The sequence below is a fragment of the Leishmania martiniquensis genome, chromosome 31, assembly GCF_017916325.1.
Source record: "Leishmania martiniquensis isolate LSCM1 chromosome 31, whole genome shotgun sequence".
In the NCBI taxonomy this organism is placed as follows: domain Eukaryota; phylum Euglenozoa; class Kinetoplastea; order Trypanosomatida; family Trypanosomatidae; genus Leishmania; species Leishmania martiniquensis.
Window position 1 is genome coordinate 202,675 of NC_090166.1, and position 136,081 is coordinate 338,755.

Genomic DNA, 136,081 nt, shown 5'->3' on the forward strand with positions numbered 1-136,081 from the left:
CGCTCACCTGAGCCTGTCGCCGGCGGAGGGTGTGCCGCCTTCCACGCCATGCAACTGTGCGGATGCTGATGATGGTGTTGTGGCCCTTTCCTTGCTAGCGGCGCCTGCTGTTTTGCTTTGTTTTCCTGCTTGCGTGTGCGTGTGCCCAGACGGATTGTGACCGTTCGACCTGTATAGTCTGTGCTTCGCCGCACCGCTACGTCGCACTGCGGTTAGCGAGCAAGTAGATTCCAGCGGAGGGTGAAGAAAGCGCGCCGCCCATCTCGAGAGCACAGGTGGTGGTGCTGGTAGGTGCGTCCTCCGACCCCTTGCCGTCTTCCCCTTTGCCTGTTTGTACTGCAGTGCCTGACCACGCAGAAATAGCACGAGCGCCACGTTGCATGCTCACACAGGGAAAGAGTGCGCAGGCGATGCTACAGCTTCTAGGACTCACGCCCGCCCACATCACGTACGAGCGGCAGGGGGGGGGGTATGGGAACGGGGCCACACCTCGCTGCCACGCCAGAAGAGTGACACAGACGCATGTGACAGAGCACGCCTACAGAGGAAGGAGGCGAAGAAAAGGCGTTGGCGCGCGTCGGGGCAATGCGTAGCACGGACATATCCGCTTGCTGCGGCGCCCCCATGCGTATACGCCACGTGCGGAGACACACAGGGAGAGAACATCTGAGAGGTGGGCGCCACCTGACCCACGGAGAAGTATATATGTATATATATATATATTGTATGTGCGTGTGTGCATAGCAGCCGGCCTCCGTCCACTTCGAGAGCGAGAGAGAGAGCGAGACAGCGTTTATGTCCACCGACGGTCAAAGAGAAGTCAAAGAGGGGAGGGGGGGGGAAGGGAATTCAAAGCGAAACGAAAAAGGGAAAGCGTCAGTAGGGACGAGAGGGCATCCGCCCCCCTCTCCATAAAAAAAAGGTTAATAGAAAGAGAAAATGCGCCTGAAAAGGCCCTTCTCACGCACTCTCACTCGCCCTATGCGGCGAGGAACCCCCTCAGACAACGCTAAATCGAAGCAGAAGAAAAACAAAGAAGCCAACAAACCGAAAAAGAAAAAGGGCACCGCGGTCGCCATGCACACGATTCGCTTCGTCGTAGCGATTCGTACGCAAACGCACAGACGCTGCTGTCATCTGGGATTACCCCCGGATGGCAGGCGGCTGTGCTCCGCTTCACGGCGGACCGGGTGGTTCACAGAGAGGATGTAGAAAAGTCCGTGCACGCGCGCACAGCAGATGCGCCCCTGCAGCGTCTCTCATGTTCCCACCAGCCTTCCCTTCTATGTGTGCCGTGCCGCACCTACCGCTCTCCGCCCCCTCGCGCGTGCACCAGATGTACACCGATGGGACTTAGAAGGCGGCTTTCACTCGCACCTTAGACAATATGCTGAAGAGCGGTGGCGGCCTACTTTGTGGAAGCGAACTCACGGAAGATAGCGCACGAGCAGCGGAATCGACGAATGAGAGAGGATGCGGGGAAGCAGAGCGACTGTGGCCCCTTCTGCCACGATAAATAATGCTTACACACACACACACATATGCAGAGAGAGGGGGAAAAGAAGAGAGGGGATGCCAATGGCAAAGAAAAAAATAAGTGGAGTGGAATAGGAAGTCGTGTACACACGCACACGATGCTTTCCATGAAAGGCAGCACAGGCACAGCGTCACTGCCTGCAGAACGCACAGACGGCGGAAGAGCACTTCAGCAACAACGTACTCACGCACCGCCTTCTGCCTGCTTCCCCTTCACTAGCCGTACATCTTCACGGCGCTGTAAATGCTGCTCCCTGTGCCGAACACAATCGAAATGACCCCGCAGAGCAACAGCAGGTGAGTGCCGAGATAGTACCACACGCCCACCCTCCTGAGGGTCCAGCTGCCGCTGTACATGACATACAACGCTGGGAACACAAAGCCGATGAATCCACCGGAGAAGGCGCCGGCGAGGCCAAAGACGATGCCGATGTCGGGCACGAGCAGGCCGAGGATGAGGGCGCCGATGGCGATGAGCACACTCACGATGGTGTGCTTCCAGTACGGCATCGTCTCCATGTCCCAGTGCATCACCTGGAACAGCGCCGTGCGGCAGGCCAGCATGTTCAGCGAGAAGGCGGCGCACAGCTTCACGATGAGGCCGACAAAGACAACGAAGAAGATGGGGGTCTGGTACGGGTTGTACTTGTCGAGGATGTTGCCCTGCAGCGAAGGCCCGAAGTCCGCGTAGCCGAAGAAGCCGGCGAGGAAGTAGAGCGTTCCACAGACGCTGCAGCTCAGGGCGGCCTGCAGTGTGATTTTGCGTGTGCTGCTGCTCGTGTTCTCGAGGATGATGCGGCCGACGTTCACCTGGCACAGGTAGCTGAAGCAGAAGATGGACAGCCCCGAGATGGCCGCATTGCCGGGGCGCACCATGACGAGGTCCTTGCGGATGCCGTCCTTCAGCCCGTGCGCGATGGAGTGGTAGATGATGCAGCCGACAAACAGCACGATGAAGGCGACGCCGACGGCCGACACGTAGCGGAGGGTGTTGACTTTCTTGGGCAGCACCAGCGGCAGCATGAACAGCAGCCAGACGGCGCTCATGATGCAGCGACGACCGTTCGTCTCCTGCAGGAACGGCGGCACGGTAGGGTGCGCAAAGATCGGCTTGAAGATGTCGCCCACGGCGATCACGTAGCCGATCGAACCACCGAAGCAGAGAAGCCACATGAGCGCGGCCACAGCTATGTCGCCGCCGCGGCCGAAAAGAGCGCGGGCGAGCCCCTCGTAGCTGTAGATGCCCGTCCTCTGCATGGCGACAGACAGCAGCGTGATGGAGAAGACGGTGAGAACGCTGATGACGAGGAGGTACAGCACCGCCATGATGATTCCTGATGTGTTGAAGGCGGACGGGATCGACATAATGCCGGCGCCGAGCGTCACGCTCGCCAGGTTGAATGTGCCAGAGAGCAGGCCGCCGCATGGGATGACGGCGTTGAAAATGCGAGCGAAGATATTGCGCCGCTTCTCGGGTATCGTAGCCTTCGCATGATCGAGTGGAGAGGTGCTGCAGGATGGCGGACACTCAGAAGCCTCGGCAGCGCTGTCTTCGCCGCCTTTGAGTTGGACTTGTGGACAGTCGCAAAGAAGCTCACGACTGCCGCTACCGTAGAAGTCATCATCGGTGCGCACCGAATTGTGGGCCATATCGGTGAGTGGCGCGGCAGCTGTATTCTGGTCGTCGGTGTGGTGAGAGTAGTGCAGCTCTACATCCTCCTCCGCGAATGTTTGAGGAAAAGATTTAAGGCTGCCAGACATAGTAGACTGCGCGCTTCTGTGTTGCATTAGAGTGGACGCGTTTGCGAGCCTTCCGTAGGTGTGATGTGGGTAGCGAGCGAGGCAACGAGTAAGGCAGAGTGTTCTGTGAAGAGGAAATTCGCGACAAGGGGGAAGTGACAGTGCGAGTGAGACCGCGTCAGACGCGAAAACAAAACAAAACAAAAGTGAGTCGGCGCCTCTCCTGTTCGTTGCACCTTTGGGGCGCCGGGACCGCTCACGGGCGCCGTCGTCTGCGCCCGTGTCCCTCGAGGCGCTCCGCTGGGAGTCGTGTACGGTGTAGGTTGTAGGGAGGGGGGAGGGGAGAGAAATGACAGCTTTACTGCGGCGACCGGCTCTTTTGTTTTGTTTATTTCGTTCACGCGACTCGCGTGGGTGTACAGTACAACCGCCGAATCGTCCGAGAGACACCACCCAGCGCCACCTCACGCTGCTTCGGGGCCTTGGCGGACACGTCTTCACGGAAACTGTAATGCGCCGCCGCGTCCCTTTCTGTGTCGCAGTTGGGAGAGGCGCGCGGGTGGCGCATGCCTGTGCGGGTAGTGCTCGGGATGACGCGCAGCGAGTGAGAAGGAGTGGCCGAGAGGGAGATGGCGGGAGACAGGCACGCAGAAAGCGGAGCTCTGTAAGAGATCTGTTCGAAGTGCTGCACTTAACGGTCGCGCGTGCGTGAACGGCGGAGAGGAAAGTGTGTGTGCGTGTGTGAGGGACAGAGGAAACACTTACAGTTAGATGTGCGCGAGTGAGAGAGGGGCGCAGCCTTTAAAGGACCCCCTGCTGCTTCTGTTTGTGCATTGCTATTGGGTGCACCAAAGCTGCGATGTGCATGTGATGTGTACGTGTATGCGGTGGTCAGGCGGACATGCACGCTCATACGGGTGTAGCTCAAGGGCGAGGGGGCGAGAGGGGAAGGGCAAGGCCTACACGTGTGGCTCGCTCATGCCCCCAATCACAGGAGCCGGGCAGAAGGAAGCGTAAGGGAGAGGGCCAAACGGTATGACGGATCGCATACGTCAGCGTCGCCAATGCTGAAAAAGTGGAGGCACGGCACCCGTCAGCAGCTTTTACGGTGTATCGCTAGCAAGGCTGCAAAACTGCACTCGCGCCTAGCGAAAAAGGTGTCATGCGAGATGATGAGAGGTGAGAGAGGCGCAGGAGGATGAAGGGGTGCCCCTGGTAGAGCCTCGCAAACGCGCTCGAGCTCCATACATACCATGAGGGCCATCGGCGCCCACGTGCCGTTTAGGTTTACCGTTTTGTGCGTTAGGAGCGCATACGTTACAGGCAGCTGCCATTGCTACGATATAAAGCGGCAGAGAAATGGGAAGAGGGGGGGGACGGACCCCTGATCGAGCTCTATGCAGAGGTATACAACACGTCCGTGAGAAAGCGATACACGTTCCTCACAGAAGCGCAAAAAGAGCTCGCGTTACCGGGCAGAGACCACGTGGAAAAGAAAAGAGACAGGGGGACAGAAATGCACGCTTGGAAGAGTTTGATGAACAGGTTCGACACGCCTCCACCTCCTTCTGCGAAGAGAGTGGAGGTGATACGTATATATATATATATATATATCGAGAGAGGAAGAGAGATGCATGCAGCCGGCAAGTGTCTTAGTACGGGGGGCAGCCAACTTCTCGCCCACACATACACCCACACCCACACACACACACACAGAGATAAAAAGGCTCAGCAAAGAGAGGGGAAGAGAGCCACGGAGGGAGAAGGAAAGGGGAAGCATCTCAAGAGCTCAGGTAAAGTGTGGACAAGAGGTCGAAGCTGTTGCCGTACCCGACGGTACGGTAGCCGCGAGGGAGGGCTGGGGGGATGTGGCATGGAATGCCATGTGAAGCCATACCTACCTTGGTGTCCAGGAGAAAGAAAGAGTGAAAGCGACTGCAGTAGAGCGCCATCAATGCAGTCGCCGCCCCCCCTTCACATAATTGCGTGCGCGCCCACACACACACATGGAAGTGGTCTGTGCGGGCCACAGAGAGAGAGAGGAGGAGCGAAACAAAAAAACGCCCGCAAAGAAATCACCGCTTCCGCTCCTGCACATATATCCCCCTCCCCACTCCCGCCTCTGTCTGCGTTCCTTACGAGACGAAGGAGCTCTTGGAGGTGCTGTAGATGGTGGTGACGGTTCCAAAGACTACAGAAACAACACCTCCGACAAGCAGCAGGTGCGTTGCCGCGTAGTTCAGCAGACCCACTTCGCGCAGACTGAAGTGGCCAGCATACATGTAGAACAGGGCCGGCATGACCATGCCGATGATCCCGCCGCAGAAGGAGCCCAGGAGCCCCAGAACGGTGTTGATGGTTGGGATAAAGAGGCCGCAGAGCAGCGCCGCCGTTGCCGGAACCGCCATGACGAGGCAGTGCTTCCAGTACGGCACCTTCTCCGGCGTCCAGCGAAAGAAATGATAAAGAGCGTCGCGGAATGGAATCATGTGAAGGGCAAAGGCAACACAGATTTTGATGACGATGCCAATGTAGCCCACCGCCATGTAGGGCTCCTTAATGGGGTCGTACAGGGAGAGCACTGAGTCCCGCACTTTAGAACCGAAGTCGGCATAGCCAAAAACGCCCGAGAGAAGGTAAAGCAGCACGCACGTGCCGGTGGCGATGCTCGTGTAGAGGGTGAAGTGGAACACCGTTTTGTGCTGCATTTCGAAAAAGATGTCGTAGGCGTTAAGCTGCACCATCAAGCTGAAGAGGAACACACCGAGACCCTCCAGCGCCTCATTGCCAGTGCGCATCATCTGCATCTCGCTGCGGATCGATGGATCGCGCAGCCCATGCGTCGCCGAGTGCCCAATCATGCACCCGACGAAGTAGACAATAAAGAGTACACCAAAGGTGGACACGTAGCGCAGAGAGTTAACCTTCTTGGGAAACACAAGCGGCAGCATGAGGGTGAGCCACACCACCGATGTCATGACGCGATTGCCCTTCTTTGTCTTGAAGAATGCAGGCGCGCTCGGGGCGTTTAGGATGGGGTTCAGCAGCGTGCTCGTAGCGATGATGTACGCAACAGACCCGCCGAAGCACTGGATGATGATGAGCACCGCCAGGAAGTAGTCGGCGCCGCGACCAAGCAGCACCCGCGCCGACTGGGCATAAGTCCGAAGCCCGGTCTTGACCATCACCTTCGCCAGCAGGTTCATGGAATACACGGTGCCAGCCGCTGCCAGGATGAGATACATACAGGACATGATCACGCCGCTCAGGTTGAAGGCGGAGGGGATGGAGATGATGCCGGCGCCGAGAGTAGCCGACGCAAGGTTGAAGGTGGTGGCAAGGAAGCCACCAAACGGCACGACCACGTTAAAGTAAAAGCGCAGCACGTGGATGGCTTTGCGTAACCGGCTGGGCCGCTTTGGCAGACGATCGCCGTCCCCCTCGTCCTTCTCACCGCTTTCCAGCACGCCCTCGCGGTGGCTGTCCCCACATTTTCCATCACCCTTGTGGTGCAACCGATCCCCATCCAAAAGCAGCTCCGACACACCAAACGGCTCCACATCGATGTTTGACAAGTTGATGCGCAGGCGGTCTCCGTAGTCGTCGTCCTTCAGATTTTCATCGCTTTCCTGCAGCACTTGTGGATTCTGAAAGGCGGAGGTGTTGTGAGGGATTTCTTCCATCTGTTGCTGATTTTGCTGTCGCTGCTGCTGCTGCTCCTCGCGCTGGTGAAGGATTTGCCCATCACGCACTGGTGGCGCTCTGTCGGGGCGATTCGGCGTGCTCATGATTGCGCCGTGGTGGATGAGGGGGGGAGCGAGTGAAATGAAAAAAAAGGAGGGAACCAAAGGCTATGATTTCTGCACGCGTATGGGCAAGTCCTGTGCGGGGCAGAGAAGAGGAAGAGCCACACCGGTGGAGAAAACGCGCCAAGGCAGAGGGGAGAGGAGGGGTGGCAAGCAAGCCAACAACAACAAAAAGGCGTGCACACTGCTTGTGTGGCGGCATGCGCGTGTGGGCATGAGATACAGGGAATAAAAGGGAGGGAGGGGGAGGAAGGAGAGAGAGAAAAAGAGAGGAGGTGAGGATGGTGGCGAAAGATGGGAGGAGCGAGAAGATATAAAACGTACACTGTGCAGCGCGTCAGCATCCACCGCTAACCTCGCAGAGTGCGGTGGTCACCCAAGAAGGCGGCACCGTGACTGCCATCTTGTACACGTATTACAAAGCATGCGTGTAGGCGAATAATCGGCATCCGCCCAACCCACGTGCTCACTGGTGTCGCCTCTCATGCCGCATGCAGCACCGTCTGCGCGGTGCACCGGACAAGAAGCGTCTGCGAGAGAGGGGGATCACAAGCACGTCCCCGCCCCCCTCCCCCACTCCGCAGGAGGAGGAAGCAAAAAAAGAGAGAGAAGTCCACCCGCCCTCTTGAAATGTGTCTCGTCGTGCATCTTTTGTCGGGTTCAGGTGTGAGGGCGCGTGTGAGCGTATCGCGACCCTTCGCGGCGGGCGTTCGACGCGCTCCTTCTTCTCTGCTTGACCCTCACGTACACCTGCAGCGCACCGCGGACGCCCGCGTGCCCATGGACAGAGCGTGTGTGAGCGCCACATCTTGGAAGGGGTGAAGCGGGCGGGCCAGGAAGAGCGTCCCCGCTGCACCCGCTGCAGACCGTGGCAACAGAAAAAGGGAGGAGGAAGCACAGTGCGAGCGCCCACGCGTAGGCGCACACGCGGCTAATGGTTTCTCCTCGTTTCTGTGACCCTCTGTGCCGGCCCACGAACGCGTACCTGCGCGGCGGGAGATAAGGAAAGGCTTCAGCCAAGGACGACTTGGCCAGAAGGGCGTCCGAAAGGGACAACGAGGAGGAAGGCGAAAAATGGAGAGGAGGCGCACATATCTGAAGGGCGTTTGGCCCCCCTCCGGTGCCCCTCTCGTGCGCGCAGACTTCGACTCACCTTTCCAAAAAAAAGATCAAAGGAAAGGACACCGCTGCTCTCCCCTCCTCTGATGTCCTCAAATCGCCCACTCGCGGCTGCCGTCCATTTTTATCCTCTATCGCTTTCTCTCTGTCGCACCGCCTCCTTGCGGTTCTTCGTCGACGTCTCCGAGGGCAGCCCCTCCGCCTGAAAGGTTCCGAACACCCAGTCCCACAGCATGATGTACTGCCCAAAGTTCACGCGCGGCTGCCGGTGGTGGTAGTCGTGTGCCTTCACGTTGAACACGTACGGTATGCGGAGGTCCACGCGGGTGTGGTTGAGGCTGGCGAGGGCGCCGCCGAGGAAGATGAACAGGATGGCGGTCAGCGCGTGCACCTGGCCCATCGGGGTGATGCGTGTCAGCAGGTACAGTGCCAGTAGGTGCAGGTACTCGCCCGAGACGTACTCGACGGGGTTGTCATTGATGGCGTCGGTGTTGCCGCGGAAAGGCGACATCTGTCGGTGGTGATGTTTGTGGATGAGGGGGTAGATTGGGGGCCAGTGCAGCGCCCAGTGGAACAGTGTGTAGAAGAAGTCATAGATGATGAAGAGCGCCGGCAGGTGCACCGGCAGCCACAGCAGCGACCGCACCACAGCAGGGCCGTCCAGGAAGCTGGGCGACATGCGGCTCACTTGCGTGTTGCGGACAAAATGGTATGTGTGGTACACGAAGGCGGCAGTCACCGCCTTCGAAAAGCCAATGAACAACTTATCTTTCGCCGTCAGCTTCGCCAGCGGCTTCGCCCGCTCTGGGATGCGCTCCTTCACGAGCACCGCAATGGCGGGAACGACAACCCGGTCGTACACGCCGAAGCCTGCAAAGATGATTCCCAAAAACGCGGCCTCGACGCCCAACCTCTGCACGGGTGTCAGCGCCTCCACGTCGAAGGAGGCCACGTTGACGTAGAGAGACTCCATGACGGAGAGGCCGGTGCGCGACCGAGCCGTCGAGTGTGCGCGTCTGTAGAAGGGGGAGGGGGCGGGAAGGGGCGCAGATACAATTGGGTTTGATAGCCTTTTCAGACGTTTTTTTTTTTCACCTTCTCAGCAATGGCGCCGCTTCGTTTGTGGGCGCCGCGAAAGGGAATTAGAGGAAGAAGGGGAGGGGGGGGAAGAGCGAGTGCAAGAAGGGGGGCGGCATACAAGACGGCTATGACCGTTTTTTGTTTTTTTTCGTGTGTGCGCCTCTGATGCAGCTGCCGACTGAGCAGTGCTGCCGTGGGAAAGGTGCGCCGTGAAACCTGCGCTTCTCTGTCGAGCGTGTATGTGTGCGCGTGTGGCACCGCGGGCAGCACCGCATTCGGCGTTTTGTTCGTTTGTGTCCGCCAACGCAGTGGAGCCTTACAAATCATCCAAAGTCTCAGAGGGGCCACTCTGCGCTTGAGGCGACAGCAGCGTTACCTCACGCACCGCCTCCGCGGCCGATGCCGGCCTCATCGTCGCGTGCGTGTCCGCCTCGTACGATGATGGTGGCGAGCTATTCGCCACTGAAGGAGGCGACGTGGGCGCGGCGGCTGGCACAGGGGCTGACGCAGCCGTGCTTTGGAGGGGAGATGCGCGGCTGTCGTGCGTGAGGCTTGGATGCACACGATACACCGTCGGCTTCGGTAGGAGGCTGATGAGCAACAAGACGCAGCCGGTTACCGCGAGAATGAACGCCATCGCAAGCGCCTGCTTGATGAAGGCCCACATTGGCTGCAGCACTGTGCGCCACAGCAGAGGCATGCCTGGCACACATCGTAGCCACCATGGGACATGCGCCACCTCAGCTACGTACGAGACGCGATCGAGCTCGTGCATGTTTGTCTGACCTTTGGCAACGCCATCCGACAAGAGGTCTGCAGCAGACCGCATCTGCGACTTCTCCTGCTCCATCAGCGCGCGCATCTGGAGAGCGCCGTTTTTCATTTGCTGCATTGCGTGCTGAATGTCTGCCATGATGCGGTCCTCGGCGGTGGTGGCGCTGCCGGCAGCAGCGGACGTGCCCATCGGATGCCCCGTAGAGGCCGTCGCAGCGGTTGCGCGTCTCTCCTTGCTGCCGGCCTCCTCTTTCGTCTGGGTGTCCATCCCTCGCGCCGCCGCAGCGCGGTGCGCATCTGGCACAGCAGGAGAGGCGCACGCCATCGAGTACACTGCAGCCGGTGGAATGTACGCCACATGGGGCGGCACATTGTCCGCGTAGATGTGAGTGGTGCCACCGAATGAGGCAGCGGTGGCGCCGGTGAGGCCGCCCTCGAGTACCTGAGGAGAGGTGCCCACACAGCTGAGAGGGAGATGCGCAAGTGTGGGGCTTTGCGACAGATACTGCGTGAGAAGCCGCCGTGCAGCCTCTGCGTCCTGCTGAAGGCGAGTGAAGCGCGCCTGCAGTTGCTGTCGATAGTACATGTGCAGGGGGGCGTCCACGTCGTCGTAAAGTGGCACCACCGTTTCTTGCGCATTGCTATTCTTGCCCCCCACCGCCTCTTCGACACGTTGCGTGAGCCGTCCGGCTTCACGAAGAAGTTGCCCGAGACGCCGAACGCAGCGCGTATCAGCACGGCCACATCCGTAGCGGGATGCAGCAGCGCCACCTGCAGAGGATGAGGTGAGCAGTTCTACTTCTTTCAAAGATCGTTCGAGGCGATGCTGCAGGGCATAGATATCAGCAGCGCAGCGCTTCTCCACACACCCCGATAGAAGGTGTGGCGACGCAGATGCTCCTGAGGCCATGTTCTGGGAAGTATGGAGCAGGAACGGTGCACGTGGTCTTCTCCTGTCCATCTCCGTCATCCCGTACGATGGCGTCCACAGGGGCGTGAAGAGACAGTAAGGAATAGAAGGACAGCCGGAAAGTTCTGAGAGAGCGCGAGAGGACGGCACGGCTCGGGCGTTCAGCATGGGCGCGCACATCGCGAGCACTCCATACGCAACGCAGCGAGCGACAGGCGCATGCGTGCGTTGCTGCTCCTGCTGCCACTTTTTTTTCCCAAGTCCCATTTGGCATTTCATCAGAGCAGTCCCACGACACAGCACCCACTCTCTGTGGCTTGAAGCGGCGAGCTATGTGGAAGGGGTGTGGGTAGGCTGCACCGCTTCCCCAACACGCACACATAGTACACTCAAAAAAAGAACACAGCCCACTTCCTGCACTGTTCGGCCGATATAGGCGTCTGAAAGAGCTGTGCCCTTCTCTTGCCTTTATTGACGGGTGTCACGCGCCTCGGCATTCATTTTTAGCGGTGTGCTCTACGGTGTACACATGCGAAAGGTAATGGGCATAGCACATAACCGCTTTGAGAGCTTCGCGGCTTTTTTCGGCGTGCAGCACAGCCACACAGCTCACTTTGCTGCCCTTCGCGTGGAGCGCGTAGGACAGTCGCTGGCGTGACATGCATGACACACAGAGAGGCGGTGCTCGAGCGCGGTTGACGCTGAGGTGGGCCACAGTCTCCCGTTTAGCAGGGCCGGCTAATCCGCACAGCTCCTGCACGAGATGAACGGCGTCCTGCAGCGTCTGGAATGCCTTCTTCCGAGATGGCTTACTTGCCGGACGCGCAGAGGGTGAGGCCGTCCGATGCACACCAGGCGTCGTCAGCGAAGGCGGATATGGGGGTGGTCGAGGCGGCTCGGAGACGGGAGCCTCGACCGCTTCCACATCGGTCGCCAGCAAGACAAGCCGCACGCGTCCCGCCTTTAGGCACTTTATCACCTCCTGAAAGCCCACAACGTATCGTTGCCGCGCCTTGAACTGCAGCGGCTGCTTCTGCTTCAAGTCGCGTTGCTCCTTGCAGAGCCCCTGTAGTAGCGTAAAGCAGAGATCATCCAGCGCGTCGGTGAGTATGTTGGCGCAATAGGCAGCGGCGAAGAGTGACGACCTCATTGCACGCTGTGACCGCGAACGCACGGTGCTAGGCGGCGCCGAGGGCGGTGCTGGGATCATCGCCTTGCATACGTCGGGGAGCGTTTCCGGGTCCGCTACACCACCGTTGATGAAGTGATGCACTACTGCTTGCAGGTGCCCTTCGGTACACTGCTGCGGGTAGCGGCCGGTGCGCTGGTCCACCCACGTGCTGTGAGGATGTCGGCCCACACCCAGCCATGTGGAAGGTGGGTGAAAGCTTCGGTAGGGAGATTGCAGCTCGACGTCGCCGGAAAGACGTATGGCGTGTGTCTGCTGCACTCCCACGCCAGCAGTGTCACACGTTTCGTGGCTGGCCCCGCCCGCATCGCTTCCCACAGAACCGTGAAGCGCACGAGCCTGCAGCTCGCGCCGCAGCCGCTGCTGACGGGCCCGAATGCACCTTTTCAGCTTCGCTGCCTGCCTATACCGGCGGCCTTTCATGGCTGCGTTCAGCCTCGTGTAGAGTGAGTCCATTACCTCCACGGCGCGCTCGACGGCTGCCAGGGAGTCGCAGCATGGACCGCTCCTGCCGACGACCGCATCCAAGCCCCCGTTTCCCTCTCCGTCGCTGGCCCATTCCTCTTGGGAAGATGTGGGGCTGGGGAGCGCTGCGGACGCCTTGAGGTGCACCGGACGCACTACAGCGCCAGCGCGGATTGGCAGCGGCGCCGCCGACAAGTGATCTAGCACCCAACGCCGCTGTGCGTGGATGCCGCGCTTCAGCTTTGTGAAGCGCGCGCGGTGGTTGAAGGGAGTTTTGGAGTTGGGATTTGGCTGTTTACTCTGGGCCCGCTGCGAATGCTCCCATTTCTCCCGCCGCACGGTCGTCTGACCGAGCGGTGGCTGCACCGCCCCCTTGCGGGAGAGGGCGGATGGGGGTCGCTTCCGCTGCGCCGTCGCCCGCCTTGCTTTCAATGGAGGTACATTCTTCCCCTCCACGACGATGAGCTGGAGCTGTGGAGAGTGCTGCTTCAGCGACGCCTTCTCGGGAAGGACAGACTGTGACATGTTTCTGCATCACCGGGGCCGCGCTACTTGCTGTGCCGGGCAGGAGTGAGGCTCGTTGGAACCGCGCCCACGTGAGGGGCTCGCAAAGAAGGCGCGCGCGCAAAGGAAGCGAAGCAGCAAAGATGAGAATATACGGAAGGTGCATCAGCGGCAAGAAAAGAGAGGGCGCAAGACGGCGATGCCGCGTGAGGTGATGTGATGAGGTGCCCTCCACCGCGTCACGTTGCTCGGGCAGGAAGGCGACTGCGCCTCACTCACTCACTCACCCCCAAACGAGGGAGCGGGGGGAACGAGAATGTCCTCCTCGCGCCGGCACTCACACGTGTGAGCTTTGCCGTCACTGTTGGCGTATGGCGGATCGGACACGTGCACACACGCCCGCGTCAGCGCGCACACGTTGTTGTCTTCCTGTGTGCGTTTTTTTAGTTGTCGAAGCGCCACGTCAGCCCGCACTTCACGTGCTGGAACGTCTCGACAGGTGAAACACGCAGGAGCGGCATACCGTCAGCTGTGGTTGCTGGCCCAGCCGCAGAGGTCCCGAGCGGCGACAATCCGCTCTGCAGCTTCAATCCGAACCCGGCGCGTCCTTTGCCGCCCGCTGTGTCGGCAGCGCGGGGCCTGAGGGCAGCGAACCAGCTCAAGGAGCACTCGAACGTACGCGGGACGATTTCGTTAAAGGGGGTGATGGCGAGGCGCGGTATATGGGAGATGAAAGAGAAGCCAACGGAGGCGCGCGGGTAGTCGCGCACGGTGTCCACCACGCAGGCGTTCGCAAAAGCCGTCAGCGAGGTGCCTTTCCTCCGACTTCGAGTTGCTGACGTCACCTCTTCCACGCTTTCCTCATCCATCGCGACCCCCTTTCCTCGGACCCCGTCTGTGCTCATCTCATCATCGGGTGGCGGTGCCCCCGCGCAGTAGCTTATCTTGTCGCGTGCGCTGTTGCCCGTCTGCTTCCCTCTGATCAGCGTCAGCTCTGCCGAGACGATGACGTACCACCGGCGAGCGTGATGAAGCCCGTTGAAGTCATTCTTGAAGCCGCGTACGAGCGCCGCGTCCCACCGCGGCCCCTGAGTGGCCCAGAAGTATGGATGTGTGCAGACCCGCTTCATCCAAGAGCCATGCGCAGCGGGTGCCGACGGAGTAGCGGCCACCGACTCCCCGCATGCATCGCCCTGGCACACCATTTCCGGGGCCACAGCAGCACGCGGCTCCAGTGGTAGGACCATGGCAGACTGGTTGCGCAGCGTCAGCGTCCATCGTGACGATAGGGGCACCTGTACCCACGACTCGGACCACAATCTGCCAAAGATGGTCATCAGTGAAGACGACGCGGAAGGTGACTTCAACGCGTCTGCACCGTCTGCGCTGCCGCCGGTCTTACACAGCTCCACTCCCGGCCCGCCTGACCAGCGCATGCGATAGAAACCGCGCGGTGTATCGTCGAGCGAGTTTGAACCAGTCCCTTGGCTAGGCTCGCTCGTGAAGGCTGCGGCCGTGCCAGGCTGCATCCAGCGCTGCCAGATGCGCGGCAGCGCAAAGTGCTGCACACTGCTGTCGTAGACTTCTTCGACGCGCAACTGTAATAAGGCGTCGTCTGGGACAGTGGGCGTCTCCGCCTTGTGGGAAAGCCTCTTCGAGGTGGGGGAAGAAGGGGAGACCGCACACTGGTGCTTGACGCCACTGTTTAGCACCGCGGAGCGCGTCGCGGAAATGAGGGTGCTGTGGCGTGGGTTGCCTTGGCTCGTCTTGACAGCAACCGAGTCCTCCAGGAGCGTCACCCGCTGCACCTTCGCCCTCTCCGGTGCATACTGGCGCTCGGTGCGGCTCTGCTGATACGCGGCGGAGACCTCCACCACGTCTGCCCAGTTGCGGCGCTCTGGTGCCGTCGCCGGGTGGATGCAGGCATACGTGAGGTTGTGATGCAAACCTCCCCTTGTCGCTGATGCACCGCTCGGTTCATCGTGAGTTGGCCGCGCTGCTGCTAGTGCCCCCGCAGCCGGGTTGCTTTCCTCCACCTCCCATCTCACGCTCCCGCGCAGGTAGCCCGGCACACTCTGCGGACTGTCGAGTGACGTTTCGGGGCTGTTTGAGAGTGCTTTCGGGTCCCGCGTGTCTACAGCGGGGTGCCTGGACTGCGGAAAGATTAGGAAGCGCGCCTGATCGATGCGGCTCGGCGCGCTCACATAGCCGCCCAGGAGTGGCCGCCAGCTGCGCGTGATCCACCGGTCTGCCCAGGTAGACGTGCGTGGCGTCTCGTGGTCAACGTGTTCTTCGCCTAGAACGCGACACCAGTACGCCTGTTTTTCTTCCCGGACGACCTTCTCCAGCAGTTCTTCCACCCTCGGCGTGGGTGCACCGCTGGCGGCTGCAACAGACGTGTTGGATGTATCCTGCGCCTTGCGCCTTGCCGTCTTTAGGCGCCGCTTTGCATCGCTGTCTGCGCGGGTACGGATGACGAGCGCGTAGGGCTCCTCCGTCTCGCGTGCCGTGTGACCCGTGCTGTTTGAGGGACATCGCTTGGTGCGGTGCATCTCGACCACTGTGGCTGGCGCTCCAGCCTTTCTGCCGGCATCATGCCGATAGCTGACGTTCAGCGGACGGATGGGGTGCGAGGGAAAGGAAAAGACCCGCCAACGCAGCTCATCGCAGGCCACGACGTCGTTCTCGAGCTGCTGCAGGAGAGCCGAGTCGATGCGCGGCTTCTTTCCCTGCCGGTCTGCAGACGCTGCGCCGGCTGCAGGCTTGATGCTGGCGTACTTGTTCTTCAGCCAGGAAAAGCACGCATCGCGCGGCCCCTCGACATAGTCGATGGCGAGCTGCAATGGAATGGCGGTGCTGTCGTCTGGAGCGCCCGCCGCGGGCATGACTGCGGACGTGCTCCGCGCAGATGAATGCGGCACCGTTGCTTAGGCGTGCGTGCGGAGAAGACAGCGAGACGAGGATACCGCTTTCGTCCGCCCATGTGGTTGGGTGCTTCGCGGCCTGTGGGGCCAGAAAGTGAAAGAGAGAGAGAGGGAGTTGCATGTGGATATCCTGTGGAGGGCGAGGTGACGCCGCCTTCCTCCGCTCATGGCAGCAGCCCCCTCCTCCTCTGTGGCTCTTCACATTTACGCATACGGCCGCCTCCCCCTCCGCCACCCGCTATGGCTACACTGAGACGAGCTCCACGTGCGTGACTGCAACGCCTTGTCGCCACCTCGTTCGCATGCACACACAGGAAAAGGCGAGAGATAGGGAGGGGGGAGAAGATGAAATGTTGAAGCGGAGGTGCGTCCACGCATGCCTTCAGCACTCTCCCCTCCGTCCGTTGGGCGCCCCCCTCCTCCCCACTTCATCGGCGAGCTGCCCCTTTTGCCTCTCTCCGTTTACGCAGCGCGTTCCCACCCAACAAAAACGACACCGCGCACACCACCACGCAGACACGCCGAGTGCAGATCAAGCCGGCGGTAGTTTCTTCACCACAACACGATCACTGGCTAGGGGCCCGCCCTCCGCGTTGCGTGATGCATGTCGGCGAGACGTGCCTTGGCTGCTGCCTCCACAGAAATCACGCCAAGTCGCTCAGCCTTTTCTTTAATGAACGCCCACACAACCGGTGCGGTGCGCACTGCCTCCAGCGGCGTGCGCTCTACCAGCTCCACGAACGTTTGCAAGTCGTCACGCGTGAGAAGCTCAGCACGGGGCTGGCGAATCACAAGAGTGTTCGTCTCCTCCTCCACCACCACCTCGCCCTCCTTGCCGAGCTTCTCTAGGAGGCTGCGGCTGAGAAAAAGGCGTGGGGCGCTTTGCAGTGCACCTGGGCACGCCTTTGCAAACAAGTCCACCGCCTGAAGAAGCTCCAGGGCGGACACCTTCGTGAGCTCGTTGCGGAAGTCCACCTGCAGCGGGCCAGGAAGAGGCCGGTACTGGCAGTGGGTGTTCCAATCATTTGTAAAAAGAATCTTGTTGAACATGTCGCGCACGTCCACGTCCAGCTGGGCGTAGTACGCCTCCTCGGCCTCCACTTCGTCAGCCGCACTGCCTCTGCCGCCCTCATTCTCGGGCGCCGCTGCAGGAGAGGACTTGGCGCGCAGCACCACGTCCCGCCGCTTGAGCATCAGCTGCTCCAACGCTCCAGACACGTCTGGGATCTGGTGCCGCTCGCACAGCTCTATAAACGCATCGACCTGCGTCAGCGACGCAATGGACAGATCCAGCAGATACACGAGGCGCTTTGCAAAGTCCTCCGTCAGCTCCAGCAGAGGCGCAAGGGACTCCAGCGGGATATCGTCCCTCCTCTGCAAGGCTCCGACCAGCTTCACCACTTCGCACATGTCTCGTGGACGCGGTACAACCGTGACGCTGCCGCGCTGCCGCGGTGCTGCGCTCACGTCGGCGCCGGGAGTTGTTCCCTCCTCGACTGCGGGGGTGCGTGTCGAGCTCCCGAGGTACTCCCTGCATATCTGGAGGATGCGGTCCAGTTGCGCAGGAACGGGGGTGTCCTCCTGCGATATGAGCCGCAGCACTTCCATGACATCTGTGCGTGTCAGCCTGCCAGCGGGGGCGAGTACATCGCACACCCGCGCCACAAGCGCATCCACCAGAACGCTATCGCTGGACTTGAACACACGCGTCGCACTCACCAGCCGAGTGAAGCTTGGCGGAGGGAAGTACGGTAGCATCGGCAAGATGATGGGCTTGATGAGGGGGCGCAAATACTGCTGATGCGGGGCGTTGAAGCGGGCAACAATGGCGAGCCACCGTGTGAACGTCGACGGCTTCAATCCGCACATGCGACGCAGCCGATCTTTCTCCAGGATCTCTGGGTTGCAGCGCTGCAAGCGATCCATGTACGCTGCGGAGGCCGATGGAGCGGATGGGGTTGCTGCCGTGTCCGATTCCTCTGCCGTGGCCAACGCTGTTTTCGATGCTGCTGCTGCTGCTGCTGCCACCACGCGACGTCGCTTCTTCTCCTCCTCCATATGCTTTTGCACGTGGGCAAACATGCAGTCGGCAAGGAAGCGGAACGTGTTCATGGAGGTGTGCCCCATCCGCGCGAGGTTCGACAGAGCGCGGTAAGCCGGCAGCGGCTCCAGCGGGATGCGCTTGTGCAGCACCGGCATGCGGCGTGCAATCATGTTGAGGAATACCGGGGACGGCACGATCTTCGCGCGTGCCAGCGCCGTCAGCACACGCACCAGCTGATGCGGGTCACGATAGTCGTTGATGAAGAACGTAAAATAGTTGCCGAGCAGTTGGAAAAAGGCCAAGTCGCGCTTCCGGTGCCCCGCACTGATGCCCATGACCACGAGGGCGCGGTACACTGTCGCGGCTGTGATCTCCTCCTCTGCGTGCGTCAGAATCGCGTCGGCAGAGCGCTGCGCATCCGCTGCCTGTTTCTCAGCCACAAAGACGGCGCTGTCATCGTCGTCCTCCTCGCCGGCATCCGTCGTCTCAGCACGGTGGCCATTATCGTGCTGCGCGGCGCCAACGGACCCCTCAGCGGTGAATGTCCCCCCTGCTGTGCGGACAGACGTGTGCGGATCTTGCTGCCTCTTCTTCTTTGCCTCTAGCTGCGTCGCCGCGACGGTAGCGAGTCGAGCAATGCGGTCGCGCACCATATCCTTGTACTGAGTGCCGTAGCGGAGCATGGTAGAGCGACTCCAGTGACAGTCGACGATGTCCAGCAGCTGTGACACATGGAACTCTTGCAGGCGCTCCAGCAGGACAGGAAAGAGGATGTGCTCCTCCTGCGGTGACACGAGGGCGACGTTCTCCGTGGAGCGCAGGTAGGCTGTGGCGATATCGGTCAGTTCCTGGACAGAGAGCTCATAATAGTTCTGCTGCTGCTGAAGGATGTACGCCTCATCCCCCGTGACCGCCTCACTGAGAGCGTCGCCCTCATGGCGCGCTGTGGCTACCGCGACCACCTCTGCCGCAATAGCCTCTCGAGCAGAATTCACGGCGGCGGCACTCTGCGCAGTGTTGGCATTGCCATCCTCGGCATCGCCGTGGCCGCGCTTTATCGCTGGCTTCTTCGCGCTGCTGCCGCCACTCGCCGCTGCGACGGTCTGGTAGAGCAACGCCGCCTCTGAGATGGCAGAAAGCGGTGCGGTGGCGGCAGCGGTCGAAACGTGGGCGCTGCTGCGGTGAGACAGCTCTTCCTCGTCATCGTCCATCAGCTCTGCCACGCCCTCTTCGGTGGGGAGGACGGCGCGCCGCTGCGTCCCGACCCACCGCTTCTGGTAGTAAGGGGCGCAGTTACACGATACAGAACGGAATGCGCAGAGGCCCGGCGGCAACAGTGTGGCAGACCGCAGCGCTAGCGCCATCGAAAGCCGCTGCATTGCTGTTGAGAACGCGGGGCGAACGCAAAGCACCCAGTCCGAAAAAAAAAAGATCTTCGCAGAGCACGTCCATCAGCAGAAAAGATGGGGAAAGCGTGAGCGACGACACGCCTTGTCGCGTGGGGGAGGGGGAGCCGCAAGGGCCGATACGGAAGGGGGGAGGAGGGGAGGGATGGCGAGGCGTACAGAGAGACAGGGGCCCGGAGAGAGCGAGAGCGCCCAAGGGAAAGGAGAGAGGGGGAGGCGTCGTCGGAATGGAGATGCACAACGGAAGAACGCATACTCGGCTGCGCTACACACTCGTGGGGCGGCACAGAAACGTTCTATATGAACTTTCGACGCACACACACACAATACAACGATACGTCACTGCTGTCTCCCCTCCCTTCTCCTTCGCATTGTGTGTGTACGTCCACCGCAGCGGCGTATGCGCTGGGGGCTCTTTCACGTCTCCCCTCTTTTCGCTTTGAGCTTAGCTCAGATGCGATGCTGGAAACGGAGCTCTGACAGAGCGTCCACGACAGCATCGCAAGCAACTCTTTGGCCATCGCATCCGAATAGGCGCACCCTACACCGTTACCAAACATTGTGCACTTCACTGACTCCTCGCATATGCGCACACAGGCAAGGGAGGATGCACTGCACTCGATATAGAAGAGACGCCACAAAGCTGTCTGACCGTCTCCTCTCGCCCTATCCTCCTCAATGTTTTTTCGACGAAGACCCATTCGGTAGAGCTCCGTGCAGCGCCTTATTCAAGTACACCCTCATTGCCTCCTTCGTTTCCGCGGAGCCAAAGCGGCGCGTCAGCTCTGCAATGTACAGCCATACCGACCGTTGGCGCTGTAGCTTGCGGAGCGGCGACCTGGCCATCATCGCAATCACCGAGTCCACCTTGGCCGTATCGCAGTGCACATGGCCCAGAACCTTCAGCACGTCGTCGTCCTTGTCCGAGGGAGAGATGCGGCTGTTAGACAGCTTGGCGAGAACGGCGCGTGTGACCGTCTTATCGATCCACGACGGTAGCGTCCGCGAGATCCTCTGCGCTGCTGGGTGGGAGGAGGGCGGCGTGTAGAGAGCTTCGGATTCCAAGTGGCCTTGCTGGAAAAGTTGGGCTCCTTGCAAGATGCTGTAGAGTCCCGCCTTCTTCATGGTGAATGCGAACAGCTCAAATTCTTTCGCCGCCAGCTCTGCCTTCACGGTCACCATGCGCTCGAACATGAACACAAACTCGCTGTACACCGAAAGGGCGGCCCTCGTCACCTGCGGAAGGTCGTCCTCAGAGAGGTCCTCCCACCTCGGTGAGTCGGCCCACCGATGCGATGTCTGCTCCCCCGCTGCTCCTGTGTTGAGCGCGTCGACCCGCTTCACGACCTGTTTCTGGTGGGCCTCACGACGGCACTCTTCCCGATCGATGGCCACTGCCCTGGAGGCGAGCAGCTCCTGCACTGCCGGGTATTGCGTCTTATTGGCTCGCATGCGCAGGAGCACAGTGCACTCCAGCAGCCGATCTGAGTTCGAGCTAGAGGTCACTTGCAACTGAAGGAGCCGGTCCACCTGAGCACAGAGAAGATTCACCACTTCGCGAATGCGCTGCCCCTGAGGCGAGGTCTCTTCGTAGCGCCTGCTGAGGGTGTAGAGGAGGTCGCCCATAGCGGCCACTTCTGCGGCCCGAACGAGTGTGTGCTGCGCCTCGCACGTGGCCGAGAAGAGCTCCGCAAAGTCGTCCAAGTGCACGTTTTGGAATACGGCCGGCGCCTTCGCGGCGGTCTTCAAGGCTGCCTTCGCTAGTGGAAGCGCGTACGCAGCGGTGGTACCACGCTGGACTAAGCGGTCTATGACCGCCTGCAGAAGCGTGGGCGACTGACTTCGTGTGTGGCGCACGACCTGGAGAAGAAGAATGAGCTGCTTGGCATTGAGGTATGGCACAAGTGGGATGAGGAGCTCGTCTGCCATGCGTGTCGCAGAGACACCAAACGGCACCCCCAGCTCGCCGGCGAGCTGCAGTAGCTCGAGGAATTCGTGCGTCTGCAGGTCTGCAACTTGCTGGATGCGGCGCGCCGCCACTGATTTGGGCAGCGGTGCAAGCGTTCGCGGGGGGCTGCTCAGGCGCATCTCTGCCGCACTGACAAAAGAGAACGGCTCAATACTTCGCTTCGCCGCCGCCACTGCCCCTTCGCTGTCCCCGCTCGAGTGGTCATCGAAATTCGCTGCCTCCAACTCAAAGGCAACGTTGCGCAACGTCTGGTCCGCCAGGAGATGCAGAACCGTCGGATCGCCATCCCATTTCACCAGTTTCAGCACCTTGAGGAAGCGGTAGAGCTGGCGGGTCGAGAGGGTGCTGAAGAAATGGCCCGCGCGCGGCGCTTTTGTGGACGATGGCGCCGGTGAGGGGGGCGGGGGGCCTGCGAGGGCGGAGGCGGGGGTGGACGTGTCGTCCTCTGGTGGTGCTGTGCCGGCATCGGTGGCAAGCTCGCCTCCTAGCGCCTCATTCATGCTCACCACACGCTGCACCATGGCATCCCAGAAGGTCGCTGGCGCCGGACACCCCGTCGAGTGCACAGACCACATGAGTGAAATGATCCCCTCCGCCTTGGCCGGAGATTGTAGGTCTTGGCTGGCCGTTGTCGCAAGCGCCCCGATGAAGGACGAGATGCCGCTGAGTGACTCTGTCGCCTTGCGCCGACGCACGACGGACTTGAGGGCAAAGGCGCAGTTGTTCAGGAGCGCACGCGCGCCCTGTGGATCCATCGCATTCGTCTGCAGTTCCTCGGTGGCCCAGCAGCGGACCAGATCCATTACATAGGGTTGGCGGTCACCGCCGGCGACGCTGCTGAGCTCGCTTGGCCACCGATAGCGCAGAAGCCGGCTCGCGACAACGAGTGGCACTCGACGCTCTTCAACGAGAGTGCAGGCCTTCCGTATTAGCGCCCTTTTCTCCGTTCCGCTGAGCCGGAGATCCCACAGTCGTCGCTGCAAGTGAGCTGCACGCTGACGCGTCGCAGCGCATGCAGACTGCGCCTGTTCCTCCGCCCTTGCCTGCTGTCGAATGTAGGAGACGATCAGGTTAACGTAGCGGTTGCAGTCCTCCGGCGTCTCGAGCAGCCGAACATCGTGTAGCGCATCGGCCAACTCTTTCCTGCTCTTCGTATTCATGATTTTCTTGATGCGTCGAAGTGCGACCTGGTCGATAGGGAGCGCAAGGTGTGAGCCGCCTGCACCTCCGCTCGAGCTGTACACATAAGGCAGCAGTTGGGACACCAATGAAACCGGGCGCTGCTCTTTGCCAGTCTCCCCTTCTGCCTGCTCCTGCTCGGGCGCCGCAGCTGGCGGCGCATCGCTGCCGTCATTGTAGAGAGTATTCGCATGAACATCCACGGTCAGTACTGCTTCCGCGCTGGCGTGTCGTAGGGCCGTCCAAACAGCGCCCACCGTCGCCGGCGTGCCACCGCGCACACAAGCGAAACGCCACGCCATTGTCAGGCGAGAGTACAGCCGCTGAGCCCTCATTTTACATCCGTGCGTCCAAAGGACGAATGTGACGTGGTACAAAGGGGCCGAGTGCAGTGCGAAAAGCGGCAGGCCCGGGGAGGGGAGCTGTGAGATGCGGATAGCACGAGTGACGTGCCTGCAGTCAGGGGGTGCCACCGAGTCACAGGTTACTGTTCAGGCTCTTATCTGAGCCACAGCGCGGAGTAAGAGTGGGGTACATGACACACACACATACACATATATATATATGTATGTATGTATGTATGTGTGTGTGCTCACATGACAAGGGAGGGGGCCATGTGCGTAGGCACGTCAGAGTACAAAAAAAAGCGCATGGGAAGACGCGAAAGGAGAAGGGAGAATAGCGGACAGAGAGGCCTGGAGGAGTGCGCCAGAGAGAGAGAGAAGGCGAGGTACGTGTGCGTTCTTGGCTTCGATGAATGCATGTCGGCTCTCCATCCGTTGGGCGCACTGGACGAAAAGAAAAACATAAAGCGAATGAGTGAGAGAGAGGCAGGGAGGACCGTCGGTCGTGGTCACACCGCGCTGGCCGCACTGTCATTCTCGCCGCGTGAAAAACACACAGGGCAATCTGCTTCGCATAGTCCTCCTCCGCTTTAAATGGCCGGTGACAGCATGAAGGGACAGAAATCGCGTGTGGTGACGCCTCATCGTGATTTTGGCCTCCGTGCCCTTTCCACTGGCCGATAGGGGCCGCAGCGCCCGCAGGGCTGACAACCCACGCAGGTGCGCCCACACCCGAAACAGTTCCACACAATACGGTGGGCACCGCTGCAATCGTCCGGTGCCGGTGGCATGCTGAACAAAGATGCTGATTTGGCCGATCGATTAGGATCCCGGCGCGGCTGCAGCGTGGGGGTGTGCGGTGCAGTGAGTTGTTGCCATGTCGCCAGTTGAAAGTGGGTGGCCACCACATACCACTCGAGGCTCTCTGGGCGGGAGGCAAGCGGCTTGCATGCCCTGACGTAGCGGAACAACGCCCGGGTGGCTGCGAGAACCTGTGCAAAGTGTTGGCCCTGAAGCACCTTCGAGACGAAGCAGACGGAAAGCATTGGAGGCGATGCGCTTGATGAGTGCTGCGCTGCAATGGTGGGCAGACGGGGCGTGGGGCCAAAGTGCTGGAACAGTTTGCTGGCCAACAGCAGGGCGCTCAGTGCCATTTGGTTTTGCGCATATGTGACGGAGAAGGCGCGCTGCCCCTTCACGACAGAGACGCCGTCGTGGAAAACCATATCCACCGACCTCGCCAGAGGCGCAGCAGAGGCAGCGCAAGACAGGAGCGGCGGCGGCCGCGTGCCAGGAGCCGTAGCGTCAGAGAAGACACCTTCAACTGCCCGAAGAATTTGCTGGTGCTGGAGGATATCGCCTCGAACGGCCACAAGGCCCGGCATAGGGTCGATGGGCCGCTGGTCGACTGCAATGACCAGCGGAGGCAGCCCTGAGTGCGGCGCGTTCTTCGGGAGGTGCATCAGCTCCAACGCCGCCTGTGCGAACCCTCCAGGAGCCGCGGCCAAGTCCACCACCGTCGACGGGCGGAACCGGTGAAAGATTTCGTACCGGTCATGAAGCTCGATAAGCTTCAAGGCAGACTGGCAGCGATACATGCGCCACAGCCCCACTTGGTGACGCGAGGCGAGGATGGGGCCCTCTGAACTACTCCCGTCCGCCTAGTATGCGCGGTGGGTACGGCTCGGCGGTTTGTACAGTTCGCGTTTATGAGCGCGAAAAGGAAAGGAGCTCGATGGAAGCGCCCCGGCGGAGGTGAGAGGAAGGAGATGCGGAGAAGTCCCGCCGCTGGTGTGATCGGTGCTGTAGCGCGCAAGCGCGTAGTGGCGAAGCAGCGCCATACAGCCGCTTGGAATACAATGGGAAAGACCTCTTCAGTCACTAGACGGCTGCGCGTCCCGTGGCGGATTGGACAAGAGCAGGCGCGAGACAGTCTGGGTGCTGCTGTGACCCGGAGGAGCTGCATCAAGGACACATAAGCCACCCAAAGCAGGCGAACGCGCGCGAATGCGTGATTTTTTGTGCGTGCGTCGATGTGCGTGACACCACGAGAAGAACTGCAAAAACATGCGAAAGCCGACTGCCCCAACGCAGCAGTGGAGGAGAGAGAGGGGGGAGAGATGAGAGAGCGCAACAGAGTTGTCTGTGCATACGCACATCCACATTGTACGACGAATAGGTGCAGATGCGAAGAAACGCGCGCACGCACCGGTACATGCACTGAGCACGACAGTAAACAGAAAAGGCAGGTGTGTGTGGGGGGGGAGAGGGGTTAGGGTAGGGTACCGGTAGCCATGGTGATCGTTAGGGGGCGGGGGAGAAGATGAACGCGGTGGTGAGTGGCAGGTGGCTGGCCGGGTGGAGGAGTGAAGAAACGAAAGAAACGACAGAGAGGGGAGGGAGGAGCATGGCTCCGAGTCACTGCACATGACGCAAGACGACGCGTAGACGTCTGTGCACGTTCACCGGCGTGCAAGCAGAGGGTGCCGAAGAAGGCACCACACACCAGCGCATGCAGGGGATCAACGGTTAGGCGACAGCGGGGGAGGCAGAGAGGAGCTCAGCCCGCTGCGGAGAGCCAACCAAACGGCTGCCGCGACACCGCACTCCGCACTCGAACCAGTGTATGCGTGTAGCGCTGCACCAGGCGCTCGCAGGCTTCGCCTACTGCTGTGTGCGAGCAGCTTTCGAGACCCCTCCCCCCATCTTGTCCCTATGGGCCTCTACTCGAATGAGGTGAGAGGCCGTAGAGACCGCATAAGTGCCTCAACAGCTTCGCGTGTGCCTGCGCTGGCGTCACCATTGAGGCCCCCAGTGACAGCGAGCGGCACACCGGCATACAAGGTTGTCCAACCTCGCTGGCACATAGAGTCCACCGCGGGCCTCAAAATCGCCGTCATGGCGTCGCTCGCGCCATCGCCAGCGCTCACCGCACGCTCGAGCATGCGGCCCGCCGCCTCGAGTATGCGAGGATGTACCACTGACGCCCGTCGGCACCCGGCCGAACCGCCGTAGTGTCGCCGCGCCGACAAATCAGAGGCGGTCTGCTCCACACGCCGAGAGGCGATAAGGACCGAAGCCGCAGCCGCCGGTGCGGCGGCGGTACTGGGTGGAAGGAGCAGCTTGCTTGGCATCGTGAACGGAAGTCTCAGCGGCGTGTGCGGCGGCGGCCGTCGTGCCGAGCAGAAGAGCTGCGGGCTACCGTTACAACTCTTTCCCAACGGAGAAGCACTGCCACGAGACGAGAAGCTAGCGTGCGTGGCAGCAGGATCGGTGGCAGGGTGCAGCGGAGACGATGGCGAGTCGCTGACCGCGACCTGACGCCTAGAAGAGGCACTGGCTACGGACGTCTTGGCAGGTGAGCGAAGAAGAATCGCGTCGGTTGGCGAGGGCGACGCCGAGTTTGCGCTGGGGAGAGGGGGCAGCGGCCCGCGCTGCTGGCGCCGACGCAACCGCCTCCGGCGCTCCTCCAGCTGCCGAGCCAAGCGAGCGAGTTCGCATTCATACAGCTGCTCCACAACCCTCGCGGCGGGGTCGACCCGGACGCATAGTTGTGCCAGCACCTGATCCGCGGTGCGATAGCTCGTCGAAACGTCCCACAAGAAGCGCATGAGACGGGCCACTGCATGCATGTTCTCGCCGCCTTCTTTATCTCCCACGTAGAGGTGAAGGCTTGGATGCATGACAACCGCCTCGATCCACTCCAGCTCGTTGAGGTGCGGTGAGTCACCCGGCGGCAGCACGCTAGAAAGATGCGCGTAGACTTGCTTAGCCAGCATCTCGAGCATACCCACGCAGAACACGGCCACCTCCACCACATCTGGCGCCACTGTGGAGCCGTCGAAGGCGGCCATCTGGTAAAGCCGCGTCACCGCCTCATGCGCCCACGTCGGTAGTGATTCTGTCGGGTAGATGTCTGCATCGGCTCTCGCGTTGCCAAAGCAGCTCCACTTGAAGCGCACAGTAGAGGGGGCACTGCCACACAGGAAGAGCGACAGTGGCAGCGGACATCCATGAATGAGGTCGGCGCGATGAAGCACTCGCAACCCTCGCAGGCCCTGTGTCACGGCTTCGAGCCAGAACCGACTGCTCAGCGCCCGCGCACCCACTTCGAGTGACGGTAGCTCATCCGCCGAGAAGGTCGCGTGCTGTCCACTGCGACGTCTGGCGAGCTCCGACAGCGACCCTCGAGGAAAGTACTCGAGCTGCAAGAGATGCACCTCTGGGCTAACGCTGCTTTGCGGTGGCGTGCTGACACTGTAGTACCGGGCGATGCAGTCTTCTGCCTCCAATCTGTCCTCTCCGGTCAGACCCGCCGCGTGCTGCTCCGGCAACTTGCCACAGGCCGCACTGCCCGCGGTTGCCCTGGTAGAGGGGGGGGCCACGGAAAGAGTCAGGCAGCGCAGCTCGGCGAGGTTGAAGGCGGCGGTGGGCACTTCCTTCAAGGCGTATGGAAGACCGTTGAGGCGATGCACAGCGAGCCACGTGACGCCGTTGACCTCCACGCACAATGGGATCGCCTGGCGGCTCTCCCCTCGCCTCCCAGCTTCAACGTCGCTGCCACCGCATGCCGGGGCAATACTGTGCAGGAACTGAAAAGCATGATGGGCCTGGAAGCGATCGCCAGGGATTCCTTCCTCGCTCATGTCAGTTGTCTCTAGTGGCTCCGAGAAAGACTCCGCCCAGTCGTAGCCCACCTGCGGGCCAGCGGAAACGTCTGCGTAGTCGAACGAGCGGGCTGGCAAGCCTACACCAGTGACCACAGGAGTCAGTGGTCCGCGTATCCAGGAAGACTCGGTGGAAATGCGCAGCCCCGGTACCTCTCTTCCTGGAGACCGGCACCACTGCAGCGTCGGGGTGAGAAGCTGCAGTCGTGATGTCTGATTCGCCCAGCGGGATAGGTCGAGAGGCGAGGCTCGAAAAGCGGCGGCCCTCTCCTCCCTGCCGTGCGCCGCGGGCGCTGCCTCATGCTCTGGGGCCGGCTGCACAGGGGGTGTAGGCGGCAGGAGAGCCGCCCCAAGTGCCTTTACCGGACTCTCAAGCCCACTTCCAGAGGGGCCGAGATGTGCGACAGTCCGACAAAGGCAGTTTGGCGACCCATAACTGCTCCAGGCGCTCCCGCTGCCCTCCGCGCGAAGGTCGAGGGGGCCTCGAGCGTGCACCCCTTCGCATCCGCCACATGCCGCTTCCTTATCGCCCACGCCAACCTCAAAATTGAGCGCCCGCTTAGCGCAAAGCGTGCGGCAGCCAGCTTTGGACTCGCAGGACGGCGCCATGGCGGCTGGATTTTTCAGAGGACGGCGTGGGGGCGGCGAGGCGTGGCCACTCTCCGCAGACTCACGCCACGCTGGCTGCCTCCAAGTCGACGCGGCGGTCACGGCGCCCGGCGGTTCGTCGACAGAACCAGGAGAGGCACCAGCCTCTGTAGGGCTGGCCGGTGCGGCGTTGCAGGAAGCCGCTGCCGAAGAAGGCGGCAGTGCCATCGGTGGCTGCATCCGGTTGCAAGAGAGGCTCTGCGCAGCGAGCGGAATCCTTTCCGGCAGCGGAAAGTTTCCTGTGGAGCTGACGTGCGTTGCAACGGGCGTCGAGGACGAAGTGGGGGCGGTATCCGATTGCAGATCCATGTGGCGCACTCTCGTGGGTGACTGCCCAGATGTATTTCGCGTCGTCGCCAACGTTAGGCAGCGGCCCCGTCTATTAACGACGGTTGTTGCCCCAGTCGGTGTCGTGGCCGTTCCCTCTTCGAGCAACGCGCTGAGTGTTCGCCCGTGCTCGCCTCCGCGGCACCTCGAGGAGAGAGCGAGGCTTGCGATAGAGAGAGAGCGCTCTGCGGCAAGGTCCTGAGGAGCGGCAAACGAGCCGTATGCAGCAGACTTCCCTAGCTGCGCGCGGTTCCATATACCTGAGGAGTGCAGGGGAGAGGGTACGAGCTGCGCATACAAGATGACCGCCGCATCGGGGCGAACGAAAGCCTTCTCCAGAGCAGCCGCAAACGCTGTCAAAGGTTCGGGCAGGTCGTGGGCCAAGAGGAGGTCGGGGGTGCTGCTGCTGCTGCTGCCGCTGCTGCCGGGGGCTGCGCTCGGCGTCAGCGCCGAGAGGTCGGTGATATACGGCTCCAGTGTTCGGTAGAGACTGTAGGGGTTGCGGCTGGGGGCAAGGTAGTCGCGCTCTGCAACGCCAGTAGACTCACCGTTCACCAGGAATCGGTATGTATTGGACTGAGTGTCACTTCTCATCAGACTGCTAATGTGTTGGGTCGCGTACTGATGCGGCTGTTGTGACTCGAAGGTGTGGCTCTGCACCTTGGAGCGGAAGGACTGCGACGGGGTTGTCTGGCGAGAAAAGGCGCGGTGGCCCGACTTCTGCGGGGTGAGCGACTGGGACAGCAGCTGTGAGCGGTAACGCGAGTGCGAGTGACCTGGGCTGTGGTGTGCCGTGCAACTATCGTGAAGTCCAGCCGGGCCAGGGGTGCGGTTCGTCAACGGGGTATGCGGCGATGGGGGAGTCTCGCAGCAATCTGACTCTTCGGGCTGCACGGCCGCGACCGAGAGCGCTGTAGCGGCTTCGTCTGGCTCACTGGCAGGGGCAGATCGATCTCCGGCGAATGAGAGAGGGTAACGCCTGGAGAAGGAGGAGGACACTGAGAGGCTGCGACTGGTGCCTCTTAACGCCGACAGACCGCGAGTTGTGTGCGGACTGTTGTCGAGGTCGTGGCAGGGGTAGTCTGTCGCTCTGCCTGAGCATCCGTCCGTGGGCTGCCGTGCTTCGTCGACGGTCGCCTCGATCTTCTGCGGTGAAGCGATTGTGTACCAGGCCGAGTAGCTAGGACTGTGCCACGCCGTCTCTTCAGAGACGGCCAAGGATCGCCGCGGGGTCCGAGCCCCGACCGCGAACCGCGCCTCTGTAGACGGCGACGCCCGTGAGGCTGGCAGCGGATCAGATGTAGTCATCAACGACAGGACAGGGAAAGCCTGTGTCTCCGTTTCAGGTGTTGGCCCCACTGTGGCGGTGGAGGCGCAGCTTGCCACAGAAAAAAACGGCGCGGTGCCGGAGCGGGGCTCCGTTGCTGCTGCTGCTGCTGCTGCGCACTCTCCGTCGAAAGCAGCTGTCGCCTCCCGATGCAGTGAATGAATAGAGCTGCCGAGAGAGCTGTGGTCCGCTACGGCCGTTCGTGATGCTGCAGGTAGGTCGTTGGTCTGCTGAAATGGCAACCGTAGCTGCTGTTGCTGGCGGGGCTGTTGGTACGGAGTGTCTGCCTCGGTGAAGTTACTGGTCACCAGATCTGGGTGCGACGAGGATGCAACTGCCGTGCCGATGAATGGGCTACATAGGCTCGGAGGGTGCGCTGGAGGTTGGAACAGTGCGTTGCCGCCACCAAAGTCATTCGAGACGGCGGCATCCGCCGTTGAGGCCGGTGGAATGCTCACTGTGCGCACATCCAGTGAGGATACCGCCATGAGGGGGCACTGCTCAGGTCTGCGATGGGCCGGAGTGGCAAGTCGATGACCCTCGCTGGCACCTTTCTCTTCTTCACCTAGGCTGGATGTATCGCTCACAAAGCTCGAGTTGGAGAGTGGCAAAAAGTGCGGAGGATGTGCGTACACGCCCCCTCTGTCGGTGCCGTGCTGGATCGAGTCTCCCAACCGGGCCCCTGCGCCGGCAAAGTTTGTTTGATTCGTTACAAGAAGAGGTGTGACGGCGGTGGCTGCAGAGGATGGCACCGCCTGAGGGGTGCGCGGCCTATTTGCGTCCGTAAGCTGTGGCAGCGCGCACGGCGTTGCGGCTGCTGCCGAACGCGTTGCCCGCAGATCCGCTGCCTCGGAAAACACGTCTTCCAATCTGATGGACACATCAGCGGCGCGGGCCATACCTCCCAGCGGGGATGGGACCATGCGGTGCTCGGTGGGCATCCTCTCGCTCGCGCGTGAAGGGCTCTGGAGGGAGCCGCAGTAGCTACGCTGTGACCTGACTAAGCCCGCGGAGTGAGAAGGACTCATGACGGCCATATGTACACTTCTGCGCACTGGCGAGAGCGATCTGCCCTCATGCGGCTCACTGTCTGCAGAGGAGCGGCGGCACGACATGTAAGCTGAGGAGGATAGCGGCGGCCTGTGCTTCCGTGTCTTGTCCGACCGTTCCGGAGAAGGAGATGGCCCACCAGAGAGGACAGAGGACAGAGAAGGACTTTCATCGTGCCGCCTCTGCACGATGGTGCTGACAACGCTGCCGCTGAGGCTCGTTGTCGTGGCCGCCGCCTTCGTCATGCCAGGAGCGACCGCCTTTGCGATAGCTGCAGCGCCGGTCTTTCTCACTGGCGATTTCTCCTCTGCGTGGACGTGCCCCGCAGCAGGGAGTAGGGAGGTAGCATCGGGCGGATGAGGCAGAGCCGCGGGCCGCGCTGGCAAGTCGCATGTCGAAGTTGGAAGGGACCGCATTCGAGGTACTGTCTGCGGCGGCCGCGTTGCCGACGGTAGCTTTGGACAGGGGAAGACGGCAAAATGATACGGTGTAGCAGCGCGTTGGTCCACACGCGCACCACACAGAAACAAAGATTTACCTCAGGCAGGCCAATGCACTTGGCATGAGAAGACGTGTCACGCTCTGCTGTGCGGTAGAGGGAGAGGGGGAGAAGGGAAGGGGGGGGACCGCGAGAGGTAATGAGGTCGTGATGGGAGTGCGCCGACGCGCACAAAAGAAAAAGACTCTTTCGTGGTGTACGGAAAGGGAGGGGGAGGGGGACGTGTGCACGCCGAGAGGAAGGACAGACCCAATGGAAACCGCTGCCGGGGCGTGTGTGTGTGTGTGCGAAGAGGAGCGATGCAAAGAGGCGCCGAGACAAATTTTGCGTAGCTTACGCACTGCCGAGCCTTCACTACTCGTAGTCAAAGATGGGGCCGTGATGGACGAGAGGCCGGAGAACAAGAGGAGATCTGAGCTGCCACAGGAGGATGGTGAAAATGGACACCAGAGAAGTTGCACATCAAACGATGAGCGGAGGTCAGACGGTGCGGGGTGGGGGAGGGAAAGGGGTGAGGTGTACCGTCTTGTGCTGTGAAGAAGAGAGTACAACAACACCAACCGATCCAGCACGCACACGGGATCCGCGGCAGCAGTGCGTAGAGGGTTGGGCGAGAAGAAGGAGCAACAGCGAGCCGAGGTAACGGGAAAGGCCCCCGAATAACCGACCCGCTGGGCGACTCTATGCGCAGATGTCGATCGAAAAGAAGCAAAGAGGAAGAGGGCAAAGAGGTACACACCTGCACGGCAGCCAAGCACCCGAACGTGTGGAGAGTGAGGGAGATGGGGGGAGGTGGAGGAGGAGACGCCACAGGTGAAGGTTGAGTACAGGGGCGGCCAATCACGCTGGCTCTGTACAGTTGTGGGAGGCGCGTGGAGTCGGCGGAAAGGGAGATGGCGAGTGCGCTTATGTGTATATATATCGGGAGTGATATGGCACGGGGCGGAGTCGTGACGAGTGCTCTATGGTGGTTGGATGGGACACGGGTGCCTTCGGTGTCTCAGAGCGCACCTTCTCAGGGGGTTCGAGAGGAGAACAGCTGCTGCCAAGCGTCCTTCAGAGGAATGCAGGTATCGGCGCGTCGGTGCGCGACACCAGGGTACGGACGAAAGTGAGAGTGTCGGCAGCGGGTAGGTGGCCCCCTTGACACAAGGAGACGACGAGAAGCAACACCGACACCAAGACACGTAGGGGCACTCCGTTGCTCTGGTTGCGCCTAGAGGCGGCTCACAACGAAGGGAGGGGAGAGGGGGGGACGTTCAGGGTCAGTGGTTTGGGATAGATACATGCGAAGAGGAGGGGAGGGGGGTGACAGGTACAAGGTTGGTCGTGACGTAGGCGCGCGCCCGTGAACGACTAGTCCCAGGCAGAGCCGGGGTGGTGGTGGGGTGGGGGAGGGAACAGCCCAGGCGAGCAAACACACGTGGAGGCGAATGGTGAAACGGTGGTGAGATCAGTAGGGAAGTCCATCACCCTCTGCAACGGTGGCGAAGGGGGAGAGGGGCGGGTGGGGTGATGGTGGAGAAAGAAAGGGAGGAGGAGAAGGGATCTTCACTCCCTCCTTGTGTGTGTCTCTCTCTATATATATTGAAATACAAAGAAAGAGAGAGAGGAAACCTAAGTGGCCCACCACAGCGGCGGTGACGCGATGAAAGGGGTGAGGGGGAGGAGAGGGGAGGCGACAAAGAAAGGGCAGGTGGCGGCAGAGGAGAGGAAGGGCAACGGATCATCGCAGCTGAAGCCGATTGCTGTGAGGGATGGAAAAGAGTGTGAGGCACTCCGCCCTTGGAGGGCACGCCAGCGCATGTCGGCCGCAAACAAACAGAAGAGGCCCATCCGTTCGGCGTAGCGGCAGCGTCATGGAGCGCACATAGATGGATCTGCTTGATGGACGGACGCGTCCTTCGACATGACGCACAGTGAACCCGCCCGTGTGTTGGTGTTTGTGTGTCAGTCGGCTTCCAAGATGCCACGTACGGCCCTGTACAGACGCCACGGGAGACACGCACACATGTTGCTAAATGGTACAGACAGTCTATGAAAAGCGAGCGATAGCTGGCCCATGGGTGTGTGTGGGGTGGGGGTAAAGAGCAAGCCGATGCGACCGGCACCACAGCTTCACAGCTGAGAGTGGGGAGTCAGGGTGACGCTCCAGCACAAGCCACGCGCATCGCCCTTTCTTGCTCCTCCCTGCCGTTCAACACCTCGTACTTCTGTGCATCGTATGTTTCAAGCAGCGAGGGCAGTAAAATACTGCTGTACCACCCGCTGCCACTCCCCCTGCGGCGCGTCCGCGCCGCCTTCAGCTTTGTCGACGGCGGCGTAGACAATTATGCAAAGTGTAGAGAAGTCCAGCAGCGGAATACGGCTGGCAGCCGCAATGGGAATGACGACATTCACGATGAACGACAAGAGCAGCAGACGGTGCGTGAGATACCCCAGATTCGCTTGCGCGTCCCGGATGAGTCTGGGATAATCAAGAGCGCCACTTTGAGCAACGTCGAGGCCCTTCTGAGCACCACGAGCAACATGTTCACGCGTACCGCGCCACGAGGTGGTGCACTGCTGTCGGCTTGCGATAGCGGACTCCAACAGCGACTGCAGCGGCACTGCCCTACCGTGCAGAAGTGACTCACGGGTGTGCTCAATGGTGGCAAGCTCGACTTCGAATAGGCGTGCCAGAGATGGAAGAAACCTCAGCACGATGCTGCCTTGCCGCTTGAGGTCCATGGCATCAAATACCTCCCGCAGCACCTGACTTCGACGAACGGTCTTCTTTGGGAACAGCGCCGCGAGCTTCGTGGAAAGCGGGGCTAGGCGGCCATCGCGAGTCTGCGATGACGAGCGGAGAATCCAGTCCCCACACGTGTCAAGCTCTGCTGGGTCAAGATGTGCGGGGCCGTCGTCGTGCTTCGCAAAGGGAGCCAGCGAAGAGTGCGCGGTGCTCTGGCGAAGGGTTGTGAGCACCGAGGGCCTCGCCACGCTGACGAAGGGATGAGCTGCGGGAAGCGTCCGAGGCGCAGCATCCCGCTGCACGCGGACGAGGTCAAAGAAGCGATTCACCTGATCAGGGGTAAGTCGCGACCCGTTCACAAAGTACAGATCCGCCGCCGGAGTGTCGGCATTCAACAAGAGAGTGTCGGCTCTTTGGGAGCGCTGTTGCGATGGTGTTGCGGCACAGGTATGAGGGGGCCAGAGAATGCCCAAGAGGTCCGCAACGGAGCCTGCCTCCGACGAATGCGCGAGGCTACCGATGGATGCTCTGCACCGATAGGGTGTGGGGCGCGGGCTGTGCTTAGTAGGAGACACGCTGAGCCCGGGCCGCTGCTGCAGATGCGTGGACTGCTTCGCAGCAGCAGCCGCAGCAGTCGTAGAGGCGTAGGTAGATTTGACAGATGCCTGGGGACGCCTAGCACTGCCTGTATGTGGGAATGTCCCACGTGTGTCTGTGGAAGACCCGCGCCGCTCGCCGCCGCTCTTTCCATCGGCGCCATGCGCCCCAGGCCGGTGCACTGTACCTTGCGACGGCGGCCACATCCTGCTGTATCTGCCACTCATCGGGGTTGGTTTCGGCACGGTGCTGCGACTACTGGGTGCGAGCACGAGAGCCTCCGTTTCGTGCGACGACGATTTCTCCAGCAGCGTGCGGTCTTGACGCCGGGCCATAGCGATGCGCTTACGCAGCTCCGCCAGTTCTTCGCGTTGCCGCTGATTAAATTGCCGCCACTGCTCCGCTTCTCCGTAGGCGCCTGCGGTAGGCCCTCCGAGCCTACTGCCTGCCTCCGTGTGCTGCCGTTGAGCGTAGAGCTCGTCGTGCAGGGAGCGGTTCGTTTGGTTGCCATCCGTGAGGAGGGGCATGCCCCGGTTGAGTTTGTGGAAGTCTCGGTCGCACCTATTCATGTCCTCGACCCCACGGCGCCCCTGAAGCGAGTCGTGGGCGGCGCTTTGCACTGGGAAGGCAGAGAGCGCCCTTGCGCCCTCCTGCACCGGTGAGGCGGCGGAGGAGGCGACATCTGTGGAGGCCTGACTACGGTGCCCTGTGCAGAGCGGCTCGGGTGGCGAATCCGCAGACCCGTTGCTGCCCTCTTCCGTGACAAGTCGGTGATTTGGTGACGCACCGGTCGTCTGGCTCGCCAAGGACTCCTTCGAGCGACGATTCTGCTCCTCCTGGGTGTCACGGTGCGCCGAGCGGAGACGCACAAGCGAGCGAGCGTCCTTCTTTATTGGGAAGCCGCGGTCCCTCAGGGAGGTGGAGCGGCGCTTCTTAGAGCCACCAGACAGAGACGCCGACAACGCCTCAGCGGCTTGTTCGGCAAGAGAGGCGGGCACCACTGCCGACTGGCGCGGAGGCGGTTGCGTTGCGCTGTGTGAGGAAGAGGGCTCTACGCCGACAGGGACTCGTGTGCGAACTTTCTTTCGCGGCTGAGGAAGACGCGAGTGCTGCTGCTGGAGACGGTTCATCACCACTGTTTTCTTGGCCGGCTGCCATGTCGTCGCTGAAGCTGCTGCAGCCGCCGTCGCCGTGCCAGGGTCTGCGGCGGCACTGAAGCGGCCGCTGCTCATCATGCTGTTTTGGTTCGCCCAGGGGCTGCGAGCTGGGGCGTCGCGAGTCGGTGATGTCGTGGAAGTCGAGCTCTGAGCGAACACCGGCAGCTTATTGTCAAAGAGAAGTGCGCCACCGCGATCACCAAGGATCGAGTCGGAGTTGTCAATCACGCTCTCATTCGCTACGGTCTCTATGTCAATCTGAATCGACGGGCTCCGCGGCCGCGACGGCGCTACCCTCGGGGTCGCCGAGCCCTGCCCCACTGAGTAGGCAATAGTCGGCCGCCGCTGATGACCTCTCTCATCCGTGTTGTCATCGACCATGAAGGCGATGCTCTCGCTATCCATGAAGTCAGCCCCGCCACTCTCCGCGGCCAAGGCAGAGCGTCCCTCCCGCCTCGCCAGAAAGCTGCCGCTGCTCACCGCCGCGAGGCTTTGCACATGGGGCGACGCTGGCGTGTTGCTGCTCCCCTTCATGCCGCTGTCTCCCTCGATCTGAAAGGCAATACTGTCATCGGTGCTTCCTGAGTTCTGACCAGCTGAACCCGCGGCTGCAGCTGCGCTAGGCAGAAGGAGGGAGGCGTGAGAGTGATGAGAGCTTCTCTTCCCGGGCGCTGCGAACTTCGCTGTCTGGGAGTGGATGGGTGGGGAAAGCTCGAGTTCTGGGCTCTCAGCGACCTGCTCAAAGAAATCGATGCTGCTGTCGACAGCGCTACATCCTCTGCCACCGGACGGCGGCGGAGTGCGTACCTCCGCTTTCTCTGTGGGTGTTGCAGCGCGGAGATTCAGGCGGGCCTTGGGAGTCGGGGATGCAGCCCGACTGCCAGGCTCTGAGTTGAACTGGATGGAGCCAATGCTACCGGCACGGCTCAGCCGTCTTGGCAGGGGTATAGGTGCTGCGCTGGTGACACTCGGCCGCATCGCTGGCGAGGGCGGCATGGACGATGTGGCGAGGCGAGTCGTTATCCCCGACAGTGAGCCGTTTTCCACAGCAAACGAAATGCTCTCGTTGTCTGAGAAATCGGACATGTCCGCCTTCGCCGGCTTTCCGGCAGCCGTTGGCGGAGGCAGGTGCACGACGGGGCCACCTGCCACGGCGCTCAATGCCGCATTGTGCAGCGGAGGCTTTGCGGCAGCTACTTTGACAGGCATTGCGCTGGGTTGGTGCAACATCGGCATGGCCATGATTCGCGGCCGACTTCTCGTGGCTAGAGGAGCTTCTGTGGCCTGCCGTGGCGGTGGCGGGAAGTCGCCCTCCTCGACGAACGCCAGCGATTCCGTGTCGCTGGGCATGGCTTGGGTGCGCTGTCAATCAGGCGTCGTGCCCACTCACCACAGCGGCGGGGGGTGCTAAGAGAATGCGAGAGAGAGCGGATGCCCATGAAAGGGAGGGATCGGAGGAGAACAGCGCCACAGCGGCAGAGAGGAAGAGAGGATAGAGAAAGAGCTGAGAAGAAACGTGTGTGTGTGTGTGTATGGTGATGGCGGTGTTAATGGTTGCGGGAGAGGGGAGGCGTACGCCTATACTGCACGGCGCAGAGTGAGAGAATAAGCATGAAAGGAATCGTTGAATGGCAGCGAACAGCGCCGCGCAACACTGCAGCGATCGACACAGATGGGGAGGTCACCACCGACGACTGCAGTGCTGGAGGATGCCGACGCCACAATCGTTGGACTTGGCGCACACGACAGGAGTGTGTGGCGGGGCGTTGGCGGCACAGCGGAAGAACAAAAGGGGGTGTGGGAGAGACAAAGGGAGATGGATAGAGAGAGTGCACCGTGTCAGGGGCGTGGGAAGAACAGGAGACGCCGGCGATGGGGACGGCGCCTCGTCTCGAACATATAGGATGCGCTACCACTGCTTTCGAGGACTGCTTGGCGGTCATGATCATCTGTGGGGGTGTTCCTCGCACACTCGAGGTAGAGGGAGAGAGAGGAGAGGAGAGCAGAGCGAGTGAAGAACGTAAGCGAGGGCGTCCGTTAATAGGGGCGGATACATGTATAAATACATATATACGTGTATATATAATGTCTTTACACGCGTCACTCGCGCTTCCGCCTGTGTTATGTCCATATAGGAGAAGAGACAAACATAGACGCGCGCACACACACACGCGAGATGTGGTCAAGATAGAGGGAAACAAGGGCACAGCTGCGTCGATTGAATGTGCGCGCATGTCTGTGTGTGCAGGAAGAGAGGGAAAAGGACAGGAAGTGAACACGGGACGATGCAGAAGGTCAGGGGCGGGAACGGAAGAGGAGAGCCGTCGCAAGCACAAGAGGGCATGACAGCAACACCAAAAGGTGTGGAGAGGGCAGCAGACTACGCCCCTCCGTGGGACTCTGTCGGGCGCCAACAGCTCCGCCTTCTCGTCATCCACTGCGGCATACCTTTTTCTTCTACTGTTGGGCAGCACGCCCGTCGAACCAATGTGGAGCATACGCCCGCTTCCGACGGAGGCGCCTCCATGCGCAGTACCCTCCCCCCTTCCGCCTCCATGCAGAGCAACAGGGAGGAAATACGAAAGAAGGAAACGACGAAGGAATACACTCGCCCGTGCACATACGCAAACACACACACACAGACACACTCACGCATTTACACGTAGACAGCCGAGAGGCCTACACCGGCGCGTGGCAGGCGACGCACCAGTGGGATTCGAGAGGGAGGCCGGGCGTCGAGAGGGAGAGACGACGACAGCCGAAAGAGAAACGCCCATCACAATGGAGCGTTGATCGGCAGCGATGACCGTCACACTGAAAAGTATCGCCACCACGACGGTGCACCCACCAGCCGATGGGAGGGGTGGGGTGGCGTTCTATCCGCGAACATGGAGACGAAAGAAAAAAAAAATGACTTGCGCTGCGCAAGAAAGAAAGGGCATGTGTGCGTGCACGTGCGTGCGTGTGTGTGTGTGTGTTTGTGTGCTTGCGCAGGAGCGGGAGAAAGCCAAGTCCCTCTTCCGCTGCATTTGTTCTCCCGTTCTCTCTGTCTGCGCTACACCTGATCGGTAGGCATTACGCCGCATGGACACTTCCACTCTCGATCGTTGCCTGGCCCTAGTACTGGTAGTGCGGTTGTGGCGCGTAGGCCGGTGGGGGTGCCGGCGTATAGTATCCTTGCGGGTACGGGGGCAGGGCTTGTGGATAGTAGCCACTCTGCAGCGGTGGCGGGGGAGAAGGCGGGTAGTAGCCTAGCGACTGCGGAGGCGGGCACGCCTGGTAGTATCCTGGGGGTGGTTGCTGCGACGCGTACATCACTGGCTGCGGAGGCGCGGCGACGTACGGTATGCCGATGACAGGCTGCTGCTGCTGCTCAGTTTTCTGAGTCTGCGGCTTCTGCAGAGCGGGAGCCGGCAAGGCGTACGCTTGCGGCGGCTCAGTCCGCAGCGATACGGTATTCAGCCCTGGACGATACGTGCCGCCCTCCAGCGCGCGCTTTACCGGATCTCGCCCGATGTCCTCTGTCACCATCCACTGCTCCTCCGGCTTGGCGATCGCACCGAAGTCGACAGCCAGCAAGCGCACATGCAGCCCTGCTTCTGTCTTCGATCGCTCCAGGAGGTACCACTTGTCCTTGACAACGCCTTTCGTGAGGCCGCCGAGGGACAGCGTGTAGTAGCCCAGGAGGTCATCGCTATACGTTCGCTTGCACCACACCTCCAACCGCACCTGCGCGCTTAATTCATCGGCGACCTGAAAGCGGAACGTCTCGTCCCACTCCGGGTTGAGGCTGCGCTTTACCACACGCGTCTTGTACTTCTTCTCGCCCATGCTGACTCGCACAAACGTGTCAGGCAGGCCACTCAGCCGGTGACTGTACAGATTCCGCGCTGCGCACACCGTCAGCTCAATCCTGCCCATACTGTCAGTTGGGGCGCATGCGTGTGCTGACGAGAACGACGATTCAGAGAAGGGCGATGAGCGGCACCGCCTGAGAGGCAATGACTATGCGGTGACTCACAGATGGCACACGCTGCAGGAAGTTTTCCCCAACGTGGGAAAGAGAAAGGCGGATGGAGGGGGGAGAAGGGAGGAAGGGAAGTTAGCAGGCACAGGAGAGCAATACGCGCCCGTGCTGCGAGAAGACGCGCAGGAGACGGAAGACCGTGTGTGTGTGTGTCCGCCACATATCTCACCTGTTTTGCCAACGTGCTCAGTCCCTGCCGTAGAGCATTCGTTCGACGCCCCATTTCTTCCCCCGAGCCCGTCACAGACCCATCGCTTCGTTGCGCCGAGGAGCTGAATAGATAGGCTCTACCGAAGTGCACGGACTCAGTCATCTTAGCACCGGCCCTTGACTCGAACGCTGCCCACCTGTCGCTCTCCATGCGGCTTTATAGCCTTTTTCATGATGCCGGCCGCTAACGTGTACACTTCCTCTAGGCGGTTTAGGTTTTGTGTGCCAGCAGGCAGAGCGGGGGTCGCGTAGAAGGTGCCTGAGTCACACCGTCACTTCACCCTTCAGTTGCATGATCAGCGCATGCCCGATGCCGCAGGTTGCTTCAACGCCGCGCCTGAGAGGCCCCGACTGCCGGCATCCGCAGCAAAAAACCCGCACACAGAGCTCCCTGCAGCGAGGGTGCCTCGCACACTCATTAGCAGAGGTAGCGCGGCATGGGCAGGAAAAGGAGGAAGAGAGGAGGTGGAGGTGCTTTTTGGCTTCCTGGCACACAGATGCAGGGCAGAAGACTCTTGAGGCGCTACGCAGTGCCGTGCCTCCGGCCGTCAGGGCCTCAAACCTGCCACCGCCGCCGCCGCCGCTGAGAGATACAAGCACACATAAATCGACGCGCACACTCTGCGGGGAGCGAGCACAGCCCAAAAACGTTCGGTGGTGACGTTATGGCCACCAGCCCCATCGAACTGGTTCGATTAGAATACGCGAGGAAAGACGCGCATGTGCTGCAGCGGGAAGCCCTCGCCGTTGTGTGCGCGTCGTCTCTGGTGTCAGAGAAGAGACCGTGCCCCACTCCTCTCGCAGAGTCACCCCAAATGCTTTGGCCGTTTAGCTTCTCCTAGCGTTGCTGCGGTAGCCCATACAGAGGGTAAACAGTTGGCTGAGTGGTGCTCGGCTGCCACGCCAAGTCGCCATCGCCGAGAATGCCGTGGCCAGAGCACTGCGGGGATGCGGGCGGCGCCCCAGATACATGTGGGTGAAACGGTACACCCCCCATGGCGGCAGTAGCTTCGGGCGTTGGAGGAAACATGGAGAAAAAGGGCGGCCGGAGAGGCTTGTGCAGGGTGTCGACATCCGTGCCTCTGGGCATCGACATCATCATGCTGGGCGCCGCGTTGCCGGCAGCAGTTACGCCTGTAGAAACCCCCAATGGGGCGAGTAAGCTTGCCAGCACTGGATTCAGCGTGCCCAAGGGCGAGGTGTAGACTCCAGCTGCCGTGTACGGAGATGCACCGGCCACGGTGGAGTCTGAGGCCACCGTGGGGAAGGGCACCGGGTAGGCGCTGCTGCCGGCCATGTTTGCTGCAGCCATCATCGCCGCCTGGCTGCTTTGCTGTGGCGCGTGGGCAGCCACCAAGGGTGCCAGCCCCACCGCCTGCACTCGCAATCGAAGACTCAGCCGATGCCCACTCCATCCGTAGAGATTGCCCATGATACTTGGCGCCTCTTTGGTATGCAGCAGAACCACTCTCTCGACCACCGAATCAAGACTGCCAAGGTCATATCCGGCTTGCATCAGCTCTGTCGGTACATGATACGTGTAGCGGCCAAGCAGGTTCTCGGAGAGCGGCGTGCTGCGCCACAGTTCGAGCTCCATGGCGGGGTAGAGGAGAGGAGAACTGCTTGGCTCTGTCTCCATGGGTGTGGTGCCATTGTGGCGGCCGCACGACTGCTGCTGAGCGGTGGCGCTCTGAGGCGGAGGGGCTGAGATGGCAAAGGAGGAATGCGGCGATGCGTAGGAGGGACCAAAGCCGCCGCTGCCACCGCTTGGGCAGAGCGGGTGAGTGTAGGGGGCGCAGAAGCCCCCCTGAGAACCCCCTTCGTGTGAAGAGGACAGCGGCGACGGAGCAAGGAGTGTGGCCGCGGTGGCCGTTGATGGCGCCGCTGACGGGACGACAAAGCGAAACAGCTCGTTCCACACCACATCATCACCGCCCAGCTCCTCGTACTCTCCGGCAGCAGCGGCTAGCGGCACGGATTTGCTAAGGCTCTCCTTGGCGGACGCTACCGACGCAGAGGGCCACAGGCATCTAGTACGGCGCACCTCTTCTTGGCAGCGAAGCACCACGTACAGCCCGTCAATGTGGAAGCCACTGCCAAGTCCCTTGGGTATGGTGCCGTGCTGGACGAGGAGGTCGCATACACGGACGTCGATGTACACCTCACCCGTTTCATCCGCCATGGCGCCGTGCGGCTTCCGCGAGGGGAGGGAGCCGGCGTATGCGGCAGCAAATTCTACACTCCTACCTCACAGGTGACAGAATATACAGTTCGGGGTCAAGAGGGGAAGTGAAGGCTATGCACAGGAGCGGTGAGCCTCCCCCCTTCGCTTCCGTTGGGGGAGAGACTGCTGCCCCAGCGAGGGGAAGCGCCGCCAGCCCTTCCCGTCACCCATAGGCGAAGAGCGGGAGAGAGGAGCACGCACACTCGCGTGCAGCGAAGCATACACGACTGTCACGCAGAGATTATGGCCACATGATCTGCGCCTTTGTGAACTTTTTTTCCGTTGTGGCGGCCGCTGCCGCTCTTCCACACCCCACCGTGTCCTCAGGACTTCCTGATTGTGGGCCCCCCTTTTACGTATCGCTTGACGCACCCCAGTTTTCTGTGCCCAACAGGTGAGCGGACGGAGACCGTGGGTGGAAGGGCGAGCGTTGACTGTTCCATTGCAGCCTCCTCTTCTCGCACCCCGCCGCGTGGGCCAGCAGCGCAGGCATTCACCAGGGAACACAAAGAACGGCGCCCGTCGGACCCACCGGCCCCCGTATGATAGCCAACAGGGCCTCTCATGACTGATCCGCCTACCCTTCGCCAAACAAAAAAAAGGACCATACTGGTTGCTCGACTAGACACCTCTCTTCTTGTCCGTCTGGCGAGTGGTGCGCTCACCGAGGTAGTGCACAACGTCCGCGTAGGTGAGCAGCTCGTGCTTGAGCAGGTGCTCAGCCAGCTTCTTCATCTCGTCCTTGTGCTTGGTCAGGAGAGCCAGCGTGTCAGCGTAGACCTCGTCGACCAGCGCCTTCGCGCGACGGTCGATATCGTTCGCTTTTTCGACGCCAAACGGCCTCACCAGGCGAGTGCTGCTGCTGCCAGGCGGCGGGTATACGGAGCCGGGGGCAAAGGAGGAGGCGTGCTGGTACGCCATCCGCGCCACCTTGCGGAGGTCATCGGAGGCGCCGGTGGACAGGTGGTTGAAGAAGATGTGCTCTGCGGCTCGCCCGCCAAGCGTCACGCTAATCGAGTCCCGAATCTCCTTCGCGGTGCGCGTGAAGTTCTCGTTGGGCAGATACTGCGCATAACCCAGCGCCGATCCGCCGCGTGGGACGATGGACACCTTCATCAGCGGATCGGCGCGGTGGAGGAACCAGCCAGCCACGGCGTGGCCCGCTTCATGGTGCGCAACGACGTTCTTCTCGAAATCTGAAAGCACACGGCTGCGGTGCTCGATGCCCGCGAGCACGCGGTCAATGGAGCGCTCCAGATGACTGAGGTGCACATGGTCAGCCCCCTCCCGCGCGGCAAGGATGGCGCCCTCGTTGCAGACATTCGCGATGTCGGCACCGACAAAGCCGGGGCAGAGGTTGCTCATGCGCTGCGCGTAGACGTCGATGATCGCCCGCTCCCTTTCAGACTTGCTCATGAGAAGGGAGTGAAAGTCGAAGTCGTGGGCGCTGTCGATATGGCGGCCCAGATCGGATGGGGCTCCCGTGGCTTCGGTCGGCACTGCCCCGTCAACGCTGCCTCTCTGCTTTCCGGCCGCCGCCACCTCGTGCTCGGTCGCTTCTGCAGTCACATGCGACAGAACGAGGCTCTTCTCCGTGGAAGTCGTCGACCCAACCAGCGGCGCTGCAGAGGTGCTGGCACCGGCAGCTGCGTTCGTCGCTGTCGCAGGGTTGCCGTGCGCGTCATCTGGGGTGAGCTTTAGTTTACTGAGGTGAACCTTAAAGATGTCGACGCGCTCGGAGATGACCGGGGTATCGACGTGGATGATGCGGTCAAACCGACCCGGGCGAATTAGGGCCGGGTCCAGCGCTTCCTGCGCCACGTTGCTGGAGGCCAGCACCATCACATCGCCGCGTCGCCCGGTGCTGAAGCCGTCCAGCTGCGTGAGCAGCTCGTTCAGCGTCTGCTCCTGCTCCTGCTTCTCTCCGTGGCCTGCTCCTTGCCGCTTCAGGCCGATCGCGTCGATTTCGTCAATGTAAACAATGCAGCGCTGCTTGCGCGCCTCCTTGAACAGCTGCCGCACCCGAAGCGCGCCCATGCCGACGTAGAGCTCAACAAAGTCAGAGCCGATCGCCGGGATAAAGCCAACCCCGCTCTCCCCCGCCACTGCTTTTGCGAGCAGCGTCTTGCCTGTGCCGGGAGGCCCGAGCAGGATGGCGCCGGTCGGTATCTTGGCACCGAGCTTTGTGAACCGCTCTGGGTGACGCAGGAACTCCACGATCTCGGTGATCTCCTTCTTTGGCTCCTTCATCCCGGCAATGTCGCGGAAGCGCGTGCCCGACGCCGTCTCGACACGGAAGACCATCTCCTTTGCCTTCGTCTTCCCCTTCGCTGCCTCCACCGCATAGCTCATCGACTTGCCGATGTACTGCGAGAGGAACATGACGAAAACGGGGAAGAAGATGAAGGGGACAACCCAGGCAAATGTGCCCACTCCCATTAGTGCCGTCTCGGCGAAGGGGCGACCCTTCATGGTCACCTGAAGCTCCGCGGGCTTGTCGGCGGCCTTGAGTAGCTCGCTGCCCTGATCCTGCTTCTCCTCACCGTCAGCACTCTTCTTGTCGCCTTGCTGCTGCTGCTGCCGCGCCTTCACCGCCAGCTCCTGGGCGACACGGTAGTTGTCCGTCAGCTCGTCCATATGGCGCTGCGTGTCGTGGTCGCTCACGAGTCCCAAATACACCTTGGCGTCGTCCGTGTACACCTGCAAAAAGTTGTTGTACAGCACCGCCTCTCTGATTTCGCCAGCGCGTTTGTTCAGCGAGGCCCAGCCCACGTGCGTGCCGCTCGGCCGCGCCAGCTGATACAGAACCACCGTGATGGCAGTCATGATGAGGATAAAAAGACAGGTGCGCGGCACAATCCAGTCCTCCGGCTTGTCCTCCCCTTCCTCCGCCGCCCCTTCTTCCTCGCCTTTGCCGGTGTCTCCGCCGCTGCGGCCGCTGCCACTGTTGCCGTTGCCTTTGCTCAGGAGGACACCTTTCAGACGACGCGTCGCGTTGGAGACGCTGCCTGTCGGTCGCTGGCGAAGGGTGTGGAGGATAGCGCCGAGCTTCTGTCTGCCCTCCGCGCTGACAGAGACGTCTTCAGGGCGAGAGGACCCGCCTAGATAGCGGTGCAGATAATTCTCATAGGAAAGGCGGCGAATCGCTGCCATTACGACTGAGAGTGCACATGACGTGCTTCCGGCCTGCTCCTGTGGCGTTCCGGTGATCGACCCGCGTGTATAGCGGGACTGAAGGGCGGCCGAGAAGTAGCTCGGTGCCATGGCTGCCACAGACTGCATTGCCACCCATCGCTGCGCCCACCCGCTATGCGGGGCAGAAATCGCCCGAGGACCGGCTGATGGACTGGGTGCCGCAAAGGCGGAGGGGGAAGAGCCGACTGAAAAGCGAGACATAGATCGTGCAGCGTTGCAGAACGCAGACGGCTGTTGCACGGCGTGCAAACTGACGCCAACGACCGCTGCAGGACCTCGAGAGCGACGTGAGAACATCGGGGCAGAGCCAATCGAGCGAAAGGGGAGATGCTCACAAGAGCACGAGCAACCACGGGCGAGAAGGCAGGACGTGCGCGCCGCGGCCCCCCTCCCTCTCAAAGAATATGCAAAGGATAGAAGATGGCAATGGAGCAGAGTTGGCGGCTGCCCTCCAACGATGAACGCGGGCAGTGCCTGCAACGTTTGGTCGAAGCAGCAGCGCGTCCGTGGACGTTGGGCGAGACACGCACTCACCAGCAGGGCTTTTGTTTTACTTCTTGGGGAAAGCGCCACCGAATGGGCTGTGGCGCACAAACGAGCGAGGTGGCGGCGGTGGCGGAAGGAGGGGAGGAGGAGAGGAGACGGTGGATACGTCAGGGTGGTGGAGAAACGTCAATGGCGAGGCTGCGCCACCTGCCCTCCCCTCCCCATCCCGGTCTCATGTGTGCGAGAGTCAGGGAGAGCGATGGCGGTGCGGAGGGGAAGCGTGTCTGTCTGGGTGTCGCTGTCCCTCCGCTGGCGATTCCCGATCCCCAAAAATAAGAGGACAGGAGAGGGGGCAAGGTGCGGCTTATGCATACAATTCGTGTCGTCATGCTGGCAATGTAGTCGTGCGGCTGACTTGCACGCTCATGACAGCTCACCAATGCACCACGTCACGTGCACACACGCAGCGTTTGTGCGTGCGTGTGTGTGTGTGTGTGCTGCTTCTCTGCAAGGGGCACAATTCAACAACAAAAAGAAGTAAAGGCGTCTCCTCTTTCCTTTGCAGTAGGGTGTCGCACCTGGGAGCGCATGGCACCCATCACGCAGCCCCCCGCTTTGCAGCAAGCGAGCATGAGGGATGGCCCGGGGCGCTGCATCGCCCTTCTGCCACGCGCTCGGGGATTCGGTGGGCGATGACGTGAGCCACACATGCAGCGGTTTGTGCGCTTTGAGCAGAAATATCGTCGACACTGTAAAAGAAAAGCCCTTTTGCCCGCCCATTCCACCGGAGACACATCCGCTGATGTGCACGAGCAGGCAACCACAGCTCACCCGACCCTCTCTACGAGTGCGCCTGATTCCTGGGTACCCCAAGGACAGGCCGCGTGTCACTGGAAGCCTCGGCGCATGCGAAAAGGCGTCCTCAAGACGGTCCGTCAGAGCCTAGGTGGTGCACTGGTGTCTGCCGGGCGGTTGGCGGGGGATGGCCTTGGTGCATGCCAGGGAGCCCACGAAGGCGGCAAGCCAACATCACCGGAGGATCCTCGCAGGATCTGCGCCCTGACGGTAATGCCATCCTTCGCCTTCTGTCGCTTCCACCGGAGGCACTCCACAGAGCGGTACGGTGGACCTTCACATCGCAAGATCGTAGCATCGAGGATGTAACGCAAGGCGCTGCCCTCATCCGCTCAGCATCTGAGCCGCATCAGGCTACCGTGTCGATGCAGTCATCGACCTCGTGGTGGCGCTGCAGCTGCGCGTTGGCCACTTCTTCCTGGAGCGTGTCAGTGGTACGCTTCACGGGCCCAAGGCGGTGTGTTATCTTCGTGAGCGGCGTAGCACGCTTGCACGCTCTGCGCCGGCCGAGTCTGGATGAGGTGGACGAGCGACACAGAGTCATCCGTGCAGCTGCTCATAGGTGGTGTTTCCCATCGAGCATGCGCGCCTGCCATGGGCGCAGTGCAGTCGACTCCACCATCACGCGTTCAGCCACATCGACCCCAAGAGACATTGCAGACCTGACGAGGGGATGGCAGAAGCGCTGAACGCCCCACAGCAGCTGCGCGAAACGCCAGCTCATGCCCTTCGCTTCTCGTGCCCACGCACCTTAACGCGCTTCTGCTCCATCCGCCAGCGCTCCGTCCTCAGAGTTGCCTGGTGCGCTTCCAGGTTAAACCTCTTCTTTCCCGCTTATTGGTTGGCGCACCGCCTCCGCTGCTTGTGCGATGTTCACATGCCCCGCCATCGCCCCGGCGACGATGGCGACGGGGGGCAGATGTGGCGCAAGAAATTCTGAACTTCGCGCTAGTCACGGCCTCCGCGCCGCCTGCTGAGACTGAGCGCCACGCGGTCTATGCGCTGCTCCATCAATGCCAACATCATGTAGTCCGCTTAGCGGGTAGGGTGCTTACAGGAGCTGAGGTGCATTCCGCCGGTCACGACAAGGTGCCCATGAGAGTTTGAGGCGACGGTTGACGTGGCGGTACAGAAGCTAGAAGCAGCAGTGGAATGGTAAGACGGAGGTGGTCCCCTTTGCCTGTGCCCCGGTGGCGCTCTTGACGACTGTCCCGATGAGCATCAATAAATGCCGCATTGCAGCTCATCGCCTTCTCGACTAGTCGCCAGACACGCAGTGACGACTAAGATGACTGCGTTGTGATGGCTGCGGACGTGCACTATTCCACCGCTCTCCCGTCAGGATTGCGGATACGACACCAGTCACGGTGGTAATACGGGAGAGACAGAGTGGACCACTCCAACGGCAAGATGGACTACAGGCGGATCCCTGCCAGTGACTGCATCGGCGAAGGTTCGAAGCACCTCCTCGGCGCCTTCATGTCCCCCCCCTCCTTCCCACGAGTGCACCGTGAGCGCCGTTGTTCCCTCGTCGCTGCCTTGGTTCCTCTGCAGCGCCTGCTGCCATTGCCCACGACATTCGCCCTTCTCTTACCCTGCCCCCTACTCCCTGAGAGCCCCTCCGCGTTCACCTAGGCGGCCTTCAGACGCTTTCTGCACTAGTCAGTGTACTGCCAGAGGGCTTGGGTTGGCACAGTCACTTAGGAAGCGACCCGAGCTGTGGGGAGGCCCTCTGCTCACCATTCTCGCCTCATTCTCAGGGCCGAATCATCAGCTTTGCCGCTTCTGCTGGGCTCCTCATCTTTTTTTTGTGGGCGGGGGAGAGGGCAAGCGGGCTCATGGGCATCTTCTTCTCAACCTTTCAGGAGGTCGACATGGTGCCACGGGAAGCGCTCCACCTTGTGCGCTACGGTTAGCATGGCCCGCTACCTGGGGCTGACCGAAGTCACGAGCCGCTCGGACCCAACAGGCTCAGCCGCTCCCTCACGTGTGGTCCGTGAGAAGCGGTAAGAGATGAAGGACCGACCGTTGTGTGACGCTCTCAAGAAGGCGTCTTTCGAGCTGGAGGGGATAGGGGCCACCTCTCGACATCAGCGAGAGTGCTTCCCAATCCTCCAGCTGTGCTGCTCGGCAGGATCGCGTCCGTGCCAATGATATGCTCTCCAGCGCACAAAAAAATGTCCTGACGTCAGCCAAGCGCCCCAGGATAGGGAAGGGGGCATTGCTAAGGAGTCCTCAGCCTTTGCACACACTCCTCAAGACACCATGCATGATGCACTTAACGCCATGGCAAAGGCTGCGTGGTGCGCTCTGAGCGTACTGAACATCACGGAGCTGCAGAGCTGGTGCGAGAGTGAGAGGATATTGTGGCAGAGGGACACGCGGCAGGCGGGGGTATGCTGACACTCGCCCCAGCAGAGATGGCTGTACGTGGGGAAGAGGTCAATTCCACAGAAGTCGAGAGAGACATCCGCACACCAAGAGTGTGTGTGTGTGTGACAGAGACAGATCTATGAGCTTCTGTGGCGTATGACAGAGAGGCATGTGTGGGCGACAAGGAGGCGGCATATCAGTTCAAGTCGCTGCGAAAGAGCGTGGGGTGTGAGCGTGTGACATTTTATCGTCAGCGGGATGCCCTTTGAAGGGGGAGTCATAATGAAGAACGGCGAGGGCACCTCAGAGCACCGCCACTAACGTCGTGCCAACCTCAGGTGCTTCCTATTGCGTGCGCGCTCAGTCGATATCCTTTTTTTTGTCTGTTTGCTTATTCTGTTGGTATCGCCTCGTGAGCGGCCTGTGCGTGCACATGAGAGTACACGGGAGCCGTCATGCCACAGACAAATGCCGAATAGTTTACATTGGCGCGCACAGAGAGGAGGAGGAGGGGAGGGGGCGTGAGAGAGAGACACCGATTGACTTGAGTAAACACCCAAGGAGCAAAGAGAAGGGGACTGCGGCAGTGAGGTGCGGGCTCACGCCGTCGCTGTTTCAGGCGCAAAGGCCGCGACGAGCAAAAAAAAAACAAATATCCTTGCCACACTTCCGTCACCAGAGGCGCATGGCCCCTACCCAACTCAACGAGCAGCCTGTCACTTACCGCAGCGTCAGAGGCGATGCGTCGGCGTTCGCGGGACTATCGAGTCAGACTCACCCTCGGGCGCTGGGCAGAGATGCAAAGGCACCGCGAAGAACGAAAGAGAGTAAAGGGAAAGGGGAAGGGAGAGGCACCGTCACCTTCGCAGGGCGGCACCGTCGAGGATGGAGTAGACACACACCCGCGCATACGCAGAGTGAAAAGGGGGCATGGCATAGAGACCTCCATTCGGGGGGGCGCACATGCGACAACGCAACGGTATGGAGACGGGGTAGAAAGAAGAGGGGAGGAAAGGGGAAAGGCAGGTGTCCATGAGCGAAGGAATCACAACAGAGACAGTGGCCCGCTGGGAACACCAGAGCCGTGCGAAGAGCGACTGTGATGGGTCCACGGAGTGTGTGTGTGTGTAGGGGGGGGAAGCGGAACGGTGGCAGAGGCCGCAGACAGTCACTCCCCACGGCGTGCTCGCGCCCCGCCGCTTTTGATAGAATTTGAAAAAAAAGAATCGCTGCAATTTGCCGTCACAGCCGTTGGCGTCGGGCAGGCATGCGCGGCCCTCAGCATCCGCACAAGGGAGGCAGCCCCATACAGAAATAACCGTACCTCAGTCCGAGGACAGTTCCGCGAGCAGCGTATCGTCGTTTGGTCGGAACAACCTGCGCGGAGTCGGAGCGGAGAAGCGAAAGAGCAGAGAGGAGAACACACACAGACAGAGAGAGTGCACACGAAGGCGGAGGAAGTGTCTCTGCCTTGCAGACGACGATACACACGCACACGCGCACGCACGGATGTAACGACACGAAGAGAAGAGAGGGAGGGAGGTGTACTAGTGCGGCATTTACACGCTCACCACAGCTTAGTTGTACAGGCCGTCATGCGTGTCGTGTGTGCTTGCGTAGGGGGGACCAACTCTGGCATGGAGAAGAGACGGTTGTGATAGGTTGGACTCAAAGAGAGAGAGGGAGCGGCATAGCGAAAGACAGAGCGCCACAGATAGAGGAAAGGGAGCCCCTGAGTGCCTTAAAGGGGCCGTCGGAGAGTGTGGTGTGCGTGTGTGATAGCGCCGACGACGAGCACAAAGCCTTCATGATTTCACCCATGCGGCCCTCAAATCCGACAGGAGATCGTTCGTTCCTTCCACCCTCCCTCCCTCCCTCCCCCCTCACGACGCCGCCCATTCCCATCAGACCCCACCATCAGACGGACCCTCTTCGCTTCGCAAAGAATAGCACCAAAGGAAAATAAAATGGAGAGAGAGAGCTCCGAAGGACGCACCGGGGAGGGGCCCTCAGAGGGAGAGATCCGATAGACCTTGTGCGCTGTGAGGCGATGCAGGCAGTGCCGCACCACACACGCTCAGCCACGAAACGCGTGCGTTTGTGCACACTACTGAGCTCGGCATGTGTGGCGCAGCAGAAAGTCGTAAGAGTTCAGCGTGAAGGTGCGGTGCAGCATCCCAAGGGCGAGTGACACAGCAGGCAAAGATGCTCAAAGAAAAAAAAAGATGAGCGTAGCGTGGCGGCTCAACGCAACACGCGAAGTTATCAATGCCTTATTAGCCCTGTATTTGCAGAGCAGAGTCACGTGATTGCTGCTTAGCGGTAGAGAAGGCGAAAAAAAAAACATGTTCTCAGAGCTCTTAGCGCCTGGGACGACACATGGGCAAGAGAGACGAGCGGGTTGTACACGGCTACGAGTTCATAGCGCGTTCCGTAAGCCCCTGCTTCCCTTTTCGCTTCGCACCTGCTTGACGTCTGCGCTTCCATCGTTGCTGTTGTGCGCGACGTTCACCCCAGGTAGTGTCGGCTTCAAGGCGGAGTGGGGAGTGGGCACTGTCTGGAGTGGTGGCCGATGCCAGGGAATCTCCTCCAACTCTGTATCACTCAGAGTCTTCTCGCTGGGTGAAGAAGGGGCTTGAACCGGGAGCGACCCCGGCTCTTTCCACTCATGAAACGTTCGTGGTGCAAGGCGAGCAGCTTTGACATTAGGTGTGGTGATGCTTGTAAGACTCGTGTCGAAGCCGCAGTAGAGGTTAGGGTACCACGCCGCCTCCCACACGTTATAGTTATCATTGAAGGTGAGGTAGGAGACCTCAGACGGGTGCGAAGACAACTCGAATGCCGGTCTTTCCGTCAATGCCGTTGGCGCGCCTCTGGGCGAGTGCATCGGTGACGCACTGCCCTCCATTATGTCTCTTTCGCCGCAATGACAGGCAGAGGGGTATATAGCGGGCGAGCTCAGAGATAACTAAGCGTATGCGTTAGGTCAGATGCAGCCACGTGCAGACGACGGCGCTTCTTATCCGGCGCGTGGCTGATGAAGAGATAGCAGACAGTACTGCGCGGTTGGGCGCTCGCATAGATGCGCTTGAGCGAAACGAGGCCGGCGAAGATGCCGAAGAAGAGCCGTATAGCACCAAAGAAGGGTATGCCTTCCGCGTTGTTACGTGCGTAAGGCACCCACAGAGCCGCCGCAACCGACAAACATAACGCGAAGGCCTTTTCCAGAGGACGGCGGACCCGACTGGCGCACTAACCGAGAATGGCCGGGGGAAAGGGGGAGAGGAAGGAATACCGGCACACGGACAGCTTGACACAGTACGCGAGAGCGCACGTGCCGGATTCACCGAGTGAAGAGAGGCGGCGTATGTGGGACGAATAGAGAGAGAGAGACGGATGGGGGTGCGCCAAAGGGTGCAGTGGGCAGCAGAGGCGTAGGAGTGATGACGTTCGGGGAGGGGAGGGGAGGGAGAGGGTAAGAGGGCATATGTTTGCAAGCTGATATAGAGCAAACGTTTGAGGGGGCGGGCGGGGGGAGGGAGGGGCTCGAAAAAGCTGCCGTTTCTCTGCGAGCGGTGGATGGGACGAGGGAAAACCGGTGTGTGTATATGTGTGCATCGTCACCGATTCATTCGTTCACGTGACGCCGTCATCACTGTGGGCAACGAGAGAGGTGGAGCCACCAAGTCGGTAACTCCGCGGAGAAGCAGCATAGCACCATGCACACCAGCACTCCGGCAAGCAACGCCTACCGAGAGCCCGCGCGGTTGAAGCTGGCATGCTGGTATATACGCTATCCAAACACCCCGGCGCATGGAAGGGGCCCGCTTAGAGGTGCGGATGATGGACTTCCAAGCAGCGGAACGTTCCCGTTGAGCGGCGCATGAGTGCGTCGATGCACAGAGGTCAAAAAAAGCGGCCCTCCTGTACGCGCCTATGCAGCGGAATGCTCGCACGCAGACCCCTGCGCACCACACAGAGAAAGACAAATACGCGATAGAATAGCATCGCAGTACTGATTCGTCAGCACGGAGGCGCAGGTACGATATATCGATGGGACAGACACACATGTGCACACACAGAGGTGGAGAGAGACAACTGCTTCCCAATACTGCGCCGCGCGTCAAAGCAGTGCGAAGAAAAAGCGTGCCGAAATGCCCGGCTCACTTTCCTCGCCACGAGCGTTCTGCAAACGCACAGATGCGCAGAAATGGGACAGGGCGTGCTTTCGGGAGAGGGGAAGGGCAACGGAAAGGAAAGGCGATACGACCGCCAAAGATGAATGATCAGAAGAAAGGCACAGAGACACATGCGCCTTACACCTGTTTACACTCGAAAAAGGCGACAGGTGCCCCATATACCGGTGGCCCTCGCGCCGTCTCGACATATCGCATCCTCTTCAGCGCGCCAGAGGAGGCAGAGAAGCCGTCGAGGCAAAGGCTTCGACCCCTCCCCTGCAGTCAACGACACACAGCGCAGCGAAAAGACAGCCGCCCTCTTTCTGAGCGCCATAAGAGACGTGACGGGAAAAGCATACCTCGGCGAAGCGTTTCTGTCGTCCGCTGAAGAAGTGAGGCGCCGCCAACGCTGCCCGCCGCACAGCATGTCTCTTTCGCATTCCCAAGAAATGACGCCACGTTTTCGGCACGCTACAGTTTCGACAGCTGTTTCCACCAAATAGCAGCCAGCAGCCTCGCACCCGCATGCCTATCGACACGCTGCAAAAAAAGAAAGCGGTGATGCACTAGATAGGATGTGGCGATGGAGGAGAAGGCGAGGGCGAGGTAGACGCCAACGGCGCGGTTCATGCATCGGCGCGCACCGATGCAGTAGCCCAGCGTCAACGGCGACGCCTCGCGCTCGTAGGTGAGGTACCACGCACACCAGTAGCACAGCACAAAGCCCACGCTGCCGCCGAGGTAGCAGAAGCTGTAGTGCATGCCGATGTCCCGGTCGAAGATGGTGCCCAGCACGTAGAAGGTGGCGCTCGTGCTCGTGCCGTAGAAAAAGGCACCGAGAATGTAAGCCAGGATGAGCACCTTCTCGCCGGGCAGCGCGATCCAGAAGAGCATGCCGACGAACAGCCCGACCGAGGCGACGGGGTAGATGAGCGTGGGGACGACAACGGCGCCGGCGCGCTCGCGCAGCAGCTGCAGCACGCGCTCATACACGCCGAGCAAGACGCGGCCGCCCGCCACGGACACGCCGGCTATGGGGGCGCAGTGCGGGGGCGTTTTACAAGCGCGACATCTAGGCCCACACTCACACCGCGCAGAATGGACAGAGGATGGCCGAAGGATGTAGTGACGGTGCTGCTAAAGAAGCCGGCGCAGCAGCCCTGCGCTCCACAGCTGAAGGTGGTGCAGTATTGAGGGCGGCCGGGGGGGACGGCGATAGGGGGGCAGACGCGGCACTACTGCAGGGTTAACGTGAGATGCAGGTGGGTGTATGCGACACAGATATGCACCCCGCCCAAAGCCGTGTGGGCTGGGGAGGGGGAGCTGAGCTAAAACCAATCAGTGAGAGAGATATGGGGAGGAGGTGAGCGGTGGAACGGGTGGGGGGGTGCCGGAAGTTGTGCGCGATCAGCATACGATCCGCCATGTTTGGCTGGAGGAGGGGGGGCTGTGCAGTTCCGCAACTCTTTCCCCTCTCCGTTGCTCTCTCTGTGGTGGTGCACTTGGTATGTCCAGGGGATGCGTGGGCCCCACAGGGACGCGCGAACAAGAGGCGTCGTGATCGCAGAGCGCGCCCTCCTTTAGAGGCGATATGCCCCACGCGGATGGATGGCGCTTTACGCGGGTACGGGACACTGTATAAGGGAAAGGAGGAGGAGATGGAGGGGAAACAAAAAGCTTAGGTCGCCAGTTCGAGCGTGGCTGTACGCGCATTCCCACCGTGCACGTCGTGACAGCGGTGCTGTTGGTGGTGGTGGTGGTGTGTGCCTGTGGGTAGGGGAGTGGGGGGGGGAAGGGTAAGGAGGGGACGACAGCAGAGCCGCAGTGCTCCATGACACATGCACGGAGAGCGGAAGAGAGACGGCGGCGGCGATGCCACAGATAAAAAATGACACGCGGAGAGAGAGAGAAGGGGAGTCAGCGTCAGCGTAAAAAGAGGCACCAACAGCACTATGGCGAGAGGCACACACACACACAGAGGAGAGGAGAGACGTTATCTGTCACAGAGCCGTCGCCAAACGACCGCTTTTCTTTTCCTTTTCTACAGAAAAAAAAAGCGATCCACGACGTCACCGACGGGACGGCATCCGCCGTTACCCACGTGTCAGTGGGCCAATGCTCCTGGCAGGAGAACAAGGAAGAGAGGGAGAGGGAGGTGCCAATGAAATCTGCGAGAGTGGGGGGCAGAGTGACAGGCAGAAGGAGTCCTTTACGCCACATACAAAAAGGTTACCATACAAACGCCGATCGCGTCCTCGTAAAGGCTCACACTCGGCTTCTCAGAGAACAGGGCCTCTCGATGCAATCTCCTCTGCCATACTTGTCACCAAACCACTCTGCTGCGTGGTGAATTCGTCTGCCCCCTCCCCCACGCACCCCGCGTCACGTTCAGTCACCGCAGTCGTCCATACTCTGAGCGCGGACCTCATCTACGCAGCTGCAATAAATAATATAAAGAACAAAAGAAAGGAGAAAAAAAACGGTGCGCCGGGGGCTGCAGCGCGCAATACCGGAACCGGTCGATTAATCTATCACACACACACACACGCGTGTACGTAGAGGGGGGGTGCCTTCTACTAGGGCATTGTTGACGAAACAAAACGTGCCCCTTCGGCACTCTTCCTCATGAGCGGAAGGAACATCGCGTACCACAGGCCAGCAGCTGTGTACAAATGCTCGCATGTCGTGTGGTCGCTTGCGCGTGCATTCCGTTTCAGAGAGAGTGTACCGTCCTGTTGTTATGCTCCCGTTGTCGAGCCACAGGACGATTTCATGGCGGTGCGCTCGTGCGGCCGCACGCGCCCACCTTCGCTCGTAGAGAGACTGGAGAGATGAGGGGAGAGCCGCGCAGATGTGTGTGCGTGTCCGTGTGTTTTTCCTCATTAACCCACCGACACGCTGGATTTGCACCCACCTGCCCTCCTCCGCCGAGGAAACGCAGCAAAGCGGCACACGAAGTGGAAAGCGAGCGAGCGAGTCTCTGGATGTGCGTGTGTGGGAGTTGAAGAGACAGGAAGAGCGGCACAGCGGTGATAAACAAAAAAATAAGCACTCCACTTTTCCGTCATCCAAAACAGAAACGGCCATACAGGCGCGTGAAAACGCACCGCCGCGTAGACAACATGATGACCGAGTTGGAGCGACTCGGCCACCGATAGGAAACCAAAAGACACGCTGCAAGTGATAACATAATACATTAAGAAACGGAAGAAAAGCGTCCCTCCTGTGACCGGTTTGAGGCTGTACTCGATGGGATCATTGCACATTTTAAATGGATATGAAATAAACGAGAGGGGAGGGGATTCGGTGAACATCCACCGTAACTTCACCACCACCACCGTCACCCCTCCTCTTCCTCCTCCGTTCCACTAGCACTCCTTCGCATCTCGCCTCCACAAGATGAGCTCCACACCCACGCATGTTATCGGAGAAAGCTCCCCTCCCGAAAAAAAACAGAAATGCACACACACACACACAAAGAGAAATAGGAAATAGCACGAAAAGCGAAACAGCCATCGACACAAAGCGGGTGAGTGTATGCCCTCGACCACTGCTGATGGCATCGATGCAATACCCGCCGAGCATGACGATTTTTTTTTGCTGTTGTGAGGATCTCGCCGTCAGGCCGCTATGAACAGTTGAGAATATGACACAGAGAATGGGTGCCGCAGGGTCCGCAAGATACCTCTCAAAGGGCGACGAGGACAAGTCAAGGTTTGGTACAAGCAGAGAGGCGCATGCGTCGAGATCATGAGGCACACCCATTCGTGCGAGCAATATAGCCTGGACCGAAGCAATCGAGGATGTGAGCAGCCGACCTTTGCATTGCCCGATGGGCTACAGGATAACTCTGTGCAGAAGAAGACCTCCCTTCTCGGACTCCCCTCCTCGAGCACTATCTGGAGCCAACGAACGAGAAGAAAACGATGTGGAGGCAAGGAAGCGAAAGGACATCTGAGAGCACAGCACACTCCCCCTTCTCACTTACCACTAAGAACGCCTCGGTCAAGAGGGCAGTCGCCCCCCCTCTTCACTTTCAGAAGAAAACGCCAACCACCGCCAGGCGCCGCCCGCACACCGGCTGGTTACGCAGCAGCGCTCATCGCCGAATCGGACATCATTCCTCCTGCGCCTGTGTCCTCTCTTTCATGCACAGCTCAGCTTCGTCAGCCCAAGTCTTGCGACTCCTCGTCGCCTCGTCGCCGCCTTTGCAGCATCCGCACGCCACCAGCGCCTGCTTTATCCGCGGAACAATAACGCGACGCTGTGCCAGCTTCCCACGCACCAGCTTCGAGTAGCGGTGATGCACTAGATAGGATGTGGCGATGGAGGAGAAGGCGAGGGCGAGGTAGACGCCAACGGCGCGGTTCATGCATCGGCGCGCACCGATGCAGTAGCCCAGCGTCAACGGCGACGCCTCGCGCTCGTAGGTGAGGTACCACGCACACCAGTAGCACAGCACAAAGCCCACGCTGCCGCCGAGGTAGCAGAAGCTGTAGTGCATGCCGATGTCCCGGTCGAAGATGGTGCCCAGCACGTAGAAGGTGGCGCTCGTGCTCGTGCCGTAGAAAAAGGCACCGAGAATGTAAGCCAGGATGAGCACCTTCTCGCCGGGCAGCGCGATCCAGAAGAGCATGCCGACGAACAGCCCGACTGAGGCGACGGGGTAGATGAGCGTGGGGACGACAACGGCGCCGGCGCGCTCGCGCAGCAGCTGCAGCACGCGCTCATACACGCCGAGCAAGACGCGGCCGCCCGCCACGGAGACGCCGGTTATGGCGGCAAAGAGGACGTAGTGCTTCGGCTCCATGGCGCCGTAGCGTGCCTTCACCATAACCTGTATATTCCAGTTGCTGGTCAAGACGAGACCAACGCCCCAGACGCAGAGCGTCGTGTAGAAAATGAGCCACAGGTCCAGGTAGGTGAGGCTCTCAAGAAACGTCGTCTGGTACACCGGGACGACGTACACCTCGCCGCACAGCGAGATCGTCTCGACGCGTGGGTTGGTGTATGTCGACGGAGCTGCACGGCGGAGCTCAACGTGGCCAGGATCAGTGCAAGCGGCAGCGGTGCCGACGACTGAGGCCTGCAGGCTGTTGTAGTCACCTTCCAGGCGCACAGTAAAGGAGCTCTCCACATCGGTTTCCTCTGAGCCGGAGCGACAGTTGCCGTGCGTGGCGTCCGTGGAGTGCCTCGACACGTGTCGCACTGCTGTGCCCAGGGGGTTACTGTCCCGAGAGGGTGGTGGCTCTTCACTGGAGTCGCTTTCCCCATCCTCCATGTAGACTGTGATCAGTGGCCGTTGCGGTCCCGAGAGCTCGTAGAGTGGGAGTCCGAGGGACTCCGACAGGAGGCCTCCTCGGTGATGAGACGGTTTCGCGGAGGGAGCGCTCACCGGATCAAGAGGCACCATTACATCGATGGGGGAGCTGATCTCATTATTTACATCCGCATTGCTCTCGTCGTCTGTGTGCAGTGGCGGTCGCGCAGGCTTCTGGGTACCGGTTCCAGATGCCAATGCGCCGCTGTCTGAGTTACCGGTAGACTCCTCGACCGCCAACACTACGAGACTCGCTGGTTGGCCGCCGTTCGCAGCTTTATCAAGGTTGGGGCACGGCCACCCGCCGTTTTCGTCCAGCTTTGTATTGTCGGGGCGCTGCGCCTGGCGTTCTTGGAGGTGCTGCACCCGATAGCGCTCTTCTTGCATGTCGCGCAGCGCGTCCTCCTTCGCCTTCGCCTCCTCGATCACCTGCTTGTCTTGCTCTGAGAGCCCATCAATGCTGTTCAGCGGCACCACGAGCACAAGGATCAGCAGCACCAGCACAATCGCGCCGATCGCAATGCCACGCAGCGTGCCGGGCGTCATGTCGCTGGCAAAGTACGCCACACACACGGTCTGTATGGTCAGGTACAGGTTCAGAAGAATGAGGATGACCGTCAGGAAGGCGTAGCGCCGCTTCGGCACCAGCTGTGACATATAGCGGTTACGGATGAGGTAGGCGCGCAGCTGCTGCCGCGGTGTGATGCGGCGCTGCTGCCATCGGTTCACCACGTACGGCGCGTCCTCCAGGTACCACACGCCGCCGGCGCCGGCGGCCAGCGTCACCGCGAACATGAACCACATGAGGCTCTCGAAGTTCTCCTTGAAGAAGCCGCGAAAAAGGCACGCGAAGACGGAGGCGCCAAGCCCGGAGAACGTCTGCAGCAGCCCAGTCGGCTGCCCACGGTCGCGCGGCATGTGCGTCAGCACCGCAGGCAGTACGGCCACACTGAGCGCGTAGCAGCCCCAACACATCAGGGCATAGAAGACGGCGCAGTTGAACACTGTGTGCGGGATGTGGCCGGCAAAGGTGAGGGCAAAGAGTAGGTGGCCAACTGCCGCGATGATGCTGCCGAGCGCCACCACCACGCGTGGCCCGAACCAGTCGTACAACGCGCCGAACGGGAGCGTGAACAAGCCGACCGAGACACCGCTGAGATAGATGATGGCCATCTCGCGTACGGTGAACTGGTACGCCTGCTGAAGGTAGAGTACGCCAAAAATAGCATGAGTTCCCTGCGTGGAGCTGCTGATGAAGAGAACAACACCGGTGAAGAGAATGCGGAAGCGTCGCAGATTGTTGATCCGCTTTGGATAGATGAGAAGGGCGCCGCTGGCGGGATCGTGCACCGTCTTCTTCCTGCCATCGCGATGCGGAGGCGCTTTGCCACCGCTGGCTGCATGCCCCTCAGGATGATCGATGGGCTTGTGGGAGCTCGTGAATGCGTCCCCGTCCCCTCCTGATGTCGCTCTATCGCGATCAGCCAGGGGAATGATGTCCGGTGGATAAAGGGGGGATCGCGGAGCAAAGAGCTCCTCGGGGGTTGCACCGGGGTGCTCCTGCAACGAAATGAAGGACAGCTCGTACTGCTGCGACGCGGTGCGGTTGTTGCCCGATCGTTTGTCGCGCTCAGCCCCCGATATCGCGAAGGAAACGCGGAGAGAGCGCCTGGACGGTGCACGCGGGGACGTCACACTGGCGTCCCCTACTGCCGTGGAAGGCGTGGGAAAGGGTTCGTGTGGCATGGCGCGTTTACTTGGAAGGGTGAGGAGGGGTGAAAGCGATGTCTACAGACGGCGGACAAACTCCGGGGAGGCGCCGCGGTGGGCCGATTGCCAAAGGTTCGGCGACAGTGGTGGCCCTTCCGAGTCGTTAACTCGCCGACTGTTGGGAAAAGAATGGCTTAGTTGTGTCCTGCGTAGCCGCAGACGATTCCCATCGGCATTCGAACAAACCTCACGCAAAAAAAAACACCGGGTAGGGGCTGTCGAGGAGAGACGTCGAGAGAGGTGATCGCATGCAGGCGGCGTCACACGCGCTCAAACATGCCCCCACCCCCACACACACGACACGCCAGCGAAGCAAAGAGTTGGAGAAGAAGCGGAGACGACGACGAAAAGTGACGGAGACACGACATGTGAGGAAAGGGCGACGCGCTTTCCGGCCCGCTGTTCTTCTATGGCCGCCTACGGGCGATGCCTTCTCGCCTCTTGCAGCACAGCGCACTATTCGCGAGCGCGGCGACGCCGGGAAGAGGTCAGCGACGCGGCACTTCTGCTTTCCTCTCATAACAGGAAAACGGGGCATATCCTGCTGCGCCGATTTGGCTGGTGTGGTGCATCACAAGACCCTTCCAGTTCGTCCACGTTGGAAAGACTTTCTCCCTACGCCATTTCCGCTTCGGTGAGACGCAGGCGTATAGGGCTGCGCCACCACCGCATGCACTCAGGTGTCCTTGTCCCCGGCCATGCCGTGAGACTCGTACACGAAAGCAAACACACAAATCTGAAAAAAAAAAAGAAGGCCTAATCGAGAGGGATAAACTCCTCCGCCTTCATGCAGTGGCAGGTGCTCCGCGGAGCGGGGTAGAGGCAAAAAAATGAAGAGGGGGGAGGTGCGTGCGCGCGTGTAGGTGTGTGTGTGGGGGGGGTGAGTGAGAGAGAGAGAGCGAGCGAGAAGGTAAAAGAGCCCAGAGGAAACTAAGACGATCGGTACGAGAAGGGATCGCTGAGGCAGCACAAGCATCTCTCTCCCCTTCAGCCTACACGACTCGATTCCCTCTTCACGCTTGCAGACGAAACAAAAAAGACGATTTTACTTCCCTGAGCAAATATTTAAGGGCCGTGCGCGCCTCTGCGTCTATCCGAGTGTCGGCCCTGACATGTTCACCACGACTGATGCCGGGAGTAAGGGCACCTCTCGGTGTGCGGAGTGCCTCAAGGGGAGGTGGGGGGGTCCAGTAACCTCCCCTTACACACGCATTCTGTGAGAGGAAGTCCACGCGCCCCCCTCTGGCCCTGCCAGCATCGAGCCCCTTACGAAAGAGTCAGCCACATCCTTGCCCCTGACGTGGGATGCGCATATTGACTCATTAGCACGCATGCCAGCGGTGGTGCCCTGAAGGGCGCTGTCCTGAAGCAGACGGCGACAGCGAACACGTTTTCGGCATTCATGTGGCGGACAGGGCGTAGAGGCGCGACGCCAATACATCCCACCTGGCCCTCATGGCGCCATGTCGGAATGACTAAGGCTACCCTGATAGAGATGCACCACGTGGTAAGCTACAGAGCGGGCGATGAGCTGAGCTCGAGGCAGAGGCTGCTCACCCATCACTGAGTGGGCGTCTTGCTCTAGCGCGTCTTGGCCTGGCGTGTCGTGCCCATGTGATTAGGCTGGTGCAGCCGGCTCGGGGGGTGGGGGTGGAGTGGTGCTGAACATATGTGTTTCATGACAGAAAAACATAAGAACGGTAAAGGAAGAGGGAGGGAGGGAGCGCCTCTGCTGTGCCGCCAACCTCAGCCGATGCGGAAGCGCATGGTGGGGAAGGGGGGAAGGAGGAGGAGCAGAGGCACCAGAGCCCAGCAGCTTGACAAAGAGAAAAATAAAAAGAGAGAGAGAGAGCCGAGCTCAAACGCGTAGGGCGCACGTGACTCCCCCTTCTCCGTCAGCGGCTCATTTGTTCGGTCCTTTTCTCTTCTCTCCGCCACGGTGGCGAATGTCGGCAGTGCAAGCGGAATGCGGCGCCCATCGAGTCGCTCAGCGGCCGTACACGTGCTGTGCTCGCGGGAGCGTTTTCGTTTCTGTACGTAGGAGTAGGCGCCGCGAGCAAGTTGTTGACGCCGTTTGCGGCCCCCACCCTTTCAGCAACAAAGAGACGGGGGCAGATGCGGCACACTTCACAGCTTTCACGTGCGCATCCTTCTGAAAGCTGTGAAGGTGGCCGTGGAGTAGAGCAGAGGGGAAGGAAGAAAAAATGGAAAGAGCAAGCGAAGCGGCCAGAGAGGAGCTGCAACAGGAGATAATATATATATATATATGCATGCGTGTGTGTGTGTGTGCCAGTGTAAAAGACGCGTTCCGCACCTCTACGATAAAGGCGAGGTGAGCCGACGCAAAAAAAAAATCGTAACATGAGAGCGCACCGCCGCCGTGGTCCCCTTCACGTGTCACCCCCCCTCACCCCCACCACCTCTGACTTCGAGACGCACGCGCGCACGCCGCTGGAGTAGGCGGCATACGCCTTGGCTCAGTCCGGGGTGCAGCACAATGCGCCTACTAGCAGCGGTGCGTCATACAGCTGAACTGTTTCCAGGCTTCTGGTCTGTCGCGTACACGAAGGCCTACAGCTGTCGAGGCAGCGGCGGATGCAGAAGGAAGTCGAGAGGGGAGGCATATCGCGCCGTGTCACACACTAAGGGCTTATCTTGGTCGTCGCCCAGAGCGGTGGCGGAGGGCACGCTCCGCGACACCGCTGCGCAGGGAGGCTTCAAATCCTGCAGCGCGATAGGCGGAGAGGAGGTGAAGAGACACATTGTGTGTTGAGAGGAGAGACGGGCTGCAGAAGGGAGGGAGAGCGAGAGGGCGAGGTGCAATGCAGGAAGAAAGGGGCATACGGTTCCAAAGATAAGGAGCGTGCGTGTGGGGGGAGAGAGGGAGTGGGCCAGAGGGCAACGTTTCTATGCTGCAGCGTGTGGCAGCGTGAAACGCTGTGCTTGTGAAGTGCACGTGCAGGACGACTCCGATTTTATTCGCATCTACGGGCGCGAGCAGTGGGCAAGATCGATTCGGCTCACTGCTTTCTCCGCTGAAAAGGGAAAAAGAGAGAGAAGAGAGGTACGACAGAGCATTCCCGGCGTCTGCAAAGAGACGGTGCGTGTGGACAAGGGACGAGACAGGAAAGGTATCAGGTGCGCTCGGCAGCTGCGTCGCCACACGATTCGTATAGGCGGTACGAAGAAGAGCTGCAGAAGCCATGTGGAGAGAGAACGTTGCTGCACATGGGCGTATCTAGCGATGCAACGGATCTCTGCCGCCTCCCTTGGCGAGGCCTGCGGAGTCCCCCCCCGCGCCCCTCGCTCGAATGCAATGCTGCCAAGCGAATGATCGAATCGGACACGATCATCACTAACGCACAGCGCTTCGGCGTTCGGCAAAGCGGAGTTGCCATGCGCACCGGGCAAACGTAAGGAAGAAGAAGAAGCGGCATCAACACAGGCGCTTAGACGCCTGACAAGCACCGACGCTAACTTCGATAGGGGGAAAAAAGAGCTGTATGGCGCTGCTTTGAGCAAGCGTAAGGCGTCGTTATATGCTGACGCGCTGCGATCCTGAGAGAAAGTCGTCCTTCGCGATGCGAAGGATCGTGAAGTGAGCTGTTCTTTCTATGTTTCACCAGGGCACACCTCCTGATGACGCCTTCCCGTCATGGCCTCGCGCCCCACTCTGCCCTTCCGACATGCGCCTCCACTCATCTACTGCATGAGCTCATCGATGAGATTTCTCCAGCGCACGAGTGTCTCGACAAAAAGCGGCATCACATCACACAGCGCCTCCGGACTACAGTGACGCACCGGAAGAGACGTTGTGAGCACGACAACGTTGTTCTGCATCGACAGGCCGACACCGCCGCCGCAGACCTCGCGCCCTAGCAGAGAACCTTCGAGGAGCACCTCGTACAGCTTCATGCGCAGCGGCGGGTCATCTGGTAATTCCGTGAGCAGCGAGGAGTAAATGTACAGTCGCTCGGTCGCTGGGTCGTAAGTGAGTAAGATGGAGAAGTCCGCATCCGTCCCCACTACGCACGTGAGATTCTTGTCAAACTGAAGCGAGACTCGCAGCCGCTGCGCCAACATCCTCAGACTTTCCCTCGCCACTTGCAGCCCGTCCACCTCGCTAGACAAGCTCTTTCCTCGCGTTCCCGCGACTTCGTCGTGGAGCAGATGAGCTGCCGATGACTTTGCCATCACTGCCAGTTGGTTCTCCAGGTCCGCGTTGCGCGCCTCTGCTGCGTCTAGCTCCCGCTGCAACCGCTCCATCTTGCGCTCCATCTCCTGCGTGTATTTGTCGTCCAGATTGCTCCGAGACTCACGCCACATCTCCTCCGACGCGTACGACCGTCGCTGTTGCCACTGCTGCACTGCAGCAGGTGGTGCAGAGGCCGTCTCTGAGCGCTGTACGACTGCTGGATCCCGTACGTGCAGCACGCAGTCGTTCTCCAAGCCGAATTGTTCGCCAAGCATGTCGTCCTCCAGCACCAGGTTGCCGGCAAGGAGGTGATGGCTCTCTGGCACGCCGTAGGACCTGAGGTAGCGCCGAATTTTGGCCACGCTGAGCTTGCCGAGGTCGCCGCGAATGACCATCTTAAACTTACGCCCATCTGTCCCCTCGACGAAGAAGGCGTTTTTTTCTTCCATTAGCGCAAATGCTTCTTTGCCGCTGCTTCCTCCGCCGTGCGTGCACGAGAGTGGTGGTGGTGGTGGTACAGGTGAGAAAGGGAAGGGGGGTGGAGACGAAAAGATTTGCAGTTCCGGCGGAGTATGCGCATGGCACCCGGACTCTCGCCACCAGTCGGTCCTTTGATGCAGAGGCGCACTTGCGATACGGCGATGCGCGCAGTCTCAGAGGTGCCCTGGACGCAATGCGCAAGGGGCGTCTGTGAGGCCGGCGTCTTGCAGCGAAGCTGTGCGGTGCATCCAGCGACTCAACGCCCACTCCCTTGCAAAGGCGCGTGTGGCCAATATCCGATTTCCTCTTTGGGGTCCAACGGGCAAAGAAACCTCTCTGGCTAAGCTGGTAAAAGTGGCGCAGCCTATCCGTGCCTTTTCAACGTCGGCCTGCACGAACAGAGCAGCGGGGAAGGGAGGCGGCGTTGCCCCTGCAGCAAAATGAGGCGGAGGGGGTGTGAGCAGCCGATGAGGGACGCGAACAGAGAGGCCGGCAACAACAAAAAGAGAGAGACGTCGACAAAGAAGTGTGTCAGCAGTGGCATGCGGTTGTGATGGGGAGGGGTGCCGTTCTGACGCACGCAACGAGCTTAAGTGGCACGGCTCCGTGAGCCATGTGTGCGTGTGTGTGTGTGCGAGGCATGCGGCTTCTCTAAGAGCGGAAGACATAAAGTTGATGAGAGAAGGAAAGCGGCTGGTAAGACTCACGCTCGCCGGCTATGGATCGGAGCAGAAGACTGCGGTCATCCCCCCTTCCCATGGGACAGAGAGGGCGATACCCACACCCCGCCAGTTGCAGCACTGCTGGTAGAAGCGCCACCGCAAGTAGGCTCCTCTGAGCTGCCACCGCCGTGAGCAAGGTTACGTCTTGGGTTCTTCGAAGCGACAACGGCGAGGCTATAAGAAAAAAGGGAGGCCCAGAAAGAGAGGAAGCAGGTGGAACGGATAGCTCGAGAGGGCGATGACGGCCGTCAGCTGCAGGCGCAGGTGCGGCGGCGGTAGTATTGCCAGGCACTTCGGTGATCATGGCTCCTGGATCGATAAATGCTTCAAGCGTTTCGTGGGCGCTATTCGGCGCTACCACTGCTTCGACAGTCGTCGCGTTTCATGGATCTTCAGCGCATCGCAATTCACCCCCGCCGGCAGCCAGATGCGCATATCTGAATACGACAGTACGCTTCAACGCGAAGAGCACTTCGCCGCTGAAACACCCGCCGATCGCATGCGGTTCACCACCGCCTCCTCACGGCAGGTGGATGCCGTTCATGTTGATTGAAGAGGGGAGAGCCGCTAACAGTGCTTCGGTCAACTGTTGTAGGCCTTGCGTTCCCATGACGCCCTCCGTCGCACACGCTTACACACACTGGTTCAACAACATCTCATGACTCGCCTGAGAGCCTCCCTTCTACCGCCACGTTTCGCTGGCGAGCGGCGCTGGCGTCTGCTTTGCCGGGCATATCCACCAGAACGCGGCATGGCTGCTCATGCGTAGGATATCAGCGCGGCTGCCTCAGCTGCTGGCACGACGGTGGCAGCACTCGCACTGCAACGGGGGCGCTTCGAATCCTCTGCGATGCCTGAATGACTCCGCAGCACACGTTCCCACCTTTGAGAGAAAGGCAATGTACAGGGATGCGTTATTCCGCAACCTTTGCGGTCGCGCAGCGGATGTCACTAAGGGGCGTGCGAAGGAAGGTAAGGGGGGTGGCTATCGCCTCACACTCTGATGTAAGGCAGCCTGAATCGGTTTGAGGCCATGACGCGTGGAGGTACTCGTGACGCCGCGCTCACGAATGCGCTTCATACAAAAAGACTCACCGGAGGCACGGGAGGGGCGCCATCTTGGAGAGACGCGCGAAGCCTCTGTGTGGGGCGTGTATTCTCTGCGCGCACCGAGGAAAGCTAAGGAAGAACAGAACGCCCAAGGAGAATGAGGAAGAGGGGGGGCTGGAAACTGGGAGGGCACCATCCTTTCGCGAAAGTGAGAAGCGTGGAAGCCGCCGCGTTTCCTCTGGGTGCTGACCGCGAAGGCGAGACTGGAGAGGCTCCACAGCAACAAAACATTCGTGCCGCCTCCCTTCGACGAAATGCGCTGGAGTGGTACGTCACTGTCGCCACTGTGTTGACGGAGGAGCGCTGCACAAACCGCATCGCCAACAAAAAAGAGAACACAACGGAGGAGGAGGAGGCGAATGGGAAACGCGCGCAACAGTTACGCTAAAGGAGGGAAAGAGGGAGAGACACGACTCAGAGAGGCTGCACGCTGCAGCGCAGCACCTTGTGTGCACAGCAGATGCAGCAGCAGGGCGGAGAGAGAGTGGGGGAGGGGCATTACGCCTCAAAGAAGAATACGGGATAGAGAAAGACGCCCTGGAAGGGAGGCAGAGGGGAAGGGCTGCGGTGCATCGCATAGAAAGAAAAAACACAAAGCTGCGCACGTGGCGCACACAGGTGCGGAGCAGAGGCATCGCGTGCCACTGAGCAAAAAGAAAAATTGAGGACACCAGCGTGTGCGAGACGGTCACCTCGATACGACAGCGGCGATCACAAGCAGAGGCTGGCGCCGCTCTTCCTCGCAGTCGCGAGAGGCGAATAAGAAGCACCACCAAGAACGACAACGGCAAAGTTGAGGGCATCGGGGAGAACACCCCTGCGAGAGGTCCCATGTGGGGCGAAGCAGCAAACAAACACACGAAAAAGGCCGGACACGTTGGTGGCGCACTTGGCAACGGTAGCCCTGCTCGAGATGAGGGTGCGGAGGACCCCACATCTGAGCGTGTCACACATGAAGAAAAAAAGAACCACATGTCGCGGCCAGTGAAGGGGCAGCGCTGCTGTACGGGAGTCGCTCACTTTTTTTCTTCCAGCCTCTTCCGCATGGCGCAATACCTTCTCTCGCGGCTCCTTCATGGTTTCCCAGCCCCGCTTTCACGTGGGCTGGGCTCCAGCTGTACGCCCGAATTGGCAGCTTCGCTGGCTGAGCCGAGACGCGCTTCGGCGCAGTCAGCACTCGGGGCTGGCTGAGAGAGAGGTGGGGCATCAGCGTCAGGTGGCTTATCCTCATGATGTGGCTTTGTCGGGTTGGCAGAAGATGGCGGTGGCGCTGGCAGCGGCGCAGATGCATTTTCTCCTGTAGGTGCCTTGGGCGACGGATTCAGGCACACATCAGGGAAGCAGACCAATGTTCTGTGGCCAATGCTCGCAAAGGCTGCGTAGAGTGCGCGGCCCCGAGTGGCGAGCTTCGTAGAACACGAGGTCGTGAGCGACGCCACGTCATCTGCAACGGCCTTCTCAATTTTCTTCATCTCTGTATTCCTTTCCTGCTGCTCGCGCAACAGCTTTTCCAGTCTCTTGCCCGAGCTGCAGGAAGCCTTCGCTTCGAACTTGGGCGAGTTCACGGTTGCACACTTCTTCGCCGCCTTATCCAGCACCGCCGATGCGTTCTTCGTCTGCTTGGCGATACGTCGGCCAGTGGTACTGACCTCTTGCAGAAAGTCCAGCTCCGTTCGCATCATATTCAGCTCCGCAGAGGTGTGCCACCTGCTGTAAGCGGCAGCGAGGCAGCCTGACATCTGAGAAAGAGGCGGAGCACCCGCCGTGCCCTTAAGTTCGAGGTACCGTTCCATGTCGTCCACGGCGGCGCTGCTCTTCACGAGGCAGCCCATTACCTTTTCCATGGCGACAAGGTACTTGTCGTAATACGTCAGAGCCTCTTTGGTGGCCAGGCTAAGCGCCTTCAGCTGTTCGTGCATCGTGGAAACGTACTGCGCACGCGTTCGCTGGTGCTGGGTGAGGTGGGTCTGGGGCATCTCGACACGGGGCAGTCACGCGACCTCGAGGATGCGCGACCGCTCCGAGCGACTGCGAGGAGTGGAAGGAAGAGGGGCGACGTCCGCAGGCGAAGACAATGCGAAAGAAAAAGAGGCACACCTGCGGCTTGCAGAGGTGAGGCACAGAGGATCGAGAAGAGAATGACAGCAAAAGAAAAAAAAACAGAAATAACGCCGGCAGTGATGCGCAATTACTTTCGAGAATTGCGCAGACACATTTACACAAACGTACGCGCACACAGCAGAAAAGGAGTTCGGAGTGGGGGTGAAATAAATACGAACAAGAAGTAAAAAGTGAAAGAAGCTTCTGAATGACGTCTTGACGGCGTGTGCGAAGCTGCAAAGGGCACGCGTGATTGCTGTGACGCAGTCGGGAAGGGCGAAACGCGCGCATACGTTTGCGTATGTGTGTGGAGGCGGTGTGCGTATGTGTGTGTGGAGGGGGGAGGGGGGAGATATAAGATCAGCAGGGATATCGCATATCCGTCCATGAAGTGCTTTGCAGAGCGATGGAGAGCGCCGGGAGTGTGCGCGCCATCATGACGCGTCCGTTCCCCCCTAGGGGAGCAATGATAAGCGGCGGCGCATGCGGCTCCCACTTCCCCACAAGCCGTTTGCACCCTCTCTCTTTACGGCGTCGCAGTGCCGTAATCACTTTTCTTTCTTGGAGATGAGAAACTGTATGAAGAATCTGTGGCACCTGTCAACTTGAGCCATGAGTAGAAACGTTCGACAACGCGTCTACGAAAGGAGAGGACAGAGCGGTGCTGCAAGCCCCTTCCCTCTTTCCCCCTTCCCCCGTTCTGGCGTGGGCGCGCTCATCGAGCACTACATGTGGGGCACGACGAGCAGGAGAGGCGCAGCGCACAAGCGAAGGAGAGACACGCAAGCGTCGTGATGAGAGGCACATTCAACCAAAAGAAACGAAGGCGAGTCGGGGGAGGGCGGGGCTTCCATAGAAGTGTGTGTGTGTGTGTGTGAGGAAGCGATGAGCGGAGAGGAGGACCAAGTAGGTGGCGCAGCACCCCTGAAATGGGCACAGTGAATACAAGTGAAAACGCAGCGCCTTTCACGAGCCGACCCCAAAGCATTCATCGCAATCCACAGCCCCGACCCCCCCCTTCCACCTTACAGCGCAGCCGCTCTACCCTGCCCCCGCCAAAAGCGGCTCGGCATGGGCGTGGATAGAAAAGGGAGGGAAAGGGGCCGCTGGACACCTCCGGCACGCCGCGAGTCGAAAAGGGGACACAAGACTCCCTGAGACACCGCGCTGACTGGGAGGTGTGCTCCTGTGTGATGCGCGGCGACACGCGAGAGCAGGAAGAAAAGAAGGCAGTCGGGTGAAGGATAGGGTAGACGCGATGCGCTCTGTCATCATCAAAAAAAAAGACGATGGAGGAGACGGTACACAGACACCGATGCAGACACGTACGAAAGAGGAGAGCAGCGGAGGAGCACGCATGCCACAGGAAACAAAATGCACAAAGGGAGAGACGACAAGGGCGACAGACAGATAGACGAACAGAGAGGAAGGCTGGAAGGTGCGCAGGAGCTCAACAGCAACCGAGCGCTTTCCTCTGCCAACGGGCTCTGTCAACCCTCGCCAGCAGCACAGCACGGAAAAGGCACAGGAAAAGGGGGGATGGTGTGGAGGAGAAGGACCCCTTTCGGAATGAGCGAGACGCGATAAGGCCAGCGTGAGGCAGAGAAGTGGTGTGGCTCTGAAGCCACAGGAAGCGTCCACCGGAGTCGGGAGGGAGGCAGTGCACGCCAAGAGCGCCACTCTTCTTTTTGTTTTGGTGGCGCACAGCGTGGGAGAGGACGGAGAGCTCAGCAACAAAGAAAGTACCAGTCACAATGCGGCGCGGGTAACATAGGGTGCAGAGGTACAAAGAGAGAGAGTCGTTGGACGCTGAGGAGAATGAGGATCGGTGCCGAGGATTAGGGGCGGAGAGGATGTGAGCGCGCGAGTGTGCGACTTCAGGCCACGAAGCCGCAGCGAGGGACTGGCGGAGGTTCAGGGCACTGCCTCGCCGGGTGTGCCACACCCGAGCATGGAAGCGCACGTCTGCGAGCGAACATGCAGGTCAGGGTTCCTTTGCTGAGCCTCGGTATAACCCGAGGTGAGGAGTGTGGTGGTGGTGATGGTGGAAAGAGGAAGAGGGGGGAGGACGGGGAGGTGATACGTGAGCGAGCCCAAAGGCGCATGGAAAACGTTGGGCTGCACCTCCGACTTGGCCGGCCCCTTTTTCACGAGGTCGATCCGCCCTGCGCCGGCACTGCAGCACGCACTCGAAAAAGGCGCCTTGCAGGAGAACACCGCTGGCGGAGTCTCGTCCGCCGCCGAGTACGGAGCTCGACGCTTCGCCGGACTTGGGGTGCCAGCGCGAGGGTACCGCGTCCCTGCAGACGCAAGAGAAGCGGCCTCAGGCACTCACGCTCGCGAAGGGAGACGTGAAGAGACAGGCATGTGCACAGTGGCGCCGTGAGAACTAGAGGGCACCAAATAGAGAGCAAGTGAAGAGAGACGAGGGGAAAAAAAGGAATTCATGCAGACACGCCCGGACGCCTCACGGCAGCACACCTCTCTCCAGCCGAGGCTTTGCATGCAGGCTGAGGGCGAAGCGGCGTGCACCTGCGCATGCGCAGAAGAAAGACAAGCCAGTCACGGCCCCACCGGAGTGACTCAGGCAAAAAGGCGTCCACGCGCCTCTGTGAGGCCCGCTGGGCTGAGCTTTCTGTGCCACCGCTACTCCCCCTCTGTCCGTTGAGGGAGGCACACCTCAGAGGCGGTGATGCTCTTCGCCTCCATGCGACGTTTGAACTCGGTTGCCAGAGCGGCGTCATAGGATGCGTTGTAGCCGTTCGGCGGTGGTACCGACGACGCCTGCGACGGGGGGCCACGGCTAAAGTTGTAGAGCACCGGCGCTGCCCTGCCTGCAAAGCCCACTTGTGAGATGGAGCCAAAGTCCTCGTCGTCATTGCTGTCCTCGACGCTCTGACGCACTTGCGACGGGCTCTTCGCAGGCGATAGAGACTTGGCGGCGGCGGTCGTCGGCGCTGTGGCCGCTGCGCCGGGCGGGGTCGTGTTGCGGCTCTGCTGGGCCGGCGGCGCGCCGTCTCCGCCCGCTGTGCTTCGGGGGGGCGCCGGCGTCCCCGGCCCCTTCGCTGGCGATGGGCCTGGGAAAGAGGGCCCAACAGCCGCCACCAGGGGCGGCGCCACGGACGGGGACCCCATAGAGAGAGGAGGCCGACCCGGCGAAGCCCTGCTGGCAACACTGTCGAGCAGGCTGCCGTTCATGTCATTCGGGTCCAGCCGGTACCCGCGTGTGGCGTACGAAGCCGCCAGCTCCGCATCTGCCTCTGCGCAGCGCTGCTTGATGGCGCTCTGCCAGTACTGCTGCTGTTCTTTACGGTAGAGGGCAACCGCCTCCTCGATGGTGGGGTCCGTCTTCGTAAGCGCGTCTACGACAGACGTCATGTAGCCGGCGTTCAGTTCGAGATAGCGTTTGAGTGACGTCGACGTTACCTTCTCCACCTCGCTCACCAGCGTCACGAAGGCCCCCTCGAACTCCATTTTGGATTGCTGCAGGGCGGCGAGTGACTGATTGCGCGCCTGCACGTGTGTGGGATACGATTTACTCGTGTCCAGGGCTCTTTTCCTCTCAGCAAACTGCTTCTCCTGCCTGTCCACGCGCTGCTTTCTCTTCTTGTACCGCTCAAAAGCGCCTTTCTCCCTCTTGGCCGCCTTCTCTGTCGCCTTCAAGGACACCTTCAGCCGCTCCACCGGGGCCAGCACCTCCTCGTGAACGAGCTTGTTGTAGTTGCGAAAGGCGACGCCTTCCTTCATGCAGAGGACCTCCTCGGCGAAGTGGTGCACATAACCCTTCACTCCGTCCGTAGTGAAGCTGAGAGACGTGAGCGCGTCGAAGGAGTGGCTTACTCGCTCCAGCGTGGTGCCAAGTTCTTTCATAAGCAGCATCATCTTGATCATGTCAGCGCTAAAGGACTTGATGGCAGCACTAATGGCCCGCATGTCGTCTAACTGACGCGGATGACTGAAGTCGTGCTGCATCGACATGATGGACGAGGCGGCGAAGCCAAGCTGTCTATAAGATGCCGAAGCTGCGGTAGAGAGGACAGCGTGGAGGAGAGGAGAGAGGAGGAGGCACATACAGCAGACAGAATCGATGATCAGCAAAGGCAAGGTAACGGACGAGGCGTCTTCGAGGCGTTTGCGTCACGGGCTGCAGACCAAGTGATCCGCCGTGTGTGGCCGACGCAGAGCCACGCGTGAGCGGGGGCACTGTCCCCCTTCAACAGCGAGGGCATACGAGTCTTTTTGTATTTGTTTGAAAGCGGAATGCGGAGCCTCGTGAGAGCGGCAGGGGAAGTGGCCGCCCAGCCATCCATCAGCGCGCCCAATGCCATAAAGGAGCACCAGCAGCCACTTCGCAATGGGGCGTGCAGGCGGAACACCCAATCCGGTCACGGATATCTGTCACCCCTCCTCCCCCTCGAACCAAGCTGGAGGGCTCTTTGCGTGGGTCCATGAAGACGCATGGAGCTCGAGCAGCATCGAGAAAGTGACACCCGCGAGAATTGCCGCGAAGAGGCACCGAAGATGAGGGGACGAGACGAGGAGAACATCGCCGGCCTCCCCCGGCCTGCAGCACATTGGCGCTGTGGCACGTGGAGAAGGGAAAGGGCGAGAAGAGAACGTGCGTATGCCCGTGCCCCCGAACGAATCAGGAGAGAGAGACAGACATGTGGATGCTTATGCGTACTCATACGCCTAACACTATCAGGTTCAATTCCAATCGCCCTCTTTTCGCGCTGTGCGGCTCAGTTCTTCCACGCTACCCAAAGGGATCTGCACAGCGCTCCGCACGCCGGCTCAGCCGCCTGATCGCCATCTCCGCCCCCAGCTCTACGCGCACGCCGCTTGGTAGATGGCCTTGCAGCCGCTCCCATCATGCCGGTGAATAGTGCCTAGGACGGTGCGGAGGCTCTGCTCGTCGCATGAATGGTACAGAAGAGCGCGCCGTTACAGGCCGCTCTGACGCAGCGCCTTTCACGAGCCGACCCCAAAGCATTCATCGCAATCCACAGCCCCGACCCCCCCCTTCCACCTTACAGCGCAGCCGCTCTACCCTGCCCCCGCCAAAAGCGGCTCGGCATGGGCGTGGATAGAAAAGGGAGGGAAAGGGGCCGCTGGACACCTCCGGCACGCCGCGAGTCGAAAAGGGGACACAAGACTCCCTGAGACACCGCGCTGACTGGGAGGTGTGTTCCTGTGTGATGCGCGGAAACGGAGGCTAAAAAAAAGGCAGCGAAGCAGCAAAGACAACGGAGAGGTTGAGCAAGCGGATTTGACCCCGCATGCAAGCAGAGTACATCGGAGGATAGCGGGGACAGCGCAACAATAGAGGTCAGACGGCTAAAGACTAAAATGAAACAGAGGGTCAAAACTCAGAAAGGGTCAGTCGTACCATTTCGGTCCAGCAAAAAGGGGGGAGCGCATCGTCAGCTCGGCCATCGTGACTCGAGCACTCTTCCATTCTACGCATCACCGCCACAAGCGCTGCATCAACATAATACGCGGCAGATACTTGATTTTTTTACATCGGCGAAGGACCGTAGCTGTACTGGTGCAGCTGCCTCGCCAAATTGTCGCAGTGGCCTGACGGTGCCATTTCCTGGTTGTACATTGGCAGAGGCGGAGGCTGCTGCATAGCAGTCACGCACGGGGCGAGCGGTTGTGGGCTGTACTGCGGGCAGTGAGCTTCGCTGCGCTGTTCGGCGCAGATCGACTGCGGCAGCGGCTGCGGTGGAGGCGCTCCTTGAGGCTGCAATGGGATGGCCATTGCCAGCTCGCTGGGTGCCGACCTCCCAGCCGAGTCGAGGTCATCAGCAGATGCGACCTCCCTCGTCTTCGCAGCAGTGGCGTATTCCTCAAGAGCGCGCACAACGATGCTGCCGGGCTGCGGATCAGCGCCGAAGTCCACGGCCAGTACTTGCAGATGAAGCTCTGCCGAAGAGAGGCGGGTGCCCATGAGAGCGATCCACATGTCGCTCACTACGCCGCGGGTGAAGCCGTCCATAGAAAGTACATAGACGCCGATGAGGTCGCCTACAATGACGTTGTCTGTCCACAGCTCGAACAGCACCGGGGCGCTGTCGCCGACGGCTTCCTGAAACCGGAAAACTTCATTCCAGATGGGGCTGACGACGTTGCTGGCCACCTTTGTTCTGAACTGGACTTGCTTCTCTTTGTGGCCTCCCATACGCATCTTCACGTACAGGCCGGTGGCGCCAAGTGTGCCGGCATCGCCGACGTTTCGGGCTCCGCAGACACGCACCTCCAGACGGCCCATTGAGTAACGCGCCTATCTCTGCTTATTGCAGCTGTGGGGAGTGGATCACGAAAAGAGCTGAAAGGTTAAGCAGTCGCCTGTAGATAAGGCGTGTGCGGCTCACAGACCCGCGTGGCGCCGCTGGAAGGAGTTGGAGTGGGGTGGACGTGTGCAAACGGAATGGTGCACCTTTATCATTTCTGCGCTGCGGTTGGTGCGAAGGGCGAGCCCCCCCCCCAACGGAGAACTCCAAAGAAAAGGCGAGCGAGAAAGGCGAGAGAGTGTCAAAGAGCCCTCAGCAGCTGCGGCGTATTGGCAGGTCACAGCGAAGGTGAGAGGGGAAAAGGTCTCAGGGCTGGATCGCTGTCGCTCAACGCTACCGCAGCGCTTGGCGGCCACACCGCAGAGAGGATGCACCTACCGCCCCTTCCCCCTACCCGCTGCCGCGCCCATCACGCAGACCCGATTCTTCTCCGAGGTGGTGCACGGGGAGAGGTCTATCCGCCACGCGCACATGCTTTGGGCGTTGGAAGGCAGGACGGCTCAGGCGCCAAGTGCAGCAATAGGCTATGCGAAAAGGTAGCAGACGCCCATGACACCAGAGTGAAGGAGAGAGAGAGAGAAAGCGGAGACGAAGGCGACACCGAAGGATCGAACCAAAGCGCCGCACCGCATTCGCAGCACCGCCAAGTCGCCGATGGTGTACCACGAAGATGGGCGACACACTCGCGGAGGTCAAAGTTGGTGAGAATAGAGGACAAGGTCGAGGGGGCGTATTTCGGTATATATATATATATATTACTATAGTCATAGAGCGTGTGGGTCCTTCTTCCACAATACCGAGGCGCCGAGCATAAAAAAATGATGGCGAGGGAGCAATGAGAAGGTCGAGGCGACACGGCATGGAAGACGGAAGCTGTATGGACGCGCTCGCGTCTGTGCGCGTGGTGTTGGGGGACGGATGACTTCGCACATGTAAACCTGTAGACGGGAGAAACAGGACACCAGATGCTCCCTCTCCCTCTCTTTCTATATATATAAATATATGCGCTCCTGCCATTATTGTCTGCTCCCCCCTCTTCACCCGCTTCCGATGCGCTGTCACGCCGCGGATATCCACACCTTCGCTCACATATAGGGAGGGATACCATAGGCCATCTGCACCGGGCGCGACTGCACCGAGGCAGGACCGTACACCGGGGGTGGAGGAGGACCACCAACGTACGGCGGGCGCTGCAGTGGCTGCGGGGTGCCGTACACGGACTGCTGCGGCGGTGGCGCGCCATAGCCGTATCCTTGGGGCTGCGGTCGCTGTGGCGGCAGGGAAGCACCGTAGCCGTAGCTCTGTGCTTGTAGCGAAGCAGGGTACCCATACTGGCCTTGCGGCATCACCGCACCTGAAGCACCGTACACCACCGGGCGTGGTGGTCCTAGAGCGGGCAAGTATGACTGCAGTGCAGTTGCCGGCGCTGGCACCGAGTACGTGCTTGGAGGACGGCACGTCTGGCTCGGCGGCGGCGGCGGAGGCGGCGCACCATTCTGCTCTAGCGATGCGGTGACTAAGTCGCCAGGCGCCGGATCCCGGCCAAAATCCACGGCGAGGGCACGCACGTGCAGCTCCGAGCATGAAGCTTTCGTGCCATCGAGAATCACCCAGGTGTCCAGAACGACGCCGCGGGTGAGGCCGTTGAGAGAGAGGCGGTACGTGCCGAGGAGGTCGTCCACAAGAATGTTGCTATTCCACAGCTCGAACAGCACTTGCGTCGAGTCGACGTCAGCCACGTTAAACTTGAAGAGCTCATTCCAGGTGGGGTGGAGGGAGTCCTCAATGACGCGGGTCTTGTAGCTGGCGTGCGACTTCTTAGTGCCGCCCAGCTTCACCTTGACGTACGGGTCGGGCTTGCCGACCCTCTGCAGGTTTGCCACGTTGCGGGCGCTGCAGACCTGCACCTCAAGGCGGCCCATTATTAAGGAGAGAGGCCGAACAAGAGTAAAGGAAGTGATGTGCACCACGAAAAAAGGCCCACGGCGAGCGTGAAGGGTGAAGCCTGCGCCAGAGAACGGCGGCGCTCCTCACTTTCTGGAGATGGCGAGGGCGCGGCTCACAAGAGCGGAGCAGCATTGGGGCAGATGAGGACGCGTGAGAGAGAGGGGGAGGGAGAAAAGCGAAAGAGAGGCCTCACACACAGTGGGAGGAGGGGGGAGGAAGGTGTAAAATAAATACGGCATGCACAGACTAAAGAGAGCAATAAGAGGGGCGAGAGAGCGCCGCGGTCGACAAACAGGCCGATCCCTTCAACTTCTTCCCCTCACCGCAGCATGCCAAGAAGCTGCTGCGCAGTAGATGCTAACGAGCACACGTGACTTCCTCGAGGTCAGCAGATTAGGCAAGTAGCAGCGCCAGCGAGCGTGAGCGCTTCCATCAAAGGCTGAGAAGACGACAGGGGAGGGGAGAGGGGGGCAAGGCGCGCGTGAAGGGGGGGTCTGGACACGAAAACACGTTGCGTGCGTTTCGTTCGTGAACATCAGCGGCAGAGCGCCGGCACCGATAAGAAGAGCAGACGCCACAGACGGGTAAAAATTTAAAAAAAAGAATTGCGAGGCGGGCAGGGCGAGAGAGGAGAAAGCCGCGCTGACAAACGCCGTGAGTAAAGATATGTGAGCAACTGAAGCGCGCATACGCAAAAAATCGAAGGGCGCATACGATTGAAGTCGTCCGGCAGCCCAAACGGCAGCAGCGGAGAGTGAAGAGGAGACGAAAGGAGACGCGAAACACAAACGAAGAGGACGCAGGCCGCAGGAAAGAGGGGCGGCGATCGTTCTGCCCTCCGTCTCTGAGCAAGGCACGTGACACCACTGGCCTCCGCCTCTGTGGGAAAGAGAGGGAGGTGGGGGAGGTGTGCGTGTGTGGGAAAGGGCTCCACGAAGGTGATCTCACACTGACAAGCAGTGTGGTTGAAGGCGGCTTCAAACAATACAGCGTCCGAAAGGGCAAAGGCATGCGCTCAGGGGCGGTGTCGGCTGTTCAGTCCATGACGTGAGCAGACGCCAAAAAAGCAAAAACAAAAAGGGAAAGCAGCCGGAGAGGCGATGCGGGTGTGGTGAGGGCAGCGAAAATGCGCTGCAAGTCACGGTGGGTCATGAACGAATGGTAACACCAAAAAAAAGAAAACAGAAGAGAGTAGAGAAGCGATGGGATCGCTTTCGCCTTGAGCACCATTGTGTCTGCTCACCGACCTTCTCTTCAGAGATTCCCTGACCGATTTGATAGTCCTTGGCCAGCCAAGTGCGGCTCACCGCGTATCATGAGCATAGGTGGATCAGGTAGGGGAAGAGGGATGGAGGAAGGAACAAAAAAACAGCAGAGCTTTTACACCGCAGCACTGCTCGGGCCATTAATGCCTCCCCCTCCTTGCGGAACTCGCGCGATCTACCGCCGGCCCATATTCAAGTCAGAGACTTAAATGCGCACGTGCACTTGACAGTTGCCGAGATGCTTCTCTAATAGGGCCAAGCCCATCTCTGTTGCGTTCCCTCTGCGCATTTTACTCACTGATGCTGCTGATTTTCAGAGAGCCGCATCGTTTCCGGTAGCGGCACGATCGACTCTCAGCACGATATACTTGCTGTTATAGGCGGTGGCGTCAACGTCCCCGACCTCCTCTCATACTGTCTGCGAGGGCATCGCGGCCCAGCGAGTGCTGAACGACTTCGCTGCTGGAGTGATGCGTGGTCGTCAACGTTTGGGCATACGAAGGGCCGTCGCCGCGCGCGCATATCTCCGAAACCTTAAAAAGAGATGTCCACTGAAGGGCTCCGATCTGCTGCACTGTGCCGCGTGGTCGACTTGTGGCATCGCCGCGCATGTGGAAAACGATGCGCGACTGCATACGGTGGGAAAGCGGGGTGCGACATACGCATAGGAGCACATTGGTAGAGAGAGGGGAGGAGCCTGAGGTGTTCAGGGAGTAGCGAGCAGGAAGCCGGCGGCGGAGGCGCTGAGGGACCATTGCGTGTCTGTAAGCGTGCGTGCCACGAGCGCACTCATGAAAGGATTCACGCTCCCGTCCGCACCCCCCCGAAGATGCTGTGCACGGGGGCGCGCCACTGAGGGGGGAAGGGAGTGCGGTTGCTTTTTTTTCTCTTCTTGTCTGGTGCCGTTTGAAGCACAGTTATTTTGACGGCGAATAAGCACCTACGCACCTATGCGCTGTCCCAACGGCAAACAGCCGGAAGGGAAGGGGGGCCCATCCACGAGTAACAGCACTCAGGATAGTGTCCCCTCCCCCCTTCGCCCCTCTTCACACGCCACCCGGGAAAGCCGACCTCTGGAGAGGGAAGCCGAAGAAAAAAAACGCTACAAAGGGAAAAAAGCACGCCACCACAGTCAGAGAGGGATGAGTCGGTCGCCTCAGCCGCGACACTTTGCTTCCCCTCTGCACGTGCACACAACCGTCATCAGCTACAAAGAACGGAAAGGAGAGGCGATTGACAGAACAGTGCGAGACACGGGAGAGGGGACGGGCGGTACGGAGGGAGGGTGGGGAGGGGGGTAAAAGCAACGCGAACAGAGGCCGCAAAAGAAAAAAGTCTCAAGAGAAGAGACGTCGCCGGCCACAGGCGGAGAAGAGTGAGAAGAAAAATCAGCACCGCACACCCTCACACATTCAGATACGGACACCAGAGAATAAAAGGAGGTGACACGGCAGGCAAAACAGGGGAGCATCTGCAGGGATGCATAGTGGAAGGCAAGGGAAGGGCGCGGTACGTGGGCGATCCACAGCATGCACCGTTCACTATCCACGCATGACATGCAGACACACATATTTGCGAGCGGCTGTGTGTATGAGTGTGTCTGTCTGTGTCCGTGCCAGTGCCAGTGCGTGTCTGAGTATTTTCTTCGAAGCAGAGTTGTTTCAGAGGAACAGGCAAATAGGTGCAATCAAAGATAATATATATATAAAGGGAGTATATAAGTCATTGTGCCACTCAGCGAAGGTCAGTGACAAGGGAGAGTGACGTACCAATCACAGAGCCGCCAGGGGTCTTCAGCGCATGGAAGCCGCGGTAGCAGCAACGCCGGCCGCCTCCACGAGAAGCGGAGGCCGAGAGTCGGGGATATGCAACTGAAGGACAGATAAAGAGAAGACTACAGGGGGAGAGGGGTGACTAACTGACAGAAAAACGTACAGCTCCGCGCCTCTCTCAACGCCCCCCCCCACCACTGCCGCGACCACTGCATCCCTTTTTTGTGCTCTCGCACGCGCCTTTTTGTTCAGTCCCTCACAAAAGGAGCACAGCAGATAGCTGCCAGAGCATGTCAACGTCGCCCGCCAGAGGATGGTGGAGTGGTGGTGAGAGTGTGTGCATGTGTGTGAAGAGGTCATCTACGAAACGGCCGCAAAGAGACACTGCGTCGCCATGGCGAAGCGTTTGAGTCGCTAATTCTCCCTCTTTTTTGTCTTCTTATTTGCTTGCGACCGCTACGAACGTGCCACGCTCGCCATCTTCAGGCATACACACAGATACACACACACACACGCGCGGACAGCAGGACGACATCAGAGGCGGAGAGAGGCGCAGCACACCAATCCGCGCCACGATGGCTACGGAGATGATCCACCAAGCCATCTGCTTAAAACAAAAAAAGTGCGAGAGAGCGTTTTCTAAAAGAAGCTGCCGCTGATGGCCTTCGTCGTCATCAGTAGCTTGGCGATCAGGAACAGCGCGTACAGCACCGCAATCATGATAAAGATGGTAAAGACGAGCAGTGGCAAAGTTGTCATCTGTACTTGACCCCAGAGAGCGTAATAGCAGCCCGTTTTCGAGTCGTTCACGCCAGGGCACGTGCTGCATACATTCGGGTCGAACGAGTTATTACTGAGCCCGCAGCCCCTAAAGAACCCGGAGCAGTTGTAGCGCTCGTAGAAGGCGCACAGCTCATATGGCTGGTGGGTTGCCATGTGATCGTAAATCGCGCGATTGGTCATGCGACTCAGGGCAATCATGATGCACATGATGCAACAGGCCAGGGAGCCGATGGTGAACACAACGTGCAGCACCATGCGCACGAGGTTTCGACGAAGCGGCACATGTACCACAATGGCGTGCAGAATATTAGCGATGCCGGCGATGCCCCAGACAATGATAGCTGCTGCAAAGAACATCACGAAGCCTTGCGCAAACGTTATGATGAGCGTGTCCCTCGTCGTGCTCATCATCACGCTCAGGTAAATGGCGAAGGCGACGGTGAGCAACATAATAAACGCAGCGGCGATGAAGGTGCTCTGTGGTATGCTGGTGAGGTACAAAATGCCGGTGTTCGAGAAGAGGCCAGACGGCGCGCGATACTGCCGCACCGCCTGCACTCGCTGCTGCTCGCGGATGCGCGTTCGCTTCTTCTCCTTCTCGATGGCGCGGTCGGTCTTGAGCAGGCCCACAAGCTCCTCGTGCACCAGCCGGCTCACCAGCTCACGGTCCACGCTCGGCCACGCACAGCGGGCAGAGAGGTACGCATATAGCGGCACCTGGCGCGGGTTGTTGCCCTCGCTCGTGTGCACCAGGTAGCGGCGCACGAACATGCGCAGGTGCTGCATGTCGCCAATGTGCTTCGCAGGGTCCTGGAAGAGCGAGTAGAAGCTGCTACGCGGGTCGCGGCCGAATTCGACCTCGTGGATGCTCTTGCGCAGGAACGTGACGTACGGGATCGGGCCGAAGGATCCGTCGAATGTGCGGAAGCGTCGGATCCCCATCACGCGATGGGCCGCCGTGGTGCCATCGGCACCGACATCTGCCGATAATTCATCGGGCCGCGACAGACGCTCTGCTTGGTCTTGGTGATGGGCTACTGCGCTGCTGTCCTCTGCCATCGCGGTCAGCGGCACCGCGGGGGCCAAACCACCGGCGGGATTGAGGGCACACAGCCGAGTCGAGTCTTCTGTGCTCGTAAGCTCTCCATCCTCGCCTACGCCCACCTCGCCATCCGCAGAGTATCCGTGCACCGATAGCCCGCCATAGAGAGACTGACCAGGCTGCGTTGGGGATGTGACCGCGCTGCTCCCACGAGGCGCAGTCTGAATCGTGAAGGGTGAGCGCGGCGTTGCCCGCTGGTGACGCGGTGGTGAGTGATCGGCGTACTGCAGGTTCACGACAGCCGGCCTGCCCTTAACGAGGCGCTGCTCCCGCGACTTGTACTCTTTGAAGTCGGCTCGCGTATAGCGATTCACATGCATCAAAGTCACCGTCGTCGCGGTGACCATAGCCACCAGCCCGGTGTAATAGTACGGGGCCGGTGTGCCACCGTCGATCGACTGCTTCACGCACAAACTTACGCACCGCCCAGTCAGCTTCAACTCCGGTGCCGCCATCGCCGGGAGATTCTCAATGGGGCGCTCCTCATGGATGATGATGCGCGCCACAAGCTCCTCAATCGGTTTTCTCCTTGTGCCCGACTCTGCGCCGGGGTGCTCATATGGAGCCATCACATCGCTACCTTCCCTTTCCTGCGTGCTGATCGGCTCTCGCTGCGCCTGTGACGCAGGGGAATCGTCGCGTGGAGCGATGCTGCCGCTCCGACTGTGAGGCCGAAAGACCGGCTGTTCTTCGTATTCCTCGCGTGTGGGCATGCCGGCCAACTCGATGTCGCAGAGGTGACGAGCAGGATGATGTTAGAGAAAGTGCTTACTAGACAGCGTTCGCCCTGGAAGCGCGCTTGGCATGAGACAGAGGGTGTGGGGCATCAAATTACGTCAATGTACGGGCACGAATGGAAAAAAAGAGGAACGACGGCAGAGAAGTGAGAGAGCGGCGTTGGCGGAAGGGGGGTTGGTCACTGTTGAGTGTGTTACAGGCCATGGTGCAGGCCCGTCGTGCTCCTTCCTTTTCTTCTGTTTTTTTTTCGTGGTAAGAGGGCATCGGACGGGAGAGAGAGAGACGCGGCAGGCGGTCTCCATCGCTCACAGACATCAATGCGTAAAACGGAGCGGGTTCGGGTGCAACACACACCGCCACCACCAGCTGATGAGTGTTGATCGTATCATAGGCCCTCGTCCTCGAGCGAACCGCCACACAGCTACGCGAGGAAAACTCAAGACATGAGCCCCATATGCATATGGGCATAGCGTCTGGTGGGGCACGCGCAGTACTGCACTTCATGAGAGGAGAAGAGGCATGGCAAACAAAAAATATACTCAGAAACCGATCGATGCCGCCACAGGAAGAGGGGGAGGAAGGAAGAGCGCGAGGCGTCTCGCCATCAATCAGCAAACATGGGCGGCAGGGGTAGTTGGGGGAGGGGGGCAAGGAGGGGGAGTAAGCGGAGGTGAAGAGCGAGTGCGTTCACAAGAGAGGAGGGGGGTGTTAAAAGAGACAACAACAAAACGAGAACATGGAAGGTGCACAACGTAACGCGAAGGCACCCGATCAGACAGCGATTTCGCCCCCCCCCCCTTCACCCTAAGGGGAGAGGAGAGGGGGTGGGGGAAGGAGGGGGGAAATACGATTCGTGCGTCCCGCCAAAACGGAGACGACCTCGAAGTCTTCCGTGGAAGTGTTGGGGTGGGCGGAGAGCAAAAAATGTGAGAGCGTCAGGACAGATGTGCTGCGGGACGACACGCGAAAGCGACGAGCAGAAGCGATTTTCTTTCCACATGGGGTCGCGCAAGAAGGGGTAAAAAATACGAAAAGGGGGGCAAAGGCGGCATCCCTTGCGGCAGCGCAGCCGGTCAGCCATCGAGTGAGCCTCTGTGGAGCCCTTTCTGTGTCTTCGCAAAGCGGAAGACTCCTACCATGACACGTCAAGAGCGACAGCGGCAATGCCCCTATGCCTACATATATAAATACATCAACACTTCCGACTAAGCAGAAGGATGGAGCGGCCGACGATACAGGCCGTGTGACGGCGCCTGTCGGTGTCTCGAGTCGAGATCAGTGCCGTCATGCGACCCTGCCCATCACCGCCTCTACAAACAGAAGCAACTTGACAACAAGGTACGCCGCGTACAACGTGGTAGCCAGGATGCAACAGCTAAGGACGAGGAGGGGAGAAGAGACAATCCTAACCTGACTCCGTAGCGATGCGTAGCAGCTTGTGCCCGTTACTGGCATGCTGGGACACCAGCTACACAGGTGCGAGTAGTTCTTCTCGGACTCGCACGACGTCAAGAAACCGGTACACAAATGCCGTTCGTAGAAGGAGCAGAGATGCCCCTCCTGGTGGTCGACCATGAGACCGTAAAGAGCGTCATCTTGCAGGTTCGAAGTGAGAACGAGAATGGTGATGATACAGCATCCGATAGATGCTAGCGTCAGCGCGATTCGCACAACGATTCGTGCGATGTTGTCATAGAGGGGAACATGAACGGCGACAGCGTGCGCGATAATCGCGACACCCGACATCGTCCACACCGTGAGAGAAGCGATGAAGAGCCCCCTCAGTTTGATCACAAAGCTGACAACGATGGCGTCGAGGGAGAGGCCCAGCAGCAAACCGAGACAGCCACCAAACAGCAGGTTGAAGAATAGTACAACGACGCCGGCCCAAAACGAGCTCTGCGGTATGCTGGTGAGGTACAAAATGCCGGTGCTCGAGAAGAGGCCAGACGGCGCGCGATACTGCCGCACCGCCTGCACTCGCTGCTGCTCGCGGATGCGCGTTCGCTTCTTCTCCTCCTCGATGGCGCGGTCGGTCTTGAGCAGGCCCACAAGCTCCTCGTGCACCAGCCGGCTCACCAGCTCACGGTCCACGCTCGGCCACGCACAGCGGGCAGAGAGGTACGCATATAGCGGCACCTGGCGCGGGTTGTTGCCCTCGCTCGTGTGCACCAGGTAGCGGCGCACGAACATGCGCAGGTGCTGCATGTCGCCAATGTGCTTCGCAGGGTCCTGGAAGAGCGAGTAGAAGCTGCTACGCGGGTCGCGGCCGAATTCGACCTCGTGGATGCTCTTGCGCAGGAACGTGACGTACGGGATCGGGCCGAAGGATCCGTCGAATGTGCGGAAGCGGCGGTGGCGCACTGCTCGCGGCGACGAGCGGGAGCCTTCCCGATGTGCAGCGGCGGCGCTCGTTTCACTCGTCGGCTCGTGCGCTTCTTGACGCCAACCCGATGCAATACTATCGAGCTCATCCTCTGTTACGAGTCCCACAGCTGGAGCAAGACTACCGGAGACGAGCAACTCATGTAGTGCCGGGCGGCGGTTTGTGCCTGTACACCCACGGTGTTGTGCGAAAATCACCGCACCTTTCTCAGGGAAACCGTAGAAAAAGGCACCGTTATCCGATGCAGGTTCACGGAGGTGAGTCGTTCTGCGCATCTCTTCCAAAAAGAGTGCACCAAGCTTATTGGTTATGAGACAGCTGTCACTGTCCGAGAAAGCGTCCTCGTTCTTCTTCAGGAGCTCTTCCCGACACTTGTACCCCTTGATGTCGTCACTCGTGTACCTGTTGGCGTGCATCAAGGTCACAGTGGTGGCCGTCACGGCGGCCACAAGTCCGGTATAGTGGTAGGAAGTGCCTAGCCGACCCTTTTTTGTCGCCTTCACTCGAAAGGACACGCAGCAGCCAATCATCTTCAGCTCTGAGGAAGCTATCACCGGCAGATGTTCGATAGGGCGCGCGTCATGGACGGCAATACGCACCATCGCATCTCCCATGTGCGCGGGTAGCTCGGCTGTCGTGCTTCTGTCTGCGATCTCGCCCTGAGCTGCATGAGCCCGACGTTCATGGTCATCCATGCAGTACGCACTTATCGGCTCCCGAAGGGCCCGTGCTTGTGGAGAGTCGTTTCGAGCACGACTGTCGCTTGTCGGCGCACGGATCCCAAAGGCAGACTCTTCCTCCATGCTCATCCGTGATGATGGGAAGAAAACTGCTACGCCCTCCTTCGCCGCCACTCTCGCCCAATCGTTGCTACATCAGCCGGCGGAGCAGGCGAGCGAATTCGGAGATGCGGTAAAAAAAAGATGAGGAGTGGAGGACAAGTGTGCAGCCACGCGAGAGAAAAAAAAAGCACAGAGGCGAGAGTGCGGACGCGAAAGCAGCAGCGCACTCCACTGCGACAAGAGGCAGCTTTCAAAGCAAAGCGCAGGGGGTCCCCTGAAAGGGCAAGACGCAAGGGAGCAGGAGATCTCATGGGCACGATGCTCGCCTCCTTTGCTGTGCGCGCCGCCGCCGCTGCCGCTGCTGCTGCTGCCGTCCCCCCCTCATTGATTTTCTGTTTTCTCTTCGACACAAGTGCGAGAATCCGCAGCGACGCGCAATAGGCGCTGCACACTCCCGAGCAGATCCTGCGACGCCTGGACGGGCCGAATCCCACCGTTGCCTAATTTGGCTGCACGCACCGCTGGTCGGGAAGAAAAAGAGCGCGCTTCAGCTCTGGCTTTGAAGGTTTCCTCGCGTGGGCCAGGATGAGGACTAAGGGGCTGCACAGGACAGAAATACTTGTAATTTACGCGATCAGCTGCAACAGTAACCGATGCGAGGCATGCACGCACGTATTGAAGTGACATGCACGACCAACGTGCGCCGCGTACCTGAAGCAATAGAGGGGAAGAGGTGTAAAGAGAGGGGAGAACTGAGGCAAACAAAAAAAGAGGTGATGAAGAGAGCGCAGATCAACGCAAGAGACGGCAGAGAGAGGGGGAGGGACAGTGAGAGCGCACTAACGAGAAGAAAAGGGACGAGAAACCATGTACACACGCAAAAAAAACTGCAGAAAAATAGGCGACACTTGTCATCGTTCCGCTTTGCTGCGTATTGCGCGTTAAGGAGTCAGCGGCGCCAGCGACAACTCACACCCACGGATGAGGAGGAGAGGCAGTGCTGGCGAGAGAGAGACAGAAATCGTCGACGCCACTCACTGCCAGCACGCTATACAGGCGCCGCGTCAAGCCGCGTCGGAAGAGCGAAACAAGAAAAGGTGTGGAGAAAACAGGGAGGGAGGAAGGAGAGCGGATTCGATATCGCACTGAAAGAGACACACGGATAAAAGGCGAAAGGTGCAGTTGGAGAAAAGAGGAGGAGGGGGGCGGCAGTGAGGGAGAGCACGCGATCCGTGACGGTGTTCGAGAACGGCAAAGAGGAGGCACGAGCGATAAACGAGAGCGATAGGAAAAAACAACAACACACCCGCTATAGAGCGGCCTGCCGATGATCGACGTTGCCCTTCGCCACATCAACAGGCGAAGGCAGAGAGCGTTGGGCGCACCTGCCACCAGAAACAACCACGTCACTCGAAAACGAAATTGCAAAATAAAAAGAAAAACAGTTCTTGGTCGACGCCGCACGCGAGAGAGGGCGAAGATACACTCACAACCAGAGAGCGCCCTCTTCCTCTCACTCTCCTGCCAGCCACTCGACTCGGTACGCAAATAGATGCGGTCGTGAAGTCTTATCTCTCTCCCTCTCTTCGCCAGTGTTGATGTATCACGCCGGGAGCCTTTCACAACGGTCAAACCATGTCCAGGCGATATGGGCAAGAGTGCCGAAGAGAACCAGAGGCGAAAGAAGACGCCCAGAAGCAGTGATCCCAGAGGAGCCAGCTGCATCAAATAGAGCAGAGGCACTCTCACATAAACTGGACACGAATAACGCCACCAGAATAACGCCTCTGTCGGTTTAAGGAAGAAAAAAACAGAAGGGATTACTCGAGTCGAGCGAGTACACCGATCCACGATCTGCGCGTATCTCTTCGTCGACTCCTCTCCGCCTGGTGAAAGAGAAGCCTGGCGGTCATGACCGGGGACAATAATAGCCACGCAAGGGCCCGATGCACGCCCTTTGGCGCGCAGAGGTCAGCGAGCAGAGGAGCCTAATTCCGGCATACGGCCACTCATCGACTCTGCTAGCCGAAACTGCCTCCACAGCGAAAAGAAGGAGTACAGTACGACGAGTCCAATAAGGATAGAGAGCGTCAACAGGGGAGCCACCACCAGCCCTAAGCGCCTCCACACAAACTCAAAGCACCTCTTGTACGGGAACATGACAGCACACAGGCTCTTGCACATGGGACCAGTCCTGCTCGCACAGCCCTCAAAGAGCCCGGAGCATTCGTACTTGAGATAAAAAGAGCAAATATCGCTTTCAGCGGTTCCAGACATGAACGCATAGATGTTGCTATTCTGGAGGTGCTCGACCGTTACCACTACCACCATGATCGTACACGCAACAGCGCCAGTGAACCAAATACTGCTAATCATCAGTGTCTCTACTGGAGGCCGGAGGGAAGAGCGCGATGACAAGTTGTGTAGGATTGTGCACAGGCCCGCTGCCAGCCACACCAGAACAGCCAGAATGTAGTAGCCGAGCAACTTTACCGAGTACTGTACTATGAGTGGGTCACCGAGCACGCTCAGCACCACACCGAGATGAATCACAAATGCAGCGATAAGAAGAAGAACACCAACGCCGACGAAGCACGACAGCTGGACAGCGTTCCTCAGGTGCCGAATCGCCCTACGCGACAAGAGCAACTCTGAGGATTGGTGGTTCACAGGGGCCCCGCCAGGAGCCCCTCGATGACGCGTTCGCTTCTTCTCCTCCTCGATGGCGCGGTCGGTCTTGAGCAGGCCCACAAGCTCCTCGTGCACCAGCCGGCTCACCAGCTCACGGTCCACGCTCGGCCACGCACAGCGGGCAGAGAGGTACGCATATAGCGGCACCTGGCGCGGGTTGTTGCCCTCGCTCGTGTGCACCAGGTAGCGGCGCACGAACATGCGCAGGTGCTGCATGTCGCCAATGTGCTTCGCAGGGTCCTGGAAGAGCGAGTAGAAGCTGCTACGCGGGTCGCGGCCGAATTCGACCTCGTGGATGCTCTTGCGCAGGAACGTGACGTACGGGATCGGGCCGAAGGATCCGTCGAATGTGCGGAAGCGGCGGTGGCGCACTGCTCGCGGCGACGAGCGGGAGCCTTCCCGATGTGCAGCGGCGGCGCTCGTTTCACTCGTCGGCTCGTGCGCTTCTTGACGCCAACCCGATGCAATACTATCGAGCTCATCCTCTGTTACGAGTCCCACAGCTGGAGCAAGACTGCCAGCGGCGTCAACGGGGCCGGAGATTGTCATGTCACTCATGTCAGCGAGTTCATGATTGTCACCAACTCTGATTTCGCGCCCTGCATTGCAGTCGTGAGACTCCCGTTCGAACTCGCAGTCGCTGCGGTGCCCTACCGCAGCGCGTAGGCCGTGCCCCATCCTTCCGATGTTGTCTTCTCTCGAGAGGTATGACTTGTAGTCCGCGTGTGAGTACCGAATGACGTGTCGGAGTGTGACAGCTGCGAGGGACACGCTGGCCACGAGTCCAGTGTAGTGGAACATCTTGGTGACTCCCTCGACCCTCTGCCGGGCGCAGAGGGAGACACAGCAGCCAATCAGCATCAGCTCAGGCGCCGCCATCGGCGGCAAATTCTCGATAGGGCGATCTTCATGGATGATCACGCGGTCCAGCACTTCGCGCATGGAAGACTTCAGGATGCCGCCTTTCCCGACAGCACTCGCGTTGGCATGCGTCTCACCGCCGTATTCGGTAGCACGCGCGGTTCCACGCTCCTCCGCGGCCGCGACAACTTCGAGTGGGTTTGCCATAGGGCGTATGAAAACGGTCCTTGTCTCCTCCTCGATGGGTGAGACCCCTTCGTTGTTGCCCAAGGAGGTCATCTCCGGTAACGAGCGACGAGGTCGCCCTGCCGTTTTTCTTGTTGTTTTAGGCGTAACACTTACGTCACGTACGACGGCATGGGCAAGAGACAATGTTTCGGAAGAGGACAGACAGAGAGAGAGTAAAGAACTGTTTGGCGAGCGATCCGTCGTGTTGTCCCAGTTGAGTCACAGACGCATTCCACGACGTGCGCACACGAGCGGCCATAGCTCACCCGCCTCTCTCTCGGGAATGCGGGCGAGCTCAAGGAGGCAGCGGGCCACCCTCAGGAAAACGCTCCCCGAGGCCGTGCAGTCTGTGTGTCCGCCGTGCCTGAACGCTCGTGCGCGCAGCGGTCCCGATTTTTCGCATCCCTCAGCATATCTCGGTACCACGTCACTGTCTGAAGATAGGGAGAGAGGCTCGCTGCCATCCTGCTCTCTTGCGGCCGATATCAACGGGGACGTGGCTGCGCGGCCGGCCCGCAGTGTCTGCCTCAGCTAGCGAGAGGCTCCTATGCGTCTGTGAAAGCAGAGGAATCCTGCCCTCTCCGCCGCCCGCACGCCCTTGACAGTGCTATGTTGGCATGGAGAAAGGAATCTGTGAACAGACGTGTGTTTGCACAGAAGGACACTATATTCTGTGCGGTAGAAGCCGTACGCGTGCAGTGAAAGGACAGCCGCAGACTCCCGGAGAGGGCGGGAAGCACATCAGCGCTGGTGTCGTACACTCACTGGCGTGACTAGGCAGTCCAATTATTTTATGAAGTAGAGCACGCTTGTGGACTCGAGCGCTTCGCCGCCGTCGCAGAGTACATCGAATACAACGCCGGCTCGGAGGCTCTTATGTATATATATATATATACCTACTGGGGGAAGCAGGGAGAGGAGGGACGGGGGTGACACAGCGCTGATAGTGTCACTGGCTTTAGCACTATCCCTGCGCCCCACGTTGCTGCGGCAGGTATCCAACAGTGTGGAATGGTTGCCGTGCGCAGTAGGCACCAACAAAGGCTTTTGGCCGCCCTGTCGGCTCAACAGTCATGCTCTTCGTGATGGGGAACGGCTGCACCCGTGTGCGCTTCTTCTCCGCGTGTTGCGCCGTACACTACGCCTCGGGGAAAGGGATGTGCTCCTAGCGTCCGAGACGGCAGACGAGCTCGCTGAGCCACGCAGTGGGCGACGGCGTCTCTGACACGGCCCATTTCAAAATCGTGCCAGCTCAGTTCTTGCACTGCAGTACATAAGGTCGAAAGCCCACCGGAAATAACAGCTGCACGCCGAGGGCTTGCAACGCGAGTATGCGTCCCCCAATGCGACGCGTTACTTCCTCATGCCCCGCAGCAGGGCTGGTGTTACGCGCCAGAAGGTGAGAGGGCCAGGAGGCGAGCAGCAGCTCCGCGTGCGCTGCTGCGTCTCCGGTCATCAAGTTTCCCTTGCAGTATTCCGGGCACCAGCCCTATCGCTCCATACGCAGCGAAGTCGCTGCAGGTAAGGAGGTAGCATTCTCTTGACGGCATGCCGACGTATATAACGGGATGACGCCGCATCGCTGCATCTCCAGACCTCATGGCTGCCTGGTTTGCGACGCGTGGCCTCAGCGGGGCAAAGGGGAGGGGGGCGGGGACCACGCCACCTGATAGTCGTCGCTAGAAGACCACTGACTTTCCTTTTTCTGGAGAGTCCGCAGATAGCTCGCCAGAAAAAGTCACGCTGAGGCGTGCACGACCACAGCGCACGAAGGGGTCGTGTGCAAGCGGAGTCTCGGGAGGAGAGAGGAACAATGCTCACACATTCCTACCGAAGCTGCCGAGTCTTTGCGACAGCAGCGTCAACAGACATGCACGGCCTCTCCACGTCACACACGTACAGCAGCGCCCCGGCCTGAGTGCGGAGTGCCAAAGGCAGATGCCGCGCAGCAGCGCTGTGGGGTGGAGGGGCCGTCGATTGGGGTCCTTTAAGGGGTCTCGGTTGCCTGCGCGCTGTGGGGTGCCCACTAGAGCTGCGGCCGCCTTGACGTGAGAGTGCTGAGAGGCCTTCCTGCAGTTTTCTGGCGCTTTCCCACCGCGTCGCGGCCACGAAAAGCAGCGTTCATTTCATCAGGGCAGAGTAGAGAGAGCCGAGAAGCTACCTTCAATGGCCCCCACGCGTTCGAGAGGACGGCCCTCCGCTCGGCTAGTCACGCCGTGGGCTACCCCACTGCCTTGCGAGGTGTCCTGCGCTACTGGGAGCTGGAGGGATGCCCGGCACCAGAAGCCCGGGGTAGCGATCCACTTACAAGCTTGTGCGCGCCGCAGACGGTGTTCGGTGACGGTCATGTCGCACACCCGACCGCGCACACTGTGATTAAAAGGGCTCTCATCTCCACTAAATGCTCCAGCGTCGGGTGCTTTGCCGCCCTCCCCCCTCCCGCACCCCCGCACCTGGAAGCGAATGGCAATGTTCATGGCATGGCACTCCTGTCCGCGGAGAATGCGGGCAGTGTCAGCGCATCAGCAATGAAGGCGCGGTACAGTTCGAGGGCCGCGGTGAGCACCACACCTGACGAGCCCCCTACGAGGAAGAAGCGAAGCAGGCCTCGGGTCTATCCTTGTGGGACACGCCCCACCCCAACTCGAGCGTCGCCCACTTCATCCTGAGGAGGCGCGTGCGGGCGCGGCCACCTTCTTGGAAATTGAAGCTCCTCCGGAAATGATGCGCGCCTGCGTTGAGCCGCTCGTGAGCTGTGATCTGCCGGGTCGAATATCAAAGTGCAGCTCGCTAAACCGGAATTTGCTCCCGTACCTGAGCGGCGCTGAGCTGCTATGCGAAGCAGCACGACCAAAGGAGTACACGATGGAGCGTCGTGCGGAGGGGTGGAGGGGGGGTGCAAGCCAGTCAGCAGCGGCCAGAAATGATTCCCAACTGCTCGCGCTGCCGCCGCGAGACTCTTTACTCGCTCAACTGTCCCACATAGGTGGTCGGTGTCAAAGGGTGGCACGAGGCAGGAGCATCATGAGGCCGAACAGGCCTCCGCAGAGGGCTCACGGTGCCGCTCATTTCACCCAGCAGATAGGCGATGCCCTGCGCTGTCCCCACCCATAAGCGCTCTCTCGCTGTATGGCCGTGGGTCCGCATACACATAACGACGGCGGATTCCCCACACACACACACACGCATAGACGCACACGTACGCAAACAGAAGTAGAGGGGAACACAACTCTGAGTGCGGAGAGGACGCACGCAGGGAAGCTGAGCGGGTTGGATAGAGAAGACGCTCCGAGTGCGACCATTAAACCCCTCAAGAAGCTTTCCGGGCAGACAGCAGCAGAAAAAAAACGGTCACGTGCGGGTACAGGATTCGCAGAAGAGTGCGCGAGCAAGCATCCCTACATCTCTTCAAGCCAGCACCCAAAAATATAAACCTCCCATTGGCGCGCTAGGGAGAGGTAGGAGAGGGGAGGCCGGATGAAAGACATGAGGACTACAGCTCAGCGGAAGCCCGTTCACGTGCTTACTACGGAGTGCCGGGTGGAGTAAGAGCCTTTGCAGAGGTGACGACAAAGAAAAAGTGGACAACGCCCTGGAAGCGGCTGGGTGGGCGGGGGAAAAGTGGATGCAACAGCGACACACACAGCAGGACGCTTTCCCGCAGCGGGTCACCTCGAGGAGCGCGTGGACTGCGCCGGGGCCACCCTGTTGTCTTGTGCTTTCCGCTTTCCTTTACCTCGTGTGTGTGTGTGGGGGGGGGGGAGGGTGAGCAGCTGCGCGTGAGGGCGCGCGCCTCAGCATGGCGAAGGCTGAGCCATGCGCAGTGCGCCCCTCTCAAGGTAGCGTTCCTTATGCTTCGTGCACGTGGCAGTGCCGCTGCCGCACTCCGTGGCAAACGGCTTCCCTCAACGAACACGCATCGGAGAACGGCGCGGAAAGAAGAAAAGGGTGGCCTGCCTGAGGGTACAGGGCCCTGCACACGTACTCACTCCACCCACATGTAAAATGAAAGGTAGGGAAAGAGCCGTGCGGTGAGTTCGCCGTGAGGTTGTCTCCCAAATGCTCCCTCATAGAGCACTCAACTCCGTCGTGCAGTGACGTGAAATCACGTGGAGAGCCATCCCCTCCTCGAACAACGAGGAAAGAAAAGAGGCAAACGAGCGAAGAGGGGGAGAGAGAGACGCGTCAGATTCACACGCCAGCACGGCCATCAGCCGCCACCAAGAGGGTATACAGGCAGCAATGATAAGCGAAGTCCAACGCAAAAGACTGCCTACCATGCAGCACCACGGCAGGAGACTACAGGGGCTGCATGTAGACAATGACATCCCCGCCTTCCCCATTTACGAAAGTTCTTCCGAAGTAGGAGTAGTGGTCCTGCATGTTCTCTTTCGAGCTGCCCGCGATGCACTCCGGGTCTTCCTTGCCTACGCTGTCTTCACACACGCGACAGTTTTCGGGGTCGTCATCGGCGCAGTAGACCTCATGCGGAACATGCTGAAAGTCTTCGTTGCCGCCCAGGAACATCTGTGGTACAGGATCGTGGCCACTTCTTATCCGAAAATGGGCACCCCGCGAGAGCATCCCGGCAGCCCACTCGGCAAAGCCGCGATTGCCGACGAGAGGCATGCCAAAGGTGTAGAGCGATACAACGGGCTTTGACACAAAACACACGCGGTTCACGTGTGTCTGCAGGTCGACAGCCGCCAGCTGCGCGAGCGCCGCGCCAAAGGAGTGGCCCGTTACGAGAATATCATAGCCGGGATTCATCTTCAGGTCACTGACTACTGCAGCGCGGACGGCGCGGCGGAGGCCGAAGTAGCTCGTTTGGAAGCTCGCGTGCACCTGGCAGTCGGACCCGCAGCCGGATGTGGCATCGTACAAGACAGGGTCCAGGCGCCACACCATAAGCCATTCTGGCCTCGCTGAAGACCCACGAAGGGATACCACGACCTGTGCGTTACTGTCGTCCACGCCTACGTAGGCAAGATCATCGCTGTCGCCCTCGCTCCTCAGAACCGCTGTCACCTTGAACAGCGGGTTCGCCTCGCAACTGCTCCCGCACCTCCAGCTCGCGATGTCGTCGACATCAGCGTACGTCGCATTCGCGTACTGCAGCGATCGTCTTGCGTCTGCAGGCGAGTACTCCCCAGGCAGCACTACAGATTGTGCGCCGCCGCACACAAAAAACAGCGCCACCGTGCAGACGAGAAATCTAAAGGAGCAGACCAACATGCTTCTCAGCAAAACAAAAACGCACGCAGCTGCACTCGTAGGGCGCTCATGCTATCGCGCTCGCTGTGAATGGAGATGGGCAACCGGTGGAGAGCAGCTGACAGGCTCCGCAGAGAAGAACATAAACACAAGAGACGAGGGCAAGGGCGAGAAAGGGGTATCCACCCGGGTCGAAGGTCAGGAGACCTGACATCGTCATCAGATAGGAGACAGGCAGCGTCAGTACGGAGCGTCATTATCATCGGGCCACACACACGCACACACGCCTTCTGCGTTGCAGTTGGTCAACAGTCCCGAGGGTCGCGCACATACAGAAGCAGCCCCCGGAAGAGGAGCTGAGACAAACAAAAAAAAAATTACGCCCCGTAAGGTAGCGGAGAGGCAAAAGCGCGGCGTGTGCTGCGCCCTCTCCACCCACTTCGGCTCACGTCCTCCGCGTGAGCACAATCCCACTCTGAGGCCGATGTCGGCTCTCTCTCTGTGTTTCACCACGAAGCGTCTACCGAGCACGCTAGGAACATATCATATAAATATATACATCCGCTTAGCCACGCGGCAAACGAAGAAAAGAGGGAGAGAGGCTGAGAAACGACGTAAGAGTGCGAACGCGACCGACATCGGCTGACGATCACCTCGAAGGTCAGGAGGTGTCACGAGAGAAAACTGTGCGCGGCAGACTAAACACATAGGCGCACATTCGCATCTGCGCTGAAGAGAAAGCATAGAAAAGGGGAAAAAAGGGAAAAAAGGGAAAAAAGGGAAGCCGACACCGCGAGGAGGTGGGGGCCGTCGGTGAGCAGCAGCACCAGCGAGGCACACTTCGCGCATGCTGCTCGCCTCGCGCGACGACCACAGAGACGGACCCCCATCAACCCCACAATGGGTCCTTCCGCGCCACTGTCACTCTTGACGCGACAGCGCTGGCGGGCAGCTCTCCTAGCACCCCCCCTTGTGGGTGGGCAGTAACGTAGAAGAAGACATGGACCCATCGCCAGTGCACAACGAGCCTCACGGCACAGGCGACCCGCGCAGGGAGGAAATTAAAAACAAATAGGTGGCAGAGAAAAATACGCGAGCGAAGTGCGCGGCAGAAATAGAGAGAGAAAGAGAGGAGAGCGGCACCACGGCGCTGTGCGAGCATGGCACTCAGCTGCGAGGAGGCAAACTGACGACAGCGGACACCGCCTCGCACGCGTGTGATCGCCGACTTCTCCGCTCAAAGAAAATAAGGAAAGCGAAAGAGCTCCTCCAGCGGCGGGCCGAGTCGGGGCGCGTCGACTGAGCTTCCGGCGTCCACACACTTGCGATGCGACCCGGGCCGGCGGCAGCTGTGCCGAAAGAGCAGAGCAGATGACAGGCTCCACACTTGACCGCACGGAGAGAGCACACAAAGGAACGGTCGAACAATCGATCTGCGACGCAGAAGAAGAGAGGATGCGGTGCATAGGAAGAGGAAGAGGCGCAGGCAGATCGTGCGATGAAAAAGGCGGCCAAAAAGCGAAGGTGCTCTGCCCCCTCCCCCCCCTCACCCCCCGGGGGGGAGATGAGCGGTTCTGCACAACCGCGGCATCCTCTGGTCGGCAACAGAGGAAAACAAAACATGAAACCACACAGGAGAGAGCGCTGCTGCAGTCACCCATGTCCATCCGCACGTGGAGGAGGGAGTCTGTGAGGCCGCGGTTCGGCGAGGGAGACTTCGCCACGTGTGCGTGCGCAGATCAGGGGCCACCGACTCAGCACCCCTCCACCCTTTAGGCCGCGGCCCTAGGAGGAGAGAAGGCAACGCCTCATTTGCACCCGCTGGTCTCGCCCATATAGTACAGGTGATCATCTGGCCAGAGCGAGAGCATTCCAAGGCTGCACTTGGAATCCTCCCGGCCTGGGGAGTCGTTGCACTTCACAGCGCTGCTGTTCGAGCGCGTGCGGAAGAACACCTCGGAGGTGGTGTGCGCGTAGCCACACAGGAGCGCGGGAACGCGCACCACCGGGTCGAGCCCGTGGGTGATGCGGTACTTAGCGCCGTTCGCTAGCAGGGCATCCACCCACTTTGCAAAGGCAGCGTTGCCCACTCGTGGCGCGCCAAAGGTGTACAGAGACACCGGCTTGCAGGCAGAGGAGCATTTGAGACGGTTGAGGTGCTCCTGCAGGTCGGCGGCGGCCAGAACCGCCATGGCCCCACCAAGCGAGTGCCCCGTGACAAGGATCTCGTACGTGGGGTGGTCTTGGATTAGCCTCAGCACATTATCTCGGGTCTGTTGGCGAAGAGACTTGTAAGAATCGTAGAAACCGGCATGCACTTTGCACCTCTTGCCGCATGTCGAGCTCTTGTCATAGTTTTTTTGCAGCAGATTCAAGTCCGCCAAGAAATTCTGGACATTGTTGGTGCCACGGTAGGCGACCACGATTTGCCCCTTCACGTGATCCGCGCCGACGAAGCCGAAGGTGCCCGGTAGGAAGTTGCTCATCACAGCTTTCATCTCAATGGCGCCCACGCTGCTGCACGCAGGGCCGCATTTCCATGAACGAACGTCGCTGCTTTTGCAGTAGGTCGCACGGGAGAAGAAGTGGGCTCGCCATGCCTCAGCGTAGCTGAAGGGCCTCCGCGCCACGACCACTGACGCGAGCAGCACACAGAGCACCACGCAAGCAACGCAGAGACTGCGGAGTGCTGGTCGGAGGCCGTGCATCAGGCCGAGTGCGAAAGGGCGGCAAAGGGAGAGTACGCGTGGACCTCTGTGCAAGGGCGCCTGACCGTGCGTGCGACGCCCGAAAGAGAAGGCGGTGGTGTGAGTGGAGGGCTCCAAATGGGTTATCTATTGGGAGTGCCCGTGTGTTGTGCCACAGGAGGAGGTGGGGCGAGGGTGGTCTCACCGAGGTACAGACAAGACCGAGAGAGTGTCGAGCGCACAGGCAGGATAGACTTTAGCGCAGGGAATCCTAAAGACTCATCAGCCGAAGGGCGCATGAAGGCATGGCTGCCGCCACGTCTCCCTGACTCGTGCGGGGTCCTTACGCCAATGACGCAGCCTCCGCCTCCCACCCCCACCCCCAACGGGCAAGGAAGGGATGACGGAGGTGAGAGGCTTGCTCTCCCCCATCCCGTATGCATGGAGGGAGGGAGAGAGAGCAGACTCAGCGACTACGCAGGATCGCACACAAAGCCGTCGAGTTCCTTTTTACCAGAAAAAGGACAACGAGGCTTCAGGGGACGCGAGAGACAGAGACGGATGGAGAGGATGGGGGGCCTACACGGCGCTCGTGGGCGAGCAGAAATCACTAGGCGACAGATGGGGAGCACACGGGCACCAATACGGTCGCACCAGCTGCCACATGTTCTGTCGTCACTGTTTGCCTTTGCCCTTTTCTCAGCAACCGGACGGCGACGCACCTTTGCGCTTCTTCGCCGTCTTTTCCTCTCGCCCTCGGCAAAGCGCAGAGAACCGACGCGAAGAGAAAGACAACAACGCTTGACTCGCCAGCGCCGATAGCGTTGCAGAGATCAGCGCCGAGTGTGGAGGGATGCCTCCTCGGGGAAAGGGGGGGCCTCGCGCAACAAAAACAATTAAAATGAAGCGAAGCAGAGAAATAGGGAAGGAAAGCGCATTCGCTCCACGTGACCACAGAAAAGGGAGAGGGCGGGGAGGGGAGGGGAGTCTGTTATGCGGTGTGAGATGCAGGAAGCGATGACGTGTGTGTGTGTGTGTGTGCCGCGGAAGGCGCAGGCACTGGCCGGTGCTGTTGTCCACAGGACGCAGAGGGGAAAAAAGAGATGAGGGGACGGAGCACTGTGTGGCACGTCACAATAGCACTCCTTCGAAGCATCGAAGGAGCGACGGCACATGCTGTTCGAGCAGAAGTTCACACGTGAGCGTCCTTTCGACAGCTGAGAAACCCTTTCTTTCCACTCCTCTGCCCTCTCCTCCCGGGGCGCAGAAAGGATTGGCGTAAGTGCCTCATGGGAATGAGCTCGGTGGCGTCAGGCGCACCCTTTTACTGCACACGGATAGCGCCACAACATCTACGGCTGCCGCTCAAGCGGCATGCGCGTCTTTCTTCGTAATTTAATCCCACGCAGCCATCTGCTGCGCTGCATAGGCCGAAGCAGGCTATGCCGCAGCTTTGTCACACAGGCCGATCCTGCCTCACGGCGCGATTAACCGGTTAGACACGCATGACAGCAATGCATCTCACCTGTAACCTGGTCACGTCCCCTGCTTCAAGCGCTGCCCGTGTCTTTTTTGAAGTTAACAAGGTGATGCCCTGTATTCCGGAGAAATCGGGCCCACCAGCCACCTTTCGGCAGCTAGTGCTCATTGAGGCGCGCCAGCGTCACGGCTCCTACTCCGCTCATCATGTGAGTGGCGCAGGTGTGCTCATGGCCGCCTGTCTCGTCTGACGCAGCGACCATCAGGGCCTCGCCAGCGACTGGAGTGCACGATCGCTCTGAAGTTGTCAAGTCCTAGGCACTTCATGCAGTCAGCATCCACAGCAACTGCTTCACTTCTCCGGTCACCGAGGAGGGGGGGCGCAGGGGCCGCGACGACCCGAACGGACGGCAAACAGCAGAGAGTAGTTGAGGAGAGAAGGCACGGCGTGCGCAACTCACCACCAGGGCGCTCAGCCCCTCACAACGACGCGTCGTGATGGACACGCAAGAGCTGCAGCTGTACAACACCCACGTGCCACAGCAACACAAGGGGACAGTGCAGAACTGCAGTCGCTTACGTCGAGGGAAACCAGCACGCCGATACAGGCGATCGGACGGGCGACTCCTGCAGAGCGCTCGGGTGCGGTGAATGCCGCCGCCCCATCATCTGGACATCCGTGCTGCGTAGGATGAGCCAACAGCGGTCCTGCTGTCGACTGTTAGGGGCGAAACACTTGGGGTCACAGCTTGGCGTGCGGCGAGCATTCTTGGGAGGTCAATCAGCTCCAATAAACGAAAGGAACGTTAGGGGTCGTCCTGTGATAGCCGCGATCGTCCCTGTGCCGGCGCCTGCTCGGCATGGTGCCGCGGGTACGCTACGGCTGCGATGACCAGCTTCACTGACGAGATGTGCCGCATCGGCGGATACTCTGCACTAATGTCAGCGTAGGTACGGACAGCCCTGCGGTCGCCCTGGAACAATCTGGCGGTTCCGTTGCCGGCAACGTGCAGCCCCTGTCGTACTGAGCCTGCGCGGTGTGGGGAGACGGAAGCGCACATAAGCAGCCGCGACGCAGCGGTGATGGCTGTAGACGCGAGAGGGAGAGAGCGTTGTGGTAGCAGTGCGCGTGACAACTGCTCAACACAACTGCAGAAGAAGAGCGCAGAGAGGGAGCTGGGCGGCGATCAGCAGGTGCGGGAAAGCATTGGTGACCGTGAAGCGTATTGGTGCCGGTGGCCACTCCACGTTGTTCACGCAAGCGCTTACGCGGTGATTTGTGGAAGCGTCTCATGCGCAGAGGCGGATGCGGCACTGCACGCGCCCTTTGCTAAACCGTAGCGCCTCCTGTAGCAATCATAAGTACTGGAAGATCGACGCTGTGGGGCTTAGCGAGCGGCCCCTTGGCTTTCACTCATCTTTGTGCTTCGAGGGAGACGTCAGGAAGGGTGGGGGGGGGGGGGCAAAAAAAAACTGCGGTTCGCGTAGCACAGTACGAAGGGGGAAAAGGGCTCGAAGCCTTCGAGCAATGAGCCACGGGATGGCGTATGCAGGACAACTACAGCACCCCATCCCACACGATCCTATAGCTTTCAGTGCGAGCGGGGCCGTCTTGAAGGAGCACTCGCCCCCCTTCCATCACTCTCAGGCGAAAGGAGGACACGTGCTTTCAAGAAATGAGCAGCGTGGCATAGCAGAAACAGCGCAGGTGTGATGGACAGAGACTCGCGTCCAACTGGCGAGGCTGCCGAGAGGAGTGCCCGGACAGCTCCGTGGAAGGATTTCTTTCTTTTGCCCACAGACAACGCGCCATTTACAGCGCCCCGCACCCAATCCGGCCGTATGGGCAGTCGTAGCGGCTGCGGTGGGTGCGCCGGCACCGGCGGCAGTAGTAGCTTCCACAGCCACCGCCGTCACTGTGCACAACGATGGTCTGAGGCGGAGGTGGTGGTGGTGCGGGCTGCTGAACCAAAATTACCTGCGGCTGCATCGGTGGGGGAGGCGGTCCGTAGGGGCCTACATAAGCATTTGGGACACCGTACGGCTGCGGGGGCATGTCGTATGACGGAGGCGGGGGCAGAGGCGGAGGCGCGCCGTAGGGGCCTGCAGCGGGTGCACCATACTGCGGGTTGGGATACTGCGCAGGAGATGGCGGATACGGGTTGTACTCTATCGGCGGCCCCCCAAGCGGCGGTGGTGGGTACGACATGAAAAACTTTGAAGAGAGCGCCACGGGAGAGCAGAGACGATTCCTCGACTGTTCGATGAGAGCGTACGCGCACAAGGCGAATGGACAGATGGAGGAGGAGCAGCAGCAAGGATGATAGCAGCGGATGTGACTGGCAGGAACGAAGGGCAACACTTTAGGGCCGTCGATATTCCCCCCTCCCCACCACACACACACTGTGATTTGAGTAGATCGTGGAGCATTCGATCGAGAGAGGCGGAAGACGTCGAGCCGGGAAAAAGAGAGAGAAGGCCCGACGGGTGTGCGCTCCCTCGCTATCCATCGACTGCGCTTAACGTGGGATAACGGGTAGCGGTCCTGCTCTGCCAGCGGCAGGCATAAGGCCTCGTAGCGGAGGCGCAGGAATAAAGCGATGCATCGGCAACGTCGGCCACGTGGCCGAGTCCCTCACTGGTGCTATCGGCAAACGGCCACGCTTCGGTTTACATTCCTTCACCATTCCCGCTGTTTCTGCACAGGACTTGCACTACCACACACCCCTCCCTCGCCCCACTCTGCGATATACACACCTACGCACACCCTACGCGTTCGATATTTCAACTTTAGCCCCCTCGAAATGGCATGCCTTCTCGATAACGTCGACCGGAATATGCCTTGCCCCACCGAGACCCGATACACGCGCTCTCTGGAAGGCGCCGGGAGCCTGCAGGCTGCCCCTCGAATAAGAGTGATAGACGCGTTGGGACCGGCGGAGAGGTCTGAGCAGGCAGTGTACGGGGGCTGCACGACCCTTCAGTGAAAGAAACATTAGCGAAAACCGCTGAGGTGCTGCCGTCCTGTCTGACTTGGTGCGCCTCCGAAAGCGCTGCGCCCATCTGGAGGGCCGCCCTGGTGATGTGGGGCAGGACCACCGAGTATTGTAGGCGGCCCTGGCGGGCTACTGAGGTGGTGGTGATAGTACTCAGGCGGGCCTCGCAATACATCCAGCAGCCCCGGACGCGCCGGCGGCGGCGGCGGCCGGCACCCTGGCCCGTAGCCGCAGGGGCTCTCATTCAGGACAGCTGAGCTCGGGTGTGGAGCTTGGGGCACCTGCTGGTAGGCGTAGACACTCTGCAGTGGCTGCTGAGGAGTCGCTGCCTGCTGGGGAATGTTTGGCGTGATTTGGCCGTAAGGGCTGCATGCCGCTCCAGGCAGCTGTTGCGGTGGGTAGGCACCGTACGTGGTGTACTGGCCAGGGTAAGGATAGCCCGCCATGATGGTCGAGGAGGCGGTAGACAAGGTCTGGCAACGCTGCAGAAGTGCATAAGGCAGGGTAACGCGCTGACGCGCGGCATGAGCAGACGGGGGGGGAGGTGGATATGGCACGTGACAGAAAGCGGGAGCTTCACCATGAAGCAGAAACACGTGTGCAACGCGGCGTTGGCCGGACAGCAGAGGTGGAGAGCTACGGGACAGAGGGTACTGCTTCACGGCGTGCACAGAAGCTGTCATCGAGAGGATGACTGCGAACCTTCAAGCCGTCTGCAGGGCGCTGCAGAACCCGTGAGAGACTGAGACGATGTGGAGCATGCTGTGACGGCGCGCCAATACGGCGGCCCTTCGAGTCTCCTGCCTCTTCCAGCAGCCGTTCGGCCTGTACTGCCCGCGTTTCCTCTTTAATTCCTTTTTTTACGTTTTCTAAGCAAACAAACCGAAATATCTCTCCACCCCGGGCGTGTGCGATGAGGAGGAGGGGAGAGAGGGGTGCTGGCAGGAGGCGAAGGGCGAGGGCAGAGGGGGAGGCAACGCCCCATTCGCACACATATGGACACAACAAGGGACGCGGAGACAGAGGGGAGACGTTCTTTGAGCGCAGTAGAGCGCACGTAGAGCCTCGGCAAGGCCGGACACGCCCCATAGCAAAGGAAACGCCGTGAAACGGGAGCACCCAACGACGGACTCTCACCCCTCAACGCAACCCCGCTACCTTCCGCTGCTCACACAACGCAGCAGTGGCACTTCCCTTTCACTTTGGTCTTCCTGGCGCGCAGCTTTGCCATAGCACCGTCTTCGCGTATATCGCGCTCTATCTGGGCAAACCGTTCCTTCAGCTGCGCTTGCATGCGCACACCGTCTTCATCGTCCGAGTCACGGCCTGCGGATCCCCTCTTCACCTTACACTCATCCTGCATTCCGAGCAAATCCAGGCTAGTGGTCATAGCTCCTGGCTGAGAGGCTGTAGACGCATCCCTGGGCCCGCCGAGGGTGCGGTCCATGCCCGTTTTCGTCGTCTCCGCACTGCTCAGCGGCCTCACATCTGAGCCGCCGGTAGCGGCGAGGCCTCTGCTGGAGCTCGCGCTCCGCCGACGTGCCCCTTCCAGCAGCTCCTTCATCTCTGCCTGCTCACGCAATTTACGTGCCATCGGATCCTCAGTCGGGTCCGGCTCCCTTCGCCGCTGTTTCCCGCCACCCGCGTCCGCTGACTTTTTCACACTCGCCCGTGGCGTCGGCATCTCTGTCGAGGGCCTGTTGACGGGGCTGTCGGCAATGGAAACCACGTCTGACGGGGGTGACACATCGTCGTCACGCCTCCTCATGTCACCGTTGGAGACTTCTAAGGGAGAGAAGACCGCTGTAGAGCTCGAGTGTGTCGGCGCCAGGTCGAATGAGAAGGCCCCAGTGGAGCGCCAACTCCCGGCAGGCGGCGGCGCCGCTTTACACGGTGATGGCTGCAGGCAGTCTGTGTGAGGTGCATCTCGCGTTACCGCCGCCGCCGCCGCCGGCATCGTGGAGGTGGCCGAATCAGCCTGAGGCTCCGTGGAGGCTGAGAGGGCTGGTACACGGGGAGCTGTGAAAATGCTGGCACCGGCGTGCGGCGGCAACAACGTGCGCGCAAGCATCTCCTTTGGCGGTGTTCCAGCGGGAATCTGCGCACGTAAGTCGCTATCGGTGCTATTTCGCAGAAGTGCGTTGCAGACCTCTTGCAGCAGCTCCTTAAGGTGCTGCTTCGTTTTCGCACTCACCTCGGCATAGTGAACGTCGGTGAAGAGCTCAAACACCTCCGCCTGCACCTTCCGAGCTGTCACGATGTCGTCCTCCTCCAGTCCATCCGCGCTGGTGAAGATGTCGGCGCTGCCGTCGTCCGTGCCAGTTGCAGTGGCCGCATCGTTAGCGTCGACGAAGGCGCTTGCTGGACGAAGCGCCCGTTTCCTCGCATTGCAGAACGCTCGAGCGTTGCTCGACGCATCGGCAACAATATCGATTTTGTTTGCCACCACCATGATGCTGCTCTGGTCAAGCTCCGGCAGGTGCTCCGCCGCGATGGACAGGTGGCGGTCCACGACGCTGTGCAAGCTGCTGGCGCTCGTGACGTCGAAGACGCAGATGATGAAGGAGGCGTTGCGAAGGGTACTTTGGTAGTTCGCCGCGTACTTCTCTAGCCCGGCTGTGTCCCAAATTTGGAGCCGAACCGACGCTCCCAGCACTGCATGCGGCACCGTAAGTGCATAGAAATCAGTGCCGATGGTCGGCGTCACCGCTTCCAGCACGACCTCCGCGTCACTATCGTCATCACTGTCGCCCATATCAGAGTCGTCGCCGTTGTGCCCCAATGACAAAGAGGCGTCGGCAATAGAGAGAAGTCGCTTGATGAGTGATGTCTTCCCTACGCTGTAGTCACCAAGGACGACAACTTTGAAGACGTACTCCTTCGAGACTGGCACCCGCACCCTCTCGCCGGCCGGGTCCTCCGTGTAGGTAAAGTCGTCGCAGTCAGCGATACCGGCATGCTGGGCAGAAGAGAGCATGCGTGTGATCGGGAGGGGGGTGCAGGAATCGAAGGCTTCGACAGGAAAAAAAAGAACGTGGGTGATTTTTGCACCACGACGGCGCCACATTCAAAAACACAAAGAGGAAAAGCAAAAAGCGCTACGGCAAGCGCTATAGTCGAGGAAGCGGACGTGTTTGAGTGCGTATGTGCGTGTGTGTGTGTGAAAGAGAGAGAGAGACGAGAGACAAGACTCATCCATCGAGTAGACGTTTCCGTGAGAGGATGTGGCATACGGGGCGCAGCGAGAAACGGATGCCACACAGATATCGCGAGCAAAGCTTTCATCCAGAAGAGCGGCATAAGCGGACAAAACCTTCCAGTGTGTGCAGAACGCGTCGCGGAGAGGCTACACACCCCACTGGGAGCGCCAGCTCCGTAGCCACCTCCCTGCAATGATCACGTTCGTGTCCGCCGACGTCACGTGGATTGCCTCCTCCTTAGGCAGAAAAGATATCCCCCCCCCACGCACACACAAGGGCGACACTGTTTGGAGGGGGGAATGTCGGGCCATTACGGCAGCTTGCGAGACGCCTGATGAGGGCCGCTACACCTCCACATGCATACGAGACGAGCCGACAGAGAGCACACACACACGAAAATATGCAAAAGGAACAGATCAAATAATGACGAATATGCGCATACGAGTCGCACACGCAGCGGCAACGAGGAGCAGGGGACGACTGACGCAGCGACTGCTCCAGTGTGTGGCCGCCTCTCTAGCTGCTATTATCGCACTTTTTCTCCTGCGATTTTACAGCCGGGCCCCCCTTCTCCCACAGGCGCCTCCGCAGACCTCCACACACAGGCAGCCACAGCTCGCCCGCATCTCCAGGAGTGTCGTCGAGTCCGGGGTACACAGGCCGCCGGCACCCGGCATCCCGCCGCGCACCTTCGGCGCCCTCGGCACAGCGAGCGGCCATCGTGCTCGTCTGCCACCGATGGCACCGAGGGCGTCTCTGCATCGCCTGCCCGCGGAAGCAGCGTCGAGCGCTGCTGCCGCCGTGGGGTGGCTGACGCCATCAGCGGATGAGCTATTCGTCCGCGAACGGAAAAAAAGACAAACCGAAGAGGGAACGAAGTCGACGACACTAATAAACAAAAAAAAGGAGATCGTTATCTGCAATGCGGAGCACCGATGAACGTCATGCGTACGGCAGCCAAACAAGAAAAAGAGATGGTGAGAGAAGCGGAAGCAGACAGCCGCCGTCATGCGCTGCGGAGGAGGACAGTCGCCTATTTCTTTTGCCACGGCAGAGAGGGGTGTTGATGGTCGGCGTGTACACTCCCATTGGGGGGCGGGGGGTGCCCTGATGTGCGTTCTCGCATGGAATTCGCCGCGCGCACGCGTATCCGACGACGCGCGTCCCCTTTGGCAAGCACAGGGGTGTCCCATGCACTCTCTCAGCTGCAGACCCATGCACGACCACTACTGAGGCGTGAGACGGAGAGCTCAAGCAGGAGATGTGGATAGGGGAAAATAAGCAGAGACAAACGTTCAACGCTGCCTAAACAGCGTGCGCTCAAGCAACCGCAATGCCCATCGACCGACCGCCATGGAAAGGCGGCGCGATGCACCCACTGCCCGGTAAAATGACACCACAAAGGAAGGCGGACGGCGAGGGCAAAAATAAAAGAAAAAGAGCAGGGAGCCCTCAGACGGCACCTCACACCCGGCAGAGCAGGTGGAATCGAGAGAGAAGGAGAGAAAGAGAGAGCTCGCCAAACGACCTGGAGTCCATGGCCATGAAACAAACGCACCTCGTGTGCATGAAGCCTCCACCGCCTCCGACATGGGAGTGCGAGCGAGGAAGGGAAAGAAGGGGGCAGCGAGCCGCAGAGGCATAGACAGCAGAGAAGACGAAAAAAAAGCAGAGGAGCACGACACCACAGACGGTGCCGAAAGCGACGCGCACTTAGAGATGCCACGGCAGGCAGCGCGAAGATAGGCCGCAGATCGACAGCGATCCTAAGTGGATCGCATCGCCCCTTTTCTTCCAGTCATCTTTGGCTTCTCCTTCCGCGTGCGTGTGCGTGGGCTCTTTCCCTTTGCTGTCCTCGTCGCCGTTCTTCTTTCGAGGTGAAGTGTGCACCCCCCACCACCACCACCACTGCAGGCGCCAACTCGCAGAGGTGTAACAGGCGGGCGGGCGGACGGGGGGGAAGAGAGGCAAAGGGATTGCCGGCGGATATCAAGAAGTAAACGGTAACTTCAAAGCACGAAAAATACGTAACAGCCGGCACCGCGCGCTCTTCTTTCTCTCGCCGCCCCCCCCTTTGTGAGGCATACAACTGAGCTTATGAGAAGTTCACATCCACAGACGCTCGTGTAGAGAACCTAAATGGCAGCAGAAGACACAATGCCTCAGGCGAGACTACACCCGTTTCCGTTCCCAAAGCGAACGAAAAATAAACGAAGGGCAATAGAGAGAGAGACAGAAAATAATGTCCGCAGGAGAAAGAAAAAAAGCAGTGGCGTGTGTGCGCTGGCGGTCACGCTACCGCGCACATTCGACGATCCTCAGCGCTCCTTTCTTTCCCCCTCAACCCCGCCCCCTTTTCTCCCTCACGCTGCGATGGCTCCACAGCGCAAGCGCGAGCGTGAAGAAAGCGTGAGCAGACTCGAGGAGAGAGGCGGTGAGACGTTTTGCCTCGGAGGGCTCACAAGCAGTGCTTCACACGCGAAAAAAAAAGAGGTAGACGCTTATAGAAATAGAAGAAAGTGTCAAGCACGGGCACACCCCTCACTAGAGGGGCGAGCACATCACCACTGTCACACACAGAGCGTGTGTGTGTGTGTGGGTGTGGGTGTGGGTGGGCTAGATACGCCGAAGAGCGACAAAAAAAAAGAAAAAAGCTGCTGCCCTACGTGCGCTTGTACACGTTCCCGTCCACGAGCGCGCATTTGGTTCGGCGCACAAAGGTCCAGTCGGAACGTAATCGATGGAGTGCCGCACGTCAGCAACGTCAGACTGTGTCGAGTGGCAGCTTAGCGCGCCTTTCAACAGAAGCGAGCACATCTAAAGAGAAGGCACATGAAAGAGATTGAAGAGACCCAAGCAGAGCGCATCCGTGCGTGACAAAGGAAAAGCGGCTTCAACTTCCTTCGCTGAGGGGAAGGGAAAGGAGGAGAAGCAGAAATATTCCACAGAGCGAAGCCGGCACACTGCCGCCGAAGACAGCGAAAAAAAAAAATAATCCAAAGCGTATGTGTACAGCGCACGAGGAATAAGCACCTCTCCCCTTCCCCTCTTCACACATACCTACACACCCACACACTCACACAGAATAAGAGACCGCCCATGGCTAAGCGTAAAAAAGCACTACTGGGCCACCCACACACTTTCTGCTCGCGTTTCTTTTCCACGGTGCGCGATCGAGAGGGGGTGTGGGGTGGGGATGTGGGAAGGGGGGCGAGGTATGCCTCGTGGCGACGATAGGGGGGGGGCGGCCAGCGCAGTGCGGGCGCGCGCGAGTGTCTGCGGCGCATGAGCGCCTCGACGTGCTCTCTGCAGGAAAGCCTGCCGGCAGCGAGCGTATCGCAGCAAGGGAGAAGGACGGTAAAGAAACAAGTGGCCCGATCACGGTGAAGGCGTCCCTGACCCTCTTCCCTCACCGCCGCCTGCTCGGTGCTGCGATAGGCGCGTCCCCATCTTACGGTCGTGAGAGCGATTCGGAGGCGCGTGCGCATACACACGGCGCGAGGGAGGAGGAGGAGGAGCGGAAGGGAAGGGCGAGACACTCTCAGATGGCGGCGTGGGGTCAACAAAGCCGACGGGCAAGTCTCACACGCGCTTTCTATGCAGGAGAAGCAGCGGAGGGTACAAAGGGAAAAAAAACGTTCTTCGCGGAGGCACAGCGTACGGAGCAGAGCGATAGCAAAGCAGTAAAAAGAGATGTAAGGCGCGCCCGACCGTTCCGCCCACCGCTCCCACACGCTGCCCGAGATGCAAATGAAGCCGTCTCTCTCTCACTTTGCATCCCTGCCGCCTCGACATTCACGAGCAAACGATGCAGGCGTGTCTCCCCCTTCTCCCCTCTCGTGAGAAGTCTTGCACAGCACGACGGCGTGGCCACGGGAAGTGCGTGTGGAACACAGAAAGAAAGGGGGTGCTGGCGGGCGCTTGCGGTGTCGGGGGTCCGCCCTGCACCCGCAGCCTGTGCGCACTCCACGTACGTCCCCGCGCTTTCCGTACTGTCCTATCGCGCCCTGTGCTCGACGAAGCGACTGAGATACGGACACAAAAAGAAGAGATGCCGCAGAAGAGAGAGAGGAGGGGGGGCGGAGCGGGTAGGAGGCAGAAGCCCGCGAGCACACCTTCGCCGAAGTGAGCCGTGTCGCCGAGAAAGAAAAAGCCGAGCGGCATTTGCGCGAAGCAAAGGTCATCTGCCCGCAACGACAATCGCCCACGGCAGATTGCTCGAGAAGGCCGCAGTGAAGCGCCTCCCCGATGCACTCACCACTTCCGCTCCGCCAGTTCGACAAACAACACCGCAGCCACCGCGCAGAAAAAGGAGGTCAGCAAAACGACAGGCTGTGCAACAGGTACTCTACAGCATTAGACAGGGGAGGGGGGCAGCCCGAGAGGGAAAAAAGGGGGAGGGAGCAAAAATGACGATCATATCGAAGCTGGCGACCACCGTCTGCACTTAAGACACAAAATGACGGGACACCACTTCCTCGTACTTCCTCCCACCTAGTCGACAGATGCATGCCCTTCCCACCCTCATCGACAGCCTCTTACACAAAAAAGCTGAAGTACACGGTAGAGATGGTGCCGAAGACGATCGCGATGACGCCCGCCACAAGGAGGAAGTACGTCCCCAGCCAGTGAAAGACCCCCACAGACTTGATGCTCCAGTTGCCGCTGTACATCCAAAAGTATGCGGGAAAGATGAAGCCGATGAAGCCGCCACACAGGGAGCCGACCAGGCCGAGAGCCGTGTTGATGCTCGGGATAAACAGCCCACACACGAGGATGAGGACAGCCATGGTGAGAATCACGATGGTGTGCTTCCAGTACGGCACCGTCTCCAGATCCCAGCCCACGCAGTGGTAGACAAAGTTGCGGCACGGCAGCATGTTCATCGCGAAGGCGGCGCAGATCTTGATGAGCATGCCGATGTACGCGATCATCATGTACGGCTGGTGCACAGGATCGAAGTTGTACAGGATGGAGTCCTTCGTGTCCTCCGCAAAGTCGAAGTAGCCGAAGATGCCAGTGAAGATGTACAGCACCATGCACACCGTCATCGAGATCGCGCTCGAGACCGTCAGCTGCCGCACGGACGGGCGGGGGCGCTGCTCGAAGTAGACCGATCCAGCCACAGCCTGGCACAAGAACGAAAAGACAAAGATGGACAGGCCGTATACCGCCTTGTTGCCCGTGGTGAAGTACTTCATGTCGCCACGCATGCCCTTCTTCATGCCGTTCGTGCTGGAGTGCACCACAATCGTGACGACAAAGTACAGCACCATCAGGACACCGACGGCGGAGACGTAGCGGATGCTGTTCACACGCTTCGGTATCACCACAGGCACCATCAGCACCAGCCAGATGAGGCTGGTGATGCAGCGGTTCCCAGCAGTGGTCAGGAGGAACGCCGGCGTCCCGGGGGACTTCTCCAGGATCGGCGTGATGAGGCTGCTCACGGCGCTGATGTAGGCCACCGCCGTGCCGAAGCACGACAGCCACAGCACGAACCCGACGAAGTAGTCCCACCCGCGACCAAACAGGACCAGGGCCAGCTCCTCGAACGTCTTGCACCCCGTCGCCTTCATCGCGTAGCCAAGCAGCGTCATCGTGTACACCGTTGCCGCCGTGATCACCAAGAGGTAAATGACAGACATGACGATGCCCGACATGGCGAAGGAGGACGGCATCGAGATGATGCCGCCACCCAGCGTGACGGAGGCAAGGCTGAAGCAGTTCGAGGCGACACCACCGTACGGGATCAGCCACCCCGTGAACCGGAGGAGGATGTTGCCCTCCGCCTTGGCGGCCTCACCGCTGCTGTCCGTTTTCGGGCCGCATGGGTCCGTGAGGCTGCCGTTGTTGAGGGGATTCTTCAGCTGCTCGCCGCTCGCCTGTCTGCCCACCGCGCTGCACGCGCTCCTCTCCGTCAGCGAGTCGCTCAGGTGCTCGCACTCGGCCTGTGCTTCGAAAGGTTGGTTCGGCTTGCTCATGGTGCCTCGTGCTGCGCGCCGGGGTGGTTGGGCAGGGCTGCGGGGGTGCTCGCACGGGGAGAAAGAGGGGAGGGGGGGCCGGGGCGCTGCGCACGCACTGGCCCGCCGTGTACGACGAGGCCGGCAGCGGAAGTGGCAGGCCTATCCGAGAAAGGCGCAGGGGTGATTCGAAAGTTAGGCGGGACGCCGATTTGTGTCGTCGGTCAGGATATAGGAGCCAATCGTCTGCGTGACGACTACACGGACGCGGTGGAGAAGGAAGTGTGTGATGTCAAGGAAAACGGACAGACGAGGAGAGGAACGGGCGGGTGGTAGAGGGCGTGGGGGCTTTCATGAAGATGAATGTGAGGGGCCGATAGAGATGAAAAGGCAGAGGGTCGCGCATTCCACGTGACAGTGCACGTATGCGCAAGGCATCAAAGATGCACGAATGTGCGCACTGCATAGATTTAGCAGTACCCTTTCGGGGGTGCTGGGGTGTGGGTAGCTTCGTTCCTTCTTCGGTCTCCCTGTGCGTAGTGTTTTTGTTTGCCCACTGATACCGCTCTCTCTGTCTTTCTGTCGATTTATGCCCCAGTCGTGGCCATTTGCTCGCAGATGGGAGCACGTGTGAGGCATGCAAAACGTTTGCATATATAGAGAGAGAGAAAGCAGAGGCGGAACTGTTGCTTTAAAAAAAGGGGGAGGGGGGTAAGGGGAAGAGGTGGAGAAGGCGGGACGACAGCAGAGAAAGAAAGGGGGTATTCGTCGCGGCGGAGCAAACAGCCCTTCTGCCCGTCAACCGCCACAACAGGCGCCACAACAAAAAAAAGGAATAGACGCCGTTAGCCACGCGTATGGGCCTCCTCCCTCACGCACGCATAAATCGAGAGACGAATGACATCCACAATATGTCTGTATGTATACACACACACATACACTCACAAATATATAAATAAATGAAGCTGTGCGTTGAAGCACCGCCGCCGTCGGCAAGGGGAGGGGCCCACGATAAAGCGGAGGCGAACGCTGAGGTGGTAAGGTCGAGGCGGCGCACTGATCGTGCCGAGTCTCCTATAAACCTCTACCCACCCCTGCAGGGCGGCAAGAGAGGAGCAGAGAAGTGGTGTAAGAAAGGTGAGGTGAGGTGGGTCGGTGGGGGGGAGACAAAGAACGGAACGCGAAAAGGGGGAGTAAAAGCGGTGATGAGCTGAACGCCACCTGAGCGATGCAGAAAGCAGCGGCGCTTCCGACGTACAATTCAAAGACGACAGAGATGGGCAGCAAGACCGTAGGCGATGAACAAGGCGCGTCTCGGCGAGGGCACCCTCCCTCCCTCCCCCTTTTCTACTCACCTGAGCGGGTGGCGACCTTATTCGCAGAGGACCGCACTCGTCACCACTCAGCTGCCGCGCCGCGGTCAGCAGCAGGAAAGGGGAGGGGAAGAACGGCGAAGGCACCCCCGCAACCGTCAAAGGACACTGGTCAGAGGCAATTCTGCCACGGCTGAAATGGCTCACGGGCGGTTCGCACTGCCGCCACGTCAACAGTGGCGATGCCCAACAAGTTGAAAATAAACTGCAAAGCGCCCGCGCCTCCCAACAGCGCCGCAGTCACTCCCATTTCTCCGGAAGCCCTCAGCAAGCGGCATCACGGCACGACGAGGTGCACAGTCAACTCCGTTCACGTGGATGGAGAAGAGCATCGCCGTCCACACTGCTGTGATTGAGTGCGCTAAGGCGGATTCCACCGCGGCCGTGGAGGGTTGCGTCCAATGGCGTCGCCACGTTCATGAAAGCAGCGCAATCAGTGAAACGGCGAATGACTGCGCACTTCGCTCCCAGGACCAGTCGGGGCGAAAAGGACTGTCGGTCAGCACCGTCAGTCGAGGTGCACGCGAAAAAAAAGAGAGGACCCCATCGTCGCCTTCGCCGGCTAAAGGGATGGCGGCACGAAATCATGACGCCGCGACGTGGCGCTTAAGACGCTGGTGCACCACTGGGACGGATGGGAAGCGAGGAAGATACATTGCCTACACTCTTTGCTGCGCAGACGTTAAGATGAGTGCCGAGCCGTCTTTCAACAAAGAAGGTGCGATGGCTGCAACGCGCGCCTCCTCCCCCGCCTTGAGCGAGATGGCTCGAATTACTGCAGTAACGCGATTCGCGAGAGGGAACCGCACAGCTGGCCATGGCTTACAGTGCATCTCCGTGCACCCGTGCAGTATGCGCGCCGAGCCGACATCCGTCATCCAAATCATGAGCTGAGCGAGGTCGCCGCGTACGCCCAGCCCCGCAACCATCGCCAGTGCTGCATCAAGAGCTTTGCACGGCAAAGCGAATCAGCCTTGCGGAGCACCAGCGTGTGGTGCAGACGATGCTGAGAAGGAAAAAAAAGGGTGAGGCCGTGGCGGCGAAACAGCTACAGCATCTAAGAAACGGGAGCACTCACCATCACAGGAGCTGCCTTGCAGCAGACGAAGAGAACACTATTGGCTGCCAGAAACTTCTAGTCAATGGTGCTACCTGCCTGACGGAGGTGCCGCTGTGGAGGTGCCTGATGCGGCCTTCAGGTTACCACCCCGGATGGCTTACTCCAAGACGGAGACTGGCGCAGCTGTGTCATGGCCTTCGGTACCTGCAAGGCACTCATGCGCTGTGGCGCCACTCAAGAACTAGACAGCGACACTGTCGTCGCCAAGGTAGCTCAGCCCGCCATGCTCCCGGGTTTCGGTCACATGCAGCCGCGTGCAGTCAGCGATTCTCCTCTGCCTCGATCTGGACTGCCGCTGACGTTGGGGAAGCGATGGGGTGTGGCTAAGAGGCGATAGCGAGAGCAACAGGATGGCACGGGCAAATGTAAGAGCCTCTATAGGCCGTGCGAGATGCAGCAGGGACAGCCCACCCGTGGGACGCTTTCAACCGTTGTCGAGGAGTACCGTGCCTTTCTCCATGCAAGCAGGAGGGCTGGATCACCTGCAGGCTTGGCGGGCGTACGAGACGGTCAAGGGAGCCGTGATTGGGCCAAGGAGGCGTCACGCACGCCGACGTATAGAGAGGGAGCAATGGAAGAAAGACGGAGACGCCGAATAACGTCAGAGATGCATAGCATCTTTGCAGAGCCTCGTGCATAGCGGCGTGCCAGGCACCATGGTGAAACGTGCCAGAGCGGGAGAGGAGGGGGTGAAGGTCGTGCGAGTACAGCGGTAGAGCAAGACCGCCAGGTCACCCCTACGAGGGGCGACAGCGAATCCCCCTCCCATGCCGAGACAGCGCAACGCTCCACTGCATAGCCAAATGCTCATGAGGTCTCGCAACGATCCGATTCTGAGCAGCGGCGTGGGGGGGGGGGAGGAGGGGACCGGGGGCCACCGCCTCGCTCCCTGTTCTTGCTGTTGTTCGTATTTGTTTTCCGCGTGGCTTCTTTCGGCCTTTCTCGATCGAGCGTTATTATTTTGGGCTTCAGACCTCATGTCAGTCTAGTTGACGATCGCCGAGAGGCCGCCGCCACTAAGGTGAGAGGAGAACGTTGCAGATCCCATGCGATACGAGGGCGGGGTGAGGGCAGGCAGCGGTGTCAAGGACGTGCGCTGCCTGCAAGGGAAGGTAATGCCACCGTAAAGCATCAAGACCGTCGTTACCCCACGGCGCCTTTCATTAAGTACCGCATACAGCGCTGCTTGTCAAAGGGTGCGGAGAGCGCTGCTATAAAAAGAAAAGAATTCGCTCCACCTGCAGTGGGAAAGGCACGTTACGGATTTAAATGTGCCTGTCAATCGTCTAGGCACCGCACCTCCTCTCGGCATTCCTCCCTATCCGCCAGTCAGCAAAGCGCTGGTGGGATAGGGAGATGCGAAGGAGGTGGGCGAGTGGCCAGTAGACCGAGTCCCCTCTGGCGTGAAGCGAACAGAAAGAAAAGCACACACACGAGCACTCAAGGGATTAAATGAACCAACACTTAGAGAGCATGAGGAATCATGAAAGGGGCAAAGAAATGGGAAGAAGCGCCGAGCATGCGCCCATATGGGAGAGGCGGCGGCACAGACAGACACTTAAGAGCCTCCAAAGGAACCACGTAGAAGTGGTGGTCCCAGTTGGCTGTACCACTGACCTTCTCCCCAGCGCTGCTGCCGCTCGCCCTCCCTCCCCCTCCTCTCTCTTTCCTACTGGCCACTTCCTTTCTACATGCATGCTCGTCCTCTCGGAAAGCCCCACCGTCGCGTCTATAAGCGTCACAGACATTCTTTGCGCGGAGGCCTTCAAAAGGAAAAAGCGATCAGAACAGGATCGGCAAAGAGCGAACAACAACAGCAAATAAATGAATAAAAAAGCGGAGAAGTCACTGATAAATAAAGCGGAAACACAAAGCAAAGCAAAACTGTTAGAGAGAAACCGGAGAAGAAAATACAACGAAGGGGGCGGACGGGATGGGGAGTCACACGTGCAGACACACACACACAGAGACACACAGACACACACAAAGAGGAGGAGGGAAGGTGGAAAAGAGAAAACGCCTCCGCGTGTATGTGCACATGCGTTTATGCGTGCATGTGCGTGTAAGTGGGTACGCATGGCGCGGAAGAACGAAAGGAGCGGAAGAAGGAGAGGAGGGGAGGTAGGGAGGAAAAAAGGGACAAGGAAAGGGGACGAAGAGGGGTGGTGCTGTGTGGGCGTGTGCGGTGGTGGTGGTGGTGGGGAAGGGGAAGGAGGAAGGAGGACGTTCATTGAAAAGCGCGCGGTCATTTGGCTGTCACCTGCACGAGAAGTGGGCCACCAGCTGACAAAGTTTGGTCAACGGCCTTCATCGAACGTCCTTCCAAGAAGTATCGTCATGGTCAGGGCGGGAAAGAAAAAACGTCTGACTCTGACAAACGAGAGACGATACGGCCTCCGTAAAAACAGAAATAAAGTGAGGGGGGTGTAAAGAAAAAAAAGGGCGCAGACAGCTCGACGAAGGGGGAGTAAAGTGTACCGGTCGTGCGGTGGAGAAAACGCAATGGCGCGTTCCACAGACACATCCCCGTTTGCGCATCCGAAGAGCTCCGACATCTCCCATTCGAGAGAGGCAAAGGTAGAAGGGTGGGGGTGGGGGGAAGAGGGAGGAGGGGGGGCGTAAAGGCTACAGCGATGGGCCACCGAAGACACAGGAAGAGAAAAGAGGGGCGCGGCGAATGAGGCCGCACGCGACGGAAGGGTCGCATGAGAGCGTTCGAAGAAAAGGGGGCGCGCACGACGAGCATATGAAGAGAGCGCTACAACAGAGCTCGTCGTGAGAAGGAGCGAGCGGGGGAGCACCGCACCACCAAATAATACGAGGAAAAAAAAACAGAAGGGACTTGAGGAAGTCCGCGGAGCAATGACGCCGACTCGGGCTCTCGTGCGAGAACGACCGAAAAGGGTCGACGAAGATAGAAACGAGGGAGAGAGAAAGAGAGCGACAAAGACGGTGCGCATTAGAGACCTCACTGTAGCCGTCCCTTCCACCCACACACGTGCACGCACGCACGCACGCACACACACACGCGACCGCCACCACCATCTCACCGCCCCCCTTCTGTCGTCTGGTGATCCGCAAGAAAGGGACAAAAGAGAACGTAGAGAGCATCCACAGAGGAGAGAAAGAGAGAGAGAAAGGCAAAAGAAAAAGAAGGACAAATGAATGAAGCGCAGACGCCTTTTTTTTTTTTTGCCCACAGACGTCCACAGCTTCCAGTTCAAAAAAATGAAACAAGACAGCATACCTATTGGCGGCCCACCGTGGAGAGGAGGAAACGCCTCTGCCTTCCTCTCCCTCACAGATACATCCCGCCCTGAGATATCGTGGTCGGATGAGGCCACAGGCGAATACGGAAAGAAAGAAAAGGATGTCCATTCTGATGTGTTGCATCGATCTCGGTTGTCCCACTCCGGTTGCCGAGTCACCCGTTCCGTATATGCGGGTGACACGACCACAAGGTGAGCGCTCAGCACGAAAGACCTTCACCACTATCACAGAGGAATTACAGAGAAATCCAGCTCCATCGCATGACAGCCTCTTACACAAAAAAGCTGAAGTACACGGTAGAGATGGTGCCGAAGACGATCGCGATGACGCCCGCCACAAGGAGGAAGTACGTCCCCAGCCAGTGAAAGACCCCCACAGACTTGATGCTCCAGTTGCCGCTGTACATCCAAAAGTATGCGGGAAAGATGAAGCCGATGAAGCCGCCACACAGGGAGCCGACCAGGCCGAGAGCCGTGTTGATGCTCGGGATAAACAGCCCACACACGAGGATGAGGACAGCCATGGTGAGAATCACGATGGTGTGCTTCCAGTACGGCACCGTCTCCAGATCCCAGCCCACGCAGTGGTAGACAAAGTTGCGGCACGGCAGCATGTTCATCGCGAAGGCGGCGCAGATCTTGATGAGCATGCCGATGTACGCGATCATCATGTACGGCTGGTGCACAGGATCGAAGTTGTACAGGATGGAGTCCTTCGTGTCCTCCGCAAAGTCGAAGTAGCCGAAGATGCCAGTGAAGATGTACAGCACCATGCACACCGTCATCGAGATCGCGCTCGAGACCGTCAGCTGCCGCACGGACGGGCGGGGGCGCTGCTCGAAGTAGACCGATCCAGCCACAGCCTGGCACATGAACGAAAAGACAAAGATGGACAGGCCGTATACCGCCTTGTTGCCCGTGGTGAAGTACTTCATGTCGCCACGCATGCCCTTCTTCATGCCGTTCGTGCTGGAGTGCACCACAATCGTGACGACAAAGTACAGCACCATCAGGACACCGACGGCGGAGACGTAGCGGATGCTGTTCACACGCTTCGGTATCACCACAGGCACCATCAGCACCAGCCAGATGAGGCTGGTGATGCAGCGGTTCCCAGCAGTGGTCAGGAGGAACGCCGGCGTCCCGGGGGACTTCTCCAGGATCGGCGTGATGAGGCTGCTCACGGCGCTGATGTAGGCCACCGCCGTGCCGAAGCACGACAGCCACAGCACGAACCCGACGAAGTAGTCCCACCCGCGACCAAACAGGACCAGGGCCAGCTCCTCGAACGTCTTGCACCCCGTCGCCTTCATCGCGTAGCCAAGCAGCGTCATCGTGTACACCGTTGCCGCCGTGATCACCAAGAGGTAAATGACAGACATGACGATGCCCGACATGGCGAAGGAGGACGGCATCGAGATGATGCCGCCACCCAGCGTGACGGAGGCAAGGCTGAAGCAGTTCGAGGCGACACCACCGTACGGGATCAGCCACCCCGTGAACCGGAGGAGGATGTTGCCCTCCGCCTTGGCGGCCTCACCGCTGCTGTCCGTTTTCGGGCCGCATGGGTCCGTGAGGCTGCCGTTGTTGAGGGGATTCTTCAGCTGCTCGCCGCTCGCCTGTCTGCCCACCGCGCTGCACGCGCTCCTCTCCGTCAGCGAGTCGCTCAGGTGCTCGCACTCGGCCTGTGCTTCGAAAGGTTGGTTCGGCTTGCTCATGGTGCCTCGTGCTGCGCGCCGGGGTGGTTGGGCAGGGCTGCGGGGGTGCTCGCACGGGGAGAAAGAGGGGAGGGGGGGCCGGGGCGCTGCGCACGCACTGGCCCGCCGTGTACGACGAGGCCGGCAGCGGAAGTGGCAGGCACAGGGGAGAAATCGGCAAGGGATGCGGGAGCCAGAAGATGACGCGAGGCAGAGGTGAGCGTCGGGTCTCTTGAAGGGACAGAAAACAGTGGGCAGCTGAAGAGAGGTATTGGCGCGTGTGGCTTCAGAACGGTGGCGGAGGTGGGAAAAGAATGGACGGAGGCACGTACAGGCAACAGCCTGAGGAGCGGAAAAACTTAGAGGAGGGGAAGCGGGAGGGAGAAGCTTTACGAGGCGGTTGATCCTCCAGGGGGAAGGCAGCGGCGTACGTGGAAGAGAGAAGAGGGGAAGGAGACAAACAGAATTAAGGGGGAGGGGGAGGGGGGCGGAAGCAAAGGGGAGGGAAAGGGGAAGCGACGATGTCCTCAGCAAAAGAAAGCGAAGAAGAGTCGAAAGGCACAAATGTTTTTTATTTTTGAAGGATTCTGTTTTTTTTTTGTTACGCCTTCTCTGTGTGATTCGCTGTGCTCGAAGAGGGCAAGAGAGAGAGAGAGACGGACAAGGATGAAGACAGGCGAGGGCCGCTGTACCGCCGTTTGAGCGCCGTCGATTCTGTCTTCGAGAGTAAAGAAACAGAAAAGAAGCACACACACACAAAAAAAGAGATATGCAATGAAGGCGAAGAACGGAAAGAAGGCGCGCGTACCAGAAGGCGTGGCAGCGTCAATGACCGTTTTTCTTTGGTGACGGTGAAGCCGATGCGAGAGGGGGTCGAAAGAGAGAGAGGTGATGAGGTGCGGTGCGCTCGCGAGTGGTGCCGAAGGAATCGGGAGGAATCGGTGGGGGGAGGGAAGACGAGGAGGAGGAGCAGTGGAAAGTGGAATGGAAAGAGGAAGGGGCGCATAGGGATGAAACGGAAGGAGGGAAGGCATCTGTGCAGTGGGAGCAACAAGAGGGAGACGCGGGGCCTCCAGACACTCCTCGTGCGCGTTGAGAACAACGATGCAACGCCATGAGCTCGGCGCAGTGGAAGCATCGAAGAAAAAGGATGATTGAAGGCCCGCTCATTCCTCTGACAAAGAGGTCATGACGGCCTGCGCGTGGATGTGTTAGCCTTCTCTAATAGTGGCGATCGCTGTGGATAGGCCCATAGACTTGACGGTTTCAGCAGGTGGCGAGAACATGAAACATTACACGCCCAATCCGAACGAGAGGGCCGCGACCACAACCCTGGCGCTCGCCGCCTGCGCAGGTCGAGTGGCGGAAGCCCTGCAGACAGCGCGCGTCAACGCGGCGAAAGCGACAAGTTGAATATCTACATAAGTGCTGGTGAAATACCGTCCCGCGGAGGAAGGGCGCAGAAGCGTCACCGGAAAGACACACCGTTACGCAATGAGCGACCCGAACAGAAGGCCGGGGCGTTATCCACCAGATACGTTAGCCAAAGGCAGAGACGGCAGCCACCGCATAGACGCCCTTCATCGATGCGCTGCCCTGTCCATGGGTTGGTAAGGGTATCGACTAGCGCGGCCGGCAAACTCTTCGTTGCGGCGACGGTCAGCCTCGAATTTTTCTGCGCAGTACGTCGGTCGCGCATGCTCCAAGCGCTCTAAGAGCTTCGCGTTCTCTCGTGCAATCGCGGCCTGCTCCTGTTGGCGGCGACGCTGCGAGACGATCGCCTTATTCTTGTCGCGCCACGGCTCCGAAGTATCCACACCACCGCGAGTGTTCATGATGTGCACCATCTTCTCCACCAACTTCTGATTGTCGCGGTTCACCTGTTCTGCACGCGCGGGGTTGCCGCGCATAGAACCGATTGGTCGCCCAAAGGCACAGCTCTCCGGCATCTTATTGTCGATGCGGCTGCGTTGATTGGCGACTCGCTCGCGATGCATCCAGTAGTTGCGCTCTTGCTCCCGCTCCAGCGACGCCATATTGCCACTCTTCTTGGGCTGCATTCTGCAGAGCGCACGCAGAGGACAAAAAAGCGCTAGTGAGAGCTGCAGACGAGAAGCGAAGCACCTGAACAACTACAGGAGAGTGGAACGATCCTGCGTGGTTCGTCTCTCCATGTATTAGCAATGAGGCACTAAAAAATCAGTCGCAGAAGCATGTCGCAACCCTCTGCCGGGCAGCGAGACAGTATTGTTCGATGTGTTTAGAAGGGTACACGTTCAGCCAAAATCCGAAGGCTCCGTATTAGACACTGGCTCGCCGTATCGCATGCGTGCGCGCAAGGCGCACAAGAGCATGCACACGGAGGGATGAAACCAAGAGGCGCGGCACGGTTGACGTGATGTGAGAGAGGCACGTTAGACGTTGTGGACAATATCCAACCAGGAGAGGGCGTGGGAAGAGGGAGGGGTGCATTGGTGACGAGAGGGACGGCGCCTCTGCTCTCGCAGGAGAAACAGAAAATGGAAAGTTGTCGATATCGGGCATGGGCCCTCCACAACCCTTCCGCGGACGCCTAAAGGAAACAAACAAGCAAGCAATACTTACTGAGCCTCGATGTGCACGATGAACGCAAGGTTCGAGGGCCGAGGCTTTGGTGCCCAGCCATTAACCTCGCAGTTAATTTTCAGGCGGTGCTCTCTCAGAGAGGCTGACAGTTTCACATGCTTCGATGTCCCATCTTCAGCTTCAGAGACGTGCGCTTCACTTTACCAAAACATATTTTTCCTTCGGTGCGAGTCAGCGTGGGACGTCGCGCACACAAAAATGATCGCGCAGCCAAGAGCCTGCCCCATAGGCTCGCTGGGCGCTTAGGTTTGTATGGTCTCTTATGACAACAAGACGCGGTCTGCGGTGTACAACAGTGGAGGAGAGAGACGGCCCACAAAACGGCAAACAGAATGTGGTGTATTATCGGCTTCCGAGCACACAAAGCAAAAGGAAAAATAAATAAATATTTAAAAGGAAAAAAAGAGTCGCCTTCGTGTCGCAGTGGTTCGGCGGTGTGCACAAAACGGCGGACAAACACCAAAGATGGAGGAGGAGGAGGGGGGAGGGGGAGGCGCCCTGAGCATAGGGGTCACTGAAGAAATGGCTACGTGAAGCGCTGAAGCCGCTAACTCCCGCCACGAGCACAATGGGCGTAACGCGTGTTTTCATGCATGCTGTAGACAAGTGTGTGTGTGTGCTCCGACAGCTGCGCATTCCCATCTTTCTTTTTTACTCATGTCGCCTCGATGCGGCCCAGTCATCCCAACAGTGCGGTAGGACCATTCGCACACTCCATCCGCCACACACGTGGACTCGGGCCTACTCCGTCCTGCCGATATGCAGATAATACGTTCATATGCAGCTCAAAAACAAAAAAAGAAACGAAGAGAAGGCCTTCGAGAGCGGAATGCGCTGCCTTCGACGCATCGTACATATATATTTATATATACCTCTGAGTGCCTGCGTGTGTGTATGTGTAGGTGAGTGCGTATTCCTTCACACCATGTCAGCGAGCACGGCACTCTCACTCGATGAAACGGCAGTCATCCACGCACAAAGGCGGCGCTAAAAGAAAAAGAGGGTGCGTGGGGGAGGGAGAAGAAAGCGAAACAAAAAAAAAAGAGAATACCTCAACAGACAACAGAATATGTCTCTCTGTCGAATTGGGATCGCCGCGTCCTTTCCGTGAGCGGAAAAGAAGTGGACGGGCACGTCAGGATACCGTCGATGTGATCCTGCGGCAAAGGGAGAGTGGAGGTGCGCATGGCAACGGAATCTTTTTTTTGCTGTAGAGAGGCGTTCCTCTAAGGATGAGTCGCTAGATGTCCTCCATATAGTGCTTGCCATGCGCAGGCGCGCTCTCCACCGCCGTCATCACTACAGACCCAGGCAGGTGCAGCTCGTCGGGGCGCTTGTACGCAACGAACAGAGCCACAGCCACACCAACCACAGTGATGCCCAAGCACACCCACACGAGCGGGAACTCCTCCTTGGACTTGGCCGCCGCCAGCGAGAGGCACGCGGTGAGGGCGACCATCAGCAGCTGCTTAGCGGACATCGCTGCGCAAAATCGGACGGGGCTTGGGAAAATGGGCGGAGTGAAGTGGGAGCTGATGTCGATGAGCGATGCGTACCTTTGATTCTCTTTCCGTCTGCTTTTATTTTTGTGTGTGCTCGGCAATAGTGGGAGACAGCTGGTGAGCGGGATGGAAGCGCGAAATCTGCCCCGATAGACGCGGTGGTGTTGGTAAGGGTTTAAGGAACGGCGGGGTTCACCGGGAGGAGGAGGTGCTGCGAGAGATGAAGATGAGAAGAAAAAAGGTCCTCGCCTTCCCTCGGTGGGACCTAAAGGAAGCCGAAGGAGGCGGGGGCGCGTTCCTCTTCGCATTCTCTGTTGAGGTGGCACATGGGCGTCGCTGGCAGGGAGCTGGTGAGCACAAGGACTCTGGTTCTCAATCCACATCAGATAACCGTGAGGGCGTCGACGATTTGCGCCCACTCCAGAGGGCATGGGTGCAGGGGAGGAGGTGGAGAGGGTGTAGGTAGACGAGCGGGCACAGAAAAATTACCTCCACCCCACAAAGGTGTCCTCACATCACACTCGTGCATCTACCGCATGCCGCAGCGGAGATCGGGGGAATGAGAAGGCAGAGGACAGAGGATCTCTTCAAAAAGAGACGGAAACACAAAAAAGAAGCTCTTGTCCGCCGGCGAAAGAGGCGCCCACTTTGTCCGTCGCCCAGCACGCGGCGATACCGCCCACATGTCAGTTCCGAATGAAGTACCTTAGAACATCTGGCAGAAGACGCCTTCCATGTCCGAAATCATGTTCCAATGGGATAGCAGGGCACACGACATGGTCAGGCGAAAGGCCCGCCTACAACGCGCAGCGGTCAAGGAATAATAGGTTGCGCATACTCACAGAGAAAAAAAACAGCGAAGGCTGCGCAGAGTTGAGGCGTGCGGCCGGATGAGGAGAGCCGAAGACGAAGCAAACACAATAACATAAAAAGCCACCGCTGAGGCGGATTTGGCATCACACTTGGTGCACCTGTGAAGTGGACAGCATGTCTGAATACCCCCTCTCCTCTGCTCTCCTCCTGCTTCATCTTGCATCCACCATCGCTCATAAGTGGCAGACAACACGCCGTAGTGCAGAGAGGAGGGAGAGGCGAGGTGCCTCAGCGGTCCAGCGACTTAGCTCGGTATAAGAGGAACCTGTCCCGCCGACGTCAACTGTAGTGGCCGATCCCGCTTCGAGCGCGTGAGACGAGGAGACGCCGATTTTACGAGAAGGCTAGGGCGATGTATCGATGCGCATGCCGGTGGTCATGCCCTTCCATGGCGTGGCGCCGATGTCATCTGAGCACTCACAAACACGCGCGCGACCCACCTGACAGACACATTGACGCTGGGAAGCGAGCATCCCCCGCTTCTAGAGTCTCCTGCCTGCTGGTGTGGGGCCACTCGAGTCGCACCACGGGACACACGAGATGACGAACAGAAAAAGAGAGGCTTTGTGACGGCGCATTCGAGGGGGGAGACGGCACAGCCTGAGGGAGGAGGGGGGGCTAGACGGCGAGGCCTGTGTGATAGAAAGCATGTCACATCATGTTCTACGCCTCTCTCACGGAGCGACTGAAGCCATCGTAAGTAAAAAGGGAAAAAAGAAAACTGCCCGCAGGCGAGATGACCGCTGCAAACTGCCCCGCTTCAGCTCACCGAAACGGCAAAGCGGGCAGACTGCCAGCCAAAAGGGTCTCTTCAGGCGCTTCGGGATGCCGCCCTCTGTTGCCCTTCTTTGCGTACGCATCTGGGTGCTCAGGCCCTCCCCTTGCCCGGCCACACGGCCCCCCACCCCCTACCCCCAACCAGCATCAAGCCGCCTCTCGCCGCCGCAAGGCAAGGGCTCGAGTATCACATCGATGCGCCCGAGAACAGTATAGAGACGAGGGAGTCAAGCCGCATCAGGGGGATAGGACGCGCAGCGCAGCAGTAAAGACAGAGGGGGGAAGATGTCAAGGCATCTGTAGGGGTCTTCTCTTCACCTTGTCTCGCATTCGTGACGGATGGCCACACAAATCGAAGAAGACTAAGCGTAGATAAGAAACACATCCACACGACAACAGCGCGCGTGAGCGCAGCGGGCGAAGACGCTGAGGAGACGCCCAATGGAGAGCGAGGCGGGGAAAACGATAAGCTTGAGCCGGAGAACAAAGACAGATGAGGTGGTCATCTGTCCGCTCGAGGGGACGAGGGAGAAGAGCCGAGGGCCCACGAAGCAGCCAACAGACCGAGAAAAACGGGGGAGGGGGGAGAGAGCGAATGGCCGAGCTCCTCATGGCGACGAGGAGACGGCCCACAGGGGAGGACCGCATACAAAGAAACAGAAGACGAAAGAAAAACGCGCCTAAAGAATAGGCCATCAGCGCCAACACTGTGGCGGTAAGTGGCGACCGGGCAGGCGAAGCGCTGACAGCGGCAAAAGAGTTTCAGACGAAGTTTCCAAAACGCAAAACAAAGAAGCCGAAGCGCTACGCTTCACACACGAAGGGGATGGGGAAGCGGACAATGAGGAACGACGGGGCATGCGCAGCTCATCGCCACACACTCGCGCCGCAGCCCCACTGCCTCCACACATATCACAGAAACGTCACCTCGATGCGATTTCGGTCCAGAAGCGATTTCGCAGCAACAGCGAAAACAAACACCAAACAAAAAAAAAGCAGCGTGTGCGGTGGGCGCCGTCACAACACTCGGCGACACACACGCCATGACACGGCAGCAACGCGCAGGCGGCCCACAACAAAAGACAACACATACTGAAGCCTCACCCGCGCCCTCCGCATACGATAAAGACCGCCAACGAACGGTGAGTCGTTGACCCCCCACCCACACACACACCACTCCACTAGTCGCCTACACCAAGCGTGTGCTTCCATCGAGCTTTGCCGTGCGGACCCGCACCATAACATCAAGAAAAGCGATACCGAAATCTCCATCGCTGCTTGCAACAAGGCGTGAGAACTTCGTTTCCTTTCTCTTCGCCACCACTTCCTGTTCTCGCTTCCCATTACTAAGGTGCGAGGGATCGATCGTGCTTCAGCCACATCTCCACGGTGCCCCCATGCAGCCGCAGCCGACAGCTTTTCCTGAGCGTTCACAAACTTCGGCGGCAGCTCCATTGCGCCTTCACCAGCAGGGCTTTGGGTGCACACCTTCCTGTGCACTTCACTCTCTTTTCGAGAAGGCGGTGCTACCCGCAAGTCGTACCTCACAATCCGTTCACAGCAGCCGGTAACACAAAGCTGCACCTCCAACTCACGCCCAAGTGACCCCGCCACTCTTTGGCGTTAGAGAAGCGCATTTCCTCAGCCCTCACCACGTAGAACCTTCAGAGCCGCTCACGACACACGTATCTAAGTTCCATCCAGTGTAGTGGTAGCTGAGCCGCTCGGCGGGAGAGCGTATTTGCGCTTGCGAGTGGCGGCTCACGCGTGCCTGGACACTCAGACGCACATTGCGAGCGAGGACAAGCGGTATCAGCGCAGACTGCGTGGGCGACCACGGGCAGCCGGAGGCGTACAGATGACGGTGCTGGTCGCCGCCAAGCGCGTGAATGTTCTGGGCACTCGCGTGAGAGCTGGCACCCGCCGCACTGATACCATCGCGGTCGGGACTCGATGGCCTCGGCACGTTCGCCATCCCCAGCCGGCTCAGGTACTCGTTCGGGTACTCCTTCGCGAGGTCCCACACGAGTGAAGCAACCTCATCGACATGCTCCAGGGCGTTATGGAAAATTCGCTGGTGCGAACGCAAGTGCATCCGCGAGGCGATGGCCCGCACGATCAGGCCAATGTAGTTGACAAGAAAGGCGAGGCAGTAGTAGCGGGTCTTCGCCTCCAGCAGCCCAAGGGTGAAGAGCACCGACGCCGTGCGATCCATCATGCGCCACCGCTGCCTCCTGTGACTCGTGCTGCGCACGTCAGAATCCGAGTCGTCTTGCGGCTCCTCCGCAACGTCAGAGCCGAGGCTCAGGTGGCGCCTCTTGTCGTAGTCGATGAAGCCGCCACCGTCGCTGAAATGGGCCTCCTTCCACAGCGTCAGGCAGTGCAGCAGCAGCTGCGTGTGGCTGATGGTCAAGATGCAGTATCGCCCGGCGAGCCCGGTCACCTTGTCCACATGCGCTGTGGTGAACAACTCTTGAGAGGCAAGGAGATGACTAACAGAAGCGAGAAAAAATAGCTTTGTTGGCGGCGCTCGTAACCGTGAGCCGGGCAGGGTGCGCCGTGGAACTGCTCGTCGCCTTCATCTGAGTCACTTCGTCTTTGGCGCTGCTGCTGTTTCTTGGAGCACCGCTCAACCGCCCAAAAGGGTCGGTTACAGGCCCCCCCGCAGTGGATTCTTCCCTTTTTCTCTTCACAAGAGTCTCCCTCAGCGTTCGCCGATGCCGACGTTGTGATCATCGCCGTGACTCGTGAGCAGGCAGCTCAGAGGCCGTCGACCGTCGTGCTTGCTGGCGGAATCGTACTTTCCCAAGAGAGCGACAGGGGCGTGGTTCGCCTGATGCTGTTGCTCATTTGGCCGTGTGGATACGGGTTCGTCAAGAACATTCCCAATGGTGAGTATCTGTGCGGATGCCGTCAGACTTGCAAGACGCGGCGATCGTACACCGTGCCGCTCACCTCCGCTCCGCTGTCCCAGCCACCACTGGAGGACGCACCCGGGGACCTCCAAGAGAGAGGGTCCCTCACCTGCCTTGGGCAATGTGAACTTTCGACTGCTCTGAAAATCATTTCCTATGCATGTTGGGGGGAGAGTGAGAGTAACCGGACAGACTGATGCGGCGAGTGGCACGGCAGCGGATGTGTCTCCCATACATGCAGAGAAGCAGTGAACGCAGCAGCGATAGTGCGGGCGAACGGGTGGGCGGAAAAGACGGAGAGATTGCAATGCCAAAAAAAAATAGAAGCGAAAGAGCGCACCCCAGAGGTGCCTCGCGTGCTCTCAAAGCACCTGTTGGTCAAGTCTGCCGTTGGTCAGCGCTGTGGTCCATGTGTGAGGAGGTGTGTATTTGTGGGGTGTTGGTGCGCGGTGGGGCTTCCCAAGAGCAAAGAGGGGGACGCGAGCAAAAAAGGATGCAGCGAGGAGGCGGTGGGAGGCACGGATGTGACTTCAACGCAGGCGCGTGTTCAGTCCTTACCCTCTTTGATGGGGCTGTCATGCGCTCTCAATACCCAGCAGTGAAGTTGCTGGTCTACGCATAGTTTCTAAAAAAGAATGTAGACTTGGAGGATGCACCGCAGTCTGGCAGAGCTTTTTTTTAAGAGAGAAAGACATCCCCAGGGGCCGCTGTGTATTGTGGCGGAGGCGCTTGGGTGTTCTCCGTGTCGAGCGAGCACATACATAAGATGCTTCAGCCCACTCCCGTTTTTTATATATTATTATTACAGGGAGGGAATCGACGAACCAACAGCGAAGGACGGAGAGAACCGAACGAGCAAAAAAAAACAGCAAAGTGAACGCGAGCAAAAAGGGGTGCTGCGCGCACGTGCACATCCGCCTCTTTTGATAAACACTCATGTCCACTGCGGATGATAAACGAAGAGAAGAAACGACCCTCCCGCTGCCTTCCCACACACCGTATGTGCTGCTGCTGCTGCGGTTGCCGCGCTGTCGCTTCTCGAGGCGGTCATGTGAACGGCATCTGGGAAGCCGAGAGCGTGTTAAGAAAACGTGGCAGGCGCGGTGTCCCATTGAGTTATGCCGGAGAGACTATCACCGTATCCCTCAGCGGAGTGAAGAAAAAAAGTGTCGGCGAGCAGTGGAAAGAGAAAAGAGACGCACCTGCGCACCTGGTGCTTCATCCTTGCTGTGCGCAGCGAAGACACGCGGGTGATAGACAGGCGAAATAGGGGAGAGGGAGAGAGAAGACGTGACGCATCAATGACCTAAAGGAAATATAAAACGAATAAAAGAGACATCAACCACAAAAGGGGAAGAGAGAGAGGCAGATCTGAAAAAAAAACACGGGACAGTTCCAAAGTCAAACAGAAACAAAATAAAGAGAGAGCACGTGAGAGGCTGGGACAGCTTGCGTCGCCGCGCCAAGGGTATTTCTTTACCCATAGGCGTCTCTCAGTCGCCATGCTCGAAAGACAGGACTGAGAAAAGGCACCCAAACGTCTCGATCACGCAAAGATAATTGTCTAAAAAAAACTGTCGTCCTGACATTAGCAGAGCACACATGCACACAGAGATAAAGTAAGAGAGGAAAGGAGAGGGAAGATGATGAAAAAAAAGGTGCGCTAATCGATTGAAGAGTCCGAAGATCCGTGAGAAGCGAACAACGAAAAGATGAAGTCCAACAGCCGATGGCACACATACCCCCCTCAAGGGGGGAGGGAGCATGTACGCAGAGAGGCTATTCACTAGAAAAATCGGCAGCGCTAAGAGTGCTGTAAGCCTTCACATCACACCAACCAAGAGGGCTGCAGACTTCTATATATGTGTGTATATATATATGCATATATGTACATCATAGGCCCTCCTCGAAAGGCACAACGACGCACGCACGATGAACACACAAAGTGACCAAGAAATGGGCTTATATATATATATATCATCCTGCATAGTCATCGATGAAGTCAAGCACGAGGTTGGCGAGAAGGTGGCGTGGCGACTCACCGCACCACCTATCGGAGGCTGCCGCTTCAAAGGCACGACGCGACCGCAGACGCGCAACATCGAGAGTACATAGGAAGAGAGTCGTACAAACGATTTCGAAAAGCTATACAACAACACTAGAAAAGGGCGTCAGCTTGTTTTATATCTTTCTGCTTGGCACACCTAGCCCAAACAGAGCTTCAGACGCTGTCCGCAAAGTAACACAAGTTAATTTACACCACCGGCAGACGCTCACAGCTTCAATAATTAAGTGACACCAGTACCCGGTAACCAACTCTGAGGCTCGGGATAACGGCCTTCGCTACCCCGTCACATATGAAGGGAGCATGCGCCACCGGCATGCCGCAAGATGCGCTTTGCTGCAGAAAACGGAGCACCGTTCTAACACAAAAGGCGAAAAAAACGACAGCGTTGACACAGCTGAAAAAAAAAAACAAAGAAAAAAATCGCTGCGGTGCAGCCCACCGCATATAAGTCCACCATCTGACTGCCACCATCCATCCTGGTCCGAAAGACGGAAACAAATTCCATAAAAACCTCCACAGACGTCCACACACAGGCAGCCACAGCTCGCCCGCATCTCCAGGAGTGTCGTCGAGTCCGGGGTACACAGGCCGCCGGCACCCGGCATCCCGCCGCGCACCTTCGGCGCCCTCGGCACAGCGAGCGGCCATCGTGCTCGCCTGCCACCGATGGCACCGAGGGCGTCTCTGCATCGCCTGCCCGCGGAAGCAGCGTCGAGCGCTGCTGCCGCCGTGGGGTGGCCGGCAACAGCAGAACCAAAGAGTACCTGAGTCTCGGGCGGGAAGCAGCAGGGGCTGCGCCTCAATGCGCGCGTGCCACACAGCACGACGCAGCGCTCGTGGTCAAGCGCGGGTTCGCACACGACGAGCGAGACATACCGAGAGAAGCGGCGGCGCCTCTGCACCCGTATGTGGCAGAGTGCACACTTCTCTCGACCTCATAGAGAACCCCATGACGCTCAGAGCAGCAGGCATGCTCAGAAAGAATAAAGAAGAGCAGCTAGAGCGGGCAGCGGAGAGCAGCATCGGCAGCACACGTGCGACGCATCGAGCCTCTGCGCCTACCGCGGGGTCGCACCACGCAGCGGGGATGAGGAGAGCGTAGCTGCGGCAACAGCGGCACAGGAGGGGACGAAGGCACTGGCGCTTATCACATCTACATCGGAAGAAGGAAGAATAACAAACGTAAGAGTCGATGCTGCACATGTGCCTTAGCCCTCCATATGCTTGCGCAGAACAGAGGCCATGATGTGCCACTCGCTCGAGTCAGAGCCGTAAATACCGATAGCCAGCTTTCTCAGTTTATAACACAGCCTTTCATTGGCAATACCATAAGTCGCTTTTTGTAAGATGGTGGAGAGGAACAGTGAGGCGATAACAAGGGCGAACGCCTCCTCAAGGCAGAGCGCGACAAACGTGCGCTCATCGCTGAGGTCGAGGTCTGTGTTGATCTGGCGCCGCTTCTTGATGAGCTTCTCTTCGCACTGCTTAATCCGCTCCTCCTGCTTCCGGGCCGCAGCACTGTCCTCCGATGCACGGGAGCTGAGGAAACGACTCCGCGTCGCGGCATCGCCTTCCTCCGGAAATCTTACAGATACACTGCCCCGGTGCTCATCCGCCTCTGCCACTCTTGGAGGCAAAGAAAGCTCATCGTGCTCCGCCATGATGGAATAGTGTGCCCACGTGCTCCTCCGAGGTACGAACCTCGGCAACGACCTTCGAAGCATGTGCAGGCTGCACCCAGGCACAATGACAAGACCAGTATCGAAGTTCCACTCCGTGTAGTAATAGGTAAGCCGCTCGGCGGGAGAGCGTATTTGCGCTTGCGAGTGGCGGCTCACGCGTGCCTGGACACTCAGACGCACATTGCGAGCGAGGACAAGCGGTATCAGCGCAGACTGCGTGGGCGACCACGGGCAGCCGGAGGCGTACAGATGACGGTGCTGGTCGCCGCCAAGCGCGTGAATGTTCTGGGCACTCGCGTGAGAGCTGGCACCCGCCGCACTGATACCATCGCGGTCGGGACTCGATGGCCTCGGCACGTTCGCCATCCCCAGCCGGCTCAGGTACTCGTTCGGGTACTCCTTCGCGAGGTCCCACACGAGCACGCTCGCCATCTCCAGGTGCTCCACAATGTTCGCGTGCACCCGATTAATCTTCCTCTGCTCCGTCAGCCCAGCGTAGCACCGCATCATCAGCGCGGCGTAGCTGATGAGGAAGGCGAGGCAGTAGTAGCGGGTCTTCGCCTCCAGCAGCCCAAGGGTGAAGAGCACCGACGCCGTGCGATCCATCATGCGCCACCGCTGCCTCCTGTGACTCGTGCTGCGCACGTCAGAATCCGAGTCGTCTTGCGGCTCCTCCGCAACGTCAGAGCCGAGGCTCAGGTGGCGCCTCTTGTCGTAGTCGATGAAGCCGCCACCGTCGCTGAAATGGGCCTCCTTCCACAGCGTCAGGCAGTGCAGCAGCAGCTGCGTGTGGCTGATGGTCAAGATGCAGTATCGCCCGGCGAGCCCGGTCACCTTGTCCACATGCGCTGTGGTGGCGAGTTGCTTCAGGTACGTGTGCGCAATGTCAGCAAGCAGTCGGTAGTAGCTGATCACGTGAATCAGGTCCCCGTCAAGAGGCAGGTGGATGTCAACTACCTTGGCACCGAGCGCGGACTGTGCACCGTTTGTCCGTGCGTCCGCCTGCTCCCCTGGGCCACCACCATCGCCGCCGCCGCCGCCTGGCAGCAGGTCTTCCTCATACTCGCACCCGCCAGCCGCACCCTCCGCGGGGTCAGCTGCGCCGCCCACACTGCTGCAAAGACGCTCCTCCGCTCCGCCTGGTCGGACGGATCCAGCGGCCCACCGAAGGCCGCGTCGGCGCCCGCCTGCCTCCCCGCACCCTCCTTCGGCGGCGGCGCAGCGTCGGCCTCGGGGCCAGCGCCGCACCCCTCCGCAGCGCCGCGTTTGTGAGCGTGTCCCAGAAACGCCGCCCGGGGTGCCGCGTCAGAGCCTGCACAAAGTACACCTCCGACACCGTGAAGCGGCCCTCTTGCGCCGCCTTCACGCCGCGGTAGAACACTTCCGGGTGCCCCTTGCCCTCCTTGGGCACCGACGACTGTCTATTCCCCATGCAGCCGCGGCCACGTGGAGCGGAGCCACACCTGCAGGCAGGGGCGTAAAGCGGGAGTGCACAGATGTGGTCGGCGATGGCGCCCGTGCAGTGTCCGGTGGGAGGGGAAGAGAGAGTGCCTTGGACGCCAGAGGAAGAGCTGGGCGGGATGGGGAGGGCGACGGAAAAGAAAAACCAGAGCCGAGTGGGGATCCTTCTGGAGGCCGGGGCCCAATGCAGCGAAGGGCGGGGGGACAACGAGGGGCGTGCGTGAGGGTTGGATGGAGGCATGGCACAGATGCCTCACGAAGAGGGGAGGGCATGAGAGGCCGCCGCCACAGCAGCACAGCAACGACACGGCGCCCCAGGAGTTGCGCCACCGCGCATCCCAACCCGACGCTCGCCTGGGCGAGTGCCGCACAGCTGCGGCTCGGCCCACGTGCAGCTGAGCAAGCAGCCTTGTGGGCCCGGCGCTCTGCGTATGGGCTGCTGGTGCCTGCCGAGTACGCCACGGCGCCGGAGCGGCGGACACAGAGCGAGGCGGGCCGTAGTCCAGCACACGCGCTCAAGTGCACATCCTCATCGGATCTGCGCGCCAGCCCAGCCGCCACGGCCACGGGCACCGGAGAGAGGCCTACGCAGGCGGCGTCGAGCACCGCCAGCGGAGCGCCGCCGAGAGGGAGGCACACGCACAAATCGACGATGAGACAGCGAACACCGCGAGAATGCACGCCGGTGCCGGAGGAGGGGAGAGCGGGAGGCAGGGAGAGCAGGACGGCGCGCACACAGACGAGGCAGGGGCGCACGAGCAGTGCGTGCCAGCGCCCTGAAGCGGCCACCTACGCGCAGCGAGAGGCCGCAGAGCACCAGAGCGCGCGCAAGCGAGAGCAGTCGAGCAGCAGGTAGGGGAAAGACACAGCGCAGAGAGCCCGGCAGACGGCATGCCGCGACCGCCCGCAGCACAGCCAGGAAGCCTTTTCCTCTGCGCGCAGGAGGTGCAAGAGCAGCAGGCCCGGAGACATCCAGCACGCCGTCGGGGGCGCGGAGCCAGTGAGAGGAGCAGCGGCAGTCGCAGCGCCAGCGCGCCCCGTCGCGGTCAGGCGCACACCCCGCGCGTACGCCGTCGCAGAAGACCCACACGGGTGCCGAGGGCAGCAGGGCAGCGAGCAGGCACAGCACGCGGCCGGGTAGCGAGAGGGGAAGTGACAGCGCGACACGCAAGCGGCACACGGGTGCAAGCACCGGCGCTCGCAGCTCTCCCCCTCTCACCAGCTTCTCCCCTCAGACGCCATCGTGCGTAGGCAGACGGGGACAGGGAGGGGGGGCGCAGCAATGAGAGGCAGCCGCAGAGGAGAGGGCGCAGAGAAAAAAAGAGACGGAACGCGCGCCGTGTACCGCGAGCGACCCTCCGAAGCGCTGCGAGAATGCGCTTCACATCAGGAGCGGGTCAGGCGACTCGCAGCCACGAAGCGCCTTCACCATGTTCCCCAGACTCTGCGCCAGCGGCAGCATCACCGCCAGTGACCCTCTGCCCTGATGCAGCTCCGCCGCGAGAAGGTGAGCAGCATAGCTGGCCACCACCATAGCCCCCTCATCTCAGCGCGGCAGAGCTAGCGCGTGCTCATCGCTCAGAGAATGCCCGCCCTCGCGGTGCGCCTCCGCTGCACGCATCCTCTATGCGCCCCTTCACGAGCGCAGGGCGCTGCGGGGGTCTCACGGAACTCACAGCATCCCCAGAGTGCTCCTTGGGGAGAGGCGTTCCTCACCAATCCTTCTCCTCGGGGCACCAGCACCGCGGGTGTGGAGCCTCGTCGGTCGCGTGCCCATTTCCGCTCCCTCTGCCATCGTGCACATCCCCGGGGAACACACTGAGCACAGCTCTCTCGCGCGCGTGCGCCAGCTGCATCCAGGCACAACAAGAAGCACGGGTGCTCGATGCCAGGAGATGGGCCGGCAGCCCACGCGCTCTGCAGGGAGAGAAGACCTGCACATAGGCAACGCCACCCGCGCTCTCCTCTAGGCGGAGGCAAACGTTCCGTGCAGCTGCCGTTGGGATGAGCGCCCACTCGCTGGGTCTCTAAGAAGCGCCTGGCCTGCAGGGGCTTCGAGGGTCATCGCCGGTGAGGTGCAGTGACCGTCGCGCACTCGAGTCGGAGCAAGACCTCCCAGCGGTGAGCGGCGCCTCGACCGCGTCCGAGGTCGACTGCGGCACGTGCGCGACAACGCGCTCGCCGACATACCCCTCTGGGAAATCGCTGGCAGTCCTCCACATGGGCGCCAGGGCGGCATCCGAGAGCTCCAGCGCACTCACATGCACCACCCTCTGCATGCGGGGTCTTGCCGTGCCTCTGACCGTCCCTGCTGCCGCGTGCGTCTCCACAGCAGCGGCGACCGTCACTCGTCAAGTCTTCTAGCCGTCGATACACACGCCGCTGCCGCCGAGGCCCTCCGCAGTGTCGCACTGCGCACTAGCACTCCAGTGCGGCGCGTGGGAAGGCGACAGTAACGCGCAGCTAGGATCGCAAGCTTCTCGGTGTGGCGAGCAGCGGCAGGTGCGCCGGGGCGATATTCGCCAGCAGCCAGAGGAAGCCCAAGGAATCTATCAGGTGGCCGCCGAAAGGCACATGAATCGTCGCGGGGGTTGCCTTCCGCGCTTGCTGAGCCGCCTCTAGGGGGCAGGAGGGGCTGTCACCTGGGCATCGAGACGAGCGCATTCCGCACTTTCAACGGACGCACAAAGGCCTCCGCCGACCCCCGCCGCAACCGCACGGGGCACACCGAGCCGGCGCCGATTTCTTTCCTGCCCCTTCGTTCCTTCAGGCGTTGAAGATGCCCGCATGCAAGCACGGACTGCAGAGCTTCTCCACAGAGCACGTCAGCCGGCGCCAGCGCGTCCCAGCACTCTCGGCCAGGGTGCTCTTCTAGTGCATCCCCGAGGTGCAGCTCCGCCATCGTGAGGCAGGCCTGCGAAGCGCTGTGACGCCTGCGTAGAGGGGGTCTTGCGGGCCAGCCCCACACCAGAAGCACACGACCCCCACCACCCGTCTGGAAGGCAGGCCGACCGTGTTATCGCATTTCGCCTCACATCCAGGCGAGCTAGATAGCTGCGAGGACCACGGTACGAAAACAAAGATGCAAC

At 59.9% G+C, this 136,081-nt stretch overlaps 27 protein-coding genes across 27 annotated transcripts; all 27 read right to left on the minus strand.

Moving 5' to 3' along the window:
• Nucleotides 1-8,325: 8,325 nt before the first annotated feature.
• On the minus strand, nucleotides 8,326-9,174 carry LSCM1_01358 (uncharacterized protein; the record flags this gene model as incomplete). Its single annotated transcript, XM_067318979.1, has 1 exon — nucleotides 8,326-9,174. The coding sequence occupies one exon, from the start codon at nucleotides 9,172-9,174 to the stop codon at nucleotides 8,326-8,328; it is 849 nt and encodes a 282-aa protein (XP_067176258.1).
• Nucleotides 9,175-9,597: 423 nt separating this feature from the next.
• Nucleotides 9,598-11,025, minus strand: LSCM1_01359 (uncharacterized protein; the record flags this gene model as incomplete). Its single annotated transcript, XM_067318980.1, has 1 exon — nucleotides 9,598-11,025. One exon carries the CDS (start codon nucleotides 11,023-11,025, stop codon nucleotides 9,598-9,600), a length of 1,428 nt encoding a protein of 475 aa, XP_067176259.1.
• A 421-nt stretch (nucleotides 11,026-11,446) lies between these two features.
• On the minus strand, nucleotides 11,447-13,144 carry LSCM1_01360 (uncharacterized protein; the record flags this gene model as incomplete). The annotated part of the gene is made up of 1 exon (XM_067318981.1): nucleotides 11,447-13,144. The coding sequence occupies one exon, from the start codon at nucleotides 13,142-13,144 to the stop codon at nucleotides 11,447-11,449; it is 1,698 nt and encodes a 565-aa protein (XP_067176260.1).
• A 422-nt stretch (nucleotides 13,145-13,566) lies between these two features.
• LSCM1_01361 (uncharacterized protein) lies at nucleotides 13,567-16,008 on the minus strand (the record flags this gene model as incomplete). Its single annotated transcript, XM_067318982.1, has 1 exon — nucleotides 13,567-16,008. One exon carries the CDS (start codon nucleotides 16,006-16,008, stop codon nucleotides 13,567-13,569), a length of 2,442 nt encoding a protein of 813 aa, XP_067176261.1.
• Nucleotides 16,009-16,620: 612 nt separating this feature from the next.
• Nucleotides 16,621-19,470, minus strand: LSCM1_01362 (uncharacterized protein; the record flags this gene model as incomplete). The annotated part of the gene is made up of 1 exon (XM_067318983.1): nucleotides 16,621-19,470. The coding sequence occupies one exon, from the start codon at nucleotides 19,468-19,470 to the stop codon at nucleotides 16,621-16,623; it is 2,850 nt and encodes a 949-aa protein (XP_067176262.1).
• A 702-nt stretch (nucleotides 19,471-20,172) lies between these two features.
• On the minus strand, nucleotides 20,173-22,980 carry LSCM1_01363 (uncharacterized protein; the record flags this gene model as incomplete). The annotated part of the gene is made up of 1 exon (XM_067318984.1): nucleotides 20,173-22,980. One exon carries the CDS (start codon nucleotides 22,978-22,980, stop codon nucleotides 20,173-20,175), a length of 2,808 nt encoding a protein of 935 aa, XP_067176263.1.
• Nucleotides 22,981-23,630: 650 nt separating this feature from the next.
• LSCM1_01364 (uncharacterized protein) lies at nucleotides 23,631-24,587 on the minus strand (the record flags this gene model as incomplete). The annotated part of the gene is made up of 1 exon (XM_067318985.1): nucleotides 23,631-24,587. The coding sequence occupies one exon, from the start codon at nucleotides 24,585-24,587 to the stop codon at nucleotides 23,631-23,633; it is 957 nt and encodes a 318-aa protein (XP_067176264.1).
• A 1,125-nt stretch (nucleotides 24,588-25,712) lies between these two features.
• On the minus strand, nucleotides 25,713-31,253 carry LSCM1_01365 (uncharacterized protein; the record flags this gene model as incomplete). Its single annotated transcript, XM_067318986.1, has 1 exon — nucleotides 25,713-31,253. One exon carries the CDS (start codon nucleotides 31,251-31,253, stop codon nucleotides 25,713-25,715), a length of 5,541 nt encoding a protein of 1,846 aa, XP_067176265.1.
• Nucleotides 31,254-33,736: 2,483 nt separating this feature from the next.
• LSCM1_01366 (uncharacterized protein) lies at nucleotides 33,737-37,345 on the minus strand (the record flags this gene model as incomplete). The annotated part of the gene is made up of 1 exon (XM_067318987.1): nucleotides 33,737-37,345. One exon carries the CDS (start codon nucleotides 37,343-37,345, stop codon nucleotides 33,737-33,739), a length of 3,609 nt encoding a protein of 1,202 aa, XP_067176266.1.
• Nucleotides 37,346-39,112: 1,767 nt separating this feature from the next.
• LSCM1_01367 (uncharacterized protein) lies at nucleotides 39,113-39,916 on the minus strand (the record flags this gene model as incomplete). The annotated part of the gene is made up of 1 exon (XM_067318988.1): nucleotides 39,113-39,916. The coding sequence occupies one exon, from the start codon at nucleotides 39,914-39,916 to the stop codon at nucleotides 39,113-39,115; it is 804 nt and encodes a 267-aa protein (XP_067176267.1).
• Nucleotides 39,917-41,070: 1,154 nt separating this feature from the next.
• On the minus strand, nucleotides 41,071-42,414 carry LSCM1_01368 (uncharacterized protein; the record flags this gene model as incomplete). The annotated part of the gene is made up of 1 exon (XM_067318989.1): nucleotides 41,071-42,414. The coding sequence occupies one exon, from the start codon at nucleotides 42,412-42,414 to the stop codon at nucleotides 41,071-41,073; it is 1,344 nt and encodes a 447-aa protein (XP_067176268.1).
• A 663-nt stretch (nucleotides 42,415-43,077) lies between these two features.
• LSCM1_01369 (uncharacterized protein) lies at nucleotides 43,078-45,948 on the minus strand (the record flags this gene model as incomplete). The annotated part of the gene is made up of 1 exon (XM_067318990.1): nucleotides 43,078-45,948. One exon carries the CDS (start codon nucleotides 45,946-45,948, stop codon nucleotides 43,078-43,080), a length of 2,871 nt encoding a protein of 956 aa, XP_067176269.1.
• A 5,836-nt stretch (nucleotides 45,949-51,784) lies between these two features.
• On the minus strand, nucleotides 51,785-52,273 carry LSCM1_01370 (uncharacterized protein; the record flags this gene model as incomplete). The annotated part of the gene is made up of 1 exon (XM_067318991.1): nucleotides 51,785-52,273. The coding sequence occupies one exon, from the start codon at nucleotides 52,271-52,273 to the stop codon at nucleotides 51,785-51,787; it is 489 nt and encodes a 162-aa protein (XP_067176270.1).
• Nucleotides 52,274-57,660: 5,387 nt separating this feature from the next.
• Nucleotides 57,661-60,609, minus strand: LSCM1_01372 (uncharacterized protein; the record flags this gene model as incomplete). Its single annotated transcript, XM_067318992.1, has 1 exon — nucleotides 57,661-60,609. One exon carries the CDS (start codon nucleotides 60,607-60,609, stop codon nucleotides 57,661-57,663), a length of 2,949 nt encoding a protein of 982 aa, XP_067176271.1.
• Nucleotides 60,610-64,335: 3,726 nt separating this feature from the next.
• Nucleotides 64,336-65,277, minus strand: LSCM1_01373 (uncharacterized protein; the record flags this gene model as incomplete). Its single annotated transcript, XM_067318993.1, has 1 exon — nucleotides 64,336-65,277. The coding sequence occupies one exon, from the start codon at nucleotides 65,275-65,277 to the stop codon at nucleotides 64,336-64,338; it is 942 nt and encodes a 313-aa protein (XP_067176272.1).
• Nucleotides 65,278-68,213: 2,936 nt separating this feature from the next.
• On the minus strand, nucleotides 68,214-69,116 carry LSCM1_01374 (uncharacterized protein; the record flags this gene model as incomplete). The annotated part of the gene is made up of 1 exon (XM_067318994.1): nucleotides 68,214-69,116. One exon carries the CDS (start codon nucleotides 69,114-69,116, stop codon nucleotides 68,214-68,216), a length of 903 nt encoding a protein of 300 aa, XP_067176273.1.
• Nucleotides 69,117-81,159: 12,043 nt separating this feature from the next.
• On the minus strand, nucleotides 81,160-83,118 carry LSCM1_01377 (uncharacterized protein; the record flags this gene model as incomplete). Its single annotated transcript, XM_067318995.1, has 1 exon — nucleotides 81,160-83,118. One exon carries the CDS (start codon nucleotides 83,116-83,118, stop codon nucleotides 81,160-81,162), a length of 1,959 nt encoding a protein of 652 aa, XP_067176274.1.
• A 1,309-nt stretch (nucleotides 83,119-84,427) lies between these two features.
• Nucleotides 84,428-86,338, minus strand: LSCM1_01378 (uncharacterized protein; the record flags this gene model as incomplete). The annotated part of the gene is made up of 1 exon (XM_067318996.1): nucleotides 84,428-86,338. One exon carries the CDS (start codon nucleotides 86,336-86,338, stop codon nucleotides 84,428-84,430), a length of 1,911 nt encoding a protein of 636 aa, XP_067176275.1.
• Nucleotides 86,339-88,282: 1,944 nt separating this feature from the next.
• On the minus strand, nucleotides 88,283-90,070 carry LSCM1_01379 (uncharacterized protein; the record flags this gene model as incomplete). The annotated part of the gene is made up of 1 exon (XM_067318997.1): nucleotides 88,283-90,070. One exon carries the CDS (start codon nucleotides 90,068-90,070, stop codon nucleotides 88,283-88,285), a length of 1,788 nt encoding a protein of 595 aa, XP_067176276.1.
• A 4,320-nt stretch (nucleotides 90,071-94,390) lies between these two features.
• LSCM1_01380 (uncharacterized protein) lies at nucleotides 94,391-95,326 on the minus strand (the record flags this gene model as incomplete). Its single annotated transcript, XM_067318998.1, has 1 exon — nucleotides 94,391-95,326. The coding sequence occupies one exon, from the start codon at nucleotides 95,324-95,326 to the stop codon at nucleotides 94,391-94,393; it is 936 nt and encodes a 311-aa protein (XP_067176277.1).
• A 1,787-nt stretch (nucleotides 95,327-97,113) lies between these two features.
• On the minus strand, nucleotides 97,114-98,013 carry LSCM1_01381 (uncharacterized protein; the record flags this gene model as incomplete). Its single annotated transcript, XM_067318999.1, has 1 exon — nucleotides 97,114-98,013. The coding sequence occupies one exon, from the start codon at nucleotides 98,011-98,013 to the stop codon at nucleotides 97,114-97,116; it is 900 nt and encodes a 299-aa protein (XP_067176278.1).
• Nucleotides 98,014-101,284: 3,271 nt separating this feature from the next.
• Nucleotides 101,285-101,680, minus strand: LSCM1_01382 (uncharacterized protein; the record flags this gene model as incomplete). The annotated part of the gene is made up of 1 exon (XM_067319000.1): nucleotides 101,285-101,680. One exon carries the CDS (start codon nucleotides 101,678-101,680, stop codon nucleotides 101,285-101,287), a length of 396 nt encoding a protein of 131 aa, XP_067176279.1.
• Nucleotides 101,681-102,466: 786 nt separating this feature from the next.
• On the minus strand, nucleotides 102,467-102,913 carry LSCM1_01383 (uncharacterized protein; the record flags this gene model as incomplete). Its single annotated transcript, XM_067319001.1, has 1 exon — nucleotides 102,467-102,913. The coding sequence occupies one exon, from the start codon at nucleotides 102,911-102,913 to the stop codon at nucleotides 102,467-102,469; it is 447 nt and encodes a 148-aa protein (XP_067176280.1).
• Nucleotides 102,914-103,635: 722 nt separating this feature from the next.
• On the minus strand, nucleotides 103,636-105,444 carry LSCM1_01384 (uncharacterized protein; the record flags this gene model as incomplete). Its single annotated transcript, XM_067319002.1, has 1 exon — nucleotides 103,636-105,444. The coding sequence occupies one exon, from the start codon at nucleotides 105,442-105,444 to the stop codon at nucleotides 103,636-103,638; it is 1,809 nt and encodes a 602-aa protein (XP_067176281.1).
• Nucleotides 105,445-120,669: 15,225 nt separating this feature from the next.
• LSCM1_01385 (uncharacterized protein) lies at nucleotides 120,670-121,149 on the minus strand (the record flags this gene model as incomplete). Its single annotated transcript, XM_067319003.1, has 1 exon — nucleotides 120,670-121,149. The coding sequence occupies one exon, from the start codon at nucleotides 121,147-121,149 to the stop codon at nucleotides 120,670-120,672; it is 480 nt and encodes a 159-aa protein (XP_067176282.1).
• Nucleotides 121,150-122,954: 1,805 nt separating this feature from the next.
• Nucleotides 122,955-123,194, minus strand: LSCM1_01386 (uncharacterized protein; the record flags this gene model as incomplete). The annotated part of the gene is made up of 1 exon (XM_067319004.1): nucleotides 122,955-123,194. The coding sequence occupies one exon, from the start codon at nucleotides 123,192-123,194 to the stop codon at nucleotides 122,955-122,957; it is 240 nt and encodes a 79-aa protein (XP_067176283.1).
• A 3,320-nt stretch (nucleotides 123,195-126,514) lies between these two features.
• LSCM1_01387 (uncharacterized protein) lies at nucleotides 126,515-127,084 on the minus strand (the record flags this gene model as incomplete). The annotated part of the gene is made up of 1 exon (XM_067319005.1): nucleotides 126,515-127,084. One exon carries the CDS (start codon nucleotides 127,082-127,084, stop codon nucleotides 126,515-126,517), a length of 570 nt encoding a protein of 189 aa, XP_067176284.1.
• Nucleotides 127,085-136,081: the final 8,997 nt, after the last annotated feature.